Source organism: Lucilia sericata, unplaced genomic scaffold (genome assembly GCF_015586225.1).
Source record: "Lucilia sericata isolate MDLA Ls3-8-SP2 unplaced genomic scaffold, ASM1558622v1 Contig000000F_arrow, whole genome shotgun sequence".
Classification (NCBI taxonomy): Eukaryota; Metazoa; Arthropoda; class Insecta; order Diptera; family Calliphoridae; genus Lucilia; species Lucilia sericata.
The window spans coordinates 2598478-2720373 of record NW_023994042.1 but is presented as its reverse complement, the minus strand read 5'-3'; the positions used below and the strand labels follow the sequence as shown (position 1 = coordinate 2720373).

At 29.7% G+C, this 121896-nt stretch overlaps 1 protein-coding gene across 3 annotated transcripts; it reads left to right on the top strand.

Annotated features, from left to right (window-relative positions):
* The first annotated feature begins 554 nt into the window (after positions 1-554).
* LOC119605225 (FMRFamide receptor) lies at positions 555-63539 on the top strand. Of its 3 annotated transcripts, none has more exons than XM_037958324.1 (4): positions 555-670; positions 12025-12282; positions 52001-52058; positions 58877-63539. In XM_037958324.1, the coding sequence occupies exon 4, from the start codon at positions 61470-61472 to the stop codon at positions 63129-63131; it is 1662 nt and encodes a 553-aa protein (XP_037814252.1). In that variant the 5' UTR covers positions 555-670; positions 12025-12282; positions 52001-52058; positions 58877-61469; the 3' UTR covers positions 63132-63539. The 3 variants fall into 3 exon arrangements, with proteins under 3 accessions (XP_037814252.1, XP_037814165.1, XP_037814325.1); XM_037958237.1 differs by having other exon boundaries at positions 555-909; XM_037958397.1 differs by lacking the exon at positions 52001-52058 and having other exon boundaries at positions 555-909.
* Positions 63540-121896: the final 58357 nt, after the last annotated feature.

The window sequence follows — 121896 nt, the reverse complement described above, 5'->3', positions numbered from 1 at the left end:
ATCGCTACATAACGCTAAACAAAGTAAACACAAGCTTTGTAGACATGTTGAGGGTGATATTATATGTTTAACAAGCATTACAAACAACAATGTTGTCCAACTTTTAATACATTTGTTGATGAGCTAGCTTTTGTTGCCAAACATCTTTATCCCGCAACAAAACGTTGAATAAACATTGCGCTCAATAATGTTGCACAACATTTTACATTTTTGCTAATGTGGTGGAAACATCACGCCTTCAGCTTTTTGCTAGCAGTTGTTTTCTAAAATCACAAGAGTATTGAGTAAACAATGCGCTCAACAATGTTGTCCTTTATCTGAGTTGTTGGTAAGAAATCAGGCCTTTTGACTTTTGTATTGCCAAGTATTTTATGCCATCACTAACCACCATCAACATTGACGCTGGTATCAATGATGATGATGTTTTTGGTTCCCCCCCCCTGGTATTTGTTGTATGCGTTGAGGTAGTAGTTGTTGTTATTGGTGGTGGTGTTTTTCATTGACACTCTGAACAATCTGCGAAACAATTTTTGTAGTCAGTTGATTGCCAACATTCTTCTTGTGTGCTTGTATCTCTTCGAAAAAAAAGAACCACACACGGAAAAGCGGTCGGAACAAAAGCTTCGTGGCACTATAAATTTATGAGAATTATAAAAATAAATAAAGAAAAGTATTTAACAATAACAAAAAAAAAAGCTACAGAGCACTCGAACAGTGTCGAGTCATTTAAGTGACGCGCGTTTTTCGTTTTTGACATTACACACTAAAGTTTATAAAATATGACAGACACGGCGGTACAGGCAAAAGTGTGTTCAACCTGAAATAATTTCGAATGTGATGTGTAGTCTGGCAGTCAGTCAGTTGGTGTATATTTATTTATCGATAATATATTGACATCTGCTCTTAACGGTAAAATGAATAAATGAACGTCTGTTTTTTACACTTCTGAAGCGATAACAAGACGCTTCAGCAAATAATTACAAATTTTATTATTTTTATATTATTTTTATGATTATTGGATTGAATTGCCGCGTGTTTGTGTTTATTGATATTTTGAAATATATGTGTAAATGAAAGAAACATCTAAAATGTTTGGAAATGATTTAAATAAAATTAAACTAAGAGAATATTAAAAAAAAATATAAAGAAAATTTAAAATAATTGATAGTACAACAACAATCATTCAATATTGAGTTAATGGAAACAAATAAATAAATAAATGTTGTTTATTTTAAACAAAGTTAATTCAAAGAGATTTTCAATCTTAAAATATGTTCATTTCAATGGAAAATTGTTTATATGTTTTGTTGATATGTATGTAATTATAAATAAATGAATGAAAATGTGTTTATATGAGTGTACGATTAAAATCTATTACTTTTCTTTTTTTCTATAAACAATACACAAAAATCATTACTTTGATTTCCGTTTCCGTTTAATTGAAAGTAAAAAAATTCCATAAATCAATTACTTATCGTGATGAAAAGCAAAATATGGTTAAATATTATATAAATGTATAACAAAAAAGTTCATATTTTATATAAAAAAATATAAAAATATAAACATACTTATTATAAGTATATAAAATATTAAAACAAAAATCAATGTGTGTGTTTATAAAATATAAAAAAGAAAACATACCTATTCATACATACATACATATGTATGTATTTGTGTACATATTTATATTTTATATAAGTGTTCATTAGTGTAGATTTATGAAAAGGCGAAAAAATCAAGTAGAAACAGAAAGAAATGAAATAAAAACAAGATAAAGCAATAATAATAAAAATCTTTTTTAAAAAATATTTTTAAAATATTAAAAAATAAAACCAAAATACTGAAATTCATCAGCAGCAGCAAAAACAACAAGAATGAAATGCTCGTGCTATTTTTAAATAAATACAAAATTTCATTTTTAATTTTTTTTATTCGCTTTATATACACAATATATAAACTTATATATAAATACTTAAATACATACAGTATACATTATAATTTATGAATGTGAATTTCGATGGCACTTTTCGTTTGTTTTGTTTTTGTCATCTGTTTTAATTATAAGAAGATTTTCAATTTTTTTTTAATTTTTAAAAACAAAAACCAAAAATGAGAAATATTCAAAAATTTTTTGCAAAGAAATACTGTTTATGATTACAGTGACGTCGCACAGTGGTATAGGAAAAAAAAAAGAGGGAAATAATTCGGTAACTTCTAAACGGTTAATCCGATTTTAATGAAATTTGGTATGCACAAAGAGGAGGTGTTGTCGAGTTTAGGTTTTGAATTTGGACCTTATAGGCCAACCAGGGGCCCGGCGGGGGGTCCTCAAATTAGGACACCTCGGCTATGTTAAATTTTTAAAACGATCCTATTTCTTCATTTGAGTTCCGATTTAAAAAAAATTTCGTATATAGAATCTCCTCATCGAGCACTATAAAAAATGTCGTCGTAGCAGTAAATTATCTCTTATAGTTTAGGAGATATTCGCATTTGAAAATTAAAATTTTAAAATTTTTACCGTCCTTACTTTAGTTTTTTGATAATAGCGGGTCCAAATATTCCCGATTTTCGCCATTTTTTTTTTATTCGCTTAACAACAAGTCTATATATCAAGCAGTGAAAGAATTATGTAAAAATCATGACTGAGTCCAAAGTTATAGGCATTTTAATTTAAAAAATTAAAAAAAGGCGATTTTTTGCCATTTTTTGGGGAAAAAAGTATCTTTTTCTTTTTAAGTTATCTAAAAAGTTTCTAAGAAGATGTATATAGAATTTATACTTTTTGAAAAGCTGACTTTACATAAAATACGATAAATGAAACAAAACCTAAAAATTTTTGATACCGAGGGGACCAGATCCATCCAAAAAAACCCTTTTTTTTATGGAAAATTCAATTTTGAGCAAAAATTCTCAAATCGCATAGTCGATATCAAATTATAGTGACCTGTTTTATATGACCCAATATGTTCTTAATCATTTTGTAACGGGTTTCGATAACCCCGCCCCTGGTATGGATATAATAGGCAAAAAACCAAAAAATTCCATTTTTGGGATTTTTTAAAACTTTTTTGGGAATTCCGGGATTTCTAATAAGAAAATTCGAAATTTTTTTTAATTTTGGATTTTGAGTAAAAAAATCTACCTAACTGTAAAATTTCATCAAAAAATATTCATAAATAAAGTTTTTATTGCAATTTGAAAAAATTGTATCTTCGCAAAAACTGAATAAAAAACATTTTTTAATTTTTTTTAAAAAAAGTATTCCGCGAATAATTAGGGAAAACTCAACATCTTTTAGAAAATTTAAATAGCACTATTATTTTCATCCATAAGGTTAACTCTTAAATTTGTTACATATATGGATGAAAATAATAGTGCTAGGTAAATTTTCTAAAAGATGTTGAGTTTTCCCTAATTAATTTGTCACTTAAAAAACATTAGGTAGGCATGTTATATATCAATGGAAAGGTAATTTTGTCTATTTTTCAAAACTGTATATCATTTTTGAAAATTAAAAAATTCGCGGAATACTTTTTTTAAAAAAAATTAAAAAAATGTTTTTTTTTTCAGTTTTTGCGAAGATACAATTTTTTCAAATTGCAATAAAAACTTTATTTATGAATATTTTTTGATGAAATTTTAGAGTTAGGTAGATTTTTTTACTTAAAATCCAAAATTAAATAAAAATTTCGAATTTTCTTATTAGAAATCCCGGAATTCCCAAAAAAGTTTTAAAAAATCCCAAAAATGGGATTTTTTGCTTTTTTGCCTATTATATCCATACCAGGGGCGGGGTTATCGAAACCCGTTACAAAATGATTAAGAACATATTGGGTCATATAAAACAGGTCACTATAATTTGATATCGACTATGCGATTTGAGAATTTCTGCTCAAAATTGAATTTTCCATAAAAAATAGGGTTTTTTTGGATGGACCTGGTCCCCTCGGTATCAAAAATTTTTAGGTTTTGTTTCATTTATCGTACTTTATGTAAAGTCAGCTTTCCAAAAAGTATAAATTCTATATACATCTTCTTAGAAACTTTTTAGATAACTTAAAAAGAAAAAGATACTTTTTTCCCAAAAAAATGACAAAAAATCGCCTTTTTTTAATTTTTTAAATTAAAATGCCTATAACTTTGGACTCAGTTATGATTTTTACATAATTCTTTCACTGCTTGATATATAAACTTGTTGTTAAGCGAATAATAAAAAATGGCGAAAATCGGGAATATTTGGACCCGCTATTATCAAAAAAACTAAAGTAAGGACGGTAAAAATTTTAAAATTTAAATTTTCAAATGCGAATATCTCCTAAACTATAAGAGATAATTTACTGCTACATTTTTTAACATTTTTTATAGTGCTCGATGAGGAGATTCTATATACGAAATTTTTTTTAAATCGGAACTCAAATGAAGAAATAGGATCGTTTTAAAAATTTAACATAGCCGAGGTGTCCTAATTTGAGGACCCCCCGCCGGGCCCCTGGTTGGCCTATAAGGTCAAAATTCAAAACCTAAACTCGACAACACCTCCTCTTTGTGCATACCAAATTTCATTAAAATCGGATTAACCGTTTAGAAGTTACCGAATTATTTCCCTCTTTTTTTTTCCTATACCACTGTGCGTCGTATGAAATAATTATCAAAGTTTTGTAATAGAATTCAATATTGTGTAATTATTTGATGATAAATAACTGAATTCTATAGCCCGTGTGCCGGCTAATGAGGATACTTTTGAAAATTATTATGTATAAAGATCTGACTTTAGTTAAACATATTTACAATATACGCAGGAAATATGTAGCAAATTAACAACTAATCAAAGAATTTCAAACAAATTAGGACATTTATACCTATAATCGATTTTTTAAAATAATTTCCAGTTTTATTTTTTTTACCGAACAAATTCGGTACACACATTCTTCATGTAAATATGGAATTCAAAGTTCCTCAAAATGTCTAAATTCGTTACGGTTCAGTTTTTATCAACAAGCATTAAATTTGACTCGTATATTTTCTAAACTATTTATCCGATTTTAATTGTTTTAGTCTCCAATTAAAAAAGCATATGTCTTGTAGTCCGACAATATTTTATTTAAAATGTTGTCGGACACTGTAAGCAATCTTTTGTGAAGAAATAAAGAAAATGGAAGGTACCTTTTTTTGATATATCCTTGACTAAAGGACGTTTTTTGACGTCATCATCCTTACGTTAAAACTGTAACATTTTAAATAAAATATCGTCGAACTACAAGACATAGGCTTTAATTGGAGACTAAAACGATTAAAATCGAATAAATAGTTTAGAAAATATACGATGTCAAACATAATGTTGAAAAAAAATCTGAAAAAATATCAACTTTGAACCTTGATAAAATCTAAACCGCAATGAATTTGAAAATTTTGGAGAACTTTAAACTTCGTATTTATACAAAAAATATGTGTACCAAGTATCATCAAAATCTGAAAGGGTAAGGTACAAAACCTGTTCGAAAATTTTTGAAATGCCCTTATGAGTTATCGGAATTGGATGATTTCTTACAAAGTTTTTTAAGAAATGTTCAAATACGTTGGAAATATGGAGTTTTTGAAATGGTTTTGATTGAACACAAACCAAAATAGTATTTTTTGTAAAACTGAAAGCAACACAAACGAAAGATTCATGAATACACGAATTTTTGGAAACTATGCAGTTCCGGGTTCTTTTCAGTTTCGATAAAGCTGATGAATTTGCTGGAATCAGAAAACGTTAATACTTGAAAGTATGGAATCAGAATAAAACCTTTAGACAACCTTAGGAGGATGTTTACTACATCAAATCCGAAGAAATACACCTAGGCTACTCGGGCCTGTTGTGAGCTCCTTTTCATGGAAAATGTTTCTTAGTAAAAACAGAAACCTTATATAGTATCCACTAAATGTATTATTTTCTGATGTTTAGAAACTCAGTTTCCTAGAGGTAATTGCTAAGAATTTTCCAATCAGTGTTCGTGAGGGATGTTATATCCGGAATAATATCACTCCCAAGATATTTGGATCTAATTTCGGCGAAAGCCTGACAATGGCAAAAAAGTGCTCTAGAGTTTCTCTGTCCTGTCTACATGTATCCGCACGTCCAATTTAGTATAGGTGTGCCCGTAATACTGTAATCCACTCAGAATACGTACTATGATGGTACCATCATACTAACATTTTACTTGCGCTCTCTCGTTAGGGTCATCCCATAGGATCTTTGTGGTTCTAGACGTTTCATTTCCAAGAGGTCTTATGGGTTAAATTCTGTCCACGTTGTGTCAAATGGTTTTGGGTTCGCCAGGTTAACTACCTCGAGCTCCCTTGCAATTAAAGCTATTATGATGTAAACCTAACCTCTGCACAGTGGGAGAAATGGTCAATCTGGTGGATCTTTATTTATATCTTTATAAATAGTGATCTGATCTATTAGAAATGTTCAGTGAAATTATAGCCAAGGACATGGTCTTTAAAAAAAAATTTTTTTTGGGACATGCCACTTTCGTACAGGGTGCGCCATAAAGTGTTGTATCGGTCACCCTCGGTTGTTCATATATTTAATAGTAGTAATATGTTTATAATTTTTGTATTTCATTCGATTTGAACACTTTTTGAAAACGATATCATGTTTTAGACATTTTAAGTTATATTTATTGATATTTGGACTTATACCCTACAGTCAGTATGCACCGAAACTATTACTATTTTTTATTTTATTTTTGTATTTTAATATTTAAAACGTGGTTTATTTTTTATTTTTAAAGCATTTACGTTAAATTCTACGTTAATTCCTAAATATTAAGGCAATTTAATGGTGTACAATTTATTTTTTGAAAAAGGCCATATATGGGGACTAGGGTCAAACATAGGCCAATCTTCATTAAATTTGGTGGGGGTATTTATGTTTATATTAAAGTTATTTTTGCTAAATATAATCGATACACTAGTATTTATATGGGAATTATGGCTATTTAAGTCATTTTATGAAGGGACTTTGTATGGGGGGTAGGGTCAAATGTGGTCCGATCATTATGGAAATGGACAATGTTATTTAGGCTTATATATAATTTATTTGTAACGACTTTTGTAGAGATACTAGCGTCTTTAAAAAAAGACGCTGTCCGTTTGTATGGGGGCTAGGTAAAATAATGGGCCGATTTGAACAATTCTCAATAGACTTCATCCTTCAGCAGAATAGTGTCATGTATGGCTGTTAAAAGTTTTTTTGTTGGTACTGGTTTACTGTACCAAATGAAAAAAGTGTGCGTTTTTTCATTTGGAACACTCATTAAAAAACGTGATAAGTCAAAAAGTTGCAGCTAATTTTCTTACTTGACATAGAAAACAGACCAAAAAAACTAATAAACTAAACGATAGAGCGAATCTTGTCGAATCCACCCAACTTTTATTCAACAGAAGATTATGTTACACATAATAAAACACTCTCCTACAAAGGTCATTTTGTGTACCACAATTCAGAACTAACCCGTACAAGCAGAGGCCACAAACCAATTTTTCCCTTAATAGATTCCCAATAATTTCAATTAAACCACTAATCCAAATAAAAAAATCTAAACTTAAGATTTTATGTGTAATCAAACTTAAACTGTAAAAAAGTGAAAAAATAATGAATTCAATTGCTAAAAAATATGCAAAGTTTGAAAGCTCACTAATGTGTGAATATTGCGAGTAAAATGAAATAAAAAAAATAAAAAATCACTTGGTTTCTTAGTTACCAGAAAATTAAAAAAAAAATTCAGAATTCTCAAATTTAAAATTTCCTTAAAGCGACACCAGATTGGCCATTTCTCCCACTGTGCTCTGGTAGATAATTCTGTTAGTGTTTTCCTACAATCCGATCTTACATTTAACTTTATCATCTGATATCGCCCTAATATACTTCTGGCTGCTATTTCTCGGACTTCTGCCTGGAAGCAACTGTTGTGATTAGGTAAACGTTGGTATATTTCTGTTTCTGGGTCTTAAATATAGAATCCTAGGCCCACTTTGTCCCCCATTTTATGGCCATCCGTGTAGCAATGGAATGAATCCTTATAAGTAATGCAGATGGTATGTAGTTGCCATTGAAAAGTAAGTTGTTGAGTAAGTACAAATCATTACCACGTTATTGCTTGGTAATGAGTTAAAAATATATAAAAACTTCTTTTCATAACTTTCTCGTTGGCACGGTGAGACAAGTATTTAGCACGCTCGCTTACAAATAAGTACTTAAATGAGTCATTACAAAAATAGGTTCATTTTGTGTGTGTAAAAAACAGTTGCATAAAGATGTAAAATCAAATTTAATTTAAAATAAAAATGTTTATAAATTTTTATATGTATGTGACTATTTAATAAAAAGTATTTTACTGTATGTGTGATCCCACAATATAAGTGAAATTTTTGTTCCCCTGAAAATTGTTATCGTGAACTTGCCGTGAATATTTCATTCACGATATTAAGTTGATTTTATACTTAACATCTGTTTATTGTTTTCAAAATTCCATCAAAAAATTTCACAACAGGAGAAATTATTTCATGAATGTAAAAAGTAAATAAAAAATTTCCGGAACTAAATCTTTGGGAATAGGAGTCATTGAGTAATGATTTGAAAATTATTACATTTTAGAAAAATTATTATACAAATTCAGACAAATTACAGATATTGATTGCCTTACATATTGATTGCCTTATCTAAATGGTGGAAATAAACCATCATAAACATTATTATTAAACTCAATAATTGTCAGTTGCGACAATGTGTTGTTGTGACGGCTAATGTGGCAACAACCTTAAATAAATTTTTGTTTTGCAAAGGTAAAAATGTTGATAAGTTTCGTTATAAAATGTTATCACAATTAAAATATGTTTATCATAAAATTGAATTGATGTGTTTGTCTTATTTTGAGGATTATTTTATATTTAAATGATTTATGTTTATAATTAATGTGTATGAACAATACTTATTTACATCTGCTAATGATAAATATATTTATAACACATATAACAAGTATTCATTCAGGTTTTTAAAATATATTAGACATTTACGTGGAATTGAATACAATTAGTTAGTATTGATTTAATATTTGTTTATTAAGCAGAGAAATTCTGAAATCCAAATTAACATTTTTATTTAATTTTTAAAAGTTCTATTAAAAATTTATAAATCTAATAAAATTCCTATTGTATTAATGAAATTCGCACACATAATTTCTCAAATATTATTTTTATTTAGCTGCAACCTTATATTTCTTGAAACGATGTTATTATGAAACCTTTAATTTATATCTGTTTCCAATGAAATGGAAATATTTAAATTTCTATAATTGTTTAATACCTAAACTCATGTTGCATCAATTTATTAAGTTTTCATTGCATGATTTCACAACCAAAATTTTTTTATATTCATTCAACCATATGTGTTCCTAAATACGGTATATGTGTTCCTAAATACGGTATGGACAACCACTCCTCGAAATATGACTGCACTCGTATAATAACCCCGACTCTCTGAATTTTTTTTTACAAATTTAATGCAGAGTTGGAAATTGAAATTAAAACTTTATACCAACATCCATGAAACATTTGACGTTTTTCATATTGTAAAAAAAATATTTTCTTTAAGACAAATTTGTATGTTGGTTATGTTAATGCTAAAATCAAAGAATTATTTTTTTCATTGCTGGGAAATTATAGAAATTTTTTCTCATTCCCTGGAATACGTGTGAAATTGATAAAATAACACTATGCAACACTATTTTTGGAAGGTGAAAAACTCCTTCGCAAATTGAAAGTATGCAATTAGTGTATTGAAACCCCCGCAACATTTTTCTGTTTACTGCGTATAAGTAAGTTAAATGCGGAGAGTTTGAATATATAAATACTAAAAACTTGGTTTAGTTGAAAAATTTTACTTGGTGTTAAAAAGCGCATCATTCAGTGTCCGATTACACCGTTCATCAATAATTTTCACACATAAGAAATCTACATGTACAACAAACTGTGGACCATTTGTATTAACTTTGTGTACCCAATTTTTTATAATCAATTCTTAAGGACCTTAAAGTTTAAAGGACGTATGATTTCAAAAGAAGAAAACTAAAAATTTTTCACAAAAAATTAGTTAAACTTTTTTTTTGGAAAATGAGACCTTTTTTATACCCACCATCAAAAAAGATGGTGGGTATATTGATTTTGTCATTCCGTTTGTAACACATCGAAATATTGATCATAGACTCACAAAAGTATATATATTCTGGGTCCTTGTTAAATTCTAAGACGATCTAGCCATGTCTGTCCGTCCGTCTGTATGTCTGTTGAAAGCACGATAGAGTCCGAACGGAACGATAAATTTTCCACAAATATTCTCTATGGGTAAGGTTTGTTTGGTATTGAAAATGGGCAATATCGGTCCACGTTTTCTAATAGCCCCCATACAGGTAGACCCCCGAAAAACAGCTTTAACGGGCATATCTGTTTTAAAAGTTTATAGCGATGAAATTCGACATAAACAAGTTTCATATGATCCAAAATCTTCCTACCAAATTTTATGAGGATCGGTCGATAATTGACCCTACCCCCCATATAAGGTCCCCTTCAGAAAATGACTTTAACTCTCATTACTGGCTTAGAAATACGAGTATAGTGATGAAATTCGACACACAAACGTTTCAATGAATCAAAAATCTCTCTATCAAACTTTAAGTGGATCGGTCCATAATTGACCCTACTCCCCATATAAGACCCCTTCAACAAAATACTTAAATGATCATTACTGGCTTAAAAATGCGAGTAAAACGATGAAATTCGACCCAAGTAAGTTCCTTGCGAACCAAAATCTCTTAACAAATTATATGTGGATCGGTCCAAAATTGACCTTACCCCCTGTAAGATCCCCTTCAGATAATTAATTTAATGCTTATTACTGCCTTAAAAGTACGAATATAGAGATAAAATTCGACATAAGCTTCTTACGAGCCAGAACCTCTCTACTGAATCTACATATGATTGACCACCATATAACCTCCCCTTCAGAAAATGTCTTTAAAGCTCATTACTGGCTTAAAAATACTAGAAAAGCGATGAAGTTTGACACACATATGTTTTATACGAGTTAAAATCTCTCTGCCAAATGTATTGAGGATCGGTCCATAAGAAAATTACTTTAACGATCTTTGCTGACTTAAAAATACGTGAACAGTTATGAAATTTTATATAAGAAACATTTATAGCAATGTAAATTTTCCTACATAATTTTATGCAGAAAGTGTCGGGAAGTGATATTCGATGTAAAGATGTTTTGTATGAACCAAAATTGGTCTAAAAAAATTTTATGAAAAACGGTAAATTATTAACCCTATCTCTCATATAAGGTCCTCTTCAGCTAATTTGATGAGTAATATCACCTTTTAAGACATACGGTTTGATGGTGGGTATATGAGATTCGGTACAGCCGAATATAACACTCTCACTTGTTAAAAATTAATTCAGATTCGCATGCATAAACAAAATCAAATTTTTCCCGTTTTTATTTTCCATCAATTCAGACACTCTACCAAACAAATACAATTTTATCTCTGATTTGATTAAAGCTTGTATAAAAATGTGAAAAAATGTTAAATATTTAAATTCATTGTTTGCAAAATTAAACGGTTTTTATTGCACTAGCTTGCGTTGCAAGATGGTCATTGTTTCACTGGGTTTTGTTGCAGTGCCCTTTTCCGTTTTTATTTTATTTTGCTCATTTTTTGTGCCATACATTGTATAGTAGTACTAGCTGTATTCATACATTAAATAATTATACAATTTATTATTTTGTGTATTTTATTTACTTTTCTCATTTTTGGTTTTTGTTTTGAATATAACAAATGCAATTAAATGTCAACAGAGAATTGCAAGAAATTTACAAACAATTTAATATTTGTGGTTAGAAAATTAAATACATTTTTGTTTTTTTTTAATTTCAAACTTAATGACGACTACAACTATTAACAACAATTACAGAGAACTAACAGAGAAATAACAAAAATAATTAAAAACAAAACAATTATTAGAGAAGAAAAGAATACGAGAGAATTGATAAATAAATAAATAAAATTAAATGAAATGAGCAAAACATTTAACGAATATTTATTGTGTGTGGATTTGAGAAAATTAAAAAAATAATAATAAAAATAAATTCAAAGAATTTTTTTGAAAAATCACAACAGCAAAAATAACAACAAATTAAGCAGAAATTACCTGTATCATCAATACTTTAAGGTTTGTATAGTAATTTTTTAAATTAAGCAAATTTTTAAGCAGAAATTCCAATTTACACAGATTTTAAAGACAACATATTTACTCATATACATATAGTACATACATACAAAAATATACATATATTTTAATATTAACATATGTATATACATAATATATATTTTTGTATGTTTAGTTATTGTGACGACATATTTACTCATGCATGACATTGACACTGTATGTGTCTGTTTCCGTTCTATTTTTAACAAAAAGTTCATTTAAACTTTGAAGGATTTTCATTGTGTTTGCTTTATTTTCATGTATTTTTTTTAATAAATGATTTCTGGCCCTTCTTTCGGTATCAATGAAAACTTTTTCATGTCATAATTAAATGGAAATTTGTTCCTTGATGAGCTATAATTATTTGAAATAATAACTTTTTCTTATAATTTACTGCAGTAAATTAAATTATATACTTCAGTAAACCTTAAATAAGAACACAAATACTACCCAGCGAAAAGATTTTCGTTTGCAATTATTAATGCTGAAAATGTGGGTAGTCTTTCAAGTGGGTTAGCTACGTTAATTAAAACAAGTTAGAGTGCTATATTACTATACATATTATATAAATACCCTCCAACTGTAAGCAACTTTTTATCAAAATAAATGGAGAAAGTTAAAATTTTACTTCCGTGATGAGGGTGTTATAATTTAGTAATTGCTTTATACATCTATGAAGCAAATTTTGATTAAGTCCATAACTAGTTTATTGACCTTTTATGGAGATATGACCAATTATTAACCAATCCGAACAAAATTTCGCAAAATGATTTATAGATACACCAAACACATTATATCGGATTTTATTAAGGACGTCACTGTCAACTGAAGTCAACTGATCTTTTTTCAAAATGATTTGTATATACACAAATTTTTATACTTATGCTGTATTTTATTCAAATATCTTTATTTTGAAAGTTGATCTTATCAGATATCACCAATTATGGACCGATCCGAAAAAAATTTTAGAATTATATATATGTATTAAAATATCTTTATTTCTTAATTAGTAATATACATTTGAGTTATTTTCGGAAGTGGACCTTATATCAGAGCTGTGATCAATTATTATGGAAAGATCCAGAAAAAATTTCGCAGGGTAATTTGTATGTACTTTAAACACATTCATGACGAATCTTAGACCGATGTCTTCATTCAGTAATGAAATATGTTCCTTTACGTAGTTATCGGAAATGGGCTTTATATGGGAGCTATGTCCAATTATGGACCCATCCGAAAATATTCTGTAGAGTGATAAATGTGTACATAAAACACATTTATGTCGAATATTTTTCCAATATCTTTATTTCTTAATTAATTATGTGCATTTAAGTGATATTTGGAGGTGGTTCGTATTTGGGAGCTATGACCAATTATCATATCTACATATCTTGGTGTATTCAGTTTCGTATGTTTGGATGGCTGTTGGTTTCATTGCGTTGTGTATTTTGTTTTTGTTTTTTGTGTATTTCGTTTCGTATGTTTGGATGTCTTTTTGTTTTTTGTGTGTTTATTTCGTTTAGCGTTGTTGTTGTTCATTATGTTTTGCTATTGTTATAATAGTCGGGAAAATGAAATAAATTAAAATTTTACAAAATAGATTTTTTTTAAATACACTATGGTGAAGGGTATATAAGATTCGGCACAGCCAAATATAGCACTCTTACTTGTTCATAATAAAGCATTTATCTTGAATATTACCTTGATTCCGATTTATTTAAGCAATTTATAGACGAAAAACTTATTTTCTAAAAGAGGCTTTATATGGGGGATAGGAGCAAATGAGTACCGATCCCGATAAAATGGGCTGCATAGATTTGTATTTATATAATATTTGTCTGTGCTAAATTTAACAGTGTTAATAAATAAATTGCGGATATTCAATTCACTTTCTGAAGGGGGCTTTGTATGGGGGCTAGGGTCAAATGAAGTCCGATCATTTCGAAATTCGGCAAGGTTTTGTATAAATCATCGAGATACATTTATATTAAACATTATTATGAGCTTAAAGGCCCTTTTTGGGGGGTTCAGTTGTATAGGGGCTAGGTAAAATAATGGACCGATTTTAACCATTTTCAATAGGCTTCGTCCTAGGGTCAAAACGAGTATAAACGAGTATTCCAAATTTCATCAAATTATCTTGAAAATTGCGACCTGTACTTTGATAACAACGTTTACATGGACGGTCGGACATCGTTAAATCGACTCAGAAAGTGAAAATTAAATTAAAATTTTTTTTTGGAAACATTAAAGAAATAGCTATCTGAACTCCTTTGGACAATTTTTGCTAGGATCAATAGGTGAAAAGCTACATTCATCATACAACCCTGTATGATCAAAATGTCCAATTCTGGACCGATAGCGCTGAAAATCTGTGTCTGGCCTACTACTTATCCAATAGCTTAACTAACCTTGGTGCAAATTTCATCAAAATCGGAAGACATCGATTTTTAAAGTTGGATCACTTGACAAGAAATGACCCATGTATGTGCAGCTTTTCTCCATTTCAGGAATTTTGAAATTTATGTGAATTTTTTATTAACAGTTCATAATTTTATTGTACAATAGATCTACTCTATATAATGGTCAAGTAGATATGTTTTTAAAGATACCAATACGGCAATCGTATAGCAAGAATCACTAGCAGATCTCGATCCTATTTGCTTCATGGGAAGTACAGTTTTAATGATACCAATACAGCAATCGTATAGCAAGAATCACTGTCAGATCTCGATCCTATTTTGGGAAGCACTTTTTTGATGAAGAAAAGTTAGTAAATTCATGATTTGTTACAAACCAAAAAACAATGTTGGGGGAAAAAATTTATAAATTTAATTTAGTTTGCTCTCTAATGTGCTATATAGCATATTTATGCATAATTTTTGCATATAAATAGAAATCTCTCATTAATAATGTGTGTTGTACATGGTAAAATGGTTTCTATAATTAGAACATACAAAAGATACTTCCACTGAATAGATAACACTAATTGACTTTTTGTTTACCTTTCAATCATCTACTAGGAAACATTTCAAACACAAATTTCAATTTTTCGGTTAAAGAACTGATTTTATGCTAACTAAACAATATTACTAATAACAAAGTCCAATTCGGACAATTACGAATATAAAGAAATACATACATTTACACAAATCTTTATGAAAGGTTATTTGGGGAAAAATATCACATTTTTTCAATATGGCGATTTTTTGGTGTTTTTAGTGTTAGACATCGGGTCAAAAAAGATGGCGGGTGTATTGATTTTGTCATTCCGTTTGTAACACATCGAAATATTGAAAGCATATACATTCTGGGTCCATGTCTGCCTGTCCGTCCGTCTGTCTGTCTGTCTGTCTGTCTGTCTGTCTGTAGAAAGCACGATAGAGTCCGAACGAAAAGAGCTAGATAGTTGAAATTTGTGATATTTCTTATAGATAAGGTTTGTTTGTTATTGAAAATGGGCAATATCGGTCCACGTTTTTACATAGCCCCCCGGAAAATTGCTTTAACTGTGTTAAAATGCGAGTATACCGATGAAATTCTACCAAATTTAATGAGGATCGCTTCATAAATGACCCTACCCCTCATATGGTCCCCTCCCAAAAATGATTGTAACGCACATTACTGGTTTAAATATACGAATCTAGCGCTGAAATTCGATATAGCTAAGTAACTTCTAAGTAACTTCTCACTATCACAAATCTATCTACCGAATTTTATGAGAATTGGTCCATAATTTACCCAACCCCCAATATAAGGTCCCCTTCAAAAAATTACTTTAACGCTCATTACTACCTTAATAATAAGACTATAGCGATGAAATTCGACATAAGCAGGTTTCTTTTGAGTTAAAATCTCTCTAACAAATTTTATGAGGATTGGTTTACATGGGACTCTACTCCCCATATAAGGCCATCCTCAGAAAATTACTATAACGCTCACTACTGCCTTAAAAATACGAGTATAGCGCTGAAATTAGACATAAGTAAGTTTCTTATGATCATAACTCTCTCTACTGAAATTTATGAGAATCGGTCCATAAATGACCCTACCCTCCATATAAGCCCCCTTCAGAAAATGACTTTAAGTTTCGTACAAACCAAAATCTCTCTACCGAATTTTATAATTGACCCCGATTAACCGTCCATATATGTTTATGGTTTAAAAGTTGGACAAAAATATTTTGATTTTAAAAGTGAACATTTTGTTAATCCGAAAGGGATGTGTCCATAATTGACTTAAACTCTATTTCAAATATCAACCTAATGTTTATAGGTGAGCATTCCATTTATGGCATACGGTTTGATGGTGGATATATAAGATTCGGCATATTCGAATATAACAATCTTACTTGTTAATTTTGTTTCTAAAATTTTATTTTTTCAAATAAAACGTACAGTTCAAAATAACAAAAACATATGCAAAACTTTGTTGTTCTTTCTAGTCTAGTTCGTGCGTCTTCTAGTTATGTATAAGACATCAGTATTTCGAGATATCGAAAAAAATTTAAAAAGAAGTCAAAAAGTTCAAAAGGTTTAAAAATTCTATAAAAGTCGAAAAGTCGATTTTTCATAAATTGTAAAGAGTAATTCTGCATTTCTTATTAAAAATCATCAAAGTTCATGGCCAACAATACGAATTGGATTCAGCTAATTTAAAATAAGTTTAATATTATCTTCAAAGTGTTTTGAAAACTGTTGGTGTAGTTAATATTCTGTGATTTAAACCTAAATTAGCCTACATGGGAATACAAGATGCAATTCATATAGATTTATTTATGTATATCAGCTATGGGCACATTTTTAAATCCTTTTTGTATATACATACTTATACATATGTAGATGTAAGTGGAAACTCCTACACTATAAGCTACTTAGTGTGATTTATAATGATGTACTTTTATTATTCCTTTGTTACCTTTGTCCCAGTAAAGAAAACTAAGTCATTAGTTTTTATAAAAAAAGGCAATATTGGTTTATGGGTACCCATTACTGATTTATATAAATGTATGTACATATGCATGGAAATCTGGGACACAAGTCTCATATGTTACCACTAGTCATGAGAACAATAAACATTCTTGAAAGTGTGAGTTTATAAATATAAAGGTAAAGTTCACTTTATGGGACACTCATAAATTTTTAAGTATTCTTGTCAACGTTTACTGCACACAATAATAAGATGTTTGAAGACGACGACCTTCATAAATATTTCGTTTAAATAAATGTGTTTCTGTACATGTTGTGCATATATGTACATCACATGGATACAAATATATTAAGTTGGTACCATTTAATGAGTTTTGACATCATATCTGGGATGTTATTTTTGAAAAATTTATAAGACCGATCAAAATTTTTTAAAATATTTTCGATTGGATGCAGAAAATGATATTTAGTTAAGAACATCAAATACTATTTTCGCTTCATTTGTAAGGAGTTACCGAAATGTTTCATTTCTTTATGTCGATTTTAACTGTAGGCGTATAATCAATTTTTTATTACGTATACGCTGTGATGCTCACTCGTAAAATAATTTTATACGCGAAATTACCTCATGCACACATATACATACATAAGTAGTTACGCATGTATGCAAATAAAGACGGTATAATGTAAATAAAACGTTATTGAAATTTATGCTAGTTAATCACTTGTTAGTCACTTTTTTGTTTGTTTTCATGTTTATAAATTTGTGTACAGTAAGTACTAACATTAAATTATAAGATCCTTTTTAAGATATTTCAATATAGTGACAATTGAAGTGAAAAGGGTTTATTATAAATACGTAATAGAATTTTTTTATACATATACATATATTTACTTTTTACAAGCCCAATCGCGAAAAGTTATAGCGGTTTAAAGGAGAGCTTTCTGAAAAGGGGTTTAAGATAATTATTGATAACACTGCAAAGTTTTAATTAACTAAGTAGAAAGTTAAAAAAGAAATGAAGTATTTTAACTACCCTATTATTTAATTCTTTTTTTCTGGTTTTACAGACGGAACTAATTAAGTGCATTAATTTTCTTATAAAATTAATCAACATAAATCTATCAATATTCAAATTAATATTAAATGTACGTCAATTATATTCATATTAAAACAATTTTTATTATACAATAAAATATAATATACGTATGTATGGATGTATGTACATTGTATATACTTTTGCTAATGAGTGTTTTAAATAGTGTTTCTAGAAGTAAAGACATTATAGCATTTTTAGGATTGCTTATACCTATACTATACAGCAAAAACTTACATTGAAAAATAATTAGTTAAAACAAGTAAGAAATAAAATGTGATTTAGTTGTCATAATAAAACATTTAAGTGGAATTGTACCTTGCCTCAGATATACTTATGTCATTTATTATTGAATAAAATTATGTACATTTTAGTCATACATTTGAGCCCCTATTTTTTTTAATTGGACCAACACTCAGGGGATGACCCCTACTTATGCGAAGCATTGTGTTGGAACTAGGAAAATAGGTTGTGGGAAGGAGGATAGAGGGAGTAGTGTTTGTGGACATATGATTTAAATCCTCTTATATCGAAAGTGGCAGGGAAGTTTATTCCACATACGAATAGTGCGGCTGAATAATGAATTTTCCCTGTAGTGTGTTGTGCGGTCCACTGGCCAATCTACCACAAATGGGTGTGTTCTTGATGAAAGACGTGTGTTACGCAAGAATATACGGGTATCGAGAACAAGTTCCCTAATTTCAAAGGAACACATTCCATTATAGTATCGATAGAACAGTGAAATACACCCCACGTTGCGACGGTGCTCCAGTGAATCAATAGAGTTGGATACCCTACTGTCCTCTCCTGTTCGCGGTCGAGTAGCTCCAAAATAGACATCGAAGCTCCGGCCCATACATGAGAGTTGTATTCCATTTTCGGTTGGATCAGATGGCGTGAAGTATGTCTTACACCGTTTCAAAAAACCGAGACACTTGAATGCTTCTTTCGACACTTGAAAAATGTGTTTAGTCCAGCGGACATCGCACTGAATTTTCATACCCAGAACATCAAGAGTTTCTGATTCCTTAATATTTACACCACCCATATATATATAGATGGAACAACAATATCTGCCAAGCGTTTATGTGTTAAAAAACAACAATGAGTCTTGCGGGCGTTAAAATCGACTCTGTTAACACGATCACATTCAGAGATGTTTATCAAGTCGTGATTAAGCGATTCATTCATATTGCGCCTCATTGCCCCAATATCTAGAGGGCTTGACCAATGATTGAATGAATAAGAATGGCAGATACTGCTGTCATCCGCAAAAGAGAATATAGAGTTGGAAGTTTGACATAGAAGGTCATTTATAAAGATAAGAAATAGGGTAGGGGAAAGAACGGAGCCTTGCGGTACCCCTGAATTAATCTTGAACTCGTTTGATGAGATCCCATCTATAACAACTCGTATAGTACGATCTCTGAGAAAGCTCGAAATAAATCGAGAGAAGTTATTACCGACACCAAATGCAATTAGTTTTGATACAAGTGCACCATGCCACACTATAACAAACGCCTTTGAAATATTTAGAGCCACCACTTTACTTTCGCCAAAATGGTGAATGCAATGACACCATTTCTCCGAAAGGAAGGCTAGTAAGCCCCTATTTGCATAGGAGCTAGGGACAAATGAGGCCCTATATTTATAAAATTCATGAGTGTCATCAAGGAAATACGAGTATATTAAACATAATTATGAACTTTAAAGCTTTAATCGGCGGATGTTAACCATTTTCAATAGGTTTCATTCTGTGTTTGATTACAAGGTTTACATGGATGGATGGTCAGACGGACGGACGGATAGGCGGACGGACGGACATAGCTAAGTCGACTTAGAAAATAATTGGTATACCTTAAGGTATAGGACCAATATTATTGTACATTACAAACATCAGCACAAGCCCAATATACCCTCCCCACTAAAGTGGTGTAGGGTATAAAAAGCGCATTTCACTATTTCTTCATTAGCATTTCAATTCATTATTTTAACACGGTGATGACATTGACAAGTACTTAGCACTTTCGCTTACTGATAACTACTAACTGAAAGTTCTTTTGTTTTACGTACAAATTGCTCACAAAGAATACGAGTCTGGGTTCCCACAAAAACAATTTTCTTTCTGTGTGTGTAAATAACAGTTGCTAGCGCGCGATCTAATAAAATTTCCTCCATAGACTCTGGTCTGCTTCACTACAACGGGCATTGTCACCCTGCTCGTTAAATTAGGTTAGAATATAATTTGTAAATATATTGTAATGGATAAATAAAAAGGTAAATATTTTAATATTTACATATGTATGTATGTACAAGTTTTATCTCGCTGTCTGTTTTTTATTTTTAATTGGACTAAAAATGTTAGCAAGGTCAAAAGTCATGAATTTATTTTTGAAAATAAAAAAAATGTTTTTTAGATTTTTTCTTTGATCGTAAAATTGTGTATGTTTTCACAATGCAATTTATTCAAAATATGTATGAATGTGTGTAGTTGTAGTCAGTAAAAAGTATGTATTTATTTATACACACATACATATTAATTTATCTTAACATTATTTATGCCTAGAAATTTTCTTTTCATGAATTTTAATTAAATTGTATCTTTTTTATATCTTTTACAAAATTAATTGTTATATTCAAGTTTATTATTTTACCAGTTGGTCTTTTGTTATATTTTTTCCTATTATAAATTGAAAGGCATTTTATTATTCCATAGATAGATAGATAAAGTATTAAAAATTAATGGCAAAATATTCTTATTTTTAAATATCATATTATCAATTTTTAATAACTCATAACATCTTGGTTATAAAAATTAATTAGAAAAATATTTCGTTGACCGATGAGAATAAATGATTCATTACAATTTTTATAATCTATATACAGTGGCTGACATTCGTTTAAATGCACTGAATATGTATTATTATACCCTACACCACCTTAGTAGGGAGGGCATATTGGATTTGTGGTGATGCTTGTAACGCTCAATAATATTGCTCCTTCGCCGATCTTAAATCATTTTCGGAGTCAATTTCTATATGCATCCGTCCATGCATTTAAACTTTGTAATTAAACTACAGGTCGTAATTTCGAAGATAATGCAAAATGATGTTTTGCACTGATATTCTATTATATCACTGACCAAGCCCCCATACAGCTGATCCTCTAGATTATGGCTTTTGAGATCATAATTATGTTTAATTGTTGTGGCTTAACTAGGTTTTACACTATCCGTAATGGCCCTGCTGAACTTTGTAATGAAGGGTCCTCATTTGACCCTAGCCACCATACCTTCAGAAAATTACTTTAATCTGTAGAATTTGCCTAATGTCGCGATGAAATCCGTAAATCCCATCCATCCCAAATTTTTAAGAGAATTGGTACATATTTTTCCCAAGTTCTTTTCAGAAAAAATAAAAACTAAGTTAGTTAGTTAGTTAGTTAGGTAGTTAGGTAGTTAGTTAGTTAGTTAGTTAGTTAGTTAGTTAGTTAGTTAGTTAGTTAGTTAGTTAGTTAGTTAGTTAGTTAGTTAGTTAGTTAGTTAGTTAGTTAGTTAGTTAGTTAGTTAGTTAGTTAGTTAGTTAGTTAGTTAGTTAGTTAGTTAGTTAGTTAGTTAGTTAGTTAGTTAGTTAGTTAGTTAGTTAGTTAGTTAGTTAGTTAGTTAGTTAGTTAGTTAGTTAGTTAGTTAGTTAGTTAGTTAGTTAGTTAGTTAGTTAGTTAGTTAGTTAGTTAGTTAGTTAGTTAGTTAGTTAGTTAGTTAGTTAGTTAGTTAGTTAGTTAGTTAGTTAGTTAGTTAGTTAGTTAGTTAGTTAGTTAGTTAGTTAGTTAGTTAGTTAGTTAGTTAGTTAGTTAGTTAGTTAGTTAGTTAGTTAGTTAGTTAGTTAGTTAGTTAGTTAGTTAGTTAGTTAGTTAGTAGTTAGTTAGTTAGTTAGTTAGTTAGTTAGTTAGTTAGTTAGTTAGTTAGTTAGTTAGTTAGTTAGTAGTTAGTTAGTTAGTTAGTTAGTTAGTTAGTTAGTTAGTTAGTTAGTTAGTTAGTTAGTTAGTTAGTTAGTTAGTTAGTTAGTTAGTTAGTTAGTTAGTTAGTTAGTTAGTTAGTTAGTTAGTTAGTTAGTTAGTTAGTTAGTTAGTTAGTTAGTTAGTTAGTTAGTTAGTTAGTTAGTTAGTTAGTTAGTTAGTAGTTAGTTAGTTAGTTAGTTAGTTAGTTAGTTAGTTAGTTAGTTAGTTAGTTAGTTAGTAGTTAGTTAGTTAGTTAGTAGTTAGTTAGTTAGTTAGTTAGTAGTTAGTTAGTTAGTTAGTTAGTAGTTAGTTAGTAGTTAGTTAGTTAGTTAGTAGTTAGTTAGTTTAGTTAGTTAGTTAGTTAGTAGTTAGTTAGTTAGTTAGTTAGTTTAGTTAGTCAATCGGACCTGTTTTGTGCTTCTTTGCCGAGACTCTTGCCGAATTCTTGCGTTTGTTTGACCTTTAAAATTCTTTCAGATTTTATTAGATGTTAGAAAACACTTTTCTACTTCCATCACCAAAATTTTATTTGTATTACCTATCCATATTCGTGACTTTTACTGTAATTCCATTCATTATAACTTTATATATCACTTTGCTCTCTGTAATGGAATAAATCATATTATCACTTAAAAATATTCAAAAATAAGCATCTTTCGAAAACAAAAATGTAAAAAATGAAAACACATTAAATAATGCTGAACAATATATGAGCAATCTTTATTTCTGTTAAAAAATCAAATGATATAAAACGCTTACAAAGTAATAAATCTAATGTCAAACATGATAAAGTGGCAAGTGTGTGTTTTTTTAAAACAGGTCATTAAATAAATAAACATGTTCCCATGTACAATTTTTCTTTTGTTTTACAAATTTTTCAATAAGAATATGATTTGCGGAAGATAATAAATAATAAAAATATGTATGTATGTTTACCTTTAAACATATTATGTAATACATTAAATTATTAACATTTATTTACCTCAAATGGAATGGAACATAAATAATTTGGTATGGAACATGACTAATTCGAATTTGCCATAAGGTATTTTCATAAAAATTTTGTAATAATAAAGCAAGAAAATCACACAATAAACCGGTTTATATAATTTTTTTTTTATTAAATAGAAAATTATTATTTTATAATAAAATAGAAAATTTTTATTTTCTTCTTTTTACTACATATTTTATTTGTTAACTGATTTTTTATATGGTACCACAAATATCTTAAATATTACATACATTTTTTAAGAACTACAAGAATTTTTCCCCCAACAAATAATAAACAGACAAAGTACATAAACACCAGCAGTTGTATAAACAAAACATCTGTCTTAATTTCTCTCACTGTTCTTGAACAAAACAACAAATATAAAAAGTCTAAAAAAACTAGAAAAAAGAAACATCTGAAAGATACGAATACAATAATCATAAAAAAAGGAAAATCTATGCTCACTTTTTTATTCATTCTTATAAGTTTTTGTTTTTGGCGTCGAATACTATGGAATAGATGATGACGATAATGATGATGATGGGTTGAAAATATAAAGCCCAACAACAGCAGCATCCATCCACTTTAACAACCGAAAGAAAATAAACAAACAAACAAGTAGTGACAAAATTACTCATTATTCGTCAGCAAAATGTTTATAGGCAGAATAGTATAGACAAACATATTGTACCACAGTAGAATGATTACCCATCGAACGCTGCTATTCAAATTACAGCCTTTTTCTGAATGTGACAATCTTCCAACTATCACCCAGAAGTAACATTAGCGTATACATCCGTTTAGCAATACATATATTTTAATTATGTAAAATGTGAATTCTAATCAGACTATCATTGATGATGTGCAAACATGTGTAAGACAAATATTCACGTTTTCTTGAACATATTTGTGTGTATTTCCTAGTAAACATCGTATTAATACATAAAAATTCCGAAAAACGTTTCCATAATTTAACAAACCATATATATTTGGTTTTGTTCTGTCTTTTGTAAAGCTATGTATACACAATGTTGGCAGAATAATATACAGAAAATGTCTTACAACCGTGTGAACTTACAATTTATGTTTTGCAACGTTGTCAGAAAAATCATTACCAGTAAATTGTAAAATAATCGTGTAAACGCATTAAGTTGACATTCTATTCACGGTGCATAAAAGAACATATGTAGCATATGTAGTATGTGAACTGACAATTTTTTTGGCAGATCAATTTATTGTCAGGCAATGAAATTGTAAGGTTTTCTTACAATCGCCTGAACTAACAGTTTAGCTGTTGCTAACAATCATTCATTGTCAGTACATTGTCAGATCTGCCAACGTTGTGAGATCTGACAACCGTGTATACATAGCTTTACACACAGTAACATTGGCCGCAGACCTATAAATTCTATGATAATAATTGTTCGTCTAAGTATTAAAAATACGATTCAAGATATGAGCTATATGAGCTAGAGCGCTCATGACATTAAATTCGTCGTTTACGAAAAAAAAAATAATGGTTTCATAGAGAAAAGTTATTGTGTTACTTTTCCTGAAGAAGAAAAATACTGCAATAATTAAATTTTCGATCGGAATGAAATTCTGTTAAAGGACTTATATTCAATTTAATTTTTCTATATACCCTCCACAACCATCAGTGGTGATATAGGGTATATAAAACTTTGCATTCCGTGTGTAACACAAAGAAATATTCATCTGAGACACAACAAAGTATATATATTCTTGATCCTTATGAAATTTTGAGTCGATTTAGCTATGTCCGTCCGTTCGTCTGTCTGTCTGTGTAAAACACGCCCACGTTAAAACGAAGCAATAAAAATTCGAAATTCACCCAGAACTTTCCTTATTATCCGATACAGTTTGGTATTGAAAATCAGTAAAACCGGTTCACGATGTAAAAAGTTATGATTAAAAATTTCAGACTACCTCGAAAAAAATAAAGTTTTTTCCCAATTCTTAAGTAGTTTTCTCAGAACTACCAAAGATATTTCGATGAATTTTGTCACACATTATTTTTTAGTGCCAGGGATCATGTATGTTCAAACTCATAACAATTGATCCAATATTTCCCATAGCCCCCATACAAAGGCGTATATTCCCGGAAATTAGTTTATCGTTAATAACTCCCTCAAATATATCGGTATGAACACAAAATTTTGTACATAGAAAAATAATATGAATAGAAATCATACTACCAACGTAGATCTCAGTCGGTCCACAATTGGTCATAGCTCCCATATAAGGTCCACTTCCAAAAATCACATATTTCATTGATAAATAAAGCTTTTGCGATAAAATTCGAGGTGAATATGTTATGTGTACATACAAATCATTCTACCAAATTTCTTTTCGGATCGGTTCATTATTAGTTAGTTCATTAGGCCCACTTCCGAAAATAACTTAAACACACATATTTAATTGTCAAATAAAGGTATCTTGATAAAATTCGACACAAATATGTTCCGTCTATACATGAATCACTCTACGAAATTTTTTTCGGATAGGACCATAATTAGTCATAGCTCCCATATAAAGTGCACTTCCAAAAATCACTTAAACGCATATGTTTCATTGATAAATAAAGCTATCGGAATAAAATTCAACTTGAATATGTTTTGTGTACATATAAATAATTCTACCAATTTTTCCCCGGATCGGTCCATTATTGGTCATAGCTCCTATATAAGGCCCTCTTCCGAAAATCATTTAAAATCACACATTTCATTGTCAAATAAAGCTATCTTGATAAAATTCGACACAAATATGTTTTGTGTACATACATATGAATCACTCTACGAAATTTTACTGAAGAGGCCCGTAATTGGTCATAGCTCCTATATATTAATTAATAAATCTATTGGAGTAATATTCGACTTGATTTTTTTTTTTTGCATATAAATCATTATACGAAATTTTTTCTTGATCGGTCCATAATTGGTCACAACTCCCATATAAGGATCATTTCCGAAAATTACTTAAATGAACATTGAGAATCAAATTCATCAGGATAAAATTCGAATAAAAGTGTAATATTCGGCATAGCCGATGTAGCACTCTAACTTGTTTATTCATGAAATTCTCCAACCATGCGACATTCACTTCATTCGTCTAAGTTACTTCTGGATACGAGTTGAAATATAGCGAAAGACTTCTGAGTGTCTTCCAGAAGTAATTTTCACGGAGTCACTTTCACAAGGAATAGTTCGTGTGATACTGGTAGGATGGAAATACTTCTAAGTGACTAACGCGGTATGAAATGTTTGCATGGAATGTATGTATTTGTTAAAGAAAGTCTAAAAGTTGTCATGTCTATATGTATATGTATGTAAGTCTATAGGAGAATGAACCATAGCGAAAAAAATAGAAAACAGCACTTTTTTATTTATATTTTTTAGTTGTTTCTGTATTTTTATAATTTTTTATTTCAGATGACAGTTTCAAGGCTTTTCGTGTATTTTTTTTATTTGTGTGTTTATAAGTCTGCCTATTAACGTTACACGACAAGCAAAAGAAAAAAAAAACATTATAATAATAAAAAAGCATATCATAAATATTAGAAAAATAATGCAAAATTCTAAAGAAAATTATGATACTTAAAATAAAATAAAAAACTAAGGACGCGAAAAAGTTATTTTGTTAAAGTTGTTCTTTTCCTCGGATATTTACAAGTAAACGCATTTTATGGAGGCAATGCTTTATAGAAATTTTTGAGAATTTACGATAACTATCAAATATTTGGGAGCAGTACATTTTGGTATTGGGTTAAAATAGTTTGAGTTTTTAATCAATGGTATTTAAAAGGAATCCATTAAAAGATAAATGGAAATTTATTCATTAGAGGAGGATTTTGTTTAAAGTTTTGTACAATTAAATTTTAATTTCATCGTATTGCCAATTTGGATGATTTTTTTTTAATATTTTCAAGGAACAGATATTATCCACAATTTTTCATAAAAATATAAATTATGAAAAATTGTTCATTATTTCAAAATATAAACCCATTTAGTGACCACTCTCATTTCATTTCAAACAATTGCAATCAATGGAAGTTACGTGTTAAGGTAATTGTGGTAAAAAGTTTTTGTTTGTTATGTATTGTTGTATTTTTGTTAATTTCTGTTACTTTTAACTACTCTCTGGTAACTAACCATTAACCCAATTCAATATAGTATATGTTTTACAAATTTAAAACAGAATTTTCCTTATGGCAAACCAAATTAAACTAAAACACGTGCCCAACCACACCTAGCAGTTCAAAATATTTCTGCTTTTTTTTATTAATTCTTTCTTTCCTGTCCATGTTCTGGTTTTGTTTGAAATTTATCGTTGTTGTCATGGATGAGTTTTAATATTTAAATCTACAAATTAAGGATAAGAAAAAGTTATAGGGTTTTTTTGCATCTATTATTGCTGTTGTTCTAGTAGTGGGTTTTTTATTTTAAACTTAATTTAAATTCTAAAGATGTTAAAAAGCACAAAATACAAAATATCTAAATGTTAATCATACGCCTCAGTGGTTAGTATTTTTGTTTTTTACACGAATACTTTGACGCCCAATAAGATTGCGAAAACATCAGTACAATTGACGAGCGTTAGACTTGATCGAATCGTAAATGTTGTAACTAATGGGAGATGAAGTTGAACGTACATCTGAATTGATTTACAAAAAGAGAGACTCCTTAATTTTTGTCATAAAAAATTACATGCATATTTGTTATACCCTACACCACTTTAGTGAGGAGCTTATATTGGGTTTTTGCTGATGTACAGACTGAAATATTTGTCCTATACCGATCTTCAAGTATACCAATTGGTTTAGAATCTTTTTTCTCTTTTTTCTTTTTTTATAGATCGAAATGTTTAATATAATTTAATTAAGCACTAATCCTTTTGAAAGTGAAAGTTGAAATCGGTCCAACAATTTGCTTAATCAAGTATAATAAAAGCGAATGGTCGGTCATAACCGAATATAAATCCTTACTTGTTTAAAATATATCAATGTGCTTCAATTTACACTTTCTTTTAGTAAATCAAATACAAAATTTAAAATACTCCCACTCCAATGTAGTATGCGCAAAAATTGAAATCTATACCCAAATTAATTCAAATTACTATTCTCAAGTTAAAATTAAAAAAATTGCTCAAGTGGAAGAAGTTTCTTTAATCTTTTCGGTTTAATTAACTTGTGTAAAGTAGAGAAAGAAAATGTAAAATAATTTTCATAGAATGTTGCTATCAAAATTCCAAAAATTTTTAAGCTTAATTCAATGTCTAACCTTTTTTTTTTCTTATACAAAAATCATTGTTGTTTATTTGAGATGTAAGTTTATATTAGGAAATAAATTTCCGGAAATATTTAAAATGAAAATCACAGAAATACTTTAAAATTGTTTTTATTTGTTTTAAATGGAGTACGAGGTCGAATTAAGAATTATAGTTAATCAGCATTGCTGCTTTTAATAGGTAACTGTTAACTTTTGACGAAACATGAGAATGAGCATTACGCTTACTTTTATTTGTTATAGCGCTTACTATATTCGTTACACAAAAATGATTTCCGTCAGTATTATAACTTCGCGGAACAAAATGTGTCACTTTACGTTTTCATTTTTATATCCTACACCACTTTAGAGGGGAGGGTATATTGGGTTTGTGCTGATGTTTGTAACGCACAATGATATTGGTCCTATACCCACCTTAAAGTATACCAATCGGCTTAGAATCATTTTCTGAGATTTAGCTATGTCCGTCCGTCAATGTAAATTGTAATCAAACTACAATTTTGAAGATAATTCAATGAAATTTGGCACTCGATCTTCTATGGTACCAGAGACGAAGTCTATTGAAAATTGTTAACATCGAACCATTATTTCACCTAGCCCCCATACAACTGAACCCCCGAATAGGGCTTGTAAACCTTGTAATCAAACTACAGGTCGCAATTTTGAAGATAATTCAATGAAATTTGGCACACGATCTTCTATGGTACCGGAGACGAAGCCTGTTGAAAATGGTTAACATCGGTCCATTATTTCACCTAGTCCAAATACAACTGAACTGGACTAATAGGGCTTTTAAGTTCATAATTATGTTTAAGATACTCATATCTCGACAAAAAGCTGCAAAACCAAGTTCTATACTAGCCTTGATGACCCTCATGAATTTTTTAATTATAGGGTCTCATTTGACCATAGCCCCTATTTAAAGCCCCCTTCAAAATTCGACTTAAATGTTCACAATCTTATTCAACAATAAATGGCTTAAGTATATCTGAGACAAGGTACAATTCAACCTAAATGCTTTATTATGAAAACTAAATCACATTTTTTTGTAACAGGTATGGGGTATTATATGGTCGGCCTCGCCTGACTATAATTTTTTACTTGTTTTCACTGTATATTTATTGCGCATAAAACACTTTGTAGAGCATGTTTTTCCCAAATGCCAAATGAAATTATGTTCGGTTTATTTTCGTTATTTTTTTTCTTGTATTTGGATCTCCCTTAACTATAAAAAGAAATATGAAAATATTTCTAAAGACTGCATTCTATACAAATGAATTTTTTATAAACTTTTTTCTCTTACAATGATTTAATCTCAAATTTTTAATAAATTTTCCAACTGTAGTTTTTATGTTAGAATATTATATATTTTTTTGCATTAATTAACAATAATCCTTAATGTATGTATCTGTCACATTTCTTTTAATTTATACATAACGCAGAATAATATTGTTTGAATATGCGAAAGAAAAAAACCCAGCAAAAACTGCTTAATGACTTGTACTTACACAACAACTTACTTTTCAATTGACAACTACATACCGACAGTATTACTTATAACGAGATTTGTAATGACTTACTTTTAATCTGATAGTACTTCTTAAAGATATTTTTATCAGTTTAAAAATTAAGATAAATTTGTCACGATTGCATTGATCATATTTTAATATCTATAAAATGAGTTAAAATGCCAATGAGTAGGCAGTGAAAATTGGCTTATTAGCTTTTTAAGTCATTACTTTTCAATGTATTTTTTTACTGGGTTCGGATTGGAAAACTTTAGTATCTTATTGTGAATAATCATTTTAACTTTTTGTTGACTTTTAAGATTAAAACGCATTACAAAAAAGTATTCATAGAAAGACATTTTATTTGAAAACAAAAACAAAAATTACAGAATTTTCAACGCTGTTCCGTAGTATACTTTAATAGGTCGCTTTTTTAACTCTCCCACTCCTTTTGTTAAAATTTTATTTAACTACATACATGTGTCTGTATGTGAGATTATTTTGCAATAATTGCCTGCCTATTGTAGGAGTGTGACGAAACAAAGGATACGAATAAACTATAACCCTGCAGTTTGGCGTGAGTATCCTCGAATGCTTTTATTTCAAATTGCCTCTGCAATATGTATATTATTTCTGTTAAATAACTATGCACTTCAAAGGTACAATATAAAAACGGGCTTAAAGTGACTTCTCTAGGACTATATACACAAGACTATATACACATAAATATAAAATTGATACATTAACGCCCTTTAAAACTATCGGATTCTGTCTTTTTTTTATTGCGTACCCATGTATAGCTATGTGTATAAATAATAATCTTTAGCAATCTCTTGTGGAATTATTGGCTTAATTCAGCTTACGACTGAAGTAGAACAATAAATTAGAATGACAATAAAAGCTGTTTCAGTTGCGAGTTGAATACTTAAGAAGAAGTAAAAACAACAATCAACCTCTACACACCGTCATTTAAGATCACAAAATAAGATTGTCAGTCATTTAATTGGCAGAGTAGATGGTGGCTTAGTTGGTGGGTTTTTTTGTAAATAAAACAGAGTTTATCTAAAATCATTAAGACATCAATTAACGCCGTATAACAGTAAAAACAAAAGTTCAAATTTAATTCAACTAATAATTACAATAAATAATATACAAAACAGATTAATTTTAAAACAACCCATTAAATAAGACGACTATTGTTTAGAGGATAAACCTTTATGTTGAAAACAAGTAAGACCTTGTGATAGCAAACAAAAACTATTTCTATATTAAATGGGATTTTTGGAAGGCGGTCCTGTATAGTTATTTGTTAAAGTCAATAATGAAAGAACCAAAAACACCCACTATCCCAATAATAATTGGGACATATTGATGTAATCAAAGCGTTTGTAATACAAAGCGGTCCGTGGTTTTATCTAACACCCATACAAATGTTAATTATGTACATTTTACAGCAGTTACTTTTAGTATTTAGAGGTCATACTGTAAGCTATGATAAAAACTGGATACTTACAAAAATTTCAGTAGTCTTACTGAATAATAAGAAAAATTGCAATACATTTTTACTCGTACTGAAATTAAATTTGCATTACCAGTTTTTACTCATTTGTCATTTTACTGAATACTGGACTGTTTAATGCAATAAATTTATAATGTTTTCATCATAACTTATATTTTGATATCCAACCCATCTTAACAATAAATTGCCCGATTTGCATAGAACTATGGAGATATGCATACAAACAGAAAAAATATCAGTCGGAAATCGTTTGAAATTATAAATATTTAATAATCAAACTAGAAATTTAATTGTTATTATTAAATTAATGTAACTTCAACTATTATTCTATATTTAAAATCGAAAGAAAGTAATTTGAATCTAATTAAGGTCTAAACAACTGTATAGTTACATAATTGAATCGTAATATTAGGTAAACTATCTATGAAATTCTATAGATGTAACAGGCTAGAATTCAGTAAAACGTATCTCAATATCAAATATTTGTCATTGTGACAAATTAATTTGGTTTATGTACATATACAAAATTTTCAATTCGGTATTCCCAACATATAAAATGGTTGTTTTCACATGATGTTTAGAAATAAAAACAATTTAAAAATCAAGGAAACAGAAAATAAACAAACAATAAAAAAATACTATAAATCATGTGTGTAGCGAGGTTTATAATTGCATCTCATTTTCTTTAAAATGTATCTGGTCCTAATTTAATAATTTTCTTTAAAATTAATGTAGCTTCTCAAGAAAATCATGTAGAGTAAAATTTATGTTTCAAAACAATGTTGGATCTGGGGCAAATTGGAATTTACGAGAGTGTAAAATTACTTTTAAATGTTATAGATGTATGTATGCATGTATTTAAATTGTAAATCCTCCAAAAATAAATAAGGTTATTCACAGTTGCCTGGTTATTGTGTTATTCAGTTAAAAAGTTATATCAACAAAAACAAGTACAAGTAAAAAAAATAACCCAGTTTGCCCAACCCTTGATATAGAAATTATTTGTTTTCAGGTTATTTTCAGTGTTGGTAAATTTTTTTTAACTGAAAATATGTACACAAAAAACTAATTTTTAAGCGAGTGATGTCTCAAATATTCGAAATTAAATTCGAAAGTTCAAATTAAAGCTCGAAAAAAAAGGAGAATCTATGTTCGAAAAATTTTAAAAGCTGTTAAAACCAGTTCCCGCATACCGATATTGGTGAAATTTGAGAGTGATGAGTGCCCCTGATGACAATACAATATTATGTTCGAATATTCAAAATTATGTTCGAAAATTGTTTCATGTTTTTAAAATAATCTCTGGGCGATAAAAATAAAAACAAAAAACATTTTTCGAAATTTATAAGAATCGATTTTTTTAATAACATAAGCAGTTGCGCTAACCAATATATTCAGTTATTCTATTTAAATAATTCGGTATAAAGAATTGAAATATTCGGCTATTGCAAACGATTTAAGTGATAGTTGTCATAACCGACCAAATTCGATTGGAAACAAATTCGGTTATCACAACGAAACTGTTTTCTCTGTGTATGTATTTTATATTATATAACACTATGAAAACACTTTATTTAAAATGTACAACAACAATAAAGAATTAAGAAAAATTCTCTAAAATATTACAAACAAGTAGGAAAGTATAGTCGGGCATGGCCGACCATATAATACCCTACACCATGAGTATATTTTAAAAATTTTTATTTTTCATAAAGAAACTTTTATATTGAATTTTACCTTAATTCGAAAGTATTTAAGCAATTTATTGATAAAAAATTAATTTTCTAAATGAGGCTTTATATAGGTCAAACATGGGCCGATCCTCATTAAATTTGGAAAAAGGATATATTTTTAAATAACAGTTAGTTATGTTGAGTTTCATTGCGATACAAATGGTTGCAAATCGTTTTGACGTTTAAAAAAATTTTTGAAGGGGGGTTTGTATGGGGGCTAGGGTCAAATAAGGGCGGATCATTATGAAAATCTGCAGTGTCATTTATACGTATATAAAACTGATTTGTGGGCTATTTGAAATAATGGACCGATTTCAACCATTTTCAATAGGCTTCGTCCCTGTACGAAAAAAAATGTTTGGTCTAAATTTCATCAAAATATCTTGAAAATTGCGGCCTGTACCTTGCGCATAAAGTGATTCTGAATCGATCGGTATACTTTAAGGTGGGTGTAGGACTAATATTTTTGTGTGTTACAAACATCAGCACAAACGTATAATACACTCCACACTATAGTGGTGTAGGGTATAAAAATCGACTTCCCGAAATCCGCCGAATTCATACAATATTTTTGTGGAAGTGCTGCAGAAAACAGATCGATTGGAATCGGTTACCATGGTAAATATTTAGTTAAATTAATTAAAATTGTATCGCTGTTATTGAAAAACTGTATAATTAACTGATTTTCTGTATTCAGTATTAAAAAAAATAATACTAATCGAATTGTGGTTTTAACAATTTCTAAATCAATAATTTGAACTGATTTGTATCGGTTATTAAATTAATTTGTCAATTCAGTAAATGTAGCCGATCTGTATTTAGGATTAAAACGTAAGAACATCAAATATTAGTCGCTACAACCGAAAAACAGTAGAAAATCAAAAATATTGAGCACTGCAACCAATTACACGGTGTGACAAAATTACAAAAATCAATACACTCATCGCTATGACCAATTATAGACCGATCCAAAAAATTTTCATAATAATATTTGTGTATATAAGAGCAATACTTGTATCAAATTTTATATGGATATCTTCATTAACTAATGAGTTATGTGGTTTTAAGTGATTTTCGGGAGGGGACCTTGTATGAGAGCCATGACCAGTTATGGACCGATCGGAAAAAAAATTTTCAGTAATATTTCTCAGTCATATAAGCAGTACTTGTATCAAATTTTATATAAATATCTTACTTTAGTAATTAGTTATGCGCGTTTAAGTGATTTTCGGGAGGGGACCTTGTATGGGAGCTATGACCAATTATGGACCGATCCAAGAAAACTTTCATAGTAATATTTCTGTATATATGAGCAATACTTGTACCACATTTTATATGGAAATCTTCATTTACTAATGAGTTTTGTGGTTTTAAGTGATTTTCGGGAGGGGACCTTGTATGGGAGCCATGACCAGTTATGGACCGATCGGAAAAAAAATTTTCAGTAATATTTCTCAGTCATATAAGCAGTACTTGTATCAAATTTTATATAAATATCTTACTTTAGTAATTAGTTATGCGCATTTAAGTGATTTTCGGGAGGGGACCTTGTATGGGAGCTATGACCAATTATGGACCGATCTAAGAAAACTTTCATAGTAATATTTCTGTATATATGAGCAATACTTGTATCAAATTTTATATGGATATCTTCATTTACTAATGAGTTTTGTGGTTTTAAGTGATTTTCGGAAGGGGACCTTGTATGGGAGCCATGACCAATTATGGACCGATCGGAAAAAAATTTCTCAGTAATATTTTTGTGCATACGGGCAATACTTTTACCAAATTTTATATGGATATCTTTATTTTGTAATGAGTTATGTGCGTTTAAGTGAGTTTCGGGAGGGGACCTTGTATGGGAGCTATGACCAATTATGGACCGATCCAAGAAAACTTTCATAGTAATATTTCTGTACAGATAAGCAATACTTGTACCAAATTTTATATGGATATCTTGATTAAGTAATGAGTTATGCGCGTTTAAGTGATTTTCGGGAGGGGACCTTGTATGGGAGCTATGACCAATTATGGACCGATCGGAAAAAAATTTCGTAGTAATATTTCTGTACAGATAAGCAATACTTGTACCAAATTTTATATGGATATCTTGATTAAGTAATGAGTTATGCGCGTTTAAGTGATTTTCGGGAGGGGGCCTTGTATGGGAGCTACGACCAATTATGGACCGACCGGAAAAAAATTTCGTAGTAATATTTGTGTATGTGGGAGCAATACTTGTACCAAATTCTATATGGTTATCTTAATTTAGTAATGAATTATGTGCGTTTAAGTGATTTTCGGGAGGGGACCTTGTATGGGAGCTATGTCCAATTATGAACCGATCCAGAATTTTTTTTCTCTAAATGAATTCCATTGACATAAGATTTTAATTTGTAAAATTTTGTGAAGATATCGACATTGTGAAGGAAGTTATTAACAAAAAACCCAAGTTATTAACAAAAACCCCAAAAACCCCAAACTTTTGGATGGGAGGTATATGAAATTGTGGACCGATACCAGCAATTTTCAGCAGGGATCAAGTTCTCGTGTAGAAACTTATGTGTGGTGATTTTCATGAATATATCTTGCATAGTTTTCGAGAAAATTGCATCCGAATGTGTAAAAAATGCTTATTTTTTTCGAGGTTGTTTTAAATTTTGATTCATAACTTTTCTCGGTATGAACCGATTTTGCTCATTTTCAATACCAAACTGCTTAGGACAACAGTGAATATTTTCGGTGAATTTGGTGTACTTCTTTTGCTTAGTTTTAACGTGAGCGTGTTTTAGGCAGACAGACGGACATAGCTAAATCGACTCAGAATTTGATAAGGACCCAGAATATATATACTTTGTTGGGTCTCAGATGAATATTTCTTGGTGTTACACACGGAATGACAAAGTTATGTATATATACCCTCTATCACCACTGATGGTGGTGGAGGGTATAAAAAGCGCTTTTTGTTGACTAGACAGACCAAAAAAATTATATCTCAAAATTTTCTTAACCGATTTAAAGAAAGAGTTTCCTTTGTACTTTTCAAAAAGTACACACACTTTTATATTTTTTAAGGAAATGTGTAAAATATTTAGATCTAAATACAAATTTTTATATTTTTTTCGATTTTTTTACGATTCAAGATCATTTTTGACCCACACTTTATTAGAAAACATATTTTTTAAATATTTACCAAATCTCTCTTTGCTGAAGTAAAATATCAACGTAAGATATGCAACACAAATATAAGCTTTATTATTCAAATTGATAATTTACTTTAGAAATGAGAGCTTTGGAAATTTTTTGATTTACGGAAAAAAATATATTATATACTTTATTCATAAAAATATGGGCTAAAATTAAAAAAATATTTAAAAAATATGTTTTCAAATAAAGTGTGGGTCAAAAATGATCTTGAATTGTAAAAAAATTTAAAAAAGTAGGAAAGTATAGTCGGGCATGGCCGACCATATGATACCCTACACCACTGAGTATGTTAAAAATGTGGATTATATTTAATAACAAAGCATTTAAGTTGTTTACCTTAATTCCGAAATATTTTAACAATTTGTTGAAAAGTGATTTTCTAAAAGAGAGGTTATATGGGGGCAAGGGTAAATATGGGTCTATCCTTATAAATTTTGGTACATGGCTTTACGTTTACATTAGAGTTATGTATGCTGCATTTCATCGTGATACTAGTGTTTATTAATGAATTATTGACCTTCAAGTCATTTTCTGAAGAGGACTTTGTATGGGGGCTTAGGTCAAATAAAGTCCGATAATTATGAAAATTGGTAGTATTATTAAGACGTATATAGAACTAAGTTTTGCCGATTTTTGTAGAGATACATACTACAATATTTAACATAATTATGAACTCAAAAGCCCTTTCCGGGGGTAGGGTTGTATGGGGGCTAGGTGAAATAATGATAATTTTTGTGCGTTACAAACATTAGCACAAACGTATAATAAACGTATAGTGGTGTAGGGTATAAATATAAAAATTTGTGTTTAGTTCCAAATATTTTACACATTTCCGTAAAAAATATAAAAGTGGGTATACTTTTTAAAATGGACAAAGGAAACTCTTTTCAAAACAGTTGAAAAATATTAAATCGGTTAAGAAAATTTTGAGATATAATTTTTTGGTCTGTCTAGTCAACAAAAAGCGTTTTTTTCCAATATCTTCCGATTTTTAGGGTATATTGAAGATTCTAAAAATGGTAAAATGATCTACTCATCTAGGTCTATAAAAAACATTATATCGCGCAATGAGTGTTTTTGAGTGTCACACAGTGTTATCAATTGAAAAAATTATTTAAAATTTAATTACGGATAAAGGAACCAAATTCGATGTTCACAACCGATTAATTGGTAATTATAGTTGACGTATACAAAAATAAATAAAATAAAACGAATTTATAATTAAAAAAAAAAACCTAATTACATTTGAGGATAAATTAATGCGGAAACTCGGATAGAATAAGGTAATGTTTAGAATATTTTATATCTTATATTTTTTAATCTACATATTTGGTGTTATTTTTCAATAATTTTACAGCCCCAGAAAGGCGTTCCTTTGGAAATGTTGGACAGAATGAAGAGCAAAATCCCTGGTACATAAACGCTATGTTTATTAACATGAAAATTTTATTTTATATGTTATTTTATATTTATAAGTTTTGTAAGTTTAAACATATTCATATTTTTGTAAATATTTGAAACAAAATAAAATTTATTATAAAATATACATAATCCACAAATTGGTCATAAATAATATTTCAGTTGGAAATACCAATAATTTCAATACAGATTACCGAATAAAAATACCAATAGTTGTGTACACCGTATATTAAGTAATAGCAACTAAATTCTACAATAATAACAATCGAATTTTGGGATAGTTGTGAGATCCGACTAAATTCGATTGGAAACAAATTCGGTTATCATAACAAATCTGTTTTCCCTGTGTATCATAAATGTTGTTTCTTTTATTTTATTTAAGAATTAATAATTTTATTTCTTAAATATTTGTAAAATTAAATATTGTGTTAAATATGTTTGGGTATAAAAATCTATTAAAGGTGGAAAATTGTCTTTAAGAACTTATCTTTTAGTATGTAGTATCCCTTATACTCGACTACACGATCTTACATGTCTTAAGATGTATTTTCATTAGGGTATAACATTTTCCCGAGTGATAAAAAAAGTTTTCGCGGCAAATGCTTTAAAGTTTACGTATTTACTTTAAACAAAAATTTAAAATTTTTTATTGTAAACCACTTAGGTGATAAAAACTATCATAAGTAATAGTCGTTCTCGTATCGAGAATCGAGTATTTACGTGCTAAATGGTACTTTTCCTTATGATATCGTTTTTCCAATAAATTATGGTATCGTTTTCAATAATTAAATATGATATCATAATCGCCCTTCAAATGTAATACCGTTTTCGCTCTTTGGTTTATTGGGAAATCAAAATTTTATACAAAAACAAAGCAAAGATAGGGTCTGTGGTTTATTCCTCTCTAAAATTTAGTATCCAAACATTTAGATTATACAATTAAATTTTCATGTAAATTTGCTTGTGAATGGTTTTAGAAAATCGATTTGCCGCGCAAGATATTTGCGCCAAAATGACCCGAGTAAAATGTTTTCATTATTAGAACACTACAGGCTACAACGTAGTGATAGGGCCTAATTTTGGTTATGACCCTAATGTAAATATGATCTACATATACATATGTATGCAAATAACATATATGCAAAAATATATGTACGTGTGTATGTATTTGTTTGCTCTTATTTTAGGCTATTTAGTCTCTTTATATACAATCAGTCTATATAAATTTTTTATTTTCCAAATAAATCAAATTTAATATTTGACAAATACAAATACATATAAATATAGTACATATATACATACATACATATGTTTGGGTAAAATAACAAAGCTAATAATAAATTTTTATTAACCGAAAAACAATGCTAATAAAAACATTTTATTTTTTATTTACATTTTTGTTTTTTGGAGAACTAATTACACTGTAAGTATGTCAAAAAGACACAGAAAAACGTCGAGACACCTAAACTTAATTTTGGGTCGTAGAATCTAGTGGCATACTCCGTTTTGAAAAGTTGGGTCAAAATCGGGAGATATTGCGTTTTAAAGTATGAACTTTTATGAGGTGATATTTTATTTTTCTAAATTTTGAAAAAAGTTTTCACGCATACACAGAAAAAACTAAAAATATGTTTCAATTATCAAAATAATTGTATCAAGCAAGTTTTGCACCTATCACCAAAATGATGGTATCAATTATCAAATTTGTAAAAAAATTAAAAAAAATACTTTTTTTTTTCAAATAATGAATTAATCAGAACAATTAATATCAATAATTGAGACAAAATTTAAAATTGATTAATTCATTAATTGTATAAATTAAATATTTAATAAAAATAAAATCGAATTTTTATTAAATTATTAATCAAATGAATTAGTTTGTTTGGTAGAAAATGTATTAAAAACCAATTAAGTTGATGATTAAAACAATCATATTATTAACTGATTACTCACAATGTTAAAGGAATGCTTGACCTTTAACAATGCGTTGAGCATTTACAAAAAATATCACTTTATTATCAAATTGGAACATATAAAGTGTTTTATAAATTGTCAGGAAACTTGAATATTATATGTCTTAAATCGTATTGACTATTTAAGAATCATAAACATTGTTAGCATAAGAAATCATAATAAAATATTTAAAAAAAACTAAAATAGAAAAGTTGGCCAGAAAATTTTTTTCAATCAATTAAAAAACTAATTGAATCAATTAAAAATTTAATCAAATTTGTAAACTTAGGTTTTAAACAACTGATAATTTTTTCTGTGTAGACATACGAATTAATCATGAAAAACTAAATATATATGCATAATAATTCAAATGGACTCTAGTTTCATGTATTTATTTACTTTTATATGCGTGTGAGTTTTGTTTTTTAAATTTAAATAATCAAAAATCACCTCAGAAACATTTTAAATTTTAAAATGCAATATCTCCCGATTTTGACCCATCTTTTTAAAACGGAGTATATCACTAGATTCTACGATCGAAAATTAAGTTCACGTGTTTCGGCGTTTATCTGTGTCTTTTTGAAAGTTGAAATTTTACGTACAGTGTTATTATTTCATTATATTTTGCCATAAGTTCAACCTTGGATTTGAAATATTTTTATTTGACATCTTACATGACATCTGATATAAAACACAATATGTAATATTACAAAGAAATTTATTTTCGTTTTAAAAATATTAATATAAATTCACTTATTCAATAGTTAATTAATATTCAGGAATAAGTAACATTTGTAGACATTTTTCCTCCACACATTCTCCACCTTCATTTTTATTACACCTGTTGGAAAGATAATTTTCTCTAGAAGATAAGATTTATAAAAATTGTAAGAATTCTTTGTAAGAATTCCAAAAAAGTCCTATTATATATTTACCCAGTTTTAAAATTTTAATTTGTTTTCTGGGACAGTTATCAGACACCGATGAATGAAATAAGACCAAAAGAAAATCGATATTTTATGGGCACCTCTAATGCAAAAAATATAAAATATTTTTGAGTTCATCGTACTTCGCCTACGGAATATTAAGCTGTCAAGTGTTAACTAATTAGTGATGTAGACTTTATTAGTTTAAAAATATTGGAATTGAAAATATAATTGGTAATAATTGAATATTATTCGAATTTTTAATTACAGATGTATAAGTAGATAAAAAGGTATTTATTTAATTTCAAATTGAATCTAATTATTTTAACAGTAAATCAATGAGTTTTGTAGATAATGAAAGATTGTAATTGTATTATTTCATCCATTTAAAGATGAAGATTTACATAAATATTTGGTCGTAAATGTAAATAGAAAAGCAGAGACAACACTTTTCAGTTTTCCAATTTGTTTAACGTAGGTTGGTTTTTATTATTTACTAAGGCTTCCTTAGGTTTGTTTAAACTTTATATTATTTTTTCATATTAATTTTCTTCGTTTAAACACTTACACAAGTAAAAAAAATTTCATTTTATGAAAACTTATTTGCTCATCCCCAGGCGCTCTATACATACATATTTGCTTCTTAAATGAAGAAAATAGAATAAAAATCTAAAATTTAAACGTATTGTTCTTGCAATATGGAAAATGTATAAAATTTAATATTCATAATACTTTAGGGGTCAGCAAAAAATTTGGCTTATAGGATAACGCTAATAGGTAACGCAACGGCTCTAAACATAAAGTTCGAATCACAGGTACAGCTAAACTGTATTGTTTAATTCTTTCTACTCTTTTATTCCTTTAACTATTGTTCATTAATTCATATGATATCTCTTAAAAATGTTAAAATTTGTTTAACAAAGTTTCAATCAAATTAAATTGGAAAGGGCAGTTTAAAAAAATCAACATTTTTTGACCATAGCTGAGAACTGGTTTGCATTATCTATAAAGAAAAATTTCGTATTCGAGTAACAATATAGTAGATATACATATGGGTAACTTAGTGTCAAGTAACCCAGTTTATTAAATAGAAACAAAATTGTTTTATTAGAATATATCGCAAAAAAAGTAAGTTTTGTTTGTCACATTTCATATTCAGGTTCTGTAAGACACGTTAATGGCCTGGGGAATTAAAATTTTTTAAAAAAATGTTTGTGTCGTTTATCTTATTCAGAACCCAGCAAAAAATAATTGATGTCATACTTTACAAACTTAATCTTAATCACATCATAAACAAATTAAAACCCAGTCAAAACTGAGGAAAGATATGTATAAAAGTCATTACAAATAACATATTTGAAGTACATCAAGGTTTGGTGATAAACCATTAAAATTTACTTAAGCGTGTCATTAAGAGAATGTGTTTTATTTTTGACATCCAAATATCGGATTTTTACTGCTTCTAAAAATAAGATTAGATGTAGTTCAAAGTTGCCAAAAATAAACAACATCCCTTCAATGACACGCTAATGTAAAATTCATAGGCTTTTCACCCAAATTTGAAGTACTTCGGGTTACTAGTAGTGATGAAAATACAACATCTTTTTCCACACTGTTTTTTGTTGGGAAATTCTTATTCTTATTCTTTTGCAATAAAATTTAAAATTAATTATTCATATGAAAAATTTTGCCAAAAACTGAAAGAGTTGATTTTGATTGTACCCAAACAATAATTCTAAAGGGAGACGGACAAAATTCTTTCCATCATACAAGCTTAGAGCACGAGATATAGAATATTTACACAATAGAATTTTAAGTCATTATTTTAACTCTTTCGCGTATACGGGACACCGCGTTGGATTTCTCCAATATTTCTATGTTATATTACACAATGTCTTAGCTTTACTATGCAAAAAAAATTATGTCAATATTTAACATTTTATAAAAAGTATGATCAGCTTCTATTCTACCATTTCCTACTGTGCACCGGTGTCCCAAGATTTATTTTACATTTTCCTCTATTTAGAGCGTAATTTTGAGTTCACGGCTACAATAAATTATTTCTAAAGAAAAGTAAGTTATTTTTTTAGAATTTGATGTCACTACATGCTAATATCCTGCGATATCCTTCGAAAACACTTTTTCCATTTTTCATCAAAAAGGATCAATATGCTTCAAAATAAAGTGTGTAGAGAAGTCATATCCATAAAAAGTCCAGTGGTTTAGTTTTGTGCGTGAAAAGGTTAATATGGGCATGACATTGGAGGCAAGAACTTACCACGCTCGCTTACAAATAGGGAGTTATGTAAGTACTTACTACCCGGCAAAAATTCGGCAGTTGTAACTACTTTCCTATTTTCAATGACTACTACATATCGTCCTGATTACATATAAGTAGTCTATAACGTCTTATTAAAAATGTGTTATATAAATACTACTTTTTCTACTTACTTATAAGTGGTTTTGCCTTCAATGACATCCCTATGTTAAAATAATGACTTAAAATGCTATTGTGTAAGTAAATATTAGAATTTTATCCCTTTACATAATGAAACTTTTTACTGGGTACGATCGCCTACAAATAGGGAGTTAAGTAAGTAGTTTTTTTCTGGGAAAAAATTGTCTAATTAATTAATTTTCACAAAAAAAATATTTTTTAACATTTGTAATAAAAACAAAGTTCGAAAGCAACATGTCAAGGCTAGAAGTAAGTACTTACATAATATATTATTTCTAATTCATTACTAGACTTACATTGATAAGTAGGTGGTTAAAATGCTAAAATTTACTTACACAATAGCATTTGAAGTCATTATTTTAACACGGGCATGACATTGGAGGTAAGAACTTACCACGCTCTCTTACAAATAGGGAGTTAAGTAAGTAGTTTTGTTTCTGAGAAAAAAATTGTCTACGAAGATACGTCCACTGCGTCTACTATTAGTTTTCACAAAAAAAATTTATTTATCGTTTGTGTTAAAAACACAGTTCGAAAACAACATGTCATTTGTAAGTCATTACTAGACTACTTTTAAGTAATGTAGACAGTATGTAGTAGCGATTGAAAAAATAATTTGTTGAGTAAGTACAAGTTATTACCCTGTTTTTGCTGGGTACATTCATACATACATATGTTTGTATGTATGTAGGACGTATTAACTTATATTAAAGAAAATACTTTTTATACCTGTTTTGTATTTTTTATTTACATAATTTTCCATGTGACCTTGAGTTCGATTTACACGATTTTATATAATAATTATAATATCCTCCCCACTAAAAAAATATTTTCGTCAAAGTTTTGTTTAGACCGGCAAGTACGCAATATATTGGAATAATTTAATATGTTGTTAGTCAATGAAATTTGCATTAATAAAATCATGACTTAAAAGTGTATTAAACAATACGTGCTCAAAGCTAATTTTTCTTGTTTATTTTTCTAAAAGGGGTTTTATGGAATGTTTGTTGATATTCTTATATTTTTAATGAAAAATTATAATATTTAATTTACATTTTACTTTTTAAAATCAATTTAACAACAAAATTGTTTGTTCAGTTTGATTTAATTAAGCACAAACTTTACTCAGATTACAACTATTTATCAACTTAATTAAAATTTAACACAAATACAAGGAAAGAAAGATTTTTGTAGGTATATTGGATTTGTGTTGATGTTTGTAACATACAAAAATATTCGTCCTAGACCCACCTTAAAGTATACCAATCGGCGTAGAATCGTCCGTCTGGCTGGCTGTCCATGTAAACCTTGTGCGCAAGGTACAGGTCGCAATATTCAAGATAATTGGTTGAAATTTGGCACGCACGTTTTATTTGACCCTATTGAAAATGGTTAAAATCGGTCCATTATTTCATCTAGCCCCCATAGAACAGAACCCCCGAAAAGGGCTTCTGAGCTCATAATTATGTTAAATATACAGATATATTGATAAATATATTGATAAAATATGGCACAACTAAGTTTTATAGAAGTCTTGATGACCCTGCCAAATTTCATAAAGATCGGGCCCCATTTGACCCTAGGTCCCATACAAAGTCCCCTTCAGAAAATTACTTGAATGTCCCAAATTAACTTATAAACACAAACTCTTTCAGAAAATTAGTTTTTCATCCATAAATTGCTTAAATGTATCGGAACAAGGGAATATTGAAGATAAATGCTTTATTATGAAAAAAAATCACATTTAATATTCATAACTGGTGTAGGGTATCATATGGTCGGCCACGCCCGACTATACTTTCTTACTTGTTCTTAATAAGAAGTTAATAGCTTATTCATAATCATTTATCAATTTTCATACAGATTTATTTGTACTTATACACCTTTGGTAAATATTTATGTATTTATGATTTTTTTTTTAATTTTATCATAATTTATGTTTATTTAATTTATAATTTCTGTTTAATTTCCGAAATGTAAAATGTTGAAAAATTTTCCAATATGTTGCATACATTTTAGCAGCTGCTGCTACAAAAAAAAAAAAAAAAAAAAAAAACATCTGTACACAAAAACGAGTGATTATTTACATATTTAAATATTAACATCGAAAAAATTTCTTTAATTTTCTTTCCCTGTAGAATTTTTCAAAAGGGAATAATTTGTATTTAAATATTGTTTTAATGAACTGAAATTATTTGGGTAAAGACTTGTTTTAATCTAAATTTAATATGTTCTTTTTTTATTTTATATATGGCATCCATACGCCTAACGAGAAAATATGTATGTAAAAGCATAGAAAAAATCACAACCATTCTTTCATTAAAAATTAAAAATATTTAAATTGAACCGATTTGAAGTGCAACAACAAAAATTTGTAAAAGATTTTTGTAAACAAGAAACATCTACAGAACTTACATACTTGTATGTTATTAAATGAAATTCCATTCCCAAATTTTTTTGAAGTAATTTGAACCAAAAAAAATAATTGAATATAAAGTCTTTCCTTTACATACAACAACATACAAAAGATGTTTTAGTATGAAATGTAAAGTATTGAATGTTTGCAAATGTGTAACTTCTATTTACCAGTAATACAATGTTTACCATAAAATCGATATGGTACTTCAATAAGTACTGCCTAGTTAACATATTGTTGGTACAAACATACATACAATTTTACTAAATTTGTAAAGCCTAGTTCCCTATAGGCATAATGATAAAATTTTATAAAAAATTCGAAACCCAAGTATCACTGAATCCAAAACTGGCCTCAAAATTTATTAAAAACATCATTATTAGTGAAAAGCATTTTTTTGCATTTTTAGTGAAAATACAATTAACATGTTTTTGCATGAAATGTGGTCTTAGTCCTACTATGACAAATTGGCTTTTTAAAAGTGTAATTAGACGAATTATGATTTAATAATCTGGTGGACTGCTTTGTACAAAAAGTGTAATATCAAACTACTACTGAGAGTTCAGCGAACATGCTGCTTGGGTAAAAGTGGTGTCATGTGTACGACTTCAACTAAGGCTCTAGAAACGTTGCTAAATATTCCACCCATTGAAATATATTTAAGATATGAGGCGGCGCCTACAGCAGAACGTCACTTTACAATAGGCGAACTGGCCAAAAGCAGTTATAGGACACGTCATCAATGTATCCTGGACTCATTGGAAGGTTATACAATCATCGGACGTGCCTGATCGCATACCAGACACAGAATATGACGGAAACTTTGAAATGCTGATCCCAGATAGAATATCTTGGTCAAGCGAATACCAGTAGGAATCCGTTGTTATACATATGGCTCTAAAATGGGGGACAAAGTGGCCCTGGGGTTCTATATTGAAGACCCAGAAACAGAAATATACCACAGTTTACCTAATCATAACACAAGCTTCCAGCAGAAGTCCGAGCAATAATGTAAGAAAGCTTTAACTGATTATTCTTCAAGAGGTAAGGTTTACATCATATGGGTACCAGGCCACTCGGGAGTAGTCGGCAACGAAAGGGCGAATGTAATAGGATGGTAGCTTGATGTAGTTAACCTGACGAATGCAGAACCTTTCGACGCAATAAAATCTGAATTAAAAATATGAGTGAGAGAATCCCATTAGGACTCTTGGGATAATGAAACGGTGGGTAGAACCACAAATTGGACGTGAACAATTTTTTTTTTCATGAAAAGGAGTGCACGACAGGCCCGATAGTGGCCTAGGTGTATTTCTTCGTATTTGATGTAGTAGACATCCTTCTAACAACCTAACCTAATTATTGTGGCCTCCGGTAGGTTAGTGGTTAGTGTTCTAGTCTGGTAGACCGGAGGTGGTGGGTTCGATTCCCACCTGAGGCACTGGTTAAGGAGCGCACAACAGGCCCGATAGAGGCCTAAGTGTATTTCTTCGGATTTGATGTATATTCATCCTCCTTTCAAACTAACTAACTAACTAACCTAATTATTGGTGTTGATTGTTCTAAAAAAATGGAAAAAAGTATTTTTTTTACAAATTTTGAAATTGTTGGTACACAGTGGGAAAAAACATTTTAAAATTATACACTCTTGGTTTATAATTTCCCAATAACAGCCGTTGTCAAAGTATGTACGAATAGTTGTCAAATCAACAACAAAAATATGAAAAATACATGACGTTATCAAATCAACAACAAAATCTATATAATTAATAGGCAAGACGATTTTGTGTGACCCCTTATACTCTTACAATACACATCTGATCTTGGCAAAAAATATATCATTTTAAAGGTATTTGTTCACAGATGTGCACAATATATATATATTCAGAATTCAGAATTTTAGGAGCTATAAGCGTTTAAAGTTGTTACTAGTACATATAAACAATAGTCACACGTACGTATTCTTGAAATTAAAAACAAACAAACAAGAAACAAAACAAAAAAGTAAACAACACGGCCAGGGATGGAAAATGAGATTTTGTGTCAGTATCAAAAAATATTTCAGAGGGTACTTTTTTGGATCTCAAAGTACTAAAATATTTTTTTTGCTAAATGATGGCAATTTCTTAACTACATTTATTTTTTTTAAACAATCCATAACAGAAGTAGAAAGGCATTATATGTTAATATGATGTATCCTTGTCCGTCCCTTAATGTTCACCTTTTTACATCTCAAATATTAGCCAGATATTGTACTATGTAAATATCTTAAATTTAAAGCTGTCATGATATAATTTATTATATTTTAATAAATCCGGCATTAATTAAAATTAGGCCACATTTCGCCCTATAAAAGGACGAATTTAGAATTTCAACTTAATGCTAATAATTGAGCTACAAGTATTAGAATCGACTGTTCATTGTCAATAAATCGCTTAAATATGTGTTGTTGAATTAAAATCCGTCGTGGGACCTTAAATAGGATATTTACTCGTACATCCGATTATGAATATGACATGAAACAATAATTTGCTTAAAAGTCCAAATATTTTTGACCTAAAACTTCTTATATTATCTTTGGTTAAATGCTTAGTTTCAAAACATATCGTTTTATAGTAGATTGAATCCTTCGAGTTCCTATCGTTTGGAAATCATTTGTTTTAAAGTCAAATATTATTTCAAAATTTAAATTTCTGGTAATTTTCTCATAAAATATTAACAGTGAAATTTTAATAAGATTAATATTCATATAATGTCAATCAATATAAAAATATGTACAACTTTATTAGCCGTTTATAATTTTATTATTATTTTTTTTAGAAAAAACGGCTTTTAGTTGATGCATTTTTGAGAATTTATATAACAATGTGCTACACTCTTATACATTTTTGTTTAAATTTACACTATTTATTGTAGGTAACCAGACTCCTAGTATAATTAGTGTAAAAATACATGTTCAAAAATATTCAAAATTTTTAAACACATTGTATGTAAAAGCCTTTGATACAAAATGTGTGTTTTTACCCTTTTGTATTTATAAAAATGTTTAGCAACATTCCAAAATCGTGTAAATTTAAATTTTTTGTGTTTAAATAAAACATTTTTACATGTAAGTTTAATATTGAATTGTTTAATTGTACATAGAAATGTAAACCTTTAATGTATCACTTTCTATTCAAAAGATTAAAACATATTAAAATTATTTTGAAAGAATGCTTTATTTAATTTTAAAATTACAAAAGAATTATATTTAGATCTCATTTACTTGATGCACTTTCGTATTTAAATGGATTTTAATGTAAATTTTATCTTTATATAGTAAATATTGAGGAATCTTGAATATTCGCATATTTATGGATGGATTACATATGCATAATTTAATGTTCTATTGGAAGAAACCAATGGGAACCAAATGTAGCCACGGAGCACGCACATTAATTGGATTTTTATTCAAATATCCTTCTTCATTCAAACTTGACAACAGCATAATGCAGCATTTGTTTGAGCGATGTCTTGGACTAGTTCATTGTCGATTTAAGTGGACCAAATTAATACAATTTTTTGAATATTTTTGCTATTTGTATTATTTTTTCTATTGCTTCTTAACATAATCTTATTGAAAATGTTTTATTTGTTGAAATATTTTATTTTTTTAAAAATTGTTTGACATTTCAATATTACTCGTCTAAATTAAAATTACACACATTGGGGCTAAAATATAAAATTTAAACACAACATGTGTAATTATAAAGTCGAAATGTTTATTTTATTGGAAACATGTTTATGAATAACCAAAATACTACATTTTATTTGTAGTTTTGCAGGCATAATGTTGTAATTAATTCTTATAAACATTTTATGCTTAAACTTACGCATCTTCTGTAATTTTCGCAAAAAACTTACATACTTTGTAATAGTAATTTTACATGCATATTTTAGAGTGTAAAACACTCTTGGAATTTAAAATTTTAAATATACTTTAACCTGTTATTTTTTATCGAAACGATATATTAAAGGTTTTCATAAAAAAATTCTTTATCTATCTGTTAAACGATAATCGGATATTGTGATTGTGGCCCTGAGAGTATCAAATAAGACTCGGGAGTACAACGGTACTTTTGAACATCAAATAGTATCAAAAAAAGTACCATCGTACCAATTTTGCCATCCCTGAACACGGCTTATTGAAAAAAGAGAAGAGAGTGCAGAAACGTTTTCTTTTTGTATTTTGCATGATATTTGTTTTTGTTGTTTTTAATAAGATTTTTGTAAACAAATATGTCAGTAAACAGGCTTAGGCAAAGCGAAAATAGGATTTTATTGTTTTATATTTTTGTGTAAAGTGCTAAATTGTGAATGAGATAATGATATATTTTGATATAATTTCGTTACGATTGTTACCAAATCGAAAGGAATATTTTTATAATAATTAGGACTTCAGTTTTATATTCAGAGTTTTCGATTGGAGGATTTTCATTATTTAAACTTTTCAAAATAATTTAATTGAAGGACATTCCCGAGGAAACAACGAACTGGGAATATAAAAAGATGTATAAATAATGCTTGGGGACACCTCAAGATATGTCAAACAATGTACTGATATTGGTATTTGACCTGGAAAATATTGGTAGGACATCAGTACGGGAATTCAGTATTTTTTTTTAATTTTAAGCATTAATATCGTAAAGTAATGACAAATATCGGTTACATTAACGAATTTTCAATTCCCTAAATTTTTAACGACCGTATAATATTTTAAAGACAAAGATCGGAAAAATATAACAATGTCAAAAGTTATGCATTGAAATATTTTTAAAATACAAAATTATTAACGTGAACTTTTTATTGCTTTATTATTATTTGATACTTTTCAATTATGTTTAACGAAAAAAAATCGGTGAAAAAAAATTCAGAATACCACATAAAGACAATTATTGTTAACTTAAGAAATTTTACTATTTAACGACAAAATGTTGTAGTGAAAAAAAATACTGAATAGCGGTACATAATTATTAGTTTTGATTGATTTGGAAAATTTAAATGATGGATTAACGAATTGATTCAGTGTCATTAAGTAATAAAAAAAGCCTGTAAAAAAATATAAGTAAAGTTTAGTTGGTCATGCCGGTACATGATACACCGCAAAAAATGGATAGGTATATCGCTTATAGGCAGGTTTAGCACAGTGAGGATTTGATGATATTCTTCTTTTTTTGGTTATTCTAACCAATTAGGAAATAGTAGTGTAAAGTGAAAACTGTAAGTTGAATAGGTGATGGTTATATGTTATATAAAAATAGATAAAACTGCTAGATGAAACTGCTAAATATAAATCATGTCTTTTGGGATAAAGAGTGTTTAACCGTACTTAGCAATTTATCGTTTATTTAATAAATGTAGGTCTGCTGAAGTCTTTGTCGAGTGTTATAAGGGAGAATTTATACAACATATACCTGATAGATTGACTACTAATGACATCCAAATAAAATTTATTTATAATTAGATAAGACATTATTTGTTTTAAATATTTTTATTGTTTTGACAAATTATTTAGAACATTTCCACTCTGTATTTTGAACAGCTAACATTTCTTTACTGGTGTGTACAGTAGAGTACTCCAGCATTGTGAACGTAGCGTAAATATGTAGGGGATAATAAGTCGATAGAAGAAATGTTCGTTATTTTTTATTTTTAAAATAGTTGAAATTCTTTTGTAAAACAAGTTGTATAACTAATTTTGACAATTGAGGTTTTAAACTTCAGATGGGACTTTTACTAAAACCCATCACATATTCTTAAAAAAACATTAATCAAAGCAAATTATACACTTTGATAATATCAAAAAAGTTAATTTATTAAAAGTTAAAATTAATTTTAACTACAAAAAAAGGGTTTTATTTTAGCATATTTATGCAATTTTTCCAGCATTGGTTCTGGTCGAATTTCGACCGCTGGGCGAACTCGAGTAATAAATAATACATGATGTTGCCAAATCATAAACGCAGATTCGATCTACGACTGGGGTAGGCTATCTAAGGAAATTTTAAATTTTTTTTCGCAATATTTATTTATTTATATGGGGTATCTTTTCGGAGTGAAAACGACATGTTATCGAAATCACAAAGATCACTTTTGACAACGGATTGTATCAATTTCGGTACTTATCTAAAAATCAATAAATCTAGTAATTTATTTATAATTTATAATATTTTTTATTTTCTTTTGCAGTTTTCTTTTCCACTGTGGGTAACTGGACTAAAACGTAATCCGATATTGAAAAATAGGGGTAAGTGTTATAGAACATATTAAATTAAAATTTTAGATAATGCAAAGAGATTTCTATAAAACAAAATATGTATGTACACGCAGGGGAAAAATATAGTTGTAGTAACAATAATCTAAGAGCAACATATTATGGTTAGAATTATGGATAAAGTTAAAACATATTATGATCATTATTAGTAACAAAAAATATCATATTATGATCATTATTAGCATAATAAGGTATCCTATAATGATTAAATGTAGTCCTAATATTTCATTATAATATTGTCTTATTAATCATAATGTGATGTTGTAACATCATATTATGATGCAATAAGATCATAACATTGTTCTAATATGGTTTAAAAAAATCATATTGTAGTTTCAAGTAATCATTTTATAGTTTCAAGTAACCATATTCATGTTATCTATAATGTTTTCAAGTAACCATAATATGGTTTCCAGTAACATTAATTATCAAAAATGTTTTTGTATTTCAATACATATTGTAAATATTTTTATAAAAAATTAGTAACAATTAGTAAGAACTTTAGTCCGACTTTTTATGATAATTTATAGTTACCTCTTACCATAACATGGAATACATATTAATGTTTACGTACATATAAAACATAATATGGTTAATCTGTGTTCGGCGTAAGTTGTACTTATTTTTTTAGTTTTCCCTCCTCCGGTAGGTTATACCTTGCTCAAAATACGAGTATATTGATCGAATTCAAGTTTTTAATAATCAAAATGTATTTTCCTAATTTCATGAGAAATTATAAATAACACAATAGATAAATATTTTTTAAGGGACATCATCAATCCATGTGAAAGAATTTAATAATGCGGATATATTGCTGTACATAATTTGGTTTTGTATACAACTTTGATATAAATAACAATTTAATTATAAATAATTATTTATTAAATTATAATTTAAATCATGGTAAATATTTTGAAACTAAAATGAAAATGTTTTCTAACGTTTAGTTTGTGTGTGAATAAAGAAATAGTTTTAACACGAATTCCAATCTATTCAACACTTTTTAAATAAAAAGTGTTTTACATTTTTTATGCAAATATTATCAAATACATAAAACGTGTACGGCAAAGAGAAAAACAAATAAAAACTAATTCTAAAAACAATTGAAAGCACGTAGTAAGTGTTATGCTATATTCGGTATTAACCGCGCCCTTTGTAATTCTACAATAAATACATTTAAATCGATTATGTATCATGAAAACTCTGGTTTGAGGATACATAATCTTTGTTTAATTAAGTTGTTTAATATTGTACAACAATATAAAGTAATAAAGTATTTAAAATAATACAATGTAAATGGCAAGGAGTGTTCTTTTGGATAGACAAACGTTGTAACAAAATTAACATGCCTTTACATTGAACCGAATAGTTATAGGAAATAATAAATTTTCACAAAAACAACTGGCAACCCTATTCAAATGTACCGTAAGTAAGTGATGATGATGCAAATGCTGATACCGTTAAACGGATGCTACAATTAGTATGTATCGTCTTCCTCTTCTTCCTTTCGCCCTCCTTTTATTATGCAAATGTGTCTGGTGAACACGTTAGAGAAGCTTGTTTTGTTTTTTTTTTGTCTTTCTGCTGCAAATGGAACAATTTAAATGCAAAATGTTTGTAAGACAAGATACAAATTACTTTTTACTAGTATACTATTGTATATTCTCTAGCTATCTCAGCAGCTTATGCACGTTTATTATTTTTTATTCTTTGGGTGATATTACCCCTATATACGGTTATGAACAAATCTACATACAAATATGTATCTAACAACTTTGCGAAGAACTTAACAGAATTCCCCTATATGACATACATTTATACTATGGTACAAAATAACTATACATATTTTAAAATATTATATTTTTGTTATGCATGTATTTATGTACGTCAGCATATAATATAAACTAATTTTATTTATTTACATGAGAAAAACTACTTGAATTTTATGATAACTTAAGATAGTGAGTAGAATTAACATCTCATTCTAGTTTTGTCTTGTTGACATTTGACAAAAAATTTTAGAAATTGCAGTGGGTGTGAATAGTTTCTAAAGTGCCCATAGAATTCTAAATAGAATTTCGGAAAATTTAATTTCAACCACAGGAAATAATGTTAGTCCAGAGATCAAACTGGTGGAGTTTAAACTAGGCCGTATAATATGGGATATTGTGAATCATTAATACAAGGATACATTTCCCATCTGGCAACACATACATATATACTGATCTGAAAGAACAGCTTATTTTTTAAAGCTTATTTTTATTAATTTACAACTCTGTAATTGCGTGTTATGATTGTTTTTAGTACAGAGTTGCAGCGCCTCTGGTGTTAAGTAGGCCAATTTATATTTGTTTTACTTCGGCGACGATTTAGTGTTATGGGGTTACCGACGAAGGAGGTAGTTTTAATAGAAACTTAATAATTACCAGAAATTGATGTTCATTGGCGGCTGGGGATCGAACCCAGGCCGATATAGCCAAGTAATGCTTAGTAGTCAAACGCGCTAACCACTTAAGCTACAAAAGTACCTCATGGTACTTTTTTCGCTGATCTTGTGGCTTCTTTATCATCCTTGTCAAAATAGCCACTTCTCTCGAACGTTAAGTCGATGGAACATACATATTTAGGATAAGCTTGGTAGATTGAAGAAGTATAGCTAAATTTCTGTTCTTACTATGGTACAAAATTCTACATTTTGACTCAAAAATAAACATTGTTGTTTCCACTACTTCACTACTTTAACTAATATTTATGTTTGGAATTGAACTTAATAGCTGTAATTTATATTTATGTTTCAGTTTAATTTGCAAGAATACCACATAATGTTAAACCATGTTTGTATTATTAATTGTTCATGTCAATGGCAATTTGTAGTTTGCTATGTTTACTGTAGTCATGCCGCCATTTTGCAAAATAAATAAGGAAGTCAAATTTGTTTCCTGTAGCAAAGAATTTACTTGTAGCGAAATAGATTTGAAAAGAAAATACCACATTCTACATTTGTGTAGACTTAAGCATTTTATTAACAAACATACTTGAATAAATCCATAGACGTAATAGGTTTATAGCGGCAAATATGAATATGAAGGATACGATGAACATGAATTAATTCAATTCATTTTAATTCGTTTCAATTCATTTCAATTATATTAATTTACATACATAAATTATAACATTTGTCTTTAGTTCTTCATCTTTCTGCGTTTAATCAACTGTAACGAATTGATTAAAGATGGCGATGAGGATAAAGCAGACAGGATGAGAATGAAAACGACGACAACGTTGATTACATTAAAGATTACATATAATGATAATTGTTTCCATGTTTGTAAGTTTTTTTTTTAATAATTAATAAAAATGATGGTTCCAATGATGATGACTGTGGTGGAGGTGGTAATGGTACTGTGGTTTTAATAATTGGTATAATAGAATAAATGTATAAAATAAAATTATTCTGGCATAAAGATACCCCAAAAAAAAAGGAAAGACAAACTTGCGCTAATTTATTAAACGTTTTAATTCAATTAATGTTTCATGATTATTCATTTTGCCTAATTTGAAATGCTGTTTTTGAAATTTGTATATTTATGTATATTGTATGACTTTTTTAATAAAATAATTAATACTATTTGTTCTTGGGGTCTTAAATTAAATTAATTATACTTATGTATTGTTGCTGTACTTGAAAAAATACTGACTCCTTTAAACTCATAATTTCCAAATGAAGAAAATTACTGGCCTAATAACAATTTACATAAATGAAAATAAAAATGGGGACAATTGTTTCATTGAAAGTTTTTTTTTTTCTTTCTTGTCAATTCCTGCTGCGTAATTACTAGCCTAAAGTTTTGCTTTTTTCCCCTTTTTTCTTTTTATAGGCTTTTTAAGGTTTCAGTGAATATAGTATAAAATGTGCCAATAGGGCAAATGACTTTAATATTTCATACTCATTATGACTCTGAAACTATGTTTGTGCTTTTACTGAGTTGATGCCAAAGTTTTGTACTTAAATAAAGAAAATAACAAAAATAACAAAAGAAGATAGTTTCCACTATGGCTGACATTTACAAAATATACAATCTGTACTAAAACTTACATTCTGTATACACACATACATTAAATCACTTATACACTCTCTCATACAGACAATAACCCTGTATTTCTGGGTGTCTGTCCTAGGATGAATCGTACACAGAGGGAAAAAGAAATATACATGCCTGGTACCAAATTGACATCAAAGTGTTTATAATTTTCCAATAACATCCGTTCAGCTCTCTGTTGGCAAACGGATTATTTGTCAATAGTGAGCTTACCACGTTTGTTAACGTTTAGACAACGGATGTGTATAAAATTTAGATTTCGACAACAATACATAGTGTTGTCGTACGTATGTATATACTTTGATAACGGATGTTATTTAAAAATTATAAACAGTTTTGTGTCAATTTGGTGCCAGGCATGTATATTTCTTTTTCCCTCTGTGTATTATTGTTCTCCTTAAGTACAGTACATAATTTTCATACCTGTCATCAAAAAATGTTTTTTATCTTTATTAAATTCTAAGACGCCATGTCTGTCTGACCGTTCGCTTGTCCGTCTGTCTGTAAAAATCAGAGGAGAAGGCTAAAAATTAGGAGAAGAAGGCTAAAATTTTGCACAGATATTCGCTATTAATAAGGTTTGTTTGGTATTGAAAATGAACGATATTGGATTGCGATATCACCAAGCCACCATAAAAGTGTACCCTCGGAGTACAGTCATCAATTAATTAATTAATTATAGAAATTATAATTATCAATAATTGACCCTACCCTCATATAAGATTCCCTTCAGAAAATTATTTCAACGCTTATAACTGGCTTTGATATAAAGAAGTTCTTTAGGAACAAAAATCTCTCTATAAAATAAGTATACATATTTTTCCTTTCAGAAAATTACCTTATGCTTTATAACAAGCTCAAAAATAAAGTATATTGATAATATTCGACAAAAAGAAGTTTTATAGGAACAAAAATCTCTCCAAAATTCCGAACATAATTGACCATATTGCTCATACAATGCCCCCATATGAAATTTCTAGCTAACAATCTGTTTATTGTCAAGAATTATGGAATTAAGAAAAAATTCTACAAAAATTATTTTTTGGAAAATATTATTCTTTATTTCAAATTCTTTAGAGCCCGAACGACAATAGACTCATCCTCAGACCTAAGCCCATATAATAGAACGCCTTTCAAAACTAATTTTATTTTACAACATACGCTTTGAAGGTGAGTATATAGGATTGTACACTCATTCTTGTTCTAAGTGACTTCTCTTTAGACTTCTAAGTAACAATTAATTGACGACTGACTTAACTCTGTAATTATTTTTACGGTGTCTCATAAGAAAATATTCATTTAGGAAAAATACTTTATAAAAGGAATGCATTGATTTTATGTAAAAATACTGGTAAAGAAATACATTGACTCCTTGAAAAACTGCTGGGTAGTATGAGCACTTACACATAGACCAGTCCAGTCCATTTATACCAGTACTAACAATAAATGTTTAAGCATGAACTGATTTGTTACTTTTATTTCAGTTTATACTACTGCCTTCTTTCCAAACAGCCTCTGGCTGTCAGCCAGTCTGTTTGTCTATTCTTTTGTTATCCACATAGTAAGGCTGTCAGTTAGTTCCATTATTCAGTCAGTTAGTCCACTTTAGTTTTTGGCATACTCTTCATTGTGTGCATTTTGTCTGGATATGAAATTTTTTCCCTTCACAGTTATTGTCTTTTCGGTCCATTTTTTTGTTTACTTTAAATTGTTAAATGAAGAGAAAAGTATGAGTATGTATAAAATGTGTTCATTTAGCTAGCAAAGGTGTTATGAATGTTAATGTGTGAACGTGCTTTAAGGGCAAATTTAAAATTTTTAATAAAGGAAAATTTTTAAATTCTATTAAATATACATTTTAAATTTATATGGAGTTTATTTTAAAGTGAGCTGTATGAATCACTACAAAATCTACAAAATTTTTTTTTATATGACAACCTTTACCGTTAAGAATATGTATATCATTTAACAGAATGTTAAAAATCGTTGAACCATTTTTAAATTTTTTGTTTCTAAGACCCTAATAAAGAATTATAAAAACTAATTTGAAACCAAAAGCAATAAAATTGGATAACTAGTTTAGAAAATATATGATGTTAAACTTCATGTCATTAAGAAAATCTTCAAAAATATGAACTTTGGACCTAGATAAAATCTGAACAGTTCATTGCAAATACCTCTCATTATTATTATAAAAATTTAACGAATTCAGAGAGGGTAAGGTCCAAAATATTTTAAAACGAACCATAATAAAAAAATTAAATATTTTTCTAATTTTACTCTGTGCACGTATGATTAATATCTGATTAATATAACAAGTACACTTTAGTATGCCCCTGCATTATTTTTATTGCAAATTTCTTGGGAATATTCACTGTTTGGATAGTAACTTTGATCGCATGGTTCGTATTAATATAAAATATATAAAGTATAGTACAACATTAATACTTGTAAAAAAATATACCCGTTGCAATTATCTTAAATAAAATTCTTCGTTAAATCATGCATACAAATATTTAGTTTTCTTTAGTCAATTGCCCATTACGAAATAATATCCTAAACCAAAAAGCAAATAAATCTTTTTCCTTTTCTACACTAAAAAAAAAACAAAAATAAATAAAACACGAAAAAAAAACTTTAAAAATAATTGAAATTTGTTTTTCTTTTTTTTTCTTCCACATATTATTGCAGATAATTGAGCAGAGTGTGCAAGAAAGCGAATAACACAACGAAGAAGAAATATAAACAGCTTAACGACTTTTTATGGAGGAAGATAAAACAACAAGAAAAGAAATAAAAATCAAATAGCAGAAATCAACAAAGTCTTAATAACAATATTACTTCCTATATCTAAAATAAACCCACTTACAACACTATACACACACCGCACCCACCACATCCTTATTAAAGAAGTAACTGTTACAGCAGAACGAGCTGATTGCGCTTGAATGAGTGGGTTTTCAGAATAAAAAATGTGTAACGATACTAAATGTGAGGGCATAAAACAACAACTAAACCAGTAGCAGTAGGAAAACGAGAAAAATACATACAAAAAAAACCTATAACTAAAACAACAACAACATTAACTCGGAGAAATACCATCACATCAACTATTAAACAAGGATAACGGCAGCCATTGAATATAAACAAATAAACGAACACAAAAACATACATTCAATCTAGTATTCATGTACATATTTACTTATATAGATCGTGTGTGGAGGTGAACGAACATTAACAAGTGAAACAAGGAGAAGGAGAGGACAAAACAGCTTTTCACACAAGTTCAATGCAATTTTATGAACAGGTTTATGTATGCACACAAGTAAAGCTTCCCTATTATTTAGAGACAACTAACACACTCGCTCCTCCCTCTTTCCCATTTGCGACAATAATAGCTCGTTTATTTTCCTATTAGAATGCTAGTGAATGCGTATAAGGACAAGTACGTGTGAGTGCCTGGAATTTAAATGAATTGCATGTGTCTAAGTGAGAAATTGTGTTCAATGCGGCTTAAATCAAACATGCAAACAGCATACGACAACAACAATTCACATGTGCAACAATAAAATATTGCTAGTCGGTTTTACATCCAACTGCAACTAACAGTTTTTACTATACGGAACTTAATTGTCCTGTTAAAGATAAAATTAAACTACAACAAATATTACAGTAAAACAAATAAATAGATAAATACTGCAGCCAGAATATACAGACTCATGGCGCCATTGTGTAATAATAATAAACATAATTAATGAGTGTTTAAAACTGGAATTTTTTATAATTTGCTAAAATTAAAAGTCCACCGAGGATTACAATTAAATTTCACTTAAATCGAAAAAAGATGGGAGTAAGAGAAAAAAAACTATTGCAATATTTAGCTATAAATGTCTAGAGGCCACAAAATAAATGTAAAACTATTTAGTTTCATCACCACCATCTCTACTCGACTGAAATCCAGTAAAAAACAATACAATTTTACACAAATAGAAAACTTGAAGGACAACAATGCATAAAAAAATGATACAATACGAGAACAACTACAGCGAAAAAAGTAATAATAGAATTTAACTAGAAATATAAGAAAACATACAAGCACACACATAGAGAGGGAGACATTGTCAATGGAAAATAATAAATTGCAAGTCAACATCATCAGTTTACTTGACAGCAACAATAATAACAATCTACATTACCCAGCAGTTGTATATCGAAGTAAACGCATACTTTGTTGTAATGCAGAGAGTAATTCAGGCATCACTTTAGCGTCCCCAAGTAATTCAGAGAGGAAGCAGTTTCGCCGAATTGTAGGGTAGTTAGTGACAACAAACAATATTGTATAACAAGTAAAATATATATTCTTAAATATTAAATAACTTTATTTTCTCCGTAAACTGTTTGTCTTAAAGAAATATAACTTTCAAAAAAATCTCCGCATTTTTCAAGCTATATAAGAGAAAACTAAATTAAAGATAGAAAAACATTCATATAAAAATTTAAGTAGTTTTTTTTTTCGAAACGAAAGTTCTTAAGTTTCCAGGTTGTATCTGTTTAAAGACATCTCGCAAAATTTCTCAAACAAAATATATAAAGAATAAATAAATATTTAATAAAAGAAAAAGAAACTATACAAAACTAAAACTTGGGAATTGCTAAGAGACTGTTGTGATATAAAGTTAGTTTTAAAAGTATAAGAAAAAGAAAATCTGTTAGTTAAATTTAAACTTAGTTTATTTTTTGAATAATATAATAAGTTGAAAAGCTTTAAGCTTAGTAACTTTTTTCAAAAGTAAGCTTTAAGCTTGCTTAAGTGAAAAGTTATAAACCAGTTTTGGAAATTATTGTATATAATTAACATTTATTTTTTAATATAAAATTTATCTTAATTAGTTTAGAAAATACAGTTTAATTGCGAAAATTATCTTCAAAGAAAAAACAAAACATATACAATTTCAATAAAGACATAGTGGAGTTTTTTTTTAACTAAACAAGTTATTTTTAATAGTAACTTTATAAAATAAATTTAAGAAATTTAGAAATGAATTTAAGATTTTTGCTCCTATATTTATTTATTCTAAATTTGAACACTTCCATCAAAACTAACTAAAAGTTAATGTTATTTATAGAAAAAAAAAATTAGTCAAATTGTTACGAACACTACTTTCATTGTTTCTTTAAAATTATGTTTTAATCATGTGGTTTTCATTTTCTTTCTTGTTTAATTTATACAAAAACTTGCAATTAGTTATTTCTTGAGAAGGAGTTTTTAGAATTTGAACAACAAATGGTTGAACTAACTACTACGGATATTGTTTATCCGTTCTTAATGCGTAAATTACAAATGCTTCAAACATCTACTATATCACAACCTTTACTGCAACAACAACAAGTGTTACCACCGTCTGGTCTCGACAACGATAATATTGGCGAATTCGATTCGGCACCCATCTCCATACAAGATTTTATTGATAGTGTCCAAGTCACTCCCCAAGATCATTACACCACAAATGACTCGTTCACAATAACGGGATTTGCGGGCAACGATAGCCAATTGTTTAATACTACAAATTTTGCCAATCAGACTTTAAATGGCACGTACCCAAGTATTTATGACCAACTCGCCTATATACCCTGCGAAGAGGTCTACGATCCGGACGATCACAATACGATAGTCGAGTTTTGGGTATGTGGCATCTGTCTGAATATAGTCGGTGTCCTTGGCATCATTGGTAATGTTATATCTATGATTATATTGTCCCGTCCTCAAATGCGTTCTAGCATCAATTATTTGCTCATTGGTTTAGCGTGCTGTGATACAGTTTTAATTATAACGTCTGTGCTGTTGTTTGGCATACCGTCCATTTATCCCTACACCGGGCACTTGTTCCTTTACTACAATTACATTTATCCATTTATATCGCCGGTAGTATTTCCGGTGGCCATGATATCTCAGACGGCCAGTATATACATGACCTTCACAGTAACGTTAGAACGTTATGTGGCCGTTTGTCATCCGCTGAAAGCTAGAGCCTTGTGTACATATGGACGTGCCAAAATCTATGTGATAGTATCCATCCTATTTGCTCTCCTTTATAATATGTCTCGATTTTGGGAGGTAGTTACCATCGACACTATTATTCCGAACAGTACGGTGGTTTTGCACTGTGTGCGACCGTCGGCGCTGAGACAAAATCAAACTTATATAACGGTGTATATATTGTGGTGTTATTTCATTGTCAACTATGTCATACCGTTTCTGACGCTGGCCATACTCAACTGTCAGATTTACCGGCAGGTGAAGAGGGCGAATCGAGAACGCCAACGATTGTCACGTTCTGAAAAACGGGAAATCGGTTTGGCGACCATGTTGTTGTGTGTAGTGGTAGTCTTTTTTGTTTTTAATTTCCTCGCCCTGGTGCTAAATGTGTCCGAGGCATTTTATAATTTCATTGATCATTCGCTGGCGAAGATATCCAATCTATTGGTGACCATCAACAGTAGTTGTAATTTCCTTATATACGTAATATTCGGTGAGAAGTTTAAGCGTATATTCCTGTTGATTTTTTTCAAGCGCCGCCTGAGCCGCGACCAACCCGATCTTATACACTACGAAAGCTCAATATCCAACAATGGTGATGGCACTTTGAACCATCGATCGTCGGGGCGTTTCTCTCGACACGGTACCCAACGTAGTACTACCACCACCTATTTGGTAACAGGGGCGAGTAATAGCACTTTAAACAATGGTCGCCTAATGAAAAGTGCCAGTTCGCCGGGCGTTGTCAAAATCAAACGTGGTCGGGCACCATCGCCCGGTCCGGTTGTATATTATCCGGCGCGGGAAGTTCAACGCACCTCGCCCATAATGATGATGTCGAATAACAATACTCCTTTAGGTTGTGATTGGATTGATACGAAAAATAGTCAAATGACTTCAGGGTTCTGAGAAACGGATGCCCCTTTCCAGTTCAGTAATGAGCACTTCAAATATCATGTAAATTTCAACATAAATTGTAAACATTTTATTTAAAGCAAACAAAAAACAAATTTTCTCTTTAAGTTAAACTTGTAGATTTTAGAATTGTAACTTTATTAAACTGTTAATTATTTAAGAAACAACTGAATAGCTTTAATAAATATCATAGATATAGATTGATCCATCCACCCACCCAAAGGAAAAAAAAACTAAACGAACTAAGTATGTATGAGAAAATATTATATTAGAATACCGCTAATTCTCGTAATTAATAATATTGAAAGAACAAAAATACAACAAAACAATAATAGTTGTGTTTTGTTGCTAACGTTCAAAGGCAATTTCATATAAATTTAAAATTTATAAACGTTAGGAGTTAACGTGTAAAATTATACAAGTTAATTTTAACGTCGATAAAAGTGCTACCAATTCAAAAATAAAAATACAAATATTAATGTGTTTATGTCAAACAATAAAAAAATATTTTAAAATAAAATTTAAATCAAAAAAAATATCAAATAAGAAAACCTTTTTTAAGAAAATGTAAATAATTTCAAGATTTAGCAGATTTCTTCTGTGGAGTGATGCCAAGTCAGGTAATGTTCGTTTTGTTGTTAACTTTAAGCGTTAACACTCATTGATAGCAACAAAACACAACTTATGTAAATATTAAACTCTTTGTAAAATTTTAAAATAATTTACCCTTCGAACGAAACAAAATATTTAAATTTTTATTTGTTTATTACACTTTGGCCCAGACAATTGTTAATTGATTTTATTTCACACAATATTTATTCATTTATGGCATTCATCCAGCTCACAAAGGAAACAAAAAATAATTAATAAATTTACATTTTTGTTATGTGATGTTTTAATTTGTTTTCGTGGGCGTTATTTTATTTGGACTCTTTATTTCTTTGGTTTATATTATGATTCAATTTTAACTGAATCCATTAAAAGTTATTGAAAATTTAATTAACGTCCGACAACATGAAGTGAGCGATGGTAAAATAGTTTTTTTTACGAAAAGATAATTAATCAAATTAATTAATTACAAAAACATAATTTCAATACAATTTCTGACAGTTCTAAGGACACAATTTAAAAAAGTTCTATACTAACTTGAAAACTTTAAAATTTCTAATTTGTACTGATATCAATTACAAAACATAACAATTAGCAGCATTTTTACCATTTACCTACAGAATGTTGTCTGGCAACTCTAGCTTAAAATTTTGTTGCATTCAAAATAAATTTAATTAAATTGATGGAATCTTGTTATTTTACACAATTTTTAGTTTTATTTAGAATAATCTAAATCAACACAAATACTTTATTTTATTAAGTTTATGTATTTATTTAAAATAATCTGTAAAAACATACCAGAATGAAAACTATTGAAAATAACGAAATTGAATTGAACTATGTTTATTATACAAATATTAAATAATATTATGCAAAACTGTATCTATTTAAATATTTTATGATTACAAAATAACAAATAAATGAAGAAAATATAAATTATTACTTAAAAAATACTATTTGAAATGAAATTTATTAAACGTGTTTGAATTATATCTAATTTTATATATTTATTTCGGTAGGTATTTTTATACCCTACACCACTATAGTGTGGAGGGTATTATACGTTTGTGCTGATGTTTGTAACACCCAAAAATATTGGTCATACACCTACCTTAAAGTATACCATCGGCTCAGAATCACTTTGTGAGTCGATTTAGCTATGTCCGCCTGTCTGTGTGTCCATGTAAACCTTGTGCACACTCTACAGGTCGCAATTTTCAAGATAATTGGTTGAAATTTGGCACATACTCTTCTTTTGACCCAAGGACGAAGCTTTTGAAGATGCTTAAAATAGGTCCATTATTTCGTATCACTTCAAATATCGGCAGAACTTAGTATTATCTATCTATATATATAAAATTCTAACGTTACTAACTGACTGACTGACTGATTCATCATCGCACAGTCTAATCGGTTGAAGCTAAAGAGCTGAAATTTGGACAGGAGGTTGGTCTCCCACCAAATAGATCCACTAAGATTTTTTTGGAAATTCGAATGTTTAGGGGGTAAAAAAGGGTAAAAACGGGTAAATTATGTAACCTCATATCTCCTAAACTAGAAAAGATACAAAAAAAGTTTAAAGCTTATCGTCGTTCATTTAAAAAATAAGCGGACAGGTGTCTGGTACTTTTTTCAAATTCGGCCCTTTAGGGAATAAACGGGTAAAAACTGTTTATTCCCTGGTACTTTTTTGCACCCCATGCATCTTTTAAACCAGAGAACATCCAAAAAATATTTTTGACTTCATTATAACTTGACGGAAAAATAAAAATATGAATTTAGTACTTTTTGGATATTCGGACGTTTAAGGGGTGAAAATTGTACCTATTTTTGGTACCTTTTTCATAAAACATTGTTTTTGGTTTATTAACTTATACTTATACATAATAGCGGGCTCCCACTACGATGTTGCAACTTTTTGGAATACAATTTTTGTTTCGTTAATGAAAAAAAAATTACCAAAAGGGGTAAAAACGGGAAATTTGATTTTATTCAAACACAATGATCCAATAAAACACTAAATATGCTAATGGGGTGTTATTTGGAACCCCGGTACCAAGTGATATTTTTGGTACTTTTTCATTCTCTAACTGGTACTTTTTGAGTTTTCTATGATATTGAAATCGAAACATGAAATTAATAATAAAGAGACTTTTCGGTACTTTTTCGTTCTACACAGGTACATTTTTGAGATTTCTTTAAAATCAAACCTAGAAACATGTAATTAAGCATGTAGAGCCCAGAGTAAATGAGAATCTATAAAAGGGGACTTTTTGGTACTTTTTCGTCCTTCGATTGGTACTTTTTGAGTTTTCTATAAAATTTAACCTAGAAACATGAAATTAAATATGTAGAACTAGAAGTAAATGGGAATCTATAAAAGGGGACTTTTTAGTACTTTATCGTTCTTCAAAAGGTACTTTTTGAATTTTCTATAATATTGAACCTAGAAACATAAAATTAAGCATGTAGAGCCCGGATTAAGTGAGGGGTCTTTTTGGTACTTTTTCGTTCTTCAAAAGGTACTTTTTGAATTTTCTATAATATTGAATCTAGAAACATGAAATTAAGCATGTAGAGCTCGGAGTAAGTGAGAACATATAAAAGTTTACTTTTTGGTACTTTTTCGTTCTTCAAAAGGTACTTTTTGTGTTTTTTTTTTATAATATTGATCCTAGAAACATGAAATTAAGCATGTGGAGCCCGGAGTTAATGAGAATCTATAAAAGGCGCCCTTTCGTACTTTTTCGTACTTCGACTGGTACTTTTTGAGTTTTCTATTATAATGAACCTAGAAACATAAAACTAAGCAGTCAGGGACTTGAGTGAATGAAAATTTAAACTGGATTATTTTCTGGTACTTTTTCGTTCCTTAACTGGTATTTTTTGAATTTTCTATAATATTCATGAAATTAAACAAAATAGGTCTTTTGGTACTTTTTCGTGCTTCAACTGGTACTTTTTGAGTTTTCTAAAATATTGAATACATAAACATAAAATTAAACATGCGGTATCCTAATTGAACGAAAATTTAAAAAGGATACTTTCAGGTACTTTTTTGTTATTTTACTTATACTTTTCGATTTTCTATAATATTAAACGCAGCTTCCTGATGGTATAAAAATCTGTATGCGAAGAATTTCTGAGTTAATGAATCGTTCTTCAACTGATTTTTAATTTTCTGTAATATTGAAAGTAGAATCATAAAATCAAACTTATAGAGTTCTATAAAAGGGCACTTTTTGATATTGCAGATATAATATGATATTTATATTATTCCATTACGATGAGGGTAGCGAAGCACACTGGGTATAGCCAGTAATAATATATAATAACATCAAAACGTGTGAGACACATAATAAACGAGATATTCGCTAAAACAGATTTTTGAAACCTTTGAAATCCCCAATATCCCGTATTGTATGGGAGGTGCAAGAAATTGCAAACTGATTTTTAACATTGTTTATCCTTTTACTAAAAACTATGTTTATTAAAAAATAAAACTGAAAACCATAATTTGTTCGATGTTGTCAGAAATTTTTAATTTAGTTTATTAATTTAATCGTGTTTTACACAGACAGATGGACAGAAGTATGAATGGATAGACGGCATAGCTAAATTGACTCAGAATTCCATAAGGATCCAATGATAGTGATGGATGGCACCAGTGAGCATGTTAAAAGTGTGGATTATCTTTCTAATAATAAAGCATTTTTCCTTTTCCGTTTTGTTATCAAAAAAAGTGATTTTCAGAAAGAGGGCTTATATGAGGGCAAAGATAAATATGGTTCTATTCGTATAAATTTTCGGTAAACATAACAACTTTTTCCCCTATTTGTATGGTTTTTATAAGATCCCTATACCAAAACTTATATGTCTGACAAATATTCATTATTATTCATTACAGTTTGGTATAGAAAATTAGCAAAATCGATCCAATAGGATTTTGCTGATTTTCAATACTAAACTGTACCGGATATTAATGAATGTTTTGGGTTAATTTCGTTAATTTCAATTGCTTCGTACTACACACGGAATGACAAACTTATCTATCACCACTAATGGTGGTGAAGGATATAAAAGTACGTTCAAATCTAGTATAATAAGTGGATTTGAATCTATCAAAAAATGTATAGGAAATCTACATGAGTTCAACTTGTTTTGCCCAAAAAACCTCAGTGTGCTTTAGTTTTACTTACTTTGTTGAATTTATTATGTTGAATTAAACTGGTGGAGACTAAGGGCGGGTTTTTGAGATTAGTTAATCTAATCATAAATTTAATCTGATGTTAATCCCCTTTAATGTTTTTGAATACAAGATTAAATTTCGCAGTATTGCCATACAAAACAACAAAAATGTCACGGTTTGTTATCAAAAAAGTTCATGTTTTATAAAAAAGAAGAAGACAATTGAAAATTTAATATGAAAATTAATGAAAACCTAAATTTAAAACCAAAAAAATGTATTTTGGGTGTGCATAATTTATACCAATCAATAAATAGAACATTTTAATGTTTATATTTATATATTTTGCATTTCATGCTTAAGTTTAAACCACCTTCATTGGGCGCTTAAACTTGCAAACAAAATTAACTAATTGAGTACTTAAAGACAACTTTCGAGGATTAATTTTAATTTAATCGCTAATCTTTCACCTAAAGATTGGCTCTAAATAATACTTTTGATTTCTATTTTGTACGTGGCTCCAACTTGGAATAACCTAGCACTTTGAGTTTTTAAATTTCGCAAACAAAATTTAGAAGTCTGAAGAAAACTTAGATATACATACATACATAAAAAACTAATAAAACAATTTTGTAACTTTACATTACAACAGTAAAAACTTGCAACTTTTCTAAATTTTTATATTTTCAAATGAATTTTATGGACAATAAACTTTTGAAGTGGAATGAATTTAAAATATTTTATTCCAATTGAATTGGTATAAACCACATAAAACTTTTTTGTTAAGTGTTACATATGGACATATTTAAAGCAAATTGCAAACAAAAGACGACGTTATATTGACGTATTTAATATACATTTGAATAAAAATTACTCGATTATTCGAAGCAAAATTTAATTTTTCTTTCCAATTTAGAAAAAAGAATATTTCGAAAATTGTTTGTCCATTAATCGAGGTTACTATTTACGAATATTCTGTTATAGTATTGAATAAAGAATGACGTCAATATATTGTAAAACAAGTAATAAATATAAAGATTAGTTGTAATTGAATCAAATAGTAAATTTTTACTAATTTTTGCAATTTATAAAGAAAATTATTAATTAAGTGTATTTATTATTATTTTTTAATAATAAAGAATTTTAGTTTATTTTTTCATTATTTATTTTTAATTATTTTTCTAAATTATTCAAAAAAAAAAAAATATTTTATTCGTCATTCCTTCGCAGAATTTTTAAAATTGAATCGACATAATTCGAATAATTTTAAACACAAATTCACAACCCTACGATTTAGCTATGTACGTCCATCTGTCCGTCCATGTAATCAAGCTACAGGCATGCCTGTCAATGGTTAAAATTGGTCCATTATTTCACATAGCATATACACAATTGAATACTCCAAAATAGGGCTTTTGAGTTCATAATTATGTTTAATATATGAACTTGTATCTCGACAAAAAGCAGCACAACTTTGACCTTGCCATGCTTGCCATAAATGCTTTATTATGAAAAAATAATCATATATTATTCTCTTAACTGTTGTATGGTTCATATGATACCGGCCATGCCCGACAAAAATGTTTTTATTGTTTTTTTTTTTATCTATATACATAAAAATGAATGTATGTATGCTTGTTTGTTTGGACTTTATAGACTGCTAAACGGCTGGACCGATTTTTTGAAATTTTCACAGTGTTTTCCTATGTGTCTGGAAGGAACTATAGGCTACTTTTATTTTAAAATTTCATATGGGCAAAGTGCCACGCCCACATCCATAATAAGTATTTAAAATCACATATCTCAGAAACAGCAACAGCTAGAGTTCTCAAATTTTGTATGGACAACTTTGACATCCACATGAACATATGGACGCAAAATCGGCGGACTAGCTATAGTGGGCGTGGTCCCTCCCCTATAAAGAAAACCTTAAATTAGTATATCTGAGAAAATATAACAGCTACAGTCCAATTTTTCGGAGCCACTTTAGAATCAACAAGAATACCTAGGACAAAAAATGAGCGGACTAGCAATAGGGGGCGTGGCACCTCCCATATGAATTAAATACAAAAAATCATTTATTTTTGAAACTATTAGAGCTGGAATCTTTAAATTTTGCACGAAGCACATTAACATCTATGTGAACATTTTGGGGGAACTATAGGCTACTTTTCATTTTAAAATTGCATGTGGAACTATAGGCTACTTTTATTTTAAAATTTCATATGGGCAAAGTGCCACGCCCACATACAGAATAAGTACTTAAAATCGCATATGTCAGAAACTGCAGCAGCTAGTATGGACAACTTTGACATCCTTAAATTAGTATATCTGAGAAAATATAACAGCTAGAGTCCTCTAATTATTCGGAGTCACTTTAGTATCAACATGAATGACAAAAAATTAGCGGACTAGCAATAGGGGGAGTGGCACCTCCCATATGAATTCAATACAAAAACTCGTTTATTTGGGAAACTATTGGAACTTGAATGGAAATTTTGCACAAAGCACTTTAACATCTATGTGAACATTTTGGGGGAAAAATTGTCGCACTAGCAATAGGGGCCGTGGTACCTTGCATATGAATTAAATAAAAAAATTATGTTTTCTGAGAAACTATTAGAGTTAGAATCTTAAAATTAACATAAAAGTGAACATTTGGAGGTAAAATGTACGGACATTCATTTGGGGTTCTTTTGCACAAAGAATTTTCACATTCATGTGGACATGAATATGCATTAAAATAAAAATTCGTACAACTGGCAAACTAATAGAACTGGAATCTTCAAAAATCGTAAAGTGCGGTTTTTATTTATACTGTTTTTAGGGTAGCAAAGCAAACTGGGTATAGCTAGTTTATTATATTTTATTGTACATAGCATGAAAGGAAAGTTTTAAATATTTCTTCTCAATTTGTTGCTGTGACCCTTCTAGTGAAAAATTAACTTAATTTATTTTGTTAAGGATTTTTTGACATTTTGTTAACACCTTTGGATAAACCCTTTGTTAAATATAAACAATATCGATTTCGAAATGCCTTTGAAAAATGTGTTTATACATAATTCTTAAAAAAAAGTTTTTTACTATTGTCCTGTAACTTTTAAGAACCATTGGAATGTTTGCCTAAAGGATGTAATATTCTTAAAAATCAGAAAATAAAAACGGAAACAAAATAGAAAAATCAAATCTATCCTATAAATAAACATTTTTCTTAGAGAAGGCATAAATAAATTTTTCATTACTTGCATTTTTTTCGAAAAGAACAAGTATCCCCTGGCAACAGCGATAAAGAAAACCGGTATGAATATTTCAAGGAAATCATTGATTAAACTTAAATTTTTTTGTATTTTAAGGAAACCTTTATCTTGTGTAACCAAACTCAAGTATTTTTCATTCAGTGTTTTTGTGTGTTCAAATAATAAACATTGGTCTTTACATAAGTATGTATGAATGTACATTGTACATACATACCCTGCCAGCAATTTTGTAGTCGACTACGAGAAAAATTCACTTCTAGTTTATTTTTACGGACTGACTATAAGCTAACTACAATGTAATGCAGAGCTGTCCCGAAATTTTGTATTTGGCAACGTAAAGAACCGACTTTTAAATACTAACTACATTACTAATGTAATGCAGAAGTGCCTCAAAATTATCTGGAGAGAATTAATTGTATTTCAACATGTTTTCTCTTGTTTCTCAATTATTATGATTTTATTTGTTAACTTTAGTAGACTTTGGTATTTATTAACGTAAACAACCGACTTTTAAAGACTAGCTACAAGCTAACTATCATATAATGCGGGAGTACCCCAAAATTATCTGGAGAGCATTTTGTTTCGACATGTTTTCTCATGTTTCCTTATTATTTGGAATTTTGTTTTACATTTTTGTTATTTTCTTGTATACGTTGTGAAATTAGAGTCAGAAAATTGGAAAAATTAATTATAAAAGGTTAAATATTTCAAAACTCGGTCCCTAAATTCTAAATTCTGCTGATTAATACTGTAAATATAATACATTAACAGTTAACATTACACATAACATTTTAAAATTTATTTTAGAGTTGGATCAATGGGAATCATAGAAATAATGAACAAATCATTCATAATTTTATGGATACCGGTGTTATCATTAGTTCCCCTGCAGAAAACTGATGTCTATTAAATTTAACGAACTAATATCATAACTTGTATTAAAGCGAAATGTAATTTAGATAACTAGTAGTTAAATTTTAAATATATTAAATAAAATGTTATTAATTAATACAGTAGGGAATACAAAAGAAAACTATTACTTGACTTTTCTGAAACTAACTTTAAGTTAGTTAATAAAGAGTTACCTTTAAGCTAATTTTTTAGTAATTAACTTTAAGCTAGTTGAAAAGTCATGTATAGTCGGACAATTGACTACTGCGTAGGACATCGCCATGTTAAAATAGTCAGTTGGCTCCATTAAAAATAATCCAAGAATCAACCATAACTAGTTGATGAAAAAGTCGCCTTTTAATGCATTTAAAGTTAGTTGAGTTGCTGGCAGGGTATGTATGTATTTATGTATATACATATGTACATATAATCACGTTTTTGTTTTATTTATTAGTTAATATATAAATATTAACAACTTTCTAGTGTTTTAAGAACTTTTAAGGATTTAGAACCATTTAAAATGAAATATAAAAAATAGATTGGGTTAAAAATAGTTTAAGACGTGATCAGAATCTACAATAACAATTTGTTTAGGGTAAATTTTAAATTGATTTTACCAAAAAATCGTATAACAAATTGACCATAAAATCCAGCAAACAAATGTCAATCAAACCATTTTGCTTTTAACAAAATAGTATCATGTAAAATAAATTGGTACATGAATGTGGAGTAATTCGTTTAAAATGCTTTAACGGGTTTTCTCTATATACGTACATATACATACATACGTACTTACATACATATACTTTTATAACTATTGAAATAAAAATTCCTCAGAAAACATCAGTTGTCTATATTAAAAAAAAAATCAGTTGACATTCCGTTAACTACAAATCGAACGTATACAAGAAATTAGTTTTTATTCGAATAAATACAATTTTTCAATTTAAAATAAAAATAATGACTGTATTCAATATTTCGAATAGATCACCATTTAATTGATCCAAGAAGTACGAACATGAGACCATCAATATTTTTTATTAAATTATTCGAATAAAATTTTTCCAGGTGTTACATTAATAGTTACAGCATCACTAAAATTATATAAAAACTTTAATAATCAAATGATTTATTTTTCTAGTTATCTACAATAAGAACTTCGAGATAATGTCAATAATTTAATAACTCACAATGTTTGCGTAAAAAAAGTAGTTAAATGGTGTAGAAAGGTTAAATGTTTTATGGTTGTTTGTATGTTATTATTAAATGTCAGTTACCAACTTTTTACAATAAAACCCTTATCAAACTTCGGAACTTTTTTAATTTTTTTTGTTAAATAAAAAACACCATTTGTGGTTTAAACTTAAAGTATTTGGTGGTTTACTAACAATAATATTTGTCTGACTTTTGCTTATATAAGGTTACAAATACATACATGGAACAGCTTTTCTAAGAATTTCAAGCATTCAAGTATGTTTATTAATGTACTGAATACGAAAAAATAAAAAGTATTTATTATTGGAATAGTCCTCAGATCCTCTGTGAATACCTTAGGCTATATACCTAACCTTGGTCAATTATCTGGGACCAGATATCTCATTATTACAGGGTGGATCTAATACCTAATATACGCTACAATACATCTGACGAGTGATGTGGTCATGTCAAAACGGGGTCCTTACGAATTTACTTAACAGTTTGCATATAGTAGTTTCTGAATATTGGCTTATGAGTAGATTCCCAACAAAAAAATAACTCCCAAAGAATCGAAAAATAAGTAGATTTTACTCTATGGAAGTATTGAAAAAGACCTGCAGAAGTGGTTTGTCATAGCAGGGATGTCCTTTTGTATTTGATTCCAAATTCACTACTTCTGAAGTTATTCTCAAGAAGTAATTTTTATGTTCTTTTTTTGGAAATTGTATAAGAATCGTATAGAATACAATTAATTCGAATAATATAGGGAAATAGGAAATTGAATACAAAAGCCAAAAATAAAATTTTTTAACTAATAAAATGGAAGAACAAAAAAATATATCTTCAGCATTCATTGTCAGTCATTGAAGTCATTGAACATCACTTCCACAGAAGGTAAAAAAATCACTTAGTGCTACTTTTGAAGTGGTGATAAATGTTATTCTTTTGGAAGTACTTCGTTTTATTTTTCCTGGGTTAGAGTTTATTGAAATATTGGGTGTATAACTTAGAAATGCTATTTTGAAACGAGTCAACCCAATTTCGTATACCCTGTTCTGAAGAGAAGCGTATGCCATAGAGAGAGTTCTATATCGATTGAAATAGGAAGTAGTCGGATACAGGTTGGCAACCATCTTCAAGGAGGAGTAATGCCTCCAATTTTTGGTCTTCAAACTTGTTTGACTGACCTAAGCGATCTTTATCTTACGTGACAAAATTGCCACTTCTGATTAGCAAAAAGCATATCTCACACGTCGAAACCTATGGCTCACATTTATCATAAGCTTCGGTGAGCAATCGGAGTGCTTCAAAGGCACTTTTTCAAATTAAATATTTGTAAAACTTTTGCACATTAATTTATATTTAATATGTATATTATGTTTGCAATTGCCTTATAATCGAAATTCTTTATTGACTAATATCAATTTAATTTAAATACTTTTTGCTCATTATTTCTCTATTCGTATCTGTATCTTTATAACTTCTGTTAAAATTTCGTTTAACTTTCATAAGACAAGTATTTGTTTGCTAACAAACTAACAACTTGCCCAACTAAACTGCTGACCAATTTTCTATATGGCAAAAAAAAAGAGAAGAAAGTACGCGAAAGATGATATAAAAGATAAAAGTAATAAAAATAGACAACGAGTAAATAAATTGATTTGTCCGTTAGTCAGTGTGAACATTGCCTGTGAACAGAAAAACTGTCTGACCTGTGAACAAACAATCAATTGTTTATTCACTCATTTCATTTAATTTGAAGAGTATGGGCGTGTGTGTATATATCAGCTTTGTTTTTAATGAATTATTTGACTTTGAGATATACATTAAGGACAGTCAATACTCTTGGTGGGGTATAGAGATATTTTTTGTTTAGTCTCTATATTAGGTGCTTTAATGTTGCAATAAATACTTTTAGTTAGTTTTAGTTGAAATTTTTTTTATTTCTAAGGATTAGTATAAAAATGTGATAAATCACGTATTAAAAAATACATTTTATATATTAATTTTGTTACTTTATTGACAGATAACAGTAAACCACAATTTCATTAAAATATTGCATTTTTTTGAATTATCATGTTTCTTCATTTAGCGCAATATTTGTATTTTAATAATATAAACAATAGATTAGGAGGGCGGGATCAGATTGAAAAATGCTAGCAATGACGAACGGAGTAGGCAATTTTCATGTAATTAAATAAATTGTTTACCGAACATAATATATGTGTGTACATTAGACATGTCCACAAAATATCGATTTTGCTCAGATTGGTCTTATTATTCTTATTAGTGTCTATAACTTACTTGTGTAAAACTTTATTTAAATCGAAAATCGATAAAAAGGTGTAAAAGGTGTATTTTATATAGAATTCGTACTAATTGTTAAAGTATTTGAAAACTTGTTTATTCAGGAGTAAAACACAACTTTGTTTTTAAAACCGTTTAGCCATTGATAAGTTATTCATCTTTTTCTCAATACAAAATTGATCAAAATTCTTAAATATGCTTTTAATTAAACTTCGGTAGAGATTCAACGAAGCTATTGACTTATAATTATAAAAGTATATACCCGTTTTTTGTCCCGTACCTCAAAATACACTGTATGGATAAAATCGGGCCATTATTTCGCCTAGCCCCCATGCAAACGTATAGAAAACGTTCTAGTATCTCTACAAAAATCAGTTTTATATAGAAGTCTAAATGATACTGCCGATTTTCGTAATGATCGGGCCTAATTTGACCCTAGACCCCATACATAGTCTCCTTCAGAAAATGACTTGAATGACAAAATTTGCTTATAAACACTAAACAAGACATAGGCTTTGATAAGCAACTAAAACGAATAAATAGTTTAGTCGTAGAGGTTAAGGTAAAATCCTGTTGAAAAAATTTTGAAATGCCCAGTAAAATTTATACTTATCCGGTAAGTAGGCAAGTAATATTGGAACTCTAAGTACTTACATTTTTGGGGAATAACTACTTATTTTTTCGACGATTTGACGTTCCCGGATTTTAAACCGGCTTTACAGTTATTTTCTGTGTTTATTAGTCTTTCCTTTTATTCAATGCTCCATTAACAACTTATTTTATCGTGATATTTGGAATGTTTTTTTCACAAATGTAAAACTCAATATTTTTTCAAAACACTTCTAATAGTCGATATACCAAACCTATTAACTAATTCTATTCAAAAAAATTAATTAATGTTATTGATAACGACCACTCATAACCAAGGCAAGGATTTTCATGCACTAAAAAATGCAAAATATGCATTATAAAATGTTTTAAAAATGTGAGAAATATTCACCAACAAATATTTCTTTATGAAATTTAAATAACAGTTTCTTTTATGTTCCTGATGATAGAGCTACCGCTTTATGTACATATTCTAATACAACTTTAACGGAACCACTAAGTCGAGAATGACAATAATACACATACACACACAGAAAAAAGATCGATAGGAAATCGGTTTCCATTATAAATATTTAGTTAAATTAACTAAAACTCCATCCGCGTTATTAAAAAACTATACATTTAAGTGATTTTCTATATTTAGAACTGAAAATCTATGATTGCAATTAAATTATGGTTTTAACAATTTCCAAATTAGTTATATTAACCAATTAAATCTCTCATACAATTTTTTTATTAATTCGATAAATACAACTGAATTAAATTTATCATTCAAATGTAATTATTTCAAATATTAGTATTTGTAACCGAAAAATAGTTGAAGCTACAAATTTTTAGTTAAATAAACATTATTCCGTCATCACAACCAATTATCAGTTGAAAAAGGTTAAAGATTCTAAATAAATTCGAAATTTATTTGATTTACAAATATTTGGAAAAGATAAATGGAATAAGTGCTCTTGCGGCTTAAAGTTTAATAATACAGGCGAATAAAATAAAAAAAGCTAATGTTCAATCAAAAATCCATTTTGTAGTTGCTTTTAAGAGATTGCGATTGCAAGAATTAAAGCAAGTAATTCAAATCTACAATAAATGCAAACCGTTCAACATAGAATATTTCGCAAAAAAATAAAAGGAAAGTCGCCCCAACCATAGGTCAAGCATGTACATAATATTCCCCTAAATGAGATGCGAGAAGAGTTTCAAATTTTTGTATCTAAGCATTTTTACATATTTTATAGATAGATAGGTAGGTTGATAGGAGGATGTATACTATATCAAATCCGAAGAAATATACCTAGGCCACTGTCGGGCCTGTTGTGCGCTCCTTATCATGAAAAAAAAGGGAACTGAATGAATTATTTTTCAGTGTTCAGATACTCAGTTTCCTGAACGTAATTCCTAAGACTCTTCCAATCAGTGTTAGTCTGGAATGTTATTTTCGATATAACATCACTTCCAAGATACTTGGATCTAACTTCGATGAATGCCTGGCAGTGGCAAAGAAAGTGCTTCAGAGTTTCACTGTCCTCTCCACAATTTTGCAGAGATGTGTTCGTAATCCTGTGTGTCCACTCAGAATACGTACCATTATACTAACTTCAGACTTGCTCATTTTGAGGAGATTTTTCGTCTTGCTCTCATCAGGGTCACCCCATAGGATCTTCGTGGTTCTACCCACTCTTTCATTATTCCAATAGGCCTTATGGAATTCTCTCACCCATATTTTTAATTCAGCTTTTGTTGCGTCGAATGGTTTTGCGTTTCTCAGGTTAACTGCCTCGAGCTCCCTTCCCTTTAAAGCTATTACATTCGCCCTTTCGTTACCGACTACTCCCGAGTGGGCTGGTACCCATATGATGTGAACCTTACCTCTTGGAGAGTATTCAGTTAAAGCTTTCTTACAATCCAATACGGTCTTCGATTTAGTTCTATCGCCTGGTATGGCGCTGTGGTCACCATATTTATTCTAATCCAATTTACGCATTCCGTTATTGCTCGTACTTCTGCCTGGAAGCTTGTGTTATGATTTGGTAAAAGGTGGTATATTTCTGTTTCTGGGTCTTCAATAGAGACGTTCGGCTGTAAGCGCCGCCTCATATCTTAAATATGTTTCAGTGGGTGGAATATCTAGCAACGTTTGAAGCAACGTTTGGTTGAAGTAATATACATGGCACCACTTATACCCAAGCAGCATGTACGCTGAACTCCCTGTAGTAGTTTGATATTGCACTTTTGTCTAAAGCAGTCCACCAGATTATTGAAGCATAAGCTAGAATTGGTCTAATTACTCTTTTATAAAGCCAATTTGTCATAGTGGGACTAAGACCCCACTTCATGCCTATAGTTCTCCTGCAAATCGCCCAGCAACGATGTGACTTGTTGATCCTATCCTCTATGTGGTGTCTCCATTTTAATTTCCGGTCGAGGATTAAACCTAAGTACTTAACTTTGTCTGTCACCGTTTTTGCCGGGTTAACATTGAGGCCTCTCGGTTGAGCCCAGCTCAAGGCCGTATTCAGAGCCTCCTCAGCTCTTCTACACAAGTAATTTGGATCCTTTCCCTTTAAAAGTATTACGACATCGTCTGCATAGCAGACAGGTCTAAGTCCTTTCTCAGTTAGGGTCCTTCGGAGGCTATTAATCGTGGTAACCCAGAGTAAAGGTGACAAAATGCCACCTTGTGGTATACCGTGAAATACCTTTTTCCTGATAGTTATATCGTATATCTCGCAGCTTATCCATCTGTTCCTTAGCATGTGGTTGATCCAGTTACGGAGCACCCGGTCAACATAAAACTGGTCTAGGGATTGGATAAGAGTATCAGTGTGCATGTTATTGAAGGCGCCTTCGATGTCAATGCATACCGCCAGCGTATATAGTTTGCTATCAAAGGATGCACCTATGTGGTGGACAACTTCGTTTTAAGCGGTTTCCACCGATCGTCCCTTTACATAAGCATGCTGCTTAAATTTTAGGTCTTTGTCGGGTATACTGCTTTTAACCATACTATCAACTATCCGTTCCAAGGTTTTAAGTAGGAAGGACGTAAGACTTATCGGTCCATAAAACTTAGGTGTCGAATAGCTAGGTTTCCCTGGTTTTGGTATAAATATTACCCTTGCATCCTGCCATTTTATGGGGGGTATATATGAATTTCAAGCATGCAGTCAATATCTGAGACAGATGTACGGAAACCAGTCCCACCTCCATCTGTAAGAGTGCCAGCAAAATGCCATCCGGCCCTGCAGCTTTATAGGGAGCGAAGCTCTTGATTGCCCCTTTAACAAAATCAGATGTAGTTACAATTTCCGTGTTAGCCTACACTTCCTCCAATATCGGTTCATCTATGTTATTCGATATACCGGGTGGAAAATGAGAGTCCATTAGGAGTTTCATTGTCTCCTCTATATCCTCCAGACTTCTGCCCGTATCATCGACCATAGATTCCGGTTGGACATGAGTTTTGGATAGGAATTTTTTATCTTCGATACGTCATTTACGCTTTCTACCTGTTCACAGAAAAGTTTCCAGGAGTCTCGTTTGGCTTTACGAACAATTTTCTTACATTCACCAAGTTTGCTTTTTACACCATGCCCGGTTAAATAGTTTGCGAAGTGTCTTACCAAGGTTCCGGATCTCCCCGGTTACCCAGGGTTTCTCCTGGGCAGATCTCCGCTCTCGCTGAGGTCAGCTGTCCTCGAACGATTCAACCAAGGCACTTGTGAGCATTTCTACTTTGTCGTCTATGTCCTCTTTATTTCGACATTGAAAAGTGTGCTGACATAAACGGTTCTTTAGTAAGGAACCGAATCCAGAAACCTTGTTGCGAATCGTCCAAGGTTCCTGGATTAAAGCTATATGTATCTTACATGTATTAATTTTAGCCATCAGAGCGTTGGTAGCCGTCTCGCTCCGATGGAGGTTTATTTGGATAACCTCAATCATTGTCATCCATTTAAACTGTCTTCCAGCGAGCTAGTGATCACATCCCCGCTCGTTGGATTTGACTCCTCCGGGTAACCAGAAGTGGCTATTGATGCAGTGGCTTCCATTGATGGTAGCGGTGTCCTTATTAGGCATAGGAAGAGCAGTCTTTTTAATCGACACTTTCCCAATTTTGGACAGCACTGCTGTTCTGTCTTCTGGCGAGTGAGTGATTTCCTCCTCGCTTTTAGGATTTGACTCCTCAAAATTACCAGTACTTGCTAATGATGCTTTGGGTACCGACTTAGGTGTTTTAGTGTCCTTATCGGGGCCGATTTTGACATCCCTTTCAATTAGTGCCTCCCCAATTTTGGGAAGGGCAGCTGCACCTTCTTTTGGCGAGTTAGTGGTACCTTCCTTGCTTTTAGGATTTGACTCCTTAACGTTATCAGTAGTTGCTACTGATGCTGTGGTCTTAGGTATTTTAGTGTCCTTTTCGAAGCTTGTTGTAACAGCCAATCGGCACCTTCCCAATTTTGAATATGACAGCTTTAGAGGCGAAGTAAGCCCTAGCTTTATTCTTGGCAAGACTAGCCATAGAAATCTGGTCGATACATATTACAAATAAAGTTTCCTCCCAGCTCAGCAGTTCCCTCCCAGCAAGAATTTCCAGTATACGTTCATTAGCCAGTTTACTGCCCCATCCTTTTATGTAGACAGTGGACTTTAAGAGCACCAGAAGCTCGCTCTTCTTTGTCAGTCCCATCTCAGCGCCGTCCCAGGGAGGAGGGATACTTTCCACCAAGTTCTTTAGGGTGCTAACACATTGGTGAGATGCCAACCTCATCAACATCACTCCCACGCTGAACTCGCAGCTCACGCTCTCAATTGGTTGTTTGCCCTTTGAAGTGATTGCGTGGTCCACAATCTTATTGTTCACCAGATCTTCTGCCTTACTCTGTTGGTCTATTGGAATTTTGCCTGTCGGATTACCGGCATCGTTTAACAGAGATCGTTCCGGTATCTTCTTCTGGCAACTTTGGCGTAAGATAGAAATAACTTAACATTTATATGCAATTATATCATTCCAAAAAAGTTAAAAGTTATTTTATAATTTCCAAATTTTCGTTCTAATTAAGTGTCTTTAAGTAATAACGTGAACATTACATATCGTTAGCTTAGTAGGCAAACGTGAGAAGTTGTTTTCAAAAAATTTTAGAGGAAAAGCTACAAAACGTAATAAGATTGTTTCTTTTTCATATTTTTAAAATCTGAAAACATAGGCCTCAGTTCCCTACCAGCGATTGAAAAATCTTCATATCAGTACCATATGGTAAAAAATATTTTTCTGCGATCTTTTCGAAATTCTGTAATAATAATGGGCTATAAACTCCAAAATAAACTAAAAAATTCTGAAATGGACTAGAACAAATATTTTTCTGTTTAAGCTAAAAATTAAGACAATTTTGACACCTGTTTCCAAAAAAAGCGAAAATAATATACCTCTTCAAACCACTTAAAATAATTTTGTGAACCTAAAATACTGTACAAACATTTTAAAATTATTAAAATAACTCCGCAAAAATTTAAAAAAATCAGCTCAAAATTTTTGAAATTTTTTAGACTCATTTCAAAAAAAATTTGAGATATTTTATTTTTTACAAATTAAACTGAAATCAGGATTTTCAATCGCTGCTAGGAAACTGAAGACTATTAGAAAAAATCATCGATTGAGAGGTGTTCCTACATGAAAATCTTAAAATGGCCGTTCCACGATGCACTCTACTGTATAATTTCTTGAATATGACTTGACATGTTTGCGTACTAAGCTAGCGATGTATACAATAATATATGTACATACTATGTACATATTGTCAATCCTCCTTTTAATTTTAAGTGAGCGATATGTCTATAGTAGCAAGGGTTTCAAAACAATTTTCTTTGTATTTGCAATAATTTAAATTTGTGGGTTGTTGAGGCTCCTACGTACAATAACATAGAAAAAAATATTTTGAAATGAAGTTCTGCTGAATCTCATAAGGTTTTTTTTACATAAAAGTATCAGTAACCAAAAATGTCTTACAAAAATAAACAAAAATATTATAAAAACAATTAAAGACAATAAATATTTTTTATTCAAAGAAGGAAAAACAAGTGACTACATATATATATATGTATGACATATCACTTGTTTTTCTTCGTTTTTAATTTTAAAGTCCAATTTTATTTACTAGTCATTTAAAACTTAAACCGGCACATTTCCTAAAATTACTTTCAATATTTTCTTCTGATATTAGTATTTCTAAACTAAAGGCCTTTCAATAATATACACACACAATTTCGGCGAAAGCCTGAAAATGGCAAATAAAGTGCTCCAGAGTTTCACTGTCCTCTTCACATGCTCTATATTCGTCCGAATCCGCACGTCCAATTTTGTATATCTGAGCCCGTAATCTTGTGTGTCCACACAGAATATGTACATCATACATCATCCTGCTATCGTTAAGGTCACCCCATATATCCACATCTTTGTGGTTCTACCCACCGTTTCATTATTCCAAGAGGCCTTATGGATTTCTTTTATCCATATTTTTAATTCCTCCCTCTTTGTGTCAATTGGTTTTGCGTTCTTAAGATTAACTACCTCGAGCTCTCTTCCCTTTAAAGCTATTACATTCGCTCTTTCGTTGCCGACTACTCCCGATTGGCTCAAAGTATAATGTACTTACTATATATGTATCTTAGAAGCTATGTGCTACAACAACTATGTATGTATATCAAAGAAAAGGTATTTCGAAGATTTTTTATTTATTTTTAATATTAGTTAATATGTTAATATGTTCATATACGAAAATATGGTAAAAACGTGGGGTTTTAATTTATGCACAACTTTTTTGGAAAAGTTACAAAGGCAAAATTAAAATTTTATTTACACATTTAAAAAAATATGAGTAAAATTTAAAAATTACATTTAAAATTATACTATGTAAAGGTTATATAAGATTCGGCATAGCAGAATATATCTGCTTGTTTTAAAATATACAAGAACTTTAAACTTTATAGATTATTCAAATTTATATTCAATTCTAAACCCCATTTTTTATTTGTTTACCTAAATTAAATGTTGTACATTTAAAAAAAATTTCTTACACAGAAAAAATTAATACATAACTTGAATGAATTTTGTAATAAATTGAATGAATCGAACATGACTTTTTTTTCCCAAACCATTTTCATTCAGAATATTAAAAGTTCATAAAATGTATGAATTTGTACATTAAAGATTTTTTTTGTTTTTTTGTTCATTTTTTTTTTGATTTTCATAAAAAATTGGAATAAATATCCGCGTTACCTATTAATATCTTCCATTTTTTAGAAATAAATAATCACATATTAGCGAATTTTTATGATAAATAAATAAAATGTTGGAAAACAAAATATGAAATAAAAAAACATCAGCATATAGCTAAACATCCATTCTTCAGAAAATGCTGCATGTTACGCGCATATTTCATTGTTTTCAATCTAAAAATCATAAAGAAATAAAAAATTTTCCAAAGAAAATTTCAAACATTTTTTAACAAATAGAAAAATATAAAGAAAATTTTTAATATTTTAATTTTTTTTCTAGATTATGTTTAAAAATTTTAAAAATGAAAAAAATCATACAATTTAGGAACTTATTCTTAAATATTATTAACTTTAGTCAATGAAAGCAGTTCATAATATTTATGCTGGAACTTTTTTCTGTGTAGGTACATATTTAAAAAATGTGCATAAAAACCAACAATTGAATTTCTGGGCGTTGTAAATTTCATTTTAATTCAGGATCGGGTTTTAATTAAATTATATAAAAATGTTTGCAACATTTATTCTTATTTCATTGAACATGTGTATACGTGAGTGCGTAAGATGTCAAGTAAAAGAAAATCATTTACATCAATGAGTATGAAGAATGTCAATAACCCAACAATCATTGTTATAGGAAGAGTTTTCAAAATGTTTTTAAAGGTTTTTTGGATTATTACTTCGCTAGCCAATTATTAAATACATATTTATAATACAGCGTTGAAAATCTAGCTCTCTTTACAATATGTTTAAAAAAATTGTCTTCAATCTTATTGAAATGACCTTCATATCATTGACTTGTTGAACGGAAAATTAGTCCAATGCAAAATCACAACAACAATAAGTGGGACAGCTCCAGAATTTTATTGGGCTGAAATAGTAGATATGAAATTGACTAACAATAGATCGATTGTCCAAGTTCGGCTGGGTAAGCTAGAGATCGTTTACATACTAAATTCGGTAATAATAAAAGTTCACTCGATAAAAGTTACTAGATAGTAACAGCCAACTAGTCAGAAACTACTTATATAGCCATGGAAAGATCTATATTCGGTCATCAGCAATATTTACTTGCAATAGAAATATCTGCACAACCATATAATATACTTCCGCAGTAGTAGTGTCTGGAATAAAAATATATTAAAGTAAAAGGTTATAAATCATGTTTGCTGTGGTATAAATTAATTTACACATAAATAAAATATCTTTACTTCAAGACTGACATAACTCAAACCTCGGATTTCTCGTTCTTAAGTTATTCATAAGATTTATCTATTTTAAAACAGTTTAAAGTTTTAGACGTCAAAACTTAAACTCTATTATTTACTTAAATCTGGTTTCGATTTGTTTAAAAGTTATTTTAGAAATAGTAGAAGGCCATAAAAAGATTTAAATCCGTTTATCTAGAAACGATGTTTTTCGAGTTGTGCCAGTCATATAGTAAATGGAGATACGTATATACATTTTACATGTGCATATTAACATACATATGTATACTATACATATGTTTTTCCATTACATGAAATGTGTTTTTGTACGAACTATATTAATACCCTACACTAAAATATAATATATAGTTCTCTCAAACTAAATAAAATTTAAAGCTTGAATATTTCCATCAAATACTTATCCCGTCTTTTATAGCCTATTTTAATTATACATATGTCATTAAAGTGTTTGGAATATTTTTATACTAAAATGAACTACTACTTATGTAGTATTTAGATAAAGTTTAAAATTTTAAAAGCAATTCTTTAAATAATAATTTTAAGCATTAAACAAAAATTCTCAAGTGGAGGGTATGTAAGATTCGGTTTAGCTAAATATAGTTACTATTCTTCTTTTTCTGTATTTTACAAGAAACGAATATATGTATATACGACTTAAGTATGGATTTGTGCGAAAAAAAGTACAAAAAATCACAGGCTGATACATTTTACTTTAATAAACACATCTTCATTGTTCGAAAGTGGTTACACATTATTATGCCATGACAGATTTTGACATAAATAAACTTATGGATGTACATTCTTTCAAACTACATAATGTCAGGGAGTTAACACCAAAAAAACATAAACACTTACATACATACAACATCCTGCGTGATTATCACTCACTTAAGAGCCAGGAAAATACAATGACATTGACTGTGAGTGTGAAAGTGAATTCTATGGAACTCGTGGCGTATGAGTGACATAATATTGGAAAATTTCTCATACTTCCATTACATACATATTAATATTAAAATCTATTAGAACGGAATAGAATTAAGGCACGAACAAAAACAATAAAAACAAAAACATATTGTAAATAATTTACTGAATATAATATGAGGGATGAAAAAACTAAGGAAACGCCGTTTTTGTATTGAATTGAATAGGAAAGTATTATTGTATTATTATAGACATATTTTTATGTTGCAGTTTTTCTATTTATTTAGTATGTATTTATAATTAAATTTTAAGAAGATGTAATAGATTGAAACTAATTCACATTCTTAAATTTGATCAAAATTTCTAGGAATATAATAAATATTTAATTAAATCGATAAAATTAATAATATTTGCGAAAACGATTGAAAAAATATTGATATATAATATCATAAATTTATTATAAGTCCAGGAATATAAGAGTTTTGCTGCGGAATTTTAGATAGCTTAATGAAAATTGACACATAGCTTCTCTTGACCATAACTGTAAAAAAAAGTCACCATAAATGCCTAGATTAAGATTTGGAAATAATATTAATGCAATGGAAATAAAATGCCCTATGTCTCGAAAACTACTAATGATATGCAAAAATAATGTAGGAAATTTCATTGTCTACGGAATTGTAGAATAAGCGAGATTTTTAGCGATATTTTAACATTTGACCTCCAATATCTCGCTAGGAAATTTTATTGTCATAGAAAGGAAGTAAGAATCACAATAATCCAGATTTTGGACGATTTTTTAACCTTTGACCTCCAATATCTCGCTCAGGGTATGTGGGATAAATGGTGACTTTTAGCCCCTTAATTAAGACCCTAAGGCGTAGCTTTATACTTATATAACTCCTTTTAGATTTTAATTTACTCATGTATGTATATTTAATTGAATATTTACATTTATAAAATAAAATGTTTCAAAAAGTTGCTTCTTATAGATTGCAAGACTTTTATTTGAACGTATTTTTTCATTTGAGTTTTTTTTAAAGAATTGGTGTTTCTGGTTCGAAAGAAGTTTTAAAAAATCTCTATTAGCTATTTTTCAAGTTACAGGCTCTCATATGGACAATTTCATGTCAAGTGACCCAACTCAAGAAATCGATTTTTTATTTGCACTAAGATTACAACTATTGGATAGTAAGCCAGAGACAAATTTTCTATCTCTATCGGTCAAGGACTGCCGGACTTAGAGGGGTCAAAGTTGGACATATTGGTCATACAGGGTTTTATTCAAATGAGTGTAACTTTTCACCTATTGGTCCTAGCAAAAATTGCCCGAAGGAGTTCAGATAGCTATTTATTCATTGTTTCCAAAAAAAGTTTTTAATTTTTTTTCAAATTATTTAAAAAAACTCCTTTTTTGCCCATAATGGGATGCGAGTAGAATATCTAAAATTATTTTTTAACTTAAGAATAAGATTTTTTGTTGTGTTTATACCCTTCACCACTTTAATGGGGAGGTTATATTGGGTTTGTGCTGATGTAATATACAAAAATATTCGTCCTATACTTAAAGTATACCAATCGGCTTGGAATCGTTTTCTGAGTCGATTAAGCTATGTCCGTCCGTCCGTCTGGCTAGCTGTCCATGTAAACCTTGTGCGCAAGGTACAGGTCGCAATTTTCAAGATAATTAGATGATTTGGCACACACTCTATTTTCTATTGAAAATGGTTAAAATCGGTCCATTATTTCACCTAGCCCCCATACACACTCTAAAAAATGCTTCTAAAATTACTGTTATGACGGAAGTAAATTTTTATTTAAAATTGCAAAAGGTGCGTAAATTACACATATTATGTTTATCAAAAACATTTACATACTTTTCTTTGTAAACATAAATAAAAAGTTTAGTATTTTAAGTTTTTGGTAAACATGTTTCTAATATAGTAAACATTTTTCCTGTGTATTTACATATTTATGTCTAAAATTAATTTTTAAACATGAAATATGTAATTTTGCTCATTTTAAATGAGTGAAAAATAAATGTCAAACAATTATTTTTTAAATAATAAAAATTGTAAAAAATTAAAGAAAATTTGCTTTTTAATATATTTCATACAAATATTCAAAAAAAAAAAAAAAAATAAATAAATTATTAAAGCAATTAACCATACGTGTGTGGAATTAGCAAAAGAAACTTTAAAATGGTGAGATAGCAGTTATAATACAAAACCCTGTTAAAGTAAAAAATCTTATATAAATACTATATTTTTTATAGATTTAATTCCATCATCTACATATGTATTTAATTCAGCATTTTTGAGTCCATCAAATATACTATGAACGCAACCTGTTTTACAACAATAGTCGGCGTATTTGCGTTCACCATTGCCCTTAAGCTCACCTAGGATCAGACGTCGCAAGCACAAAAGTTCAGCACGAAGAAATTTGGATACCATACCTGTATCAGTTACAAAACTAAGGCACAATTGAGTGTTGTAGGACATGGCAGAACATCATCATCTCAGTGCGGATTACAAGACCAAATTCTATAATCTTCACCTCCAACAATTATTAATTCAAAGACTTACTTACTTACTTACTTACTTACTTATAAAGCATCAATCAATTTCTATATACATACATAGCTTTAACATTAATTTAATAAAATACAATCAAAATAAAGTTTTTAGCTTGTTTTTTAATACAAAATATAGGTGGTTTATTATTAAACAATTAAAATGTATATTTCCGTGTGGTATTAAACATTTTAGTTTCAAATTTACCCACAAAAAAATGTTTTTTTAGACACAAAAAATTTAAATTTACACGATATTGGAATGTTGCTAAACATTTTTAAACACACAAGTAAGTAAAAATACAAAATTTGTATCCAATATTTTTACATACAATGTGTTTAAAATTTTTGAATATTTTTCAAAATGTATTTTTACACTAATTATACTAGGAGTCTGGTTACCTACAATAAATAGTAAATTTAAACAAAAAATTATAAGAGTGCAACAGAACCCCTCGAGAAGGGCTTCTGAGCTCATAATTATGTTAAATACACATGTATATTGATAAAAAGCGGCACATCTAAATTATTATTATTATTAAATTATACAAGCCTTGATGACTTTGCCAAATTTCATAGAGATCGGGCCTCATTTGACACTAGCTCCTATACAAAGTCCCCTTCAGAAAATTACTTGAATCTCCAAAATTAACTTACAGACACAAATATCGCGATGAAATTCAGCAGAATAAAATATTATGTAAATATAAATATATTCGCAAAATTTTATTGGGCTTGGTCCATATTTGCCCCTAGCCTCCATATAAAGCCTCTTTCAGAAAATTAGTTTTTCATCCATAAATTGCTTAAATATATCGGAACAAGGTAATAGAAGATAAATGCTTTATTAGGAAAAATAAATCACATTTAATATTCAAACCTTTAACATTCATAACATATGGTCGATCACACCCGACTATACTTTCTTACTTGTTTTGTTTTGCTCAAATGAAAGCTTAGACCATTTCCTTTAAGAGCTTTATAAATACTTAGTGGGATGCTATAAAAAATATTTGAACTCAAAAAGCAATGTTTTTGACTTAAAATATTATTTTTTTACATATGCCCCATGCATCCCATTCAGTGTCCACAAATCGCAGTATTAAAAATAATTGCGATACACGTACGATTATAGGACCTAACCCCATATTGGGCCCACCGATGTAGCATACATATAATACAGTATGGCATGAGCACACTTTCTTATTTATTTTTCTTTTGACTCATGTTCAATCATTGTAATGAAACACTTTTATTCGCCGTCTTCTTCCCGTTGGTATTAAATAGTATTTTCTACAAAAACACTTTAACCAGCACTTGCAATGAATTTGTTGCGAACGAATAATTTATTAAATATTTTTGTGATAAAAGGCAGAGAGAACCACGCAATTCGAGTACAAATATGATTTATCACTCGCAGACATGATGCATAATCAACACTCAGACATTCTCGTAAAAAGGAAAAACTTTCCATAATAATAATAATTTAAGACATGGTTTTAATATTCCATTAAAGAAATTTACACAGACTTGTAATAAAATGCATCAAAACAGTCACGAGTTTTAATTTGAAAAGGTCAAATAATGACGAAAATAATTTAATTGCAAATAATAAAAAATAATAAGTAAATACATACATACATATATATGTACGCAGTCCATGAGGTCTCAGGTGTTCCATTATTTACACTCTTTCTGGTCAATTAAATACAATGTTTTGTGTTGATTTATATCAAAACCATAACGTAAATATTAATTTATTTTTAAAATAAATTGACTTGCGTGTCTATTTATTTGTTGATCTCATAAAAGGATTAAATAAAAATTGAGAAAGGTGCTGACATTAAACAAATTCGTCATTCACGCTTTAATACGTAATTCAACCCACAATAACGAATTGAATTCTATGATTGGCCGGACAAAATTTCAGCTGTGAATTACACAATCAGTACCTTAAGTATTGCTAGCGAATGAGTGTCATAACTATGGAATATTTATCATAATCAGACGTTTGTAACATATGTATTTCTGTATAATATACACATACATACATATGGGCAATTCCATACGATTGTATGTGACGTTCGTACGCTTTCAGAGTGGTATAGATTTGGTAAAAATGGGAGTACTTGGAAAACAGTATTGACATTCTGCTCCATTCTGAGAATACTATATCTGCAAAAGGAATCATTCCATTCGGAATCTTGTTTTCCAAAGTATGGATTAAAATATGGCGATATCATACGTGACGATAAGTGTTGAAGTGTTTTTGAAGTACATGTAAATATTTACGAAAATCTGCGAATTATGTAGGGTATCTTTATTGTTTTAATTTCTTACACTATGGGACATATTTTTCATTCGTAATCCATAATTTTTAAATAAAACAAAATTAATATAATTTCATAATGAACAATTTGGAATATCGTACGTGACACATCGTATGTGACAGATTTTTCTCCTGAATTTTTTTTAGGTTATAAAATATATATTTTGGAAATATATGCACACATACACCTCAACAAATAAAAAGGAGTAGGAAAGTGCAGTCGGACATGGCCGACCTATATACATGTTTAAGCAATTTATAGATAAAATTAAAAAAACAGAAGTTATATGGCGACTAGGGTCAAATATGGACCGATCCTCATAAAATTTTGGGGTGGTATTTTTATTCATATAAAAATTATTTGTGCCAAATTTTATTATAATACTAGAGCTTATAATAAAATTCGGATTTTTTAAACGGAGGGCAGAAGGCTGAGGGCTAAAACATGCGTCATACTAAAGCCTTCATATAGTTTTATAAAATTTCGAATATTACACTGGTCTGCAATAAATGTCTTTTGGTGGCCTTGAATCCAAATGTGGTAATGAAAAATTTTTATCAGGTCTACTTTTTATGCAAAAGTATTTAAAAAAATTTAATTTTTTGTTAGAAAGTCCCCGGTGTTGCCCCAAAGTTGTAGCTCTTGTCATTAAGAACAAAAAATGTGAACATATCAAATCCAAAAAAACTTCGTCTTCATTTCCTCGTTTTAGGTGGAAAGTTTTACATTGTGAAATTACACTGTTCTTTTTAACGACACCTGTACGTATACGTGTTAATGATTTATTAATATTACAAATATTAAGTATACGCGTAACGTAGAGAAGGACTTATTTTTTTACACTTAAAAATTATTTTTTTTAAGTTTTTTTGCGATTTTGATATTGAAGATGAAGTTTTTTATTTAATATGTTCACAAATTTTGTTCTTTTTTGCTATTTTGCTATGAACAATAGGTTATAAGATACATAGATGAGATGAAACATATGTTTTGCAATGTCAAAGTTTGACACACTGTAATTCAGAGAGTTTTTGTCCAATTCTTGTTCCTGTGTCTAAATATATACATAATATATTAGGGATGTAAATTCATTTGTCGAAATTTTTGATGTTGTATAAGTAATGAATATAATTTTTTTTGGGTCATTTGGAATCAAAAACATCACGCACCATTATGGATTTCTGAAATACACCAAATTTAACCACTTTTTAACTATTTCGTCCTCTAAACTTTCGAGTTTCCTAAAATCCCTTCTTAATGAATCTGTACAATTCCAAAGAAACCTACACGCAGAGAAAAAAACATGATTCGACATGGTTGGGACAACTATTCTATGTTATTTATAACAATATTTTGTTGTCATAACCAAACAATTGTTATTTTTATTGAATTTCATCAATATTTTAGTTACTGTAAACATTTATATGTTTGTTTATATGGCCGTCTGCTTATGAAAAGTCGATGTCTCACTTTTTTACAACATCGTCTAAACCACACTTCATATGATGTCACTCTCTGGTAACACTATACGAAGTGTGGTGAGTTTGCGGTTGCTGGCTATGAGATGGTTTGTACCTTTGATTTTGTTGCTCACTTGATTGATCTACTTTATCGTGCAGACGGCCATTAAATAAAAGAAAATTTAAATAAATAAAAAACAGAGAACTTAAAAGAATAAAATAGAAAAGAACTTAAAATAAATCGTTTGTTTTTTAATAAAATAGAAAGAAACATAAAATAAAAGAAAAAGAAATAAAACTCAAGCAAAATAAGGATTGTTTTCTTTATACATATATAAGAAAAAAAAGAGTGAGTGAGTGTGCAACCAAAATAACAACAAAAGGAAAATTTGCCAGCCTCAAGAAGATTGCGAAAGCCACCAGCCAGTAAGTCATCCCAGCTCCAACCAGCTCATCCCGTGGAAATAACAATTGGTGCTTCGCCCGTTCTAGAAAAAATAAAGGTGCGTAATAAACTTTTATTTAAAAAAAAGTGCAAAGTGTGGTCCATAATTTGTGTCTCAAAAAGTGAGGTTAGATAACCTTTACAATTGCAACAAAAAAGTTATAAAAAGGTGGCATTTTTGTTTGCTTAGGTTCCAGATTTTTGTATTTGTAGCTCATTTGAGAGCCAAAAATTTGTCGTCCAACTTTTTTTCTTTTTTCCACATTTTAATATTAGAGTGAAAATTTATTGAAATTCAAACGGTGGATCTGTTCAACTCTTGTTGTTTTTATTTATTGCAAACTTCAGTGGTTCTCTTCATTACCTGTTTGTTTGTTACAAAGCGGTGGTTCTCTTTTAAGTTTGATATTGTTATAAACATTTGTAGTTCTTATTAGTTGTTTCTCTTTTATTGGAAAAATATAGTTCGAATTTTTTTAATAGCCTCTCTTAAACAAAAATCTTTTAAATATGTCGATTTTTGAGAAATTTATAATAGCAGTGAAGATTTTTAGAATTATACAGAGGAAGCCTTTGAATTCGAAAAAAAAAAATGAGTTAAATAAAGCATGGGAAAATTATAAAAGTCTTTATGATGATTGTTCCGCTGACACGATAGAGAAAAAGAAATAATTATTAATGGTTCAAACAAAGCATCCACAAGTAAGAAAAACATATGTGAGATGTATTAATATAATTTCAAAAGCTAGGAAACATTTAGATAAGAAGAAAAATGAGAATTCAGAAACAGGAGTTCCCAATCTTTGTGGTTACATAGCTGTACCTCCATGAGATACGGGTATTTTTCATGGGGACTATGAATCGTGGCCCACATTTAGAGACATGTTTACTGCAATTTATATAAATAACAGTAGACTTAGCCCAGTTGAGAAACTATTTTACTTATTTAGGAAAACAGATGGTGAAGCCAGGAATATTAACAGAAATGTAGCTCTAACCGCAGAGAGTTTTAATATAGCTTGTTTTGATTAACAGTCAATTAAAATTGCTCTTTAATTTGGCTCCTTGCCAACAGGAATCGGCTTGTGAAATTAAAAAACTGCAAAGTGAAATAAATAATTGTATGTCTATTCTTAAGTTGTATAATGTAGACATTAATTTTGTATTCTAATGTTCATCGAGGCTCACAGAATGCTCACTTAATTTGTGGGAACAATCGGTGGGAAACAAGACAGAGGTTCCCAAATGGGAAGAATTAAACAATTTTCTAACTGATCGATTTCATGTCCTAGAGAGTGTTTCGGACATTATTACAGTAAACAGTGCACATTCCAGTGGTTCACAAACAAATGCTAATCAAATAGCATCAAAAACTCAACAATTTAAATCACACCATACTAAGGTCAGCTCATTTCAATGTAAATTATGCAAAGAAAACCACAAATTAAGTTCTTGTAGCATGTTTATGAACATGGATTACAAGGCTAGGGTATCAACACACAGTGGTATAGGAAAAAAAAAAGAGGGAAATAATTCGGTAACTTCTAAACGGTTAATCCGATTTTAATGAAATTTGGTATGCACAAAGAGGAGGTGTTGTCGAAATTAGGTTTTGAATTTGGACCTTATATGCCAACCAGGGGCCCGGCGGGGGGTCCTCAAATTAGGACACCTCGGCTATGTTAAATTTTTAAAACGATCCTATTTCTTCATTTGAGTTCCGATTTCGTATATAGAATCTCCTCATCGAGCACTATAAAAATGTCGCCGTAGCAGTAAATTATCTCTTATAGTTTAGGAGATATTCGCATTTGAAAATTAAAATTTTAAAATTTTTACCGTCCTTACTTTAGTTTTTTTGATAATAGCGGGTCCAAATATTCCCGATTTTCGCCATTTTTTTTTATTCGCTTAACAACAAGTTTATATATCAAGCAGTGAAAGAATTATGTAAAAATCATGACTGAATCCAAAGTTATAGGCATTTTAATTTAAAAAATAAAAAAAGCGATTTTTTGTCATTTTTTTGGGAAAAAAGTATCTTTTTCTTTTTAAGTTATCTAAAAAGTTTCTAAGAAGATGTATATAGAATTTATACTTTTTGGAAAGCTGACTTTACATAAAGTACGATAAATGAAACAAAACCTAAAAATTTTTGATACCGAGGGGACCAGGTCCATCCAAAAAAACCCTATTTTTTATGGAAAATTCAATTTTGAGCAAAAATTCTCAAATCGCATAGTCGATATCAAATTATAGTGACCTGTTTTATATGACCCAATATGTTCTTAATCATTTTGTAACGGGTTTCGATAACCCCGCCCCTGGTATGGATATAATAGGCAAAAAACCAAAAAATCCCATTTTTGGGATTTTTTAAAACTTTTTTGGGAATTCCGGGATTTCTAATAAGAAAATTCGAAATTTTTATTTAATTTTGGATTTTAAGTAAAAAAATCTACCTAACTGTAAAATTTCATCAAAAAATATTCATAAATAAAATTTTTATTGCAATTTGAAAAATTTGTATCTTCGCAAAAACTGAATAAAAAACATTTTTTAATTTTTTTTAAAAAAAGTATTCCGCGAATTTTTTAATTTTCAAAAATTATATACAGTTTTGAAAAATAGACAAAATTACCTTTCCATTGATATATAACATGCCTACCTAATGTTTTTTAAGTGACAAATTAATTAGGGAAAACTCAACATCTTTTAGAAAATTTACCTAGCACTATTATTTTCATCCATAAGGTTAACTCTTAAATTTGTTACATATATGGATTTAGGTTTTGTTTCATTTATCGTACTTTATGTAAAGTCAGCTTTCCAAAAAGTATAAATTCTATATACATCTTCTTAGAAACTTTTTAGATAACTTAAAAAGAAAAAGATACTTTTTTCCCAAAAAAATGACAAAAAATCGCTTTTTTTATTTTTTAAATTAAAATGCCTATAACTTTGGATTCAGTCATGATTTTTACATAATTCTTTCACTGCTTGATATATAAACTTGTTGTTAAGCGAATAAAAAAAAATGGCGAAAATCGGGAATATTTGGACCCGCTATTATCAAAAAAACTAAAGTAAGGACGGTAAAAATTTTAAAATTTTAATTTTCAAATGCGAATATCTCCTAAACTATAAGAGATAATTTACTGCTACGACGACATTTTTTATAGTGCTCGATGAGGAGATTCTATATACGAAATTTTTTTTAACTCAAATGAAGAAATAGGATCGTTTTAAAAATTTAACATAGCCGAGGTGTCCTAATTTGAGGACCCCCCGCCGGGCCCCTGGTTGGCATATAAGGTCCAAATTCAAAACCTAAACTCGACAACACCTCCTCTTTGTGCATACCAAATTTCATTAAAATCGGATTAACCGTTTAGAAGTTACCGAATTATTTCCCTCTTTTTTTTTTCCTATACCACTGTGCAACATTAAAAAAATTCAGGTTTTGCTTCAATTGCCTTACTATTGGCCATATGTTTGGCGATTGTAGTAGTCCTAATGGTTGCTCTAAATGCAAACGAAAGCATCACACTCTAATGCATAGAGAATTTATAAAGAAACCTATTCAAAATCAGTCTAATTCTTCTCAAAGTGAAGTTTAAAATTCTCAAAACATTGTTCCCCATCCACAATCATCAAACATTGCAGGTCCGTCTGGAATAGTTCAATCGCATCACACATCTGTTTCTAAAAAAGTTATGTTAGCTACAGCTTGGGTCAATATAAAGCTCGTGCTCTTATAGATCCTTGTTTTGATGAGAGTTTTATTTCTGAAAACCTACAAATATTATTTAAGTTGCCCACTAACCCTGTTTCAGCAGAAATTACTGGCCTTGGTGGCGACATTATAAGTAGATCATCTAAAATAGCATCATTTGTAATTACCTCTCTTTATGATCCACAGTTGTCCGTTAATGTACAAACATTAGTAGTCTCTCGTGTAACTGGAAATGTTCCAACGCATTCATTCAATCCAGGAGGTTATGAAAACTTACCTAAACTAAATTATGCAGATCCAACATTTTTTAAATGTGATCAAATTGATCTTTTGTTAGGAGGAGATTTATATCCTTTAATACTTCGTGGTGGAGTAAAACATGAAATTTTTGAGTCCTTAGTTGCCCAAGAAACCATTTTGGATTATTACAGGTCCAACCCCTAATAATGTTTCCCCACGTATATTAAGAGTATCCCATATGACAAAAGTTACAATTAATGACCATTTGACAAAATGTTGGGGATTAGAGGAAGTTTCTCATAAGAAAATTTTATCAGAAGAGGATAAAAAATGTGAAGAAATATATCGCTCTACTACCACTCGGGATTTTGAAGGAAGATATACTGTCAGTTTGCCCTTTAAAAACAGTTTTAAGTCACTTGGTCCAAATAGACATATGTATGCTCTCATATATGCTCTTAGTCAATATTTAAGAAGTGAAAAAATGCTACTACGTAAACCTGAATTTAAAGCCCAGTATGATGAGGTCCTAAAAGAATATTTATCAATAGGACATATGGAAAAGCTTGAAAATACGTCATATAGTTCAGGATATTATTTACCTCATCATGGTGTTTTTAAACCTGAAGGTACAACTACAAAATTAAGAGTAGTATTTAATGCCTCTTGCAAATCATCTAATGGAAAAAGTTTGAATGATTTGTTATACACTGGCCCTATTTTACAAAAAGATTTGGTAGCTCTAATATTAAAATGGAGATTTTATGAGTTCGTTTTCAATGCTGACTTAGAACATAGACCATTCCAGAAAATTTTGTTTCGTAGTTCTGATAATAAAGAAATTGAAGATTTTCAATTAAAAACCGTTACATTCGGTGTAAATTGTGCCCCATATTTAGCTCTTAGAACCTTGCTTCAATTGGCTGATGATGAGGAGCGAAATTTTCCCCTTGGCTCACAAATTCTTCGTGAATGTATGTATGTGGATGATGCTCTAGTAGGAGCTCACTCTATATCAGACGCTCTAGAGGCAAGAAGCCAATTAATTGGTATAATGAATACTGCAAGGTTTGAGTTAAGAAAACAGCAAGCAAATTTTTAAAAATCTGCCCGAAAGTCATTTTCTAAATTCATCCTTTTTGTCGCTCGATGATAAAAGCACTACGAAAATGCTTGGCGTTCGTTGGAATTCGGCTGGTGATTATTTTTATTTCTCTACTGAGAAAATAGGACTAAAGACAAGTTATACAAAACGAGAAGTCCTTTCAGTTATAGCTCGTCTTTTTGATCCTGCAGGATGGTTGGGTCCTGTAGTGATCACAGCAAAAAAAAATATTAATGCAACAAATGTGGCTCGATAAAATCGTGTGGGATGAAACTATCAACCCATTAACATTAAAAAAATGGCAGGATTTTATTTTAAAATACAATTATATAAATGATATTAAACTTTATAGATGGGTGAAGTTCAGTCCAGATTGTCAAATTGAATTTCATGGTTTTTGTGACTCGTCAGAGTTAGCTTATGCAGCCAATATTTACGTAAGGGTTGAAATTAATAGTAATGTATGTATGTATATACAAATTTGCTCGTTTGCAAAACGAAAGTTGCTCCAGTAAAGAAGCCATCGTTGCCCCGTTTGGAGTTGTGTGGAGCTGTCCTTTTAGCAAATTTGATCTTATTCCTTATATCGGACCACAAATATATACGATAGTTGTTGCATGGTTACGAAAACCACCATGTAGTTGGAAAACCTTTGTGGCAAATAGAGTATCCACGGTACTAGAAAAAGTTGGAAATAAAAATTGGTTTTACGTAGCTTCGAGTGATAACCCTGCCGATCTTGCAACCCGGGGGCTGACACCTTCGGAGTTGAAATATAATAATCTATGAAACGTCAGAAGAATTAAAAGAGGTTCTAGTTAATATTGCCAGAACGATCGAAAAGGAAGATTTTATTAACCGTTTCTCAAGTTTGCCCAGAGCTTACCATGTAATTGCTTATATCTTTAGATTTCATAATCTAGCGAGTAAAAGCCGAAGTAAGTCCTTTAATTATGGTTCTCTTAGAATCTCAGCTCAGGAACTCTCTTTTGTACGTCAACGGTTATTTTTCTTATCCCAGCAATTTCACTTTGCGAGCGAATTCAGTAGTTTGTCATCGAAGAAGAAAATTAACTCCCTTATTAACTCTTACTCCATTTTTAGATAGAAATAGTATTATTCGCGCCAACGGTCGTCTCGGTTCTACCAAGTGTTTGTCCCACAATGAGCGTCATCCTATTATACTTGCGTATAGTAGCAAGTTAGCACGTTTATATGTAGAATCTGTGCATTTACTAGTTTTTCATGGAGGTCCTCGATTAGTTCTCAATATTGTCCGTCAAGAGTGCTGGATAATAAAGGTTAAAAACCTAATAAAAACTGTCATTCATAATTGCAAAGTTTGTACCTTATACCGGAAGAAATTACAAACTCAAATTATGGCAGCTTTGCCCGTTGAAAGAACTACCATTAGTCGCCCCTTCACTAATACCGGAGTTGACTTTGCAGGCCCCTTTGAAATATGCTATGTGTGTCTCTTCGTTTGTTTTTCTACGAAGGCTATCCATCTCGAAGCAGTTAATGATCTGTCTACTCCTGCGTTTTTAGCCGCCTTAGCAAGATTTGTAGCACGCCGTGGTTGTCCAAGCTGTATTTTTTCCGACAATGGTAGAAATTTTGTAGGTGCTGCACGAGGATCTACAGTGTAAATTTGAAAAACATGTAAAGGAACTTCGGGATACTGCTATTGAGAAATATGGTCATCAACACTAGGAATGGAGTTTAATTCCTGCTGCAGCCCCACATATGGGTGGTCTGTGGGAGGCAGGCGTGAAAGTTTAAAGTTGCACTTCAAGAAAACGGCTGGTCAATCAAAGTACACTTTTGAAGAGTTTGCAACTCTTTTAGCAAGAATAGAAGCGTGTCTCAACTCTCGCCCATTAACTCCTATGTCAGAAAATATTGAGGATTTGTCTGCTCTAACTCCAGGACATTTTTTAATAGGTTCTTCGCTACTTACTCCAGCTGAAACAGAAGAATCAGATTTGGCTCATAATATACTCAATAGGTGGCGTAAACTGAAGGCACTGCAACAGGAACTTTGTTGCCGCTGGAAAGAGGAGTACTTAAAAGAACTACAAAAGCGTATCAAATGGAAACATCCTCAAACCAACCTTAAAGAAAATGATCTTGTTGCCCTAAAAAATGAACCTTGTTGTCCTACTGAAAGTTTTTCCTGGTTCTGACGGTATAGTTCGGGTGACTGACCTCAAAACTCAAAATGGCATAATCACTCGACCGATACACAAATTAGTTCTGCTTCCTAACTGCGCTGATTAAATTCCCATACACACCCTCTTTTAAAATAATGTTACCCAATTAAATTTTCAGATCAATATGGACTTTAATGCTGCAATCGCTTACATGCCATACGTCAATGCTCAAAATTTATGGTAATGCCCGTGGAACTCAAACTAAGAGTGGTCGCTCAGCACTTATTGTGCTACAACTGTCTTGCCCAGTCCCACAGTCGCTCAGAGTGTATAAGTATCGATCGGTGCCGTCGCTGTATGCAGGACCACAATACTTTACTGCATCCTTTACCGCAAGACCGTATTTGGTTCCCCATGACAGCGACGGTACGGGTGGTTACTAAATATGATGCAGACGCATTCTTACGAGCTCTAATTGACCCAACGGCCGCCAGAACAGTGATCATGAAGAGCGAAACGAATGAACTTGACTTAGGGGTCCGCGAAGGCCGTACAAATGTATTGGTATACCATAGCCATGAGGAAAGAAGAAGAATAACCGTAGAGTGCGTAGTGGAGAGGAAAAGATATGGTTGTACCCCTACTACAAGCATTGATAGAGCAGACAGATACCCCCGTCCACGGGCAGTAGATCGGGCTAATGCAGACGTGCATTGGCATATTAGTCGCCCATATTAGATAATTCTAGGAGCGGGCGCCATGAGCCGTATTTAATTGGGAGCTGCTATAAGACGTCCGGGACCAATATATGCGCAAAACACTATATTTGGTACAGCTTATTTTGGGGAGGGTGCTAAAAGACCTTAAATAGTTTATTTATAATTTTGTTGCCCAAGAAAAGCTCTGATTTTTTTTACCTTAAATAGTTTATTTATAATTTTGTTGCCCAAGAAAGGCGCTGATTTTTTTGCATTATAATCATATCTATAATTTGTCGCCCTAAATGGCGTTTGAACTAATAATTGAAGTTATTATTATTAGCCTTTTTTATAATTTGTCGTCCTATGAGGCGTTTGAGTTAAGATTGAATTTATATTTTTCTTATTACTGTTATTTTAATATACACGAATTTAACTATGTTTAAGAAATATGATCTCAATCCTCTATTTCAGTATTATTATTTTATTATTTTTCTCTTTACTCAATGAATTTTTATAATTACATTCAATACAGCTGTTAATATATGAAAAATTTAATAATAATATGTTTAATGTTAAAAGTAATTTAATTTGAAATATATATTGTAATTAAAACTTTTACATTGTTTGCACCACCGTTGCAAGGGTGGCGGTAATGTTTATATGGCCGTCTGATTATGAAAAGTCGATGTTTCACTTTTTTACAACATCGTCTAAACCACACTTCATATGATGTCACTATACGAAGTGTGGTAAGTTTTCGGGTGCTGGCTTTGTGATGGTTTGTACCATAGAATATTACCGTAGAAGGCCAACTCTCCCGGAAAAAACCTAACTCAGCTGTCAAAAAAACCTAACTCTAAATATGTATTAGTAAGATTTTCTTTAAAAGTGTTAGTGTATAAAAGCTTTTTACCACACATAAAATGCCCACATAGTTGCATAAAATCGGTCGAAATAATAGTACAATGTTTTTATAGCATTAATTTTCTTATATTATTACATTTTAAATTGTAGATTGCATTTATAAAAGCATGATAATATTTTTCATGCATTTTATATTTGCTAAAATGTAAATTTCTTTAATTTTTTTAGATTTTCATAAATTTGTTTGCTACTAAAAAATGCTACTCAGCACCTTCAATTTAAAATTAGAAAAACAAGAAATGAAATGTCAAATAATTAAAAAATTAAATTTTTTGGTTTGTGAAAATTAAAAAGATTTTGCTAAAGAAATTATATTAAAATAATTGTAAAAAAATAAAAAATTGTGTTTCTGTTATAAAATTTGTGTCCGAATTGTTTTTTTGTGCGAATTTTGGAATTAAAATATTGAATATTTGTTGTTGTAGCTTTGTGTTGAATTCACACAGAACATGTAAGTGTGAAGAGGGAAAGCTCTTTTATTCGTGGTAAAGCTTGAGCTGGCTATCTGTCATCTATGGTTTGTACCTTTGATGTTGCTGCTCACTTGATTGATCTACTTTATCGTGCAGACGGCCATTATATAAAAGAAAATTTAAATAAATAAAAAACACAGAACTTAAAAGAATTAAATAGAAAAGAACTTAAAATAAATTGTTTGGTTTTTAATAAAATAGAAAGAAACATAAAATAAAAGAAAAAGAAATAAAACTCAAACAAAATAATGGTTGTGTTCTTTATACATATATAAAAAAAAAGAGTGAGTGAGTGTGCAACCAAAATAACAACAAAAGGAAAATTTGCCAGCCGCAAGAAGATTGCGAAAGCCTCCAGCCTGTAAGTCATCCCAGCTCCGTGGAAATAACCAATGTTTATGACAATTATAAATTTGAGAATAATTCTCTGAAAAATAATTAGTTTTACAACAAATAAATAATGATAACTATGTAAACATATTATGTGTTATATAAATATTTGAAGCCTCTTTTGCAAGTTTGAGGGATACTTCCCTTATAATAATCTTTTGAAGTATGTCGGCAGATATTATTAATTAAGTATAAAAACATCTTAACGAAGGTATAAAATGTATTTTTTCCAAAATAATTGAAAAAAATTTATGAAAAACTTTATTGCGTTTGGTGCGAGAACTTTTTTAACAACCGCTAATAAATGTATCCGGCTACGCTATACCAATTCTCATATTTGCAAAAAATGTCAATAGTTATATCCCTAATGTATGTATGTATATATGTATGTATGTGGAATTAAGTATTTAAATTTTTTACATTTTAAAATAAACTTTTCATGAAAATAGTTTCAATGGGATTTAGGACTTAAAATAACCATTAAAATATACATATGTATTATATTTTTGTTTGCAAATACATAAATACATACATATATATTCATGTAGACAATACAACGAGAAACACAAAAAACTTTTAATAAAAATATAAGTTAAATTATTTAATTCATTGTCTGTTATAGTTTTACTGCATTATTCATAAATATTTATCAAGGGTTTATAGAACAACTTTTGTATAAAAATTTGATTTATAAACCTTTGATAAAAGGTTATGAATAAGGGAATTATTATTTATTCCCTGAATTCACACAAAACAACAGGCAGCCTGATAAAAAAATAATACTTTTGTAATAAACGCCTATTCTACTTAATAATTTTATACGAACTATTACTGTTCAAGTTTTTTCTACAATTACTTGCTGCTATCACACAAAATTAATTAAAAACTTGATGATTTTATCAAGAAGACAATGGAAATGTTAGAAAACTTTAAAGTTGTAATAGCAGGACGAATTATTAGATCCCTGTCGGATTTTATATGTTAACTCATAATTATTTTAACTTTTTGCTAACATATTTATAACTAGCACTGAACAACAAAAAGTGAAAACCTGTCAAAAGGTACCTAAATTGGGAAATGGCACATAGAAAATTAATGGAGTTTTTCTAAAGTAAAATCCAGATCCATCAAACTGCCAGTTCAGTCCCCCACACCCCAAACAACTATCAACTGGTTGGAGAGTTCTTCGAGGGAATGGAAAAGGCAGTTAACGACGATGAAACGGTTGACGAGTCGTCTTCGTCAACCGTTTTGAACTCGGATCAAGCGGACGTAAATATCACCGGAGTACGCATCTCTAGAAATGGTGAAGGTCACACAAAACAATCTTCACCCTTTCAAAGCAGCTTTGCCTGCTCAGTAGCAAAGCTCTTATACATGAACAGTACAGAAAGGATTAGAGCATATATAATAGCTAAAAGTAATCTAAAAGTTTTCATACATTACAGTGGCGAATACAATCTTGTAACGATCTGGGAGTTACACTTTCTTTATCGTCCCTAGCTATATGACCACTGCGAACCTACTTTTATTGTGACACATAGAAATGACACAATAAACGGCTGCTGCTTCTCAGTTCATATGAATATTGAATTTGATATCGAAGCACTTATACCAAAGCGAGGTTTACGGTGGTCTTTATTTCCAAAGGGGAAAGACCTCCCATATTAAACCGAATCAGAGCAGGACCAGTCTCTCATCCTTTCTTTTGAAAACATTGAAACGGATTATTGATCTTCAATACTAAAAATCTCTAGAAACCTCTCTACCCTAGCTGGTGGTTTTCATTGGAAAAGCCCTTGAGCATATAGAATACACAATAGTTGCCTTCCGTAATATTTAATAATGAGCTACCGGAGCCTCTGCTCCGGTGCTGTACGAAGTATGCCACTACATCTTCCTTCATACAGTCTGAAATCTCACCCATATATAGGATGTACAACAGAAATATCCGAATCTATACTGACAGTTATCTGCTGTCGACATCCAGACTGGTGCGAATTTCGGGCGACACTTGACGGGATGCTCTGGTTACCGGGTCAATTGACAAATTAGTTGGTGCCCACTTGGGACTACGTCTGACACGCCAATGTTTATGGATGCGCATGCCAGAAGTTATCATAATGAGGGTGAATAAGAAACTGCAGAATGCTTATTTGTTGCTATCCTGTCTTGGTGGACATTAGGACTGAGTTCATTGTTCGATTATTGCATAAACTACCGGTTCTACCTTGTATTAACACAAACAAGAGTCGTTCATTCATGACTCTGGTTGGTTCAATTCCATGTTGAACTCGGACATGTAATGTTCTAAGGGTGCGTCGAGGTATGATTCGTTATAGGGTAACAAAACGGCACCAACAAGTGATACAAGTGAGTCGGTCTTAGCCTAGACTTATAAATAAAATAAGTCGGTCTTTGCCTACACTTATAAATAAAATATAATGTAAATACTTACTTTTAAGACTTGACATATTGCTTTCGAACTTCTTTTTAATAGAAATAAAACTATTTACTTAACTCCCTAAATGCATGCGAGCGTGGTAAGTACTTGCCTCAAATGTTATCTCCGTGTTAAAATAATGACTTAAGTAAATTTAGCATTTTAACCCTTACTTTTCAATGTAAGTTTATGCTGGGTAACATTAATTTTGTTGACAATTTTGTGTTATAAACCTTTCACATAAAGAACAATTCTTAGAGGAATTTTGAGCATAATAACAGTATATCAAAAAACACTATTGTAAGTCTGACCATTTATATTCTTTAAAAAATGAAAGACCTTACCTACTGTGATTTTTATTGAAAATGGGCAATTTTAAATTTAAAAATTGCCCCATATAATCTAGTCATATTAATAGAGATGGGGAAAAGGTAAAAACCCAATAGGTAAATACCCGGTAAAATGGGAAAGTTGGGTAAAAACGGGTAAATTACCAGGTGTTTACCAAAAAGGTGGATATAAACTATGTGACTGATTATGTGGAGAAGAAACACATTATGAAGCATAAATGAATGCAATTTTTATTATTTTTTGAAGAAAGATAAACACTTTTACACATCATTTGCCAAATAAATACTCAATGCGATGTCCTATCCTGATGTATTTACACTGTGTCGCTTCCATTATTAGTTTCTCTTCATAAATACCAGTAGTAAATGGAAGGTTCATGATCAAATGAATCAGCAAAATTTTAGAGAAGTGTTCTTCTGTTTTGTATATTTATTGAAGATATCCAATTTTGTGAATTTATCGACAATTAATCAATTGAGTCCTTTGAATGAATGAAGTGCATGGAACAATCAATATATGTACATATCGTCACCTAAAACGCTAACGGCCCTATCTAACATTTTTAAAATTTTACGGGAGAAGCAAAAAAATATTAAAATTAAAAAGTTTGTCTCTAGAACGCGATTTATTTGTAGGAAACAAATTGTTTAATAGTGAAACCTATCATTTATGACAGGCGTATATAAAAATGGATAAATTGGACCTTTTACCTTTAATATTTAAATATTTTTGTAGATAGGGCCTTTTGTTTTTTGTCAACAAAATCGATAATTATGGTCGGAGGAGTCCAATTTTTGGTGTGGACATTTGTTTTGACGCAATACATTAGAATCAACAATAAAATCCTTTAATATTTAAATGTTATTGTAGATAGGGCCTTTTGTTTTTTTGTCAATAAAATCGATAATTATGGTAGGAGGAGTCCAATTTTTGGTGTGGACATTTGTTTTGACGCAATACATTAGAATCAACAATAAAATCGATTTTGAATTTTTGGTTAGTTAGGGCCGTTTGCGTTTCAGGTGAGGATATAAACAGCTACACCGCTAATTTATGTGGACACGCAAATACGTACCTTTCCACTAAGTGGATGAAGTTCTTATATGTTGCTACATACAACATCTCTTGTCCACATTTATATTCTTTAACTGAAGAATTGATTTAATTTGCCTTTTTTATTTGTTTATATTTATATTTATCAAAACAAATTCCATATTTAAAATAATTTACGATATGTCAATCAATTTTTGAAAAATAGTCATATTTAAAACATTTTATAAATACCCAAAAAAGATTGAAAAAAAGAAATATACCTGGGTAGAATCCCATCTATACATATTGAACTTCAGGCAATTTCATTCCGTCCTTTGAATGCTCCTTCTTGTAAAAAATGTTTCTTAGAGTTTCCCAGATATACATACCTACATAAATATTTTTTTATTTTGAGAGGTGCCACGCACACTATTGTTTGTCCAAATATTTTTCAAATATTTTATATGAATATTAAAGTTGACCATGTTTTACCTTTTAAGAAAAACTGAAAGTTTAATATGACGTTAGACAATAGTGTTGTTATAATAGTATAACATGTTATAATGTATACAATAGAGTTTGCTAGTAGTTTTAATGAAGAAAATATGTTGTCTAGTACGTGTTTTAAAGTTATTTTTTTAGTTTGTTAATGATGCTATTGAGGGTTAATATATTACATCAATAATTACTTATGTATGTATGTATGTATGTATGTATGTATGTATGTATCTCATATTACAAAATATTAATAAATAGTGTAAATATTATATGTAAACTTCTATTGTAACTGAAAGATTGCGCAAGATATATATTTTTATTATTTTACAAGAGTATAATTCCACAAATTCTTACCTTGAAAAGCTAACTCATTGCTAAAAATAAAAAATAAGTATAAATCATTACAAAATTTTTGTTGTGATCAAAATAAATTTTCAGCTTATTGTTGACCTCCTGCCTTAAATATTTATATGTACGTACTTATGTACATGGTAATAATATTATTGTATTAGTATTAGCTGTCCTCAATTAAATATTATTCAGTTAAAGGTGGAAAATATGCTTATGTAGAAAATGTCGAATAAAATATTTATATACGATTAGTGTTAAACCCGACTATTTGATAACTCTAAAAAATATTTCGATATACATATGTATTAGACCGACTCACAAAAAATGGTGCTTGAGTTACACCCCTCAAAATATTTGCTGTTATGTAATATGATGTTTCCCAAAATATTTTGGGTTCAGTGTTGTCCGTTCGTGAGCTGGTCAGTTTTCAAGAAAATATCCTATGGGGGACACGATTTTTCATGTTCAATTCAATATATTACCCAGCTTCAAAAAAACTTTGTTTTATGATGGTTCCCAAAATATTTCAAGTCTATCGGTGGCCATTCGTAAGCTGGACCGGTTTCAAAAAAGTCCCTTTTTAGTTGTTTTTTTAAATGTTACAGTTTTTTCTTTAACAAAATATACAATATTTTTTATTTACATTAATGAAAAATCTAAAAATTTTCAATTTTTTGGAATATGACAATTATGAGCAGACGGTTATTATGATTAATACATCATTGAACGCGGCCTTTAAACCCCTTCAAACGATACCCCATATTGGATATATAGTTTCAAAACAAAACTAAAATTTAAAAAAAATAATTCAAAAATACCAGCTCACGAACGGTCATTCCTAGACTTAAAATATTTTGGGAATCATCATAAAACAAAGCAAGGTAAATTTTGAGAGGGGTAACAAAAACACGTTTTTGCTTTCCATACAGAGTGAGTCAGTCTAATGTATGTACGTACATACACATACATACATATGTATGTATATTTATTCACACACGTTTACCATTATCATTTGTCCATGTAAAAGTATCATTAATCAATATAAAGACGTCCTTAACCAAATATAATTTTTATGCCTATTAAGGAAGGACATGAAAAAAATAACTACATATAAACATACATATCGATGATTTATTTAAAGACAGGTATAACTTAAAAAGTAGTTTATAAATACGATTTAATTTTACTAGTTCTTAAATAAATTTTAAACAAATTATAGGATTAGAAAACTAAAACATAATATAATTAGCACAGATTAATAGCAACCTTGCCTGAGTTTTAACTAAAATTTTCATAATCAAAACACGGCAAAAACATAAGCATAAGTTTTGACATTTATAATATAAAATTATTTTCATGCCGAAAATAATATAAATTTTTTTTAAAAGGGGAAAAACTATGAAATACTTTAATAAGGAAGATATTTTAAAGTAATCAGTTAAAATGGGAATTTTGAATTTTATGACAGTCTTTAAGTAAATTAACAATATGTACATATGTAAATGTATATTTTTTTATTAATATGTATTTTTACTAGGTAATGTGTTAAAATAAAATTTGGCATTAAGAGAACTGATAGAAATGATTATACATACTTACTTTCATATCTCTTTAAATGATTAGCAAGAAAAATAATAAGAATCTTGAACACCCATTTTCTTGTCAGAATCCATAGAATAGAATCCACATTTATTTAATCTTTATTTCACTTAGTATTTCATTCATCTAAAAGAACGTCACATCATAAATTTGGCAACGTAGTACCACTATTACATCTTTTAAAATACATAAATGTAAAAAAGCTCTTATTGTTAGCCATTGTTGAAGATTTCAATAGTGATTTTAAATAAACGAATTCAGCTATCGTTAAAAATATGTTTTATCTATGGAAATTTTCTACTTCATATTGATTAAAGATTCCACGATAAATTCATGGTCGAATAGACAAATCTTGTGAATGTCAAAGGTTACAGGAATTTTATTTTGAACGTAGTTCTTTAGAATTTTCCGATTAGAATTATATCATTCCCATAATATTTGAACTACAATTTCACGAAATCCTGGCAATGACAGATAAAGTGTTTCAGCGTTTCACTGTCCACTCCTCACACTTTAAAATTACTCACTTCGTTCTTTCAATTTTGAATTGCTGTACCTGTAATCATGTGTGTCACTTAGAATACTAACCATAATACTAACTTTGGACTTATGCATTCTGAGTGGGATTCTCTTCCTCCTCTCGTTGGGTTCACGTTTAGAGCCATATATGTATGTAGAACAGATTCCTACGGAATCTAATGCTCCACTTGACCATGATCTTTTAAGTTTGATCAATGCCTCACAGTTTCTTAAAATATTAGACTCCGATCATTGATTTTTGTCTCTAATTATCAACTTTTTCGTGGTCTTTTTAAGTCGTTTGCGATGAGATATCGGATACCATCTCTTACTCAGGCGTTCTCCTGGGCAGATCTCTGATCTTGCAAATCCCTGCATTATTTAAAACGTTTTATGCTAGTTTGCCAACTAAAAAGTTTTTATTATTGAAAAGAGTTTTTAAACGTTGAGGTCTCCTTTAAGTAAACTTGGCATAAAGTAAATATTTAGAAATAAGTTTTTTGATAAAAATTTAATACGCCTGGAAAGCTAAGACTTTATTCTATATAACGCTATCATTAGTTTTCCCATTTTTATTGTATAGGCCTTTAGATGATGCAGCAAAGTTTATGTTTTTATATATATTTTTCAAGAATTTTTTTTATTTAATTTAATACCATAAAATTTTTTGTACGAATCTACCATTTAATATAAAATTTCTTAAAATTTTCTTTTTCGATACCAAATATACCATTGTTATGTATGAAAAGGTGTTATTTTAAATCATCTTTACAGCCAGAGACTTAATTATTAACGACTTCTTAAAATGCAATGTTTTATAGATATTTATGTTTTTTTTTCAATTTTTAAAAGTGAAAAAGTACAATTTGGCCACTGATGGCCTCTAAGAGACCATATGCTAAAGATACTCTGAAATCTTCTCAATAACACCAAAATAAAAATGTTTGCCTCTTTTTGCCTCTGCGGCATTTACGCTCTCTTTTCTAACACTCCATGCTATGAAAATGGCTGAACGTGCTATTGATTGATGCATTATTGGTCTTACATTCCTGTAAATAAGTTTTGCAAAATTATTAGACGGAATCTATTTGTACGGAAAAATCCGTGATAAGAAGAGTAACTCTCATGAGGGTTTGGTATCACTTTAAAAGTTTTTAAAGACTAGTACACCGGTATGTAAACCACATATTATCATGTTAGCGATTTTTAGTGACAAAATATAGAAAATAAAACTACTCTTCTTATAATTCAAACCTGTGCCTCGTTTCTGTAACTCTCGCATCGAGAAGTTTCTCGCATGAAACAGTGAAATTAAAAAAAAAACAATGTGAATTGAAACAAAATATCATTTCTCACATGCAAGTGTTTCTGTAAGAAAATTTTGTGAGAACTATCTGTCATTTATGTTTTTTGACTTAAGTTATTGGAAATTTGTGAGTAAAAGTGTTTCTGTAAGAAAATTTTGTGAGAAGTTTTTCACATGAACTGTCAAAAAAACTCACATTTTAAAACGGTGCGGAAAGGAAATTTTTAAGTAAATAAAATTTAATTTAAACATGAATTATATGAAACAATGAAAAAAGTAATGTTATATTTATAATTATTTAAGATTAAAATAAATATTGTTCACTAATTTTTAGAAAATAGGAGGAATTACGGATATACAGAAGCAAATGCTAAAAAAGTACGTGGACATAAACATAGAATTTGCCAAGGGCAAATTTAGTGGGATAATTTTTCGAAAAATTTTCATTTAATTTCTATATTTTTTGTTGCATTAAGTGCAACTTTTTCTTTTTTTAATTCGTATCTAGAGGACTTCCTCTATCCATCGATACCCATAATTTATAACAAAACATTGTAGTTTAATTAATGCCAAGTTTTGTTCAAGGAGACCCCACTGTGCATTGTTTTGACAGTTTATTAGCAGATAAAGAAAAGTACGTTTTCTGAATTCCCACACAATTTACAGTATTGTTCAATTTGGCGCATTTATTTGTTACTACATACATATGTATATTAGGGTGTCCCCAAAATGGAATTTGCTGATGTTCCCACCTGGTTCATTCTAAGATACCATTTCTCTAAATTTTTGTCCTGACGTCAATATTTGGTTAGCTGGATCAAAGGATAAAAAGGTCCTTTTTAAGGTTTTAATGATTTTTATTATATTTGTTGCAAATTAAACATATGCAAATTTCATATCATATGAAAGGTCTTTGGGAGACGATTTCAATGACATAACACAATTTTGTATATAACTACAAAATTATTACAAATGTCGTAATTTTTCGGAAATTTTTTTAGTTTTTCAAATTTTTACATAGAATTATTTAAAACAATTAATTCAAATTGTTTTATTATTAACCTCATATAATTTCACCAAAATGTTTTTTCTGTGTTACTGATGTTTCTGATATGGAATTTAAAGCATCTCTCAATGACCTTTCTAATGATACCAACATTTCAATATAAAAACCTCAAAATAGGACCTTTTAATCCTTCTATTCAGCTCACCAAATATTGACGCCACGACAAAAATTTTGAGAAATGGTATCGTAGAATCAATTAAACTTTAATTTTAGTTAGGAATATTTTCAATGACTACTATATACCGCCTACATTAATTAGTCTAGTAATAACTTACAAATATTTTTATAAGTAAGTGCTTACATTTTAGCCCTGACATTTTGTTTTCGAATTTTATTTTTCACACAAACTAAAATAATAAACTAATGATTGTAATTTACAATTTATAAAACTATTAGTAGACGCAGTCGACAAAATAAAAAAGAGGGAAATAGTTCTGTAACTTCTATTTTTTACAAGATTTATATCCCCACGTCAATAAACACGTTTAAATATGAGGTACAGTGAAATAACTCCCAAATTAAATAACTCCCCATGAAGAATATGAAATAGCTGCCAATTCCTCCAAAAATTAGCATTAAAAAATTAAATAGGAGTTATTTAAGTGTGTGAAATGAAATTATTCCCTCAAATGCACTAAAAAATATTTTGTGAACCAAAAGCACCCGAAAAAAATGATTATAAATTTCCTAAAATTAGGGAATTTTTGAGAAAAATTTAGCAATAGTATATCATTTTCAGTACATTAATATACATACATCATTTGAGAACTATGTTATTATTGTACATACATACATACTATATTAAAATTTTCTACACTGTTTATTTATGAATTGAACTGAACTACAAGTTTGTGTCTTATGTATGTTTGTGTGTATTTTTGTATATTTTAACCCAGTAAAGTTAGAAGAACAAGTCATTAAACTGCGAAGTTGAAAATTGTAAAATTAAAGTTGAATGGGATAAATAGGTCTTATGGTTTTAAATAATAAGGTTCCAGACGCCATTAATTTCAGGTATGATGAGTGTTGCATGGAGGTAATCACATGAAAATAAAAAATAAAACAAACAAGTAAGAGTGCTATATTCGGCTATGCCGAATATATACCCTATACCCTCCACCAGCAAGCTACTTTTTATTTAAACCCATTTAACTATCTAATTTTTAGGTAATTTGCCAAAATTTTTGTTTCCGTAGTGAGGGTAATAACATTTACGCATATGTGGAACTAATTTTGATTAGGTTTATTTATTATACCCTACACCACTTTAGTGGGGAGGGTATATTGGGTTTGTGCTGATGTTTGTACCATACAAAAATATACTATACTCACCATAAAGTATACCAATCGACTTAGAATCGTTTTCTGAGTCGAATTAGCTATGTCCGTCCGTCCGTCTGGCTGTCCATGTGAACCTTGTGCGCAAGGTACAGGTCGCAATTTTCAAGATAATTGGCACACACGCTTTTTTTACCCAATGGTTAAAGTCGGTCCATTATTTCACCTAACCCCCATACAACAGAACCTCCCGAAAAGGGCTTCTGAGCTCATTATTATGTTAAATATACCTGTATATTGATAAAAAGCGGCACAACTAAGTTTTATACAAGCCTTGATGACCTTGCCAAATTTCATAAAGATCGGGCCTCATTTGACCCTAGCTCCCATACAAAGTCCCCTTTCGAAAATTACTTGAATATCCAAAACTAACTTATAAACACAAATATTCACAAAATTTTATGGGGCTTGGTCCATATTTGCCTCTAGCCCCCATATAAAGCCTCTTTCAGGAAATTAGTTTTTCATCCATAAATTGTTTAAATGTATCAGAATAAGGTAATATTGAAGATTAATACTTTATTATGAAAAATAAATCATATTTAATATTCATAACTGGTGTAGGGTATCATATGGTCGGTCACGCCCGACCATATTTTCTTACTTGTTTTAATTTAATATTAATATATTAATAGGCCAGTTCGGAAGTGGGTCTTTTATTCGAGCTATGACCCATAATGAACCGATCCGGAAAAAATTGGTAGAATATTTATATGTACACAAAATATATTTAAGTTGAATTTTATACCGATAGCTTTAGAATTCAATGAAATACATATATTCAGCTCGAATCACAATAGCTTTATTTATCAATGAAATATGAGTGTTTAGGTGATTTTCGGAAGCGGACCTTATATGGGAGCTATGACCAATTGTGGACCGACTGAGATCTACATTGGTAGTATGATTTCTGTTCATATTTGCATATACAAAATTTTGTGTTGATATCGATATATTTGAGGGAGTTATTAACGATAAACTAATTTCCCGCAATATACACTAAAGACGTGCATTAGTACACCACAAAGTATTTGTAAAACAAATACACCATGGTGAGTACCTAATACTATAAGTATAAATGAGAGAATGAGTGTAACTGAAACATATTTTTCGGAAATTTTTTTAGTTTTTCAAATTTTTACATAGAATTATTTAAAACAATTAATTCAAATTGTTTTATTATTAACCTCATATAATTTCACCAAAATGTTTTTTCTGTGTTACTGATGTTTCTGATATGGAATTTAAAGCATCTCTCAATGACCTTTCTAATGATACCAACATTTCAATATAAAAACCTCAAAATAGGACCTTTTAATCCTTCTATTCAGCTCACCAAATATTGACGCCACGACAAAAATTTTGAGAAATGGTATCGTAGAATCAATTAAACTTTAATTTTAGTTAGGAATATTTTCAATGACTACTATATACCGCCTACATTAATTAGTCTAGTAATAACTTACAAATATTTTTATAAGTAAGTGCTTACATTTTAGCCCTGACATTTTGTTTTCGAATTTTATTTTTCACACAAACTAAAATAATAAACTAATGATTGTAATTTACAATTTATAAAACTATTAGTAGACGCAGTCGACAAAATAAAAAAGAGGGAAATAGTTCTGTAACTTCTATTTTTTACAAGATTTATATCCCCACGTCAATAAACACGTTTAAATATGAGGTACAGTGAAATAACTCCCAAATTAAATAACTCCCCATGAAGAATATGAAATAGCTGCCAATTCCTCCAAAAATTAGCATTAAAAAATTAAATAGGAGTTATTTAAGTGTGTGAAATGAAATTATTCCCTCAAATGCACTAAAAAATATTTTGTGAACCAAAAGCACCCGAAAAAAATGATTATAAATTTCCTAAAATTAGGGAATTTTTGAGAAAAATTTAGCAATAGTATATCATTTTCAGTACATTAATATACATACATCATTTGAGAACTATGTTATTATTGTACATACATACATACTATATTAAAATTTTCTACACTGTTTATTTATGAATTGAACTGAACTACAAGTTTGTGTCTTATGTATGTTTGTGTGTATTTTTGTATATTTTAACCCAGTAAAGTTAGAAGAACAAGTCATTAAACTGCGAAGTTGAAAATTGTAAAATTAAAGTTGAATGGGATAAATAGGTCTTATGGTTTTAAATAATAAGGTTCCAGACGCCATTAATTTCAGGTATGATGAGTGTTGCATGGAGGTAATCACATGAAAATAAAAAATAAAACAAACAAGTAAGAGTGCTATATTCGGCTATGCCGAATATATACCCTATACCCTCCACCAGCAAGCTACTTTTTATTTAAACCCATTTAACTATCTAATTTTTAGGTAATTTGCCAAAATTTTTGTTTCCGTAGTGAGGGTAATAACATTTACGCATATGTGGAACTAATTTTGATTAGGTTTATTTATTATACCCTACACCACTTTAGTGGGGAGGGTATATTGGGTTTGTGCTGATGTTTGTACCATACAAAAATATACTATACTCACCATAAAGTATACCAATCGACTTAGAATCGTTTTCTGAGTCGAATTAGCTATGTCCGTCCGTCCGTCTGGCTGTCCATGTGAACCTTGTGCGCAAGGTACAGGTCGCAATTTTCAAGATAATTGGCACACACGCTTTTTTTACCCAATGGTTAAAGTCGGTCCATTATTTCACCTAACCCCCATACAACAGAACCTCCCGAAAAGGGCTTCTGAGCTCATTATTATGTTAAATATACCTGTATATTGATAAAAAGCGGCACAACTAAGTTTTATACAAGCCTTGATGACCTTGCCAAATTTCATAAAGATCGGGCCTCATTTGACCCTAGCTCCCATACAAAGTCCCCTTTCGAAAATTACTTGAATATCCAAAACTAACTTATAAACACAAATATTCACAAAATTTTATGGGGCTTGGTCCATATTTGCCTCTAGCCCCCATATAAAGCCTCTTTCAGGAAATTAGTTTTTCATCCATAAATTGTTTAAATGTATCAGAATAAGGTAATATTGAAGATTAATACTTTATTATGAAAAATAAATCATATTTAATATTCATAACTGGTGTAGGGTATCATATGGTCGGTCACGCCCGACCATATTTTCTTACTTGTTTTAATTTAATATTAATATATTAATAGGCCAGTTCGGAAGTGGGTCTTTTATTCGAGCTATGACCCATAATGAACCGATCCGGAAAAAATTGGTAGAATATTTATATGTACACAAAATATATTTAAGTTGAATTTTATACCGATAGCTTTAGAATTCAATGAAATACATATATTCAGCTCGAATCACAATAGCTTTATTTATCAATGAAATATGAGTGTTTAGGTGATTTTCGGAAGCGGACCTTATATGGGAGCTATGACCAATTGTGGACCGACTGAGATCTACATTGGTAGTATGATTTCTGTTCATATTTGCATATACAAAATTTTGTGTTGATATCGATATATTTGAGGGAGTTATTAACGATAAACTAATTTCCCGCAATATACACTAAAGACGTGCATTAGTACACCACAAAGTATTTGTAAAACAAATACACCATGGTGAGTACCTAATACTATAAGTATAAATGAGAGAATGAGTGTAACTGACAGTGTTGCCATATATTTTTTGAAGAAAACTTTATATTTCGAAAAAAAAAACCTTTTTTTCAATAAAAAAAACTTTTTTTTTTTAATTAAAATTAAAAAAGACAATTCGTATATTTAATTTTAATTCAATTTTATTAAAAACAAAACAAAAGAACGTAACATAACAACAAGTTAGAGTGCTATTTTCGGCTCTGCCGAATCTTAAATACCCTCCACCAGCAAGCTACTTTTCATTGAGACCCATTTAACTATCTAATTTTTAGATAACTTGGCGAAATTTGTGTTTCCTTATTGAGGGTACTAACATATATGCATATGTCAAACTAATTTTAATTAAGTCGAGAAAAATGTATATTAATAGGCCAGTTTGAAAACATTTTAATATAATGATATATCTGTACACAGAACATACTCATTTTGAATTTTATCCGGATATAATCATTTAATTACGAATTAAGTGATATTAAGTGATTTTCAGAAGTATACCTTATATGGGAGCTAAGACAACCTATGGACCGATCCGGAAGAAAAAAATCCGTAGAATGATTTATATATACAAAATAAACATTTATGTCGAATTTTATCCCGATAACTTTGATTATCAAGTGCATTTGAGTAATTTTCGAAAATGGACCTTATATGGGAGTTGTGACCAATTATCAACCGATAAAGAAAAAATTTAGTATAATGATTTAGTATAATGATTACTACAATAGATTTATTAATTAATGAAATATTTGCGTTTAGGTGATTTTCGGAAGTGGACTTTATATGTATAGGAGCTATGACCTTACACAAAACATATTTGTGTCGAATTTTATCAAGATACCTTTATTTGATAATGAAATATGTGCGTTTAAGTGATTTTTTTGAAGTGGACCTTATATAGGAGCTACTACAATATATGGATCAATCCGGAAACAATTTGGTAGAATGCTTTATATGCTCACAAAACATATTCAAGTCGTACTTCATCCCGATAGCCTTATTATTCAAAGAAATATATGCGTTTAAGTGATTTTCGTATGTGGACCCTCTATGGGAGCCTATCCGGAAAAAATTTCGTAGAGTGATTCATATAAATACAATACATATTTGTGTCGAATTTTATCAAGATAACTTTATTTAACAATGAAATATGTGCGATTAAGTAATTTTCGGAAGTGGGACTTATATGGGAGCTATCACCAATAATGGACCGATCCGGGGAAAAAGTGGTAGAATGATTTATATGTACACATTACATATTCAAGTCGAATTTTATCCTTATAGCTTTAGAATTTAATGAAATATATTCGTTTAATTGATTTTCGGAAGTGGACCTTATATGGGAGCTATGACCTATTATGAGCCTATCCGGAAAAAATTTCGTAGAGTGACTCATATAAAAACAAAACATATTTGTGTCGAATTTTATGAAGATAGCTTTATTTGACAATGAAATATGTGCTTTTAAGTGATTTTCGGAAGTGGGCCTTATATGGGAGCTATGACCAATAATGAACCGATCCGTAAAAAATTTGGTGGAATGATTTTAATGTACACAAAACATATTTTTGTCGAATTTTATCCCGATAACTTTAGAATTCAATGAAATATATGCGTTTAAGTGATTTTCGGAAGTGGACCTTATATGGGAGCTATGACCAATTATGGGCTTATTCGGAAAAAATTTAGTAGAGTAATTCATATTTAGACAAAATCTATTTATGTCGAATTTTATCATGATAGCTTTATTTGACAATGAAATATGTGTTTTTAAGTGATTTTCGGAAGTGGGCCTTATATGGGAGCTATGACCAATAATGGACCGATCCGTAAAAAAAATTGTAAAATGATTTGTATGTATACAAAACATATTTGTGTCGAATGTTATCCCAATAGCTTTATAATTCATTAAAATATATACGTTTAAGTGATTTTCGGAAGTGGACTTTATATGGGAGCTATGACCAATTATTGGCCTATCCGGAAAAAATTTTGTAGAGTGATTCATATTTAGACTAAACATATTTGTGTCGAATTTTATCAAGATAGCTTTGTTTGACAATGATATATGAGCTTTTAAATGATTTTCGGAAGTGGGCCTTATATGGGAGCTATGACCAATAATGGACCGATCCGTAAAAAATTTGGTAGAATGATTTGTATGTATACAAAACATATTTAACTCGACTTTTATCACAATAGCTTTACTCATCAAAGAAATATGTGCGTTTAGGTGATTTTCGGAAGTGGACCTTACATGAGAGCTATGACCAATTGTGGACCGACTGAGATCTGCGTTGATAGTATGATTTCTGTTCATATTATATTTGCATGTACAAAATTTTGTGTTGATACCGATATATTTGAGGGAGTTATTAACGATAAACTTATTTCCGGGAATATATACCTTTGTATGGGGGATATGGGAAATATTGGATCGATTGTAAAGATTTTGAACATAATTGATTACTGCCCTGAAAAAATAATGTGTGATAAAATTCATCGAAATATCTTTGGTAGTTTCCGAGAAAACTTCAAAAGAATTATGAAAAAACCGTAATTTTTTTCGAGGTAGTCTGAAATTTTTACTTATAACTTTTTACGTTGTGAACCGATTTTGCTGATTTTCAATACCAAACTGCTTAGGACAATAATGAATATTCTTAGTGAATTTGGCTGATTTCTTTTGCTTAGTTTTAACGTGAGCGTGTTTTAACCAGACAGACGGACAGACGGACATAGCTAAATCGACTCAGAATTTCATAGGTACCCAGAATATATATAGTTTGTTGGGTCTCAGACGAATATTTCTTGGTGTTACACACGGAATGACAAACTTATGTATACCCTCTATCACCACTGATGGTGGTGGAGGGTATAAAAAAATATAACGAATAAAGTTCATACATTTACATCACAAAACATAACATAAAACATTAATATTAAGTTAAAAATATAACATATAAAAAAATAAATTTCATTCATTGAGATCATGCTATTATATAATCATACACTCTTTATAATAGCATGATCTCAATGAATGAATTTGTACATTGTTTTATTAAATTTCAACCACATTTCTTTTGATTGTACAAAGTTTGTACAATTGCTGTTACTTTTTTTCAAAAAGTCTTTTGTCCTCAAAATACCGCATAAAGTTGGAATTTCTAATTTATTCCTTATTTTAGTTTTATTCAAATTTATCTGTGAAAATATTCGTTCTACGTTGGCTGTGGATATAGGTACTGATAAAATTGCATAAACTAATTTTCTTAAATAGGGAAAAACCTCAGAGCCATCACAATGTTTTAATTTAAATATGGCATCCCAAAACTTTTCAATATTGTTCTCCTCAACTAAATTTAATTCCTTAAAATCAAGATGAAGTAGCTCTCGCCATTCATCGTCAGTTAATTGTATATTATTAGTACCAACTACATTTGGTACAAAAGCACATAAATTTGAAATTGACTTTTTCTTGCCTTTGATTACGTTTAGAGGTACCAAATCCTCAATACATTTAAGAAAATTGTTATCAAAATTGAACTTTTTTAATAGGCCATTACAAAGTTGAACATAAAATTTTAAACAGTGGGATCTGAAATCCATTTCATCAGACTTGGATAATTTTTGTGAACATAGTGCCAAAGATACTTCAGCTCCTAAGTAAATGTCTTTGGGTTCTTTTAGATATATGCTATTGTTTACATCTATTTTTTGAAAATTTTCAAATTCAATAAACTCATCCTTTACAATATATTCAAATATTTTGAAGTATAAACGATTTATCTCTCCATTTAGTAAGTGAATTTGGGGACTTTCATTTTGAAATAATCTGTTTAACTTATTAATATCATTTAAAATAAATTTCAAAAATAATAAATACAATTGAAATTCCGGTTTGTGTAAAATGTTAATAATCCTTTCGGTAGAGTCAAATTTATCTAAATCTTCATGTAAGAAAAAAAGTTTTAAAACATCTAATCGGCTCAGAAGTTGATTTACTGTGGCTTCGAGTGAAAGCTATCGTGTTTGCGACGGATGCAACATTTTCCGTGGCTCATAGTCCAATAAGATTTGGAGGTCGGCAAATAAGTCTAGTCTCTTTGGACTATTTTGAATAAAATTATAAATATCCCTAGCTCCACCTTGTAGTGAACGGTTTACTAGTATACTGAAAATTCATGACAAAATTCTTTTAAATAAGATTTTTCAATTCCTTTAGAAATTATTTTCATACCAAAATATAGTGCAATAGCAAAATAAATAAAATTTCAATCTCTATAACAGTTTTTTTTTTAAATTTAGTAAAATAATTTTTATAATAGCCTACATATTTATTTCTTATTGAATATTTTTGACTTGAAAAATCAACGTACAGTGCTATGGTTAAAGAAATGTTTATTGTTGCCAAAGCTTTTGTTATTTATCATGTTGATTAGCAGTAACTACAGCAACATTCTCTAGCAACATGTTCTTAATATTCATATGTAATGTAAACATTATTCTATACATAGTAAATTATAATAATTAGGAATACAATTAATAATTAAATTAATTTAATTATCTTGCATGGAAATGTTGTAATTTTATAAATTGGAATGAACAAAATATTACTTATAGCAATTATAGTCAATAAAAATCGTTTGTCTACTGAAGTGTCTCAAATGTCATGATAATTATATCAGGTTTCTGTATGACATGGTTATTTTTCGTGCGACATTGCCATATGTAAATATGTAAAGTAAAACCATAAAATGCATCTTAACAAACCTTGAAACAAAGTTATACGTGTTTTACTTTACACTCTCATTCTACGAGCTTTGATCTTATGGAAAATTACCATTCTCGATCATTTTGATTAAAATATTACCCGAGATTACATCATAATTGGCAAATAACCAAATTCAACGACAAAAATTAAGAATTTTAACTTTAAAAGTAATAAAATATTTGCTATTTTAAAGTTTAAAATAAATTTTGTGAAAATAATTAAAATTCCATAACAAGTGCTAAATTATTTCGAAAATTAACGCCAGCATTGTTTTAAGAGCCAAACGTGACAACAAGTTGGCCAAAGGCCCACGAGGTCCGTCCAAGGTTTCTGCATATTCCCTTGGAAAGGTAACTATTATAAACTATTTTTTTAGAAATTTTGTGTAAAAACAAGAAAAATCAATAACTCTTAAAACAGGTTTCCACAACTGTGGCACGTAAAACTGACTCTCACTCCCAAATCTGACGATAAATCTATCGCAAAGTACCCATCGTATGAAGAAGAATCCAGACCTGGTCAATCTGAGAATAAGTAAAATGGGAAAACTCCAAGAGCAGGTTTGAGACCTGCGTAACTCAACTTGATTCACCTCTAATTCTTCGCGCAACAACCTTATACAACAACTAAGAATTACCATTTAAAACGCCAACACCTAAAGCTCACATTAGTGTTACCTAACCTAGATCTTCGCTAACAATATAATATTACATAAGTCCACGTTTTTGAAACCCAAATTGATTTTGAATTTGAACAATTCCTCATTGTTTCCAACGATATCACACAATTTTTGTCAAAACCTATGATCAAATCATGGTCAAATTAAAATAAGTAACTTTTTCAACAAAC

Excerpts from the sequence above, each read along its gene's own strand:
- LOC119605225 (XM_037958324.1), top strand. The coding sequence starts at position 61,470 with ATGGTTGAACTAACTACTACGGATATTGTTTATCCGTTCTTAATGCGT.